The 144,179-nt window shown below is 37.0% G+C and overlaps 9 protein-coding genes, 1 long non-coding RNA gene and 1 pseudogene across 11 annotated transcripts; 2 read left to right on the plus strand and 9 right to left on the minus strand.

Moving 5' to 3' along the window:
• Positions 1-15,388: 15,388 nt before the first annotated feature.
• Positions 15,389-16,399, minus strand: LOC103329849 (uncharacterized). Its single transcript, XM_008232373.3, has one exon. It carries the CDS (start codon positions 16,097-16,099, stop codon positions 15,659-15,661), a length of 441 nt encoding a protein of 146 aa, XP_008230595.2. The 5' UTR covers positions 16,100-16,399; the 3' UTR covers positions 15,389-15,658.
• Positions 16,400-22,679: 6,280 nt separating this feature from the next.
• Positions 22,680-29,441, minus strand: TPR7 (Tetratricopeptide repeat (TPR)-like superfamily protein). Its single transcript, XM_008232385.3, has 11 exons — positions 29,002-29,441; positions 28,601-28,831; positions 26,723-26,779; positions 26,472-26,600; positions 26,299-26,376; positions 26,094-26,164; positions 25,811-25,860; positions 25,489-25,687; positions 24,155-24,716; positions 23,823-23,966; positions 22,680-23,200 (listed from the first exon to the last, which is right to left on the minus strand). Exons 1-11 carry the CDS (start codon positions 29,101-29,103, stop codon positions 23,054-23,056), a joined length of 1,770 nt encoding a protein of 589 aa, XP_008230607.2. The 5' UTR covers positions 29,104-29,441; the 3' UTR covers positions 22,680-23,053.
• A 2,238-nt stretch (positions 29,442-31,679) lies between these two features.
• Positions 31,680-41,506, minus strand: LOC103329870 (P-loop containing nucleoside triphosphate hydrolases superfamily protein). The gene is made up of 21 exons (XM_008232396.2): positions 41,121-41,506; positions 40,701-40,856; positions 40,522-40,605; positions 40,314-40,433; positions 40,020-40,133; positions 39,775-39,867; positions 39,466-39,555; positions 39,281-39,351; positions 38,844-38,918; positions 38,622-38,709; positions 38,149-38,207; positions 37,785-37,848; positions 37,439-37,504; positions 36,686-36,844; positions 36,434-36,538; positions 35,942-36,177; positions 35,201-35,270; positions 34,999-35,103; positions 34,457-34,516; positions 34,286-34,365; positions 31,680-33,956 (listed from the first exon to the last, which is right to left on the minus strand). Exons 1-21 carry the CDS (start codon positions 41,373-41,375, stop codon positions 31,889-31,891), a joined length of 4,218 nt encoding a protein of 1,405 aa, XP_008230618.2. The 5' UTR covers positions 41,376-41,506; the 3' UTR covers positions 31,680-31,888.
• A 2,664-nt stretch (positions 41,507-44,170) lies between these two features.
• LOC103329881 (strigolactones hydrolase CXE15-like) lies at positions 44,171-45,820 on the minus strand. The gene is made up of 2 exons (XM_008232407.2): positions 44,983-45,820; positions 44,171-44,675 (listed from the first exon to the last, which is right to left on the minus strand). The coding sequence occupies exons 1-2, from the start codon at positions 45,672-45,674 to the stop codon at positions 44,369-44,371; spliced, it is 999 nt and encodes a 332-aa protein (XP_008230629.2). The 5' UTR covers positions 45,675-45,820; the 3' UTR covers positions 44,171-44,368.
• An 838-nt stretch (positions 45,821-46,658) lies between these two features.
• On the minus strand, positions 46,659-49,598 carry LOC103329891 (thylakoid lumenal P17.1 protein). Its single transcript, XM_008232418.2, has 4 exons — positions 49,211-49,598; positions 49,014-49,050; positions 47,267-47,350; positions 46,659-46,910 (listed from the first exon to the last, which is right to left on the minus strand). Exons 1-4 carry the CDS (start codon positions 49,511-49,513, stop codon positions 46,858-46,860), a joined length of 477 nt encoding a protein of 158 aa, XP_008230640.2. The 5' UTR covers positions 49,514-49,598; the 3' UTR covers positions 46,659-46,857.
• A 5,356-nt stretch (positions 49,599-54,954) lies between these two features.
• LOC103329900 (putative ubiquitin-like-specific protease 2B) lies at positions 54,955-65,886 on the minus strand. Of its 2 annotated transcripts, none has more exons than XM_089042443.1 (13): positions 65,394-65,886; positions 64,971-65,159; positions 64,806-64,881; positions 64,137-64,245; positions 62,561-62,617; positions 61,924-62,055; positions 60,964-61,164; positions 60,828-60,883; positions 60,660-60,753; positions 59,485-59,575; positions 58,070-58,189; positions 56,506-56,931; positions 54,955-56,066 (listed from the first exon to the last, which is right to left on the minus strand). In XM_089042443.1, the coding sequence occupies exons 2-13, from the start codon at positions 65,145-65,147 to the stop codon at positions 55,197-55,199; spliced, it is 2,409 nt and encodes an 802-aa protein (XP_088898569.1). In that variant the 5' UTR covers positions 65,148-65,159; positions 65,394-65,886; the 3' UTR covers positions 54,955-55,196. The 2 variants fall into 2 exon arrangements, with proteins under 2 accessions (XP_088898569.1, XP_016652834.2); XM_016797348.2 differs by having other exon boundaries at positions 62,561-62,620; positions 65,394-65,885.
• A 2,116-nt stretch (positions 65,887-68,002) lies between these two features.
• Positions 68,003-68,857, minus strand: LOC148920677 (uncharacterized). Its single transcript, XR_016122630.1, has 2 exons — positions 68,629-68,857; positions 68,003-68,339 (listed from the first exon to the last, which is right to left on the minus strand). It is a non-coding gene; the product is annotated as an uncharacterized LOC148920677 (long non-coding RNA).
• A 10,328-nt stretch (positions 68,858-79,185) lies between these two features.
• LOC103330049 (uncharacterized) lies at positions 79,186-80,983 on the plus strand. The gene is made up of 3 exons (XM_008232595.2): positions 79,186-79,597; positions 79,919-80,384; positions 80,476-80,983. The coding sequence occupies exons 1-3, from the start codon at positions 79,186-79,188 to the stop codon at positions 80,981-80,983; spliced, it is 1,386 nt and encodes a 461-aa protein (XP_008230817.2).
• Positions 80,984-91,068: 10,085 nt separating this feature from the next.
• Positions 91,069-107,818, minus strand: LOC148920678 (ubiquitin C-terminal hydrolase 12-like). Its single transcript, XM_089053967.1, has 32 exons — positions 107,654-107,818; positions 107,224-107,293; positions 106,711-106,861; positions 106,424-106,581; positions 105,602-105,867; positions 105,289-105,507; positions 105,078-105,186; positions 104,881-104,996; positions 103,467-103,565; positions 101,700-101,809; positions 100,829-100,903; positions 99,515-99,593; positions 99,279-99,426; positions 98,593-98,672; positions 98,368-98,487; positions 97,326-97,448; positions 96,356-96,433; positions 96,181-96,269; positions 95,979-96,087; positions 95,461-95,529; positions 95,274-95,384; positions 94,439-94,494; positions 94,163-94,340; positions 93,985-94,086; positions 93,835-93,906; positions 93,570-93,635; positions 92,905-92,970; positions 92,682-92,768; positions 92,432-92,548; positions 92,190-92,264; positions 92,015-92,101; positions 91,069-91,715 (listed from the first exon to the last, which is right to left on the minus strand). The coding sequence occupies exons 1-32, from the start codon at positions 107,681-107,683 to the stop codon at positions 91,674-91,676; spliced, it is 3,357 nt and encodes a 1,118-aa protein (XP_088910093.1). The 5' UTR covers positions 107,684-107,818; the 3' UTR covers positions 91,069-91,673.
• A 25,697-nt stretch (positions 107,819-133,515) lies between these two features.
• On the minus strand, positions 133,516-134,956 carry LOC148920679 (zinc finger BED domain-containing protein DAYSLEEPER-like). The gene is made up of 3 exons (XM_089044084.1): positions 134,052-134,956; positions 133,727-133,963; positions 133,516-133,628 (listed from the first exon to the last, which is right to left on the minus strand). Exons 1-3 carry the CDS (start codon positions 134,350-134,352, stop codon positions 133,516-133,518), a joined length of 651 nt encoding a protein of 216 aa, XP_088900210.1. The 5' UTR covers positions 134,353-134,956.
• Positions 134,957-141,453: 6,497 nt separating this feature from the next.
• LOC148920680 (uncharacterized) overlaps positions 141,454-144,179 on the plus strand; it is a 5,431-nt pseudogene continuing 2,705 nt past the window's right edge.

Raw genomic sequence — 144,179 nt, forward strand, 5'->3', positions numbered from 1 at the left:
AAGAACAGACTTGAGAAGTGAAGAAGGTTCTCATCTTTTCTCTTCACATACTTGTTCTCCTATATAATATCATACTTTTTTTTTTTGTGTCTCTATTTGCATTATCTATGTTGCTTTGCTGTGGGCACAAGCCTACATACATCCATGTATATTTGTGTTGCTTTGCTGTGGAATAGACAGAAGAAGAAACCAATCTATAAAGATAGTTGGTGTTTTTGGTTTGTTGCGCACTCTCATTCTTTAGGAATGATTTTTCTTTATTTATTTATTATTTCATAAAATAATATTTTATTACTTTTGTAAAAACTGGAGAATAACTATTCAAATAACTATAGAGATTTGTTTTGATCTAAACTAGTCTTTCTTATCTTTCTTGTTATATAATACTAATAAATAGTATACAGTGGAATGACTAGAAGAAGTCCATCAACTAGGAAATTTCCTTCCTTTAGGGTGCTTTATTTCTTGGTTTCAATGCATAGTGTTTGGGTCTTCTAGTTCCCTTGGGAGAAAATGACCACTGTGCTACGATTTTTATTTTTTATTTTTTATAAAGATGAACTTTCATTAATAAAGACCAAAGAGAGGTCATAGAACCACCGAGATTACACAACATGAAAGTTTATTTATGAAAGTTTATGAAAAATAATCCTTTGGGCCTTTAGAACATGAAAAATAATCAAGAGTTTGCATACCAAGCAATTAATCCATGTTATTATATAATTTTTATTTCATATGAAATCCTAGTGCAAATCTTTTGATTCTTTGGAGAATATAAAAAGTCATAAGTGAATCATAAGAGAATCATGTAATTACAATCTATTAAAATCATAAGTAAAATATTGTAATTACAAATCTTGCTGAAATCCATTGCATTAAAATCATGTTATTACAATCTATTAAGATCTCAATTGAATACACCCCCCCTAAGTGTATTTGGTATGGTTGAGTTTTATGTTCACTGTAAATTGTTATTTTTGAATAGTAACCTTAAATGTGTGGCATGGTGATTAATGTTGATTTAAACAGTTATTAAATACTAAGGCTCGTTCTTTAGAGTATTTTCTAACTGTTTTCTATTTTCATTTTTTGAAAATAGCTGATATTTTTGTTCGATGGTGAGATTTGAAGTCACCAACAATGATTTTCCAAAAACATATTCACACTTAATTCTAAAAATATCAAGTTGACATTTTAACCATTTTCAAAACACAAAGATAAAATGTTTCAAAAACAACCTCCACCAATTAAAGGGCAAACACCAATTGAACCACCATCATACCCAATTCAACTAGGTTAATAGGAAGTAAATAAAAAACAGGCAAAACAGGAAGAGACTACTCTGAAAAAATCTGCCACAAGAAGATCAAATCCCTTCTTATAAAAATAAATTGTTTCTACTCAAAAGAGGATGATTCTCCTAAGAGATAAGTAGGCCATGTTTTCAAAAGAAGATAAGCAGGAGGACAGGAATTTGTTCAAAATGGAAAATCAAACTAACCATCACGATTTTTTAGCTCTCACATGGAGCAGTTGGGAATTAAAAAGAGGGATAGGTTTTTCTTTCAAAAAACAGGGAAGTGACTACCATTGGAAATGACTGGTGAGAGCTTATCAACCAGAATTGATAAAATCCCTTTTTTCTTTGTATTTAAAATTAAGAGATCTTTTGAGAAATTTTGCCGCCCGTTATTAAAAGAATTGCCCTACTCCAGAAAACACTTCCTATAAATATAAGGGATGGTGAACAGAAGAAAAAACATAGAATTCATTAAAAAAAAACAAACAACAAAAATCAACCAAAAGTTCACTTGAACAAAAACAAGAAAAACCAGTTTTAGATCAGAATTCCCAAAGTTCATACTTAGAGAAATAAGTCATTCAAAATGAGATCTCTCTCGTTACAAATTTGGTTCAGCAAAAGTCAAGACAAGCAAAGTCTGAGTTTTCTCAAATATGAAAACCTCAACAAATTTTACAATGTAGTCCCAGCTCATCAAATCCTCAAGAACGACCACTTCTGTCCCTTCAAATTGAAGAACCTAGCTTCTGCCCGTTGAAGCTTCCCAAAGCTTAAAGTAGTTTAAAAGCTCGCCAAAATTGAACTTTGGTATCGATTTACAGCTGAAACTGAGCAGTTGAAGTTGTTAAAAGTCCAATCCAGCCCAGACATATCCAAATCACTTGGATCGTAGTCTTCCATTTAGGCGAAATGGAGTTCCAACTGTCTTTTTGTCTTTCTAGTGTTGATATGTATATTTATAGTTTTATAAAAGGCAGTTCTGCCTAAAATAGTACAATTTCCTATCGGTTATTCTGGCCAGAACCATCGATTTTATACTGAGATAAATTGTGAAGTCCTCACTAGTCTGAGGCAAGAAAAGAACTTATTTGGGAGATATTCCTCACCCAAATTCGCAATCACTTGTTTAGAAATCAGTAACTTAGGGCACAAGTTATCCATTTTTAAGAAGTCTGCTAGGATTTTCATTACTAGCAGTGACGCTCACATACCAAAACAAACTAACTTGTTGACCAGTCAATGGTTGCCAAGGCAGTGGGAAACTTTACTCTTCCATCTCAGAAAAAAAAACGGGTGAACACATTCTTGCTATGATTTTGACTCAAAACTTGACCTCGGTGAGCCATTTACAATAACTACAACCACGCCATGTTGTTGGGTCCTAACTTGGGGCAGTCAACAACTACTCTGCACACAACGACAAATCAAGAACCTCGGCGTTCTGGCAATGTTGACACTCTTGGAAGGCAACATGATTTGCATCAAAAGCCTTTATAACAGGCTTTTCTAGTGGCCACATCACCTTCAATCTAGAAGCGGACTTCTCCTGGCACTATATGCCCCCTAAGTTGTTGCAAACATGGTACATGTGCCATCTCTATAATGGAGATGGCTTTTGCACATTCCAGGTTTCAAATTATACCTAATTAACCTAATATATAATCTGCAAAATTCATAACCCAAAATTTCACCTAAAGTAGCATTAGAATCAAAAGACGAATATCACCCCAATACCACATATTAAAGTTTGACATAAAACTAAACTGCCCTCTTAAGACAAAATATATCAAAGTTTTTCTCCCATTTTCGTTGTCATCATCCTCGACAACCTCCTTACTGCCATCAGCAGTACTGGCACAAATTGAAGCTATTGGCTTGCTTGCGATCGCTTTAGCCATTTCATGTGATTTTTCAAAGTTAACATGAGCGTCTTTAGTTTGCACTACATTGACGATTATTTTTACAGCATCTTCACATCCACATTTGGTTAGCAGGATTTTCAAACAAGAGCACAAAATTTTTATTTTAAAAAAAAATATCTTGACTATTTGACTTTCATTTGAAACCATCCAGACTTTCATTTGAAACCATCTGGGTTTCATGGAATTGGGCATCGCAAGAATAGGATAAGGACCACCACCTTCTTTTTCTACCTTTTTACAGACCCATTTATCATAGAAAAGTAAAAATAGGATTGCATGCGAATTTGATCAATGAATTGAATGTGAGATTCACTGTCATATTTCTAGCCAGCACAAACAAATGTTGTCAAATAAAGGAACTCAAATCAAACATTAAAACCCAGAAAGCAAATTCACTGAAAAATTTAGTTCCCTAGAGCAGAGGCAACTCATTTTCAACCTCTTGAAATTTGGGTTTTCTCTCTTGTCATGCACTGATTAGAGAATAAAGATATTCTTGAATTAAGGTGTGAATCCTACCATAGTTATAAGAATAAAATCTGATAATAATGATATGATGAGAAATAGAGCCACAAATAATACAAATTTACTCAATAATATAAAATCAGAGTCGCAGTAGCTCGTAGTTAAATACACACTAAGGGCATGTTTAAGTATCAATAATGGAGAAAGTAAGGAATCAGAGAATTTAGGAATCGGGGAACTACTGAATCGGTATGGGAAGAATCATTCCCATTAAGCTATTTACTAAACATATGGAATTAGCACCTTACACATTTCACCACAGCACATATATAATTCTCAAATTGGCTAAGGAGACCAAACTAATTCTTCAGCAAACCAGTAAGGTGGTGTAAACATGAGGACTCAATATGCTGAACAAGATTAACAGTAAGAGCCCAGTTCAATGATAATGTTAATAACACCTTTGTTCAGAGCCAATTTCAAACGAAAAAATAAACTCCAATAAATATATATTTTTCACCTACGTAACTAGTAAACAATCAAATAATAATAACCTACATAATCTTCATATGATTAAGTACATAATCTTCATACTACCAAAAAAGAGATATATAATCTCCACAAAAGTCTTTATCTATGACCGTACTTTATTTTGTGATGAATGTGAAGACAGAAGATAGAAGAAGAAGAAGAAGAAGAAGATAGATAGATAGATAGATAGAATGACTTACATAGCACAAGGCATTGTTGCTGCTTCTGGGAGGTTGTGTCTGGAACGCTAACATGAAAAAGAAGTTGGAGTGTCTTGGAACTTATTGACATGAAGGTTTTGTCTTTTAGGGTTTGAGGTGTTTTGGAATTATGGTAAAGTGGTAAGGGTATTTTTGGAAGTTACTAAGAGAAAACAAGAATGGAAATGGTATCGACTACTCCCCCCTAGTTGATCTGATACCTAGTTTTGAAGGGATGTGATTATGGATTTTGAGGTGAGGCCTACTTATTTTTTCATTCCTGATTACAAGTAAACGCAGAGGAAGTCGGGAATGGAAATCATTCCCTTTCCTCCCATACTCATTACATATACGTAAACATGCCCTAAGATTCTTATCAAACGGTTGACTACTTACTAATATTACACAAATCAACAATAAATGCCTAGTAGCTTGGTGGAAAACAAACTTCGCCTTAAATCTTGCATAATCTGTCAGGGTATGAGCATTCTAATGTCTAGTAGGTACCATCAAACCCCTCATAGTTAATCAAAGTGTCAAGCATCAAACAACACAAGTTACCTAAATTATGTAACAAGACCACATAAATAAATTTGTATATGCGATGATGCCATGAACTTACTCCCTTCTAATCCCACTAATTCATATCTTAAGGCAACAAGACTGCATATCTCATACCATGGGTTTTACTATTGTGGCTCCAAAGACCCTAAAATATGAACTAGAGCCTCCGTCCCTTAACCCCATTTTTTATTTACGAATTTTTCAACTTTCACGTTTCATTAAAGGCCCTGCTTCCATCACTTAAATATATTCAGGCTTTGCTCCTGTCACCTAAATATATTCCACATTTTTACTCAGATATATCTAAAGGCCTTCTCCCACCCCTTAGATATACCTTGAACTAAGGGCCGGTCATGAGATTTTCAAGGCCCAAGGCAACGCTAAAAATAGACCCTTATATATATGTATACCACACAGGAAAAATCTATGTGGATGTAGAATATTATAAAATGAGATCTACATAATATCATTTATTTTATATATATCTCTATATAAGAAAGGATCAAAGACAAAAAAGGAAAATGAGAGATGTATCTCTACATAATATTATAAAGTGAGATGTATCTATGTGGTTTTTTATATATATCTCTACATAATATTATAAAATGAGAGATGTATATAAAAGCATAAGAGTACTAAAAAGAACCTGCTTATTTAATACATTTCTCTATAAGAAACGAAGACCAAAACGATTGAACACTAATGTTGGACAAAAAATAAAGATAAGGAAGGAAACACAATCGGGATTCACTTTGGAAAGACACGAATTAAGAATCAGGCCTAACCAACACCGCTAGCAATACTTTATATCAAGATGTCTTTTTTATATTATATATATAACTGTTAAATATGACTTGACAATGACAAAACAAATTAATTGTGGGCCCCCTTTGAACCAGGTCCCAGGACGGTCGCACTTTCTGCCCTGGCCCAGGGTCGGGCCTACTTGAACTACACTCAAACCCAAAACACAATTGTATTTATGAGGCATATGTAATGCAACTCAACATCAATTAATCTTTACGGAATAATAATACAAATAAGAACACCGTATTCCTAACGTAATCATATAAATCAATTTATCAATAATAGTATTCATGGAGCAATATTAATAATAATATTCACATAACATCAAATAATATTAATATTTATAGTATTATTTATAAGCACCAAGATTAAAAGTCACATATAGCCCAATCATTAGGAAATCAGGAAACCTTACCTCATGTCCAACTAGCTAAAGTACCAATTACCCTTCGGAAATTGCTGGATTCGTTGAATCTACACTTTTGATCCAATTCATGAACAAATTCAAATCCAAATTATCATTGAGAAGTTTTCGCTCTATTTCACTTAAGACCAGTAAACCTCAACTTAACACTTCAACCATGGGCATTTCAAAGATTATGCGCGAAAATGATGAAAATGACCCTAGGTTTATACCGTGTTGAAACCGAAACAAGGTCAAACACCCATTGTCCAAAAGTCACCATTTGGGTCCCTAGGCCCCGCATCAACCGACACTTCACAAACAAATTCGTCTCGAGTGCACAACCTCGAATTGACTCAAAACATATACCATCGAACTTGAATCAAAAAATCGAGTCATATGGAATAATATGCGTCGGAGGCTGCTAGAACAAACGCTAAAGCGCTGCAACTCATTGGAGATGCGAGTGGGCTTGGCAAGGGTACTGTTAATCATCTTCCCCAAAATTCTGCATTTTTTCCTCTATTTTTTTCCCTATTTTTGTGCTTTATTTTGACTGAACAAACATGAGTGGAAATGGATAAACTTATAAAACATTTAAAGCCTATTGTCTCTGGTTTCTAACCCAACAAACCCCACTCCAAATGGAGCTAAAATGAACAAGAAATCAAACTCCGAAGTTGGGCTCGTAGCTAGGTTTTTCTGCATATATGAAGAAAACATATATATATATATATATATTTCCAAACCTTTGTAGCCGCATTCAACATAACCAAACTTGACCAAATTCGACAAAACTAATTGCGTTGTGTTCCTTGCCAAGTCTAGTTTAAAACCATACAAATTTGACGAAAGTTCAAAACTCTTCTAATTCAATTTTCCTATCACTCAAGTGCCTCAAAATACTCTTAAAGGGACTAGAATCAATTAAAAACAAGGTTTAAAAAAAAAATCATAAATCTGGAGCTTAACTCACCTTAGAAGATTTTGCCTCTAATCTCCAAATGCTTCCTTTCTTCCTTACCAAACTTCCACCTCCATTCATCTACCCATCCTAAGATATTATTCCATATTAGAACCATCATTACACTTAGCCTAGATAGGTGAATCATCCTTAATAGCCTCTAATCTCCATTCAAAGACGTTGTCCTAAAGCCTTTGTAGCCTCCCTACATGTAGGCACACACAAGACTCAAGAAATAACCCTAATACACAAACTCAAGATCTGCTATGAGCACATTCACAGATAGATATGTTTCCGAATCACATAACCATTGCCCAAAAATAATAATATAAGTAGAGAAAATATAAAAGGTAGAATATGAGAGAATCATATTGTGGTGGTGATTGTGGTATGTGAATATTCTGATGGTGTATTGTGGTTGTTCAAATGTGAAGGAGGAGTAGCCTTTTATAAGCATCCAATAACATGTAAACTTCACCACATTAAACTAGAAAATAAGGCATTCAATATAGAAATAAAACCTGAAAATTAAATATTTATAACCTCCACCATAAATAAAATAAAACAGCCAAAATATTAAATAAATCAAAACGGTTAAATTTTTAAAACCTTTTTAAAATTCCAACAAAGCACATATCTTCCGATCTAGTTTTGACACTCTTTCAACTCTGAAACGAAGATCTTCCATGTTATTCAAGATTTCATGGACAATGGCGGAGCTAGGATTTTATGTGTGGGGAGGGCCAATATATTAGGGTTTAGGATTGATTCCTTTCCCAATGTTAAGCTTGTAAATAAATAACCGATATCTTTGATTTCCTATTTTCCTATTTTCTTAAATATACTTGAGAAAGAAAGATTTGATTGGCTGTTTCTTTTAATTTTTATTAATTATATTGGTAGGATCTAGGAGTAACTTAGCCATTTTGCTAAGGAAAGAGCCTTTTAGTCGGAGGGGGAAACGTACATCCCTCATTCTCTTTATTGTGTGTGTGTGTGTGTGTGTAGGCTCACAGCCTTGATATTGTCCGTTTTGGGCCCCCCTCTTTGCCATCATGGTTTTGTTTCTAGGAGCTCACGAGCAACTTCCCAATGGGTCACCCATCCTGTGATTGCTCTAGCCCCCAACTAACTTCGGAGTTCTTATGACTCCTGAGCTCCCAAAAGGCCTTGTGCTAGATCGGGCATGTACATATAAGGCACATCACCCCCTCTCCGTTGGTCGATGTGGGATGTTACATAAGCACACCTCCGCATGTTCATGAAAATTAAGGGAGTTAGCAATGCAGTTTGCGGTCGCTGTCATGGTCACCAACCATGTCGTTTATGTAACAGGTCCAACTAAGGGGTTAAATGGGCTTATATTAGAAAACTTGGACTCGTTGCATTCGTCAAGCAAGCAAGTTAGTCCTACGCTAGGACTAACTTGGGCACATTGCATGAATTCAACGTTGTTTCTTTGTCAGTATGAAATTTGTGTTGGCATTTCCTAGACTCTAGCATAGGATGTAAACATGTTTTGAGAATGTCTACTACTGGCATAATTGATGTAGCTATTAATCCCTTATTTTCTAGCATTCGTTTCAATAAGTATGAAGCATCCACTTTGAGGTAAAACATCATACAATCATGCATTCTTATTTGGCTAACTCAGAAGTCCTTTTTCAATCAAAGATTTGCCTAGAAATCTGATTTTAAGGAAATTGAAGTTTGATTGAGAAGACTTTATTTAAAGCAAGTTTGTTTCAAATTAACTTTGTTTTTCCTTTCTTACACATTTAAAAATGTCTTCTCTGCATTATTCAACTCTTGTCTGATTGAGTCATCTTTGTGATCTAAGATTTTTATCCAAATTAGGCCTCTTTAACAGACTGATTGGAAAAGATTTCTTCCTTGTATCTATTCCTTATTGTGACCTAATTTTTGTATGATTCACAAAGAATTGGAAAATCATATTTTTGATTCCTTTATGTCAAGTGCTAATTTGGTGTAAAACGTTTTTTTTTCCTTCTTTAGAAAGCGCCTATAAGAGATAAGCTTGTGCTTCTTTTTCCTACAGGTTTCAACTTCAATTTTTAAATTTCCAAAGAATCAAAGAAAGCTGTTGTGCTTTAAAATCTTGAGATAAATCATTAAGTGTCATATTTGCTTGGTAATTTATCAATTTGTGTGTCATCCATTTTGTATTCATTTGCATGCATTCAGTGCCTCATAAGGTTAAGTGCACAAAAAGCGTAGTGATGCATCCTCCAATGACTTTGAATCGATCACGACCATAATCAAATTCAACATAAGTAGAATGAGAAGAACTCAGGTGGCTTGAAGCAATTGTGACCAATATTGCTTTCAACATGAGTGACTATTGGAAGATCACCATGTGAGAAGTAGAGTTACAAAGAAATTGATAAATATTGTCTAGAGTAAGTATAGGATAAGTATTTGTATACTTCTTGTGGTCTAGACATTTCTTAGCTATCCTATGTAGGTATTTTCATCATCATCATAAATGAGGGTGTTATTAGCATTTTAAATGAAAATAGGTTGGAGGAATCAGTGTGTAACCAAACATAGAGAGACTTGATGTCCCTAATTCCATGCATTTGTTATCACGAAAGAAGGGGTGTTTGGAATGGGGTTTGTTAAATGACCTGAAATAGTTGCTTGTCATTTAAATTGTGTTATTGTGTCGTTGTTTTGGTAGCCAGAGAACTCTAAACCCAAAAGCCTCTGAGAGAAAACCTAGTAGCAAGAGAACCCCAGCCGCCACCCCCTTGGGGGTTGGTGGCTTTCTTGCTTCATCCCTCATCCCTTCTACATCTCACCCCTCCCTTCTCTCTCCATCTCGCCTCCTCTTCCCCCTCCTTTCTCAGCCTTCCCCTCTCTCTACCTCCTCCTTCCCTTTTTCCCCTTTGGCCCAATGCCGATGCTTTGCTGTTTTGGTTGGTTTGTTATCTGTGCTTGGTTGTTTTGTTTGTTTCTTTTTGTAGATTTGAGATTCATGCTATAGATCTACTTCATATTAATATGGCTCTTTTCTATTTGTGATTTGAAGACAAATGAGGTGACTGAGCATCTTGTGTTTGCAGTTGTTTGAGTCACAATAATTCCATGAACTCTTTGCAATTTTGGTATTTATTTGTGTTTTAGTCTTTACTTGTATTCTACTTGTGCTAGTTAGTTAATAGTTGTATTTGTAATTTTGGGTGTTGTATTTCATGTCTAATATTGCTAAGGCATGTGACTGTTACGTTGAAATGTATTTAGTCTTTTAGGGCTATTTGTGGAAGATACAAGCTTCTGTAATGTCGCCGGTGTATCCTCCTATATCTAGATTAACTCTTTGCGGTTAACATGCATCCATCTTTGTATTAACCCTTTATGGGTATTTGGTTTTTGTGCCTAATTATTGAATACAATTATCGCTAATTTTTTTTTTTTTCAAAAACTCATTTTTTTCTAATCTCATGAAATCTAATGGCGTGTGTGACATCAATTGTGTTGATGCACAATCTTCAATCAATTATAATGAAGTTAAAGTAGGCTCAATCCCTAGTGTTTTGGTATACTTGAAACTCTCTGAACTTCCTTTACCCCAAGTTAGAGAAGTTGAGTTGGCCTTTTTCCCATGCACGCCCTGCACACTGAAACCAAGAAGTCACCTGAAAGTTGGTACTAGTGTGGTACCAACCTACCACTCTTTGATACCTAAGCTAGTTTTCTATACCAAAAGTAATGCTTAAAAATGGAGAATTCAATTAATATAACTTTTTGAACTGAGCATTTAAACAGGGATAGTTCATGAGAGAATGAGTTTGATAAGAAGTTGAGTGGTAGCATTGATTGTGATCAAGTTGTAGTTGTTGTAAAACTGGAGGCTATAACCACACTGGGTTCTTAAGTCTCAAAAGTAATATTGGTACTTTCATAGTCTATGATGATATTGACATTGACATAAAGGTAATGTATTTTCTTTCACTCCAAACTTCATGTTGAAATTGATTTTCACTTGGTTAAAAGATCGAGTTGCTCATGGCGTACTATATGTCTCTCACGTCGTTGTTGCTGATCGATCAACTTGTTGATGCCTAAACAAAGCTCAAGCAGTTTCAATTTCAATGTTCTAAGATTGGTGTCTTTAATGGAGGCACCATCTTGTGAGGGTGTGTAAGGAAAGACAACTCTTCCAACAATTTAACATAACCATCTAAACCTCAAATTGGAGTCAACTTTTCTAGCAACATATGTTCATTGTTGTAGCCCTAATATGTTTCATCCATCATGATTTATAGTAAAATCACTATTATTTTGGGATTTCCATTGTGTAATTGTCGTACTAAGGCCCTTACTTTGTGTATATATGAATAAATATTGTGCAAAACAATGTATTAAAGGAAATATTCATTACCATTATAATTCCTTAAATGTGTCACTACTAGATAAACAAGGAGGTAGGTGAGAACAAAAGGATCTTGGAATGATTAAGAGACAACCAAATTGTCTCTACCATTTCGAGAAGTTCAAGAGGAAAAAGTTTGGAGTCCATGCATATGAAAAAGTTCTCTGGCATATGGGAAAAGATGGGGGGAAATGAAACCCTCCCTCCTTAGGTTTAATTTTCCCTTCCCAAGGGAAACCAAAATGAAAAAGACATTACTCATTTCAAACTCCTTGTTAGTTCATAGATTAGAGCATTAGGGTTGGGTTTGAAATTCATTTCCATGAAGGGGGAACTTGAAACATTTGTGCCCCTTCGGATTTTCTTTGTTGGGCACTTGGGACAATATTTATTGCAATTTATTGTGAGCACATTCCTCACATTATAAATTAGAAATACATTTTTGCTTTTTTATTTATTCATTGTTGTAGCCCTAATATGTTTCATGGTGCCTTTTCCAATTACGTTATATAATTTTCTTCTACCAAAAAAAAAAAAAGACTATCATATGTTGATATATATAGCTTTTTTTTTTTTGGTCAATTATATATATAGGTTAATTATGTTGTAATTATTGCAAATGTTAAAGCTAATTAAATTTCCCTTTTTTTATTTTGGAAGAAATTTTAATTCCTGTTATTACACAAACAAAATGGAAATGGTAATAAAAGGTATCTCCTAGTGATCATTTCCCAACATTTCCAACAATCATTCCCATGTAGGAATGGACTTTGGAGTTGCATTTTGGAAAACTCATTCCATTAGGGGCGGAACCATCATTCAATGTATGGGTGAGCCAAAACATGAAACACAAAGTTCAATTATATAACCATTTTGGCCTATTCAGGTCCCGTTTGGGATTGCTTATTTTAGCCAAAAACCTACTTTACTTTAAAGTTAAGCAGTTTAAGGTGTTTGGTAAAAATAAAATATCCCGATTATTTTAAGCAGTTTAACCTGCTTTTTAAAAGCAGTTTTGAGTTGCTTTTCAAAGCTGCTTTCAAAAGAAGCAGAGATGAATCTTTAATGAATTTTTTTAATTCCCAAAATACTATAATTCATTTTGAAAAATGACAACACCTCCACTTCCACATCCAACTCCACCACTTGCACAACCACATTCACTACCTCCATAACCACCACCACCGCCACCACCACCACATCCTCCTCCTCATCCTCTGGCACCACCAGCTCCACCACATCCTCCTCCTCATCCTCTGGCACCACCAGCTCCACCACCACCTCCTTCACCTCCACTACCACCACCCCTACCATAACCACCACCTCTTCCAAAACCTCCACATCCACCACCACCACCACCTCCACAACTGTCATCCCCCCACCACCACCACAACTACCACAACCATCAACTCCACCTTTATCACCACCACCACCTCCACTTCATCACCACCACTACCACCACATGATTAGTACATAACACTTTCAATTTTACGTCTATTTTAGTCATTATTCACAGTTACAACAATTTTATATTAAAATTTAGCAAACGGTTTTGACATTGCTTTTTATATTAACAACACTTTAAAAATATTGTTTACCAAACATGGAGCTGTTTTACTTTACAGCTAATTATTTTCAAAGCACAGCAAAAATAACTTTTTTTAAAAGTGACAGCAATCCCAAACTAGGCCTGAGTAGCTATTAACTACAATATATGCAACATCTTTTTTATCTTCAATAAAATAGTACAAATTTACTACTATATATTCATCACTACACCACAACTTCCTAACGATAGCATGTCAAAAACGCTATAATACTCTACTATAACGTTATAGAAAGCGTTGTGTATGATGGCGCTATACTAGCCTCAAATATACGATAATGCTTTTGACACGCTATTGAAGATTCATATTCCATAGCATTTTAGTAACGAGAGAGATAGAGAGAGAGCTAGAGTGCAAGATAGCTAGAGATAGGCCTCGTTAATGGGCCGTGCTAGACTAGCCCGACCCAAATTTAATGAGCTTGGGCCGGGTTGGGCTTTAAAGAGGAGAGAGAAAATAACGGGCCGGACTGGGCCAGATTTTTAAAAATTGAAGCCCAAGCCTAGCCCATGGGCTAGGCTTGAAAAAGCCCATCGGGCCAGGCCTAAATGGGCCAACTTTGTTTTGTAATTTTTTTTAATATGTATTATTTTGTCAATTCTTTATTTATTTTTCTATGTTTTGGTATGTTTCTATGTTTCCTCTTTTTTTCATAGTTCTCAACTTACATTTGTCTATATGTTTATGTCTCCTTTTTTTTTTTTTTCCTCATAAATATAAAGATATAGTTATACAACCCCATATTAATAAAATCATATTTTATCTCATACTTCATTTTTTTAGTTCTTACAATGATAATAGATAATGATTTTCTCCATATTTCATCTAACTTGGGTTTTTTTATATATTGATTTATATGTATGTGAGCTCGTGAGCCGAGCTTCTATGGGTGGGCTAGACCGGGCTTTCTTGGGCTCAAACGGGCCAGGCCGGACTTTAGACACCCAGTCCAAACCCGCCCACTCAACAACGGACCGACCGAGTCGGGCTTTTTCTCGATGGGCCGGGCGGGCCCCCATTGGCCATGGGCTCGCGGGCCTAATGATGACTCCTCGCTAGAGAGTTAGAGCGAGAGAGTAGAAAAGGGTTATCACGATATTGAAAATTTTCATACTCCCGCTCCAATTTTTAATGTCCGCGCACAGTGCTTTTTTTGTTATAGCGTTTTCTCTTTTCTTTTTTGCGGTCAACTAGTGCTGAACCCCTATCTTTCATAGCACTTTGGTAAAAATGCTATGGTGTAATGCTATCAATAACGCGTTCTGGTGTAGTGCATGTTGGAATGGAAATTTAGCAACCATTTACTAGTGCTGGAAGGGGCCATAAATATATTAAAAAGGCTGGGAAAGGGAGGGTTCCAAGGCCACTTCTACCTTAGGCTTGCCTCCATCGTCGTCGTTAACCGAACGAGAGGTTAGGGAGCTTGCCTATTCCGTACGTCTCATGTGTCGACTAAGACCATGAGAGACATGTCTTAATTGGTTTTATCTTATTCTTGGTAATATAAACAAGTAAGTTTACATGATAGTGTTGAGTGTCAATACAATTTAATTAAAAAAAAAGATGTGTTTTCAAGACATAAAAGAAGTTGGTCGTATTCTATCTTTTAATTAGATTATCACATGGCAGGAACATTCTTATTGAAATTTTTCTCAGACGTACTACTATACATATCCTCTTTGTACGGAATACTTTAAGCTTTAAGCCATAGTGTTTAGTTCCACTAAGTTACTAACCAACCAAGTTTACTGACTTGATTATCAGAGAATTCTTCCCCAATAACACACACACATGCCCCTTCAATTTGCAAACTAGACAAAGTTGGTCTTGCTTTCACTAGACTATTGTGTAAACTACGTCTCTAGCAAAGAGTGGTTAAACATAACCAAACCCTAACTGATATTGCCTTATAATATGGAGGCAAATTCAAAACGGATCTGAAAAACAAAGGTAATTGTTCTTAACCGCTTACATCTTAACAAAAGTCAAAAATCAAGTGAACATGAAGATTCAAAACAAACGAAAACAAAGAAATATCTTGATTTAGGAAATAAAAGAAGGGGATCCAAAACATATTTTCATAGCAAGCGTTTTCTCTGAATTGCTTATAAACAACATGGATAAATTATTAACCAGGTTTCCAAGGTTTAACATTATATTATGTAATATTTTAGGTTAAAATATGTGAACACTGTAAAACTACCATTCACGAATCACACCCAGTGGTTTTACTCAAAAGCCATAAACGATATTCTTTTTTTGCTTTGGTCCTGATGCTGCCGACTTCATAGATTCACTCATTTACAAAACACTGACAGACCAAATTAGGCCAATCAATCACTCAATCGTATCTCTCCCGAAGCATAATATCCCGCCTCACGAAAACGACATCTCCAATTACTCTATGTACACTCAAAAACGACGACGACGACGACATAGAACAGTGCTTGCTACCGAATCGAAGAAACGACATGAGGGCCCAAAGAACGACATTCATCATAATTCTCTCTGAGAAGCACTTCTCCAAAAGCCGGCTCCGTAAAAGCGGGCCCACATCTCCTTCTCCAGCAAATCTGCGCCCTCCGATTCCGCGTCGTTCTGCTTCTCATCGCCGTGGTCGTCGGCGTCTCTATTGGTGTCCATGTCATCTCTGAAGAGGGCGCCGCCGGCGAGCCCTTTCGGCCTGGGCTGCAGCAGCCCCTTCTTCTGAGCCACGCACCGCCGCTTCTTCTTGGTATTGGCCCAGGCCTTCCTGCACAGCCCCTTTGGGACCTTGTACACAGTCAGTATCAGCAGATTCATCACGCTGCAGGGACAGCAGCAGCACACCGCCGCGCACTCCGCTGCCGCGCCGCCGGCGACTTCGCCGACTCGGCGCTTCTCGCGATGTAACGGCCGAGTCGACGGCGGCGATTCAAACGAGGAGTTCCGAGTCATCGGGGCTTAAAAATGGAGGAGGATTGGGAACGGAATTGGGTGAAATTAGGGTTCAATTGAGAAAATTGGGGACGAAGATTGGATTATGGGGCAGGGGAGATTGGGATTGTTTTGGATTCATTTTATTTCGTGGGGAAGATATTTTTCCCAGAAAGCTAGAGAACCCAAACCCAAAATGAAAGAGAGGGAGGGCTACAAATGGGATATGGAGAGAGAGAGAGAGAGAGAGAGAGAGAGAGAGAGAGAGAGAGAGAGAGAGAGAGCGAAACGGACGGGATAAGAGGGAGCGAATCTTTCGGCAGAAAAATCGAATTACGGTGTGAGAGATATATATAGTTTTGTTTGGGAAGACGAAGAAGAAAACTGAAAGGGGGCGTGCGAAATGGGAAATACGTGGCAACCAGCAGAATCGCTCCACGTGGACACGAGGAGTCAGAGAGGGCATGAAAGTGAAATATGAGAGATTTTTTTGAGGAGGAATTTTATTTGTGGCAGGAAATGAACTGAAAAAAAAAAAAGAATTAGGGTTGGGGCTTTTCTAGAAATTTCTCCACCCCAACGTGGTTTCAGTTTATATGGTTGAGGTTCATGGGCTAGTTGTTTGATCGGTTTAAGCATGTCAAATTATTCGATGAACAAATTTAACCACTCTAGTATAATCTGTTAAAACATAAAACTAGTTACAGCAGATATGTATTTCGGTTTGGACATTTGTAGTCAAGTTTGTTAGTCTACCGTTGCCTTTTTTTATGCACTATTCTCGATCTATGTGTGTCATTCTTACGATAAATTATGCTAATCTTCTTTATACTGTTTTGATTTTATCAGATATTCCGAAGTAACAATTTGCCTCTATATATTGTAGTTTGGTTTATCTACGATTTGAATATTTTTTTTTTTTTAAGGACGAAATATCTACGATTTGATGGAATTGAAAAATTGGGGCACCAATTTGAAAAAACCAACAATAATGAATGGATGGCAGCTAGACCATTGGTTGAGCTGTCAATCAAAATGAAAATGGTTTGGAGTTTGACGGGCGTCCATATCACTGGGCTTGGCAGCTCAAATAATTACAAATAAAATAAAAACGTGAGGCCAACTAAACGTGCAGAGCTTTGGATGAAGGAAAAAACCAAAACCAAAACCAAAACGTGTGAAGGTTCTCACTTGGCCTCGCATTCGTGTCGTGTTTGCAGTGTTCGTGTCGTGTTCATGTCAATTCGCTTTTCTTAACGGGTTGACACGGCACGACACAATAAGAAAACGGGTTAGAAATGTCAAACACGAACACGATCCGTTACAATTTGCGAATCACAAGACACGATACAATAACCCGTATTAAGAATTTAAAAAAACCAAAAAATAAATGTATAAAAAGACGAAAAAGAAGAAAGAGAAAAGAAGGAAAAAAACAAAAGAAGATAAATTTACAAAAATACCCTTGAGCTTAATGGGTTAATGGATATTCGATGTACAATATTTCGCGTGTACAATATTGCCTCTAGTGAGAAAGAAAGAGAACAGGAGAGGTGGGCTGCACTGTACATGCAGCCGCAGGCAATCTTATCAATTTGTTAATAATGTGAACTTATATATTTTGCCAGCGTCAGAATTTTGCCTTCAAACTATTACAGATTTGCATCACATTTTGACCTTTTCTCTTTCTTTTTTCTTTTTCTTTTTTTTTCATAAAACCTTTGGAAGTGGTTGAGCTGTAGCTTTCAGGTTGATGTGACTGTGAAATGAAATGTAAAATATAATGGTGGTCAATTTTCCGAGAGGAATTTTTCTGGCCTTAGCTACTTAGTGGATCGCACTAGTGTATATGAGTCCGGCCAATTACGCATACACAATAATTAAAATCTTGTAGACTTCTAGTTATTGGAAGACCAAGAGTAAGAAAGACGAGGCTTTTTTAAAAGGACATTTCTTACTGAAATGGACGATAACATATTAAACTCATATATTATATAGATGTTAGGATTTGAACTGAGGATCTTTTTTAGAGGAGCAATTACTCCATCCACTATAATAATATGAAGAATCTAACAACCTTCTCTTTGGACCTTCTCCATTTTTCTTGAGTGTCATTCTCCTTACATTTAAAACAACGTCATTAATATATTATACAAACTAACTTTTGCTTTCCAAGTTTACCCTTATTAAATGTATTCAATTTATCCAAACAAATTTCACAACTTTCTTACCATATTATTAAATTTTTTTTAACTTTCATTATTTTTTTTTAAAGAAATTTTTTGCTTTTTTTAAAAAGAGGAAATGCCCTTTTAAAAAAAATAATTCTAAATTTGATGTTTAAAAAAAAAAAGGGACATTTCCTCTTTTAAAAAAGCATAGACATTTTCTTTATAAAAAATATATATAATATGGTAAGAAAGTTGTGAATTTTTCTTGGATAAATTGAATACATTTAATAAGGGTAAACTTGGAAAGCAAAAGTTAGCTTGTATAATATATTAATGACATTGTTTTAAACGTAAGGAGAATGACACATGTCAAGCTAAAAAGGGAGAAGATCTAAAAGAGAAGGTTGCTAGCATTCCCCTAATAATATTTAGTCATTTGCAAAGATGAGGCATTCAAGGCTTCAACTCTTTTTTTTTTGGGTCAAAGTTCAATACTTACCTTGAGGGTCTCATAATTTGAACTATAAAACTTTTAGGTATTTTACAAGGGAAAAAAAGAGCAAAAAAAATGTTAAATTGATGATGTGATAAATAAGAGATCCACTTTTGTGCTTGCTTGACAATGAGTTCTCTAAACCACCTCCCTAGCTAAAATTTAGGGAGAAATTGAAAAACCCACCTCCAATCATGCTATCTATCTTGCTCCTAAAATAGGAAGGCCTCTAAAAGCTCCTAAATCTGAGGAAAGAGAAAGGGCTCCTAGTGATTCCCTATAATTAAATGCTACTATATTTTATTATTATTTTAAACATTTATTTAATGATGTCTTTAATTTTACAATTTTTTCTAGCATCATTTTTTTAATTTTATGTACACACATGCCCCCTATGACTTTCAAACTTGTCTCAGATTACTACCTGTGTTTGCAAACGACTCAAAGTACCCTCAACAATTTAAAACCGTCTCACGCTACCCGTAGTTTTTTTGACGCTCATTAACGTTGGGCCCCACTTCTTTTTTCTTCTTTTTCTCCTCCTTCCCCTCCCCAATTCCAGAGCCCCTCCCTTTGTTACTATTCATCGCTTATTTACCCTCCAAAACTCGAAATTTCTCCTAACCAACACAACTAGCAGCAAGAACAATTGAGAAGTTGAAAACCATACCAATAGAAGCAAATGGTGCTCGGAATCGCCCGAACGAGTGATGGAGATTTTGGATAAAACCGCCAATTTCTTGCTTTTTCCGACAATCCAGCACGGTTGGCAGCAGAGATGTGAGACTGGTAGAAGACAATGTCTGGTTCTTTTGATACACATGCCGTCCCTTGGGGTGGCCGGAGGAGGAGATGGTGGCACAAAAATTGGTCGGATGAACAGTAACAAAGGGAGGGGCTGCTATTCTAGAAAAAAAGAAGAAAAAGGAAGTGGGGCCCAACGTTCATAACGGAACGTCAAAAAATGAAGGAACGGGTAACTGAAACGGTTTTTAAAAGGTTGGGGGGTACTTTGAGTCGTTTGTAAACACATGTGGTAATCTGAGACAAGTTTGAAAGCACAGGGGGCATGTACATAATTAAGCCTAGTTCTTTCCCCTGTAGGTATTTTGCAAAACACAAACACTTTTAACACACAAAAACCATTCGAATATCAAAATTGAATTGCACAACCAAAGACCAACAACTCTTGAATTGAATACATTTTACTGTTGGCATTATTTGCTACAAAACCCAAAATGAAATTTGAATTGGAGTTCATCAAAAAATAGAATTTTAATTGAAAGCTTTTGCACAATGAAAGACCAACAACTCCTGGAATTCTTTTTACTGTTGGAATTTAGCTATTTATATTGGATGTTCATTCGCTTGCTAGAGTGTTTTTTGTTGTGTCTCTTTTCTATGGTTAGATGGATTCTCAAAGTGGTGATTCTTCTATCTTTTGGGTGGAGATTTGAATCGTAACAATCAATATTCAAATGATGACAATGATAATCAACATTCACCAACTAGCGTGACCAATCAATCTATAAAAGAAGAGTTGCAAACTCAATTAGCCAACAAAAAATAATTAAATGTAAAAAGGGCCATGTGCTTTCAAAGTGGTCTCAGATTACCACATGTTCTTTGAAACGTCTCAATATAACACCTACACTTTTAATAACTGTCTCACGTTACCTATTCCGTCAGATTAAGAGACGTTCCGTTACATGATGTGGTCCCCAGTTCTTTTCAATCGCTTAACAATGGAGGGGAAGGGTTATTCAGTTTGAGGAAATGGGGTATTTGGGAGAGAAGGGGAAATTGGGAGAAGAAGGCTAGGGTTTATGAAAATCAGAGGTGCGGTTCGGATTTGGGAGAGTCTGGAGAAGAAATCACTGTTTGGCGTTGAACTTTAAGGCTAGAAAGTGCAAAGATGGTGGTGCTTAGAGAATCTGGAGGTTGTCAACCCATATGTAAATGGACTCATTTTCACTCATTTTTCTTGTTGTTGGCATTTGCATTGAACTGTTACTGGAGTTTTTTTTTTGGTATACTTTTTTACTTTGTGCCTGTCCTGATGTGGTCCTTGTATTGTCTTTGTTACCTTTGTCGGTTTGTTAAGTGAATCTTCCTCATACTTCTTACACAGATAAAGATGTTGACGAGGTTGTTACATTTAAGTTTTTCCGTGGAGGTAAACTAGTTAAAAATGGGTCAAGTGACAGTGAATGGTCTTATTTAGGTGTTGAAGTCAGTTGGTTTGATTATTGTGAGGTTGACTATATGTCCATATTAGAGCTATTTGGAATGGCTAAAGATTTGGGATATGACGATGCCCAAAACAATGACTGAAAATTTGATCTTAAACATTCTTACTACTGTGTCTTGGGCAAACTAGAAATCTCCGCCCTGGGTTGAAGTGGTCTACGAAGTCTGCATCCGTGCTAACTTTCCACAATGACATTGTTGGGCATGCCTTGCTTCTCATGTTTCCATGTCTTTTTCAATTCAGTCAGTATTCACACAGAGAAGAAGCAACTGAACCTCCAAATCTGAAATCCCCTTTCCTCCCAAATCTGAAATTCCCAAATCTAAAATCCCCAAATCCGAACTCCACCTCAGAGATTCATAAACCCTACTCTACCTTAGAGTTTCATAAACTATAACCTTCTTCTCCAGATTCTCCCAAATCCGAACCGCACCTCATATTTTCATAAACCTTACCCTTCTTTTCCCAATTTCCCATTCTCTCCCAAATACCCCCATTTCTCAAACTGAATAACCCTTCCTCTCCATTGTTAAGCAATTGAAAAGAAGTGGGGGCCACATCACATAACGGAACGTCTCTTAATACTGACGAAATAAGTAACGTGTGACAGTTATTAAAAATGTAGATGGTATATTGAGACGTTTCAAAAAACAAGTGATAATCTAAGACTATTTTGAAAGCACATGGAGCATATACATAAATAAGCCTTTAAAAAGAAATAAAGTATTTATGACAAAAAGAAGTAAAACATTTATGACTCTCCAAATTAGGGAGAATGGTTGGAGTTTAAATTTTTTAGAGAGCTCCTAAAATAGTTTTTTGTGTGTTTTTAGCTAAATTTTAGTAAGAAATAGGAAGCATGAGCATCCACAATAGGCTCTCTAAACCACATCCTTAGACAAATTTTAAGGAGGAATGGAATAATATAATTTTAACTATGCTCCTTATCTACCTTCTAAAATATGGAGACCTCTAGGAACTCTTAATTTGAGGAGAGAGAAGAGACTCATAGTGGCTTCCTCCCTATAATTTAATGCTGCTTTATTTTATGACTATTTTAAACTTTTAATTAAGAGTGGTGATTTCCCCACTCTTTTTTCTCCTAAAAAAGGAGTGTAAGTGGATAAAATAGGAGTGGAAATCATTGCTTTAATTAATGCTAACTATTTTTTTTATATATATTTTTTTATAGAGATTGACCAATTAAAAAAGAGTTGGTAGATTTCGTCCAAAAAAACAAAAAAAAAGAGTTGTAGCATTTATGAGTCCTTAAACTAGAAAGTGTGATTGGAATTAAAAAATTTAATAGAAAGTTTCTAAAATAGCTTTTGTATGTTTTTAGTTAAATTTTAACTAAAAATTAAAGAACATGATTGTAGATACTCTTAGATGTTAGTGTTAGCAAAGGCTTGTAGGATAAATTTGTCAATTCAAGCTAGCTCGATGAAGGTGTAAATACAACCCATGACATCAAATGCATGCGCGAATGCTCTTATTTTGTTTCTTCAAATAATCATGAGATGCGCCAAAGAGGGATCCTAATTTCTTTTGGTAAAGGAGAGTTTTTAGCATAATTTATTGGGTATTGATGGAGATGGTGAAACCTTGATTCCTCACAATATTATATTTTTCGCCTTTTCCATTTTGAAAGACAGAATACAGAGAATAATCAGAACACATCAAACATCTCATACGCTCAGGGATTAGATTACTTATTATTACCATAATTTTACAGAAAGTAGTGCAAATCAATTCCATAATGGATCCCTTTTGCGAGATTCCAATTATGCAAAAGCAAATGCAAGCCAGTCTCAACAAATCAAATAATGCTACGACTAGTGATGACGTACGTGCAAAAAGAGATCATGGGACTATCTTTACCCATTGAAGAACCACCCCTCCTCCCACCCTCTCCCATTTTCTTCCTTTGCTAGACGATAAATAACCGTGACACAGCACCTCTCTTGATGCATTCAGGGAGACATTGGCTTTGGAAGTGTCACTTAGCTAGAGGTTGGACTCCGAATGCTTCTTTCATAAAGCACGAACAAAATTACACTCTAACCACCGATGTAGCCCAAACGATGAAGCACTACAGCTAAAATGAGCATGCATATTGCCAAAGCCAAACCAGCTCTCCCTAGCAACCAATTCTTTGTCTTCCTTGCACCTTCCATTCCTCTTTGAATCCTATCTGCCCATTTCATCTGCAACGACAAGTTACAGAAGAAGAAAAATTAATTAAATTCATCTTTGCAACTCAGAAAGAAAAGATGCACTAATATCAGAAAAATGAAAATAAATCCTCTACATAATGGCCCAATAGCTATGAACACTCTTTTAATTTTGATAGTTTACAGGTCTGAACAACTGGTCCTAGTTTTTCAGGCTCATGGCACAGGAAAGTGAACAATAAACTAAAGCTTCACTTGGCTGCACAAAAATAGTGTCTAAAACAATGGAATCATATGTTTCCATGACAAAGCACTCGATAGCACAATAATATTCACTCAACTGAATCCTAAACTAAGATGTCTGTTTTTTTAAAACAAAAATAAAAAGAGGGGGGAACATTGATAATCTGATTCACAACTATGGCAATAACACTTCATGTACTTTAATAATTGAATATCAACATTATTAAAGCATAACAAATCCTTCACATTATGATGAATAAACAAAAGAAACCTTTTTTAATTTAGTAACATCACGTAACAAAAATTTAAATATTTTAAAATTGGTTAGACATCCAGACTTGTATGATAAGTATTAACAAAGCATGGAACAATGCACTGACAATCAAAGCCATTAAATCTAGTAGGAAGTTACCATTCTGTCCAAGTCCTGTGGCGACAAAGAAGACATGGCTTGCTGAGCTTTTGCGGCATCTTCCCGAGAAAGCTTCAAACCAAATTGCTCGCCCATGTTTGCCATCATGTCTGGGCTCATATTTTTAATCATGGATGAGAACATCTGCGGGAGAAAACAACCAAACTTAAAAAGTGGTATACACGATCGTGCAAGATTTAATTGTTCTACCAAAAAACACATCAACCCGTTATCCTTCAAAAGCGTAAGGTTCAAACCCTTATGATAGCAACATTAGTATGATTTCATATGTAAATAAAAGGAAAAAAGTCTCAAATTCTTAGTGTACAAACCTGTTGCATTGCAGGATCCTTCATTTGGTTTCTCATTTGTTCTTGCATATCAACAGCAGAGGCAGGGAAGCTTGATTGAGAAGCACTTCCCAGATTAGGAAACATTCCATGGGAGCTAGTTTCATCTACATCATGAGTTGCATTTACTGCAGAGTTTTCACGGCTTTCTGAATAATTTGATGAACTTCTTCTGTTAGCCCCAACAGATGATGGTGTTGTATTAGAGTCTTTCACTTTATAAGAAGATGCTACTTCAAACATTTTCTGAAGCTCCTCCGGTGGCATTTTACTCATCATATCAGATGCAGTTTTAAGCATATCCGGAGACATGTTCGGAGTTACTGAATTGTTGATATTAGAACTGGAACCTCCCTTTAAAAAAGGATTATCCCCCTGAAATGAGGAAGCCAATTCAAGCATTTTCTGTAGTTCTTCAGGTGACATTTTGCTGATCATGTTTGAGGCGGTCTTAACCATGTCAGCAGGAACCTCTTCGGAATTTCCAGGATTCAAAGCAGCCAGAGCGTTAGGATCAGCATTTGAAATGAAATTTTGGAACGATCTGTAAACCAGACAGACAAACAATTATAATGTCATATGGACGCATATAAGCTGCATGAGTAGATTTTATTTATTTATTTTTTTAAAGCTGCATACATGGTAACTTCTATTCAAAACAAACAAATGAACTTATCAATATTATAATTTCTGGTGACAAGCTATTTGGAACTTTATATCAGTTCTCAGAGTCAAAGCAACAGAGAGTTCCGCTTTTATCCGATTTCCATTGTTTATGGCTTTCATATTGCTGAATAACTGCTTAATATTAGTCATTCAGATTGAATTGAAATACCATATTCGGCATGTATCCCAACTTCAATCTACCCTCATCTCTCCTAAATGCGCATGAGCACATATGAGCACATGGCCACACTCAAAATTCAAAATGTTTATAAACATCTGTGGCATATGAAAATGTGGCTTATGTAATGAACATGAAAATGTGTCGCATTTGACTGCCACTAGATTCACACATTCCACACTTCACCGCATTGCTCAATATGACCTATCCCTTATAACAGCAACTTTTGAACTTAAGTTGCACAGTTTTGTAACTCACAAGATTCCTATAGTTCCTATTTAAGTTTCTTAAACTTCCGCAAATAAGAAACTTAAAAAGAATGACAAGATGATTAAAACCAACTGGTAAAAGAAAGTGGATTAGTTTTATATATCAAATGCTCCAAACTCAACAGTTTTTATTAAATTATCATGTATCTTAAACACCATCAATCATAATCAGAAGGTGCAGTTTGTTCACAAACAAAACAAACCTGATAGCTTCCGGGTTATTTTTTAAAGCCTCCAAATGCTCTGAATTGGTTGGCAGAACCTCAGGCTTAGCTGCAATCCGAGTCTTAGAAATGTCATTACTTTCCTTTGGTTGTGCCGGAGAATGGTTTGTAGATGAGCTTTTATGGTTAGCAGATGGCACAGTCTCAACTTCTTCAGTTATTTCTTCAATTACTAATCCTATCAAATAATCAAAATTCAATATCCTAACAAAGATTTGAAATCTGAAACTTATATGATACAGGCCCCATGCATCTAAGATAAGAATTTAGGAGAAAAGTAGGTGGAAAAAAAAAAAGTTACCTCTTCGTGTAGACTGAACTCCCTCTTCACCCAATTTTTCCTCAGTATCTCTGTGACAACAATAAATGTTATTTACAATTTCAAAACAGTATCTTTTTTCTAGCCTAGCATTTGAAAAAAATTAGGAACAAAAAGGCTATGTCTCACTGCTCAAACAGTCATATAATTGAGTGTTAATTATGACACATATATCATTCTTATATACAACATATTTGAATACCAGCAACATAATGATCCGCACTGTGATTTAGAAATGAACAAAAAGAAAAAGAAAGGGCTGTACCTTAAAACATCTGCAATAGTTTCATCATCAGGGGAAACTTTATGTGCCTTGCTCAGATCAGAGACAGCATCCTAAGTTATGCAACAAAGACCATTAGGTAAAGGAAACAGCTATCCAAAAATATAGGAAACCAAATAGGCTACAAATGATGCTTCAGAATTCTCTGCGAACAAAACATATATGTATGTTTAGTAATAATACTCACTTCTAATAGACCCATTTCTTTATATGCTTGACCTCTCCGGTAAAGAGCTTTGACATTGTTTGCATCATAAGCCAAAACCTGAAGTGAAAAAATGCATGATTTTAGATCAAGTTAGGAGCTTGCAAGCAAGACGAACAATGAAGATGTGTCTTTGTGCATGCGTCCACATATACCTCAGAACCTTCCTTTATGCATTCATCATACTGCTTTGTTTTCAAGTAACAAGACATTAAGTTGAGTGAGCATGCCATCAGAAGCGATCTGCCTTTAGATGATGGAAGACCGTTCAGGTTTTTTTTGGCCTAGGATTTTACACACAAATATTTAAAACCAGTTAAGAGTGCTGACTCTGCACTGTTAAGGAAAAGAACCAAAAAATAAATAAAAATAAAAAACAAAATAATATTATAATAGTTGCACTTACAAGCAAGTATTTCTGCAAGGCGTCATTGAACTTGCCCTGGCTATGAAGTGCATTTCCCTGCAAAAGTGATACATAATATAAAAAAGAAATTAGATGCCAAAACATTGTTAAAACGTATGAAGAAACAATGTCCAACTTTAAACGATACTTTTCTTTAATCCTTTCTTAAGCATTATAAAACAATTCTATAGGGCAGGAAATCAGGAAAGGAACCAGATATCTAGACTTTCAAACCCAATCCTAACACAGTCCAATCATCAGCCTTTCTTTCCTAGCCCTAACCCGGCCCATACCACAGTTGTATGCATGGATTTGGAATTGGATTTGGATCAGAGAGAATCAGAAAACACTTGGGTGTGACCGTTACACAGCCACGTGGGGTGACTAATTCACGTGTAAAAAAATGAGTAGCTGATAGGGTAAATCATAGGGTACAGTATAAAATACATACACATGTCATAACATGAGTGCATTGTTGACATGTATATAATTAAAAATTTATTACAGAACATGTCAGCTTCAGGTTGGCTTGGGCCTGGGATACCTTAGACCTAGCCCAACCCAATTTCAGGTCGGAAATTTCTCAACTTTAACCCTAAACCTTGTAAATCCCTAAGCCCAACTTGTCCATTATCAGGGTAGGGTTTGGGTTGAGCTTGGGTCAACTTTCCCAAGTGACAATCTTAATTCTATATCTCACAGAAGTTGTGTTATCACTATATCAGTTCAATTATTTTATTCTCTCTTATTTTCAGTCTTGCGCTTTGTACTACATTACATTCTTGTGGTGTCAATGCATCACATTCTTTTATTTCAAAAAATCTAACTCCAGGAAGAAAAATTTATTGCAACAAATTACCACTTTCTTTTATGTAATATGTGATACAAGTTTATCGCTCATGACTCATGTAGGATGTATCATTCTGCTATCGTGATCATGATTTACCTCAAATGATCAAAATTAGAAATCTAATCTAAAGGAAATAGAAATGAACCTTAACACTTGGAGAATCAGGTTGCACTAAGAAAGCCAAGAATCATTTGATCATATTAAAAAATAAAAACAAAGTGGAATGAGTCTTAATATATTCTGTCCAAAATCCTCTAATGATAAGAATTATAGACCCAATAATATCTAAGTGGCCACCACAAGAGCGAGGAGAGGTTTTGAATCCTACCACGCGAGGGACGCCCTGTGACCCGGACTTCTAGAGATGAGGTCTTTTCGCAGGCAAAGGTACAATGGGTGAGAAAACATATTAGAATCTAATATTTGATGAGGAGCACTGAAAATTCAGTATATCAAGACGGAGAAGTAGCCACAATTAGAAAATAAAATCTGGAGACGTACTTATTCATGGATAGCTTTTTAAAAGAAAAGGTTCTAGTTTGATCCACTGGCAGACAAAGAATAACATAGACAGAGGAGATGCGTATCAGATTGTGACTCTTCCCGGTTTGTGATGATTAGGTTGGTGTTCTGTGTGCTTGCTGAAGACCTTTAACAAAAGTTACTTAGTGCTTTATAATAAAAAGTATGTTTGAAAGGTTTCGGTCTAGTTGGATTCAAATCCCGTTCCCTTGTCGTGAAGCTTCGCTCATGTGTGGCTTGGTCTCAATGAGAAGTAAGGTAAAGTGGTATGATGCAACAAACTTTATCTAGTGCATTACAGCCCATTTTTTGGGAATACCAAACTTCAATTACACTAATGTCGGATCTTGGGTGGTCAGAACTTGGGCACAATTTTCATCCTATGTGAGATTAACTATTCAATCATAGTTCTCTAACCATAGCAAAGGTGTTCAATCCACGAAGAAATCATAAAGAAAAAAGAACATCGTCGATTAACGGTTGATCTTAAGATGACTACTACATACCTGATTCTTCAGCATCTGGGCTGCATTCAATTCGTAAGAGGCCTGGGCATCAACACGGGCACGCATAGCTGCTATCTCTTCAGGCGATGCACTAGCCATCTTCTCACCAATCTCAGCCATCTCTTCCGGACGGGTCTGCTTCAACTGCTCTGCAGCCTGTTTCAAGTCTTCAGGCCTCATGTTCTTCATGCCCTCGGAGGCCATCCTCATCAATTCTGGATTAGCCATCATCTGCAATGCAACTCAAACATAAAAATCAACCATTACAAACTAAACCACTAAATAAATACGTTGAAAATTCAACTGAAAACTAAAACCATGAACACAATCACATAAAATTGAAAATTAAACCCTAAGATTTGGAAAAATAACAAATTGAAAAATAGAAAGTCGAAATTAACCTGCTGCTGGATCTTCGCCAACTCGGCGGGTGACATGCGACTCATCTGCTCCTGAGCAAGTCTCATCAACTCAGGATCCATCATATTCATTCCGTTAAACATTTTTCTCTATCTGAATCTCGTTCTCTTTCCTGACAATAAATTAAGGCAAATACGGTTCTGATCCGCGAGAATTTGATGAGAAAATTGGGGAGAATTGGAGAATTTTGTGGAGAAAAAAGTAGGATTTTGGAGAGTGAATTTGGGGAATTCTTGGAATTTTATAGTAAGAGGAAGAGGACAAAATAAGGGTCGTGAAGAAGCAGGTCAGAAGAACTGAGGTCGCCCACCAAACCTGAAAGCTTCAAATTAATAGAGAAAGGTCTTCTTCTTCTTCTTCTTCTTCTTCTTCTTCTATTTCACTACTTGTTTCTTTCTTTCTTCTAAATCTAGTTGGAATTGGAAAACGAAGTCTCAGAAAGAGTAGATTATTCGCGTGGATGACCACAATTACGTTAGTGCCCCGACTTTTTATTTTATTTTCTCCGTAGACCTCGCTTTAAATCCCTGTTGGTGGTCTTTTTTTTTTTTTATTGGTCGAATCCCTGCCGGTGGTCTGGTATGCGTCATCTCGCACTTTGAAAAAGTTTGGCGTGATAAACCTGAGATTTAGGTTTTTTTTTTTTTTCTTTGGGTAACAAGATATAGGTTTTAAATACGACTGCCCATTGCATTCAAATTCAATTCCTTGTGACTAAATTAATTTAGAATAGATTATCATTTATATATACAGCAAAAAGTAAAGAATGATGAAACATTTCATTGGTTCATTCAAATATTAAGAATTACAATTATTAATTAAATGAGGATAATATAATAAATTCATATTTTTTATATTTAAAAAATTAAAAATAAAAACAAAATCAGATAATAAGTCCTACTTTTATGAAACACTAACATGTGCCAAGTGGCTAGTTTGTATAAAATATATGTATATATGGATCCGAAGCGTGTACTTGATTTTGCCACCAACAATCATCCAAAGGCTAATAAGTTGACACATGTATTTAAAAATAAAAATAAAAACTTAAACAAGAAGTTTGTGCTCTCTTCGGCCTTCCTTTTGGATGAAGTTTTCTTCACCTGAGTTTTCAAATTAGGTTCAATTTTTGGATTCTTAGATCAATTTCTTCTTCTTCACTGAGGGGTTTTTAATTCTATCAGAGCATAAGCTTTCAATAAAGAATAATAAAATGGGGAGACCAACAAATTCACATAGTTCGGCAGTGTGCCTACTTCGACAAGACATCAACATAAATTCTTCCATCATATCAAAAAGGGTCATGTTAGGGAGACTAACTTTAGATATCAACTTGTGTACATCTCTCTAATAGAGGTGGAGCTCACCAATACAATAGGTCTCACACTCTATTAGAGAAATGGTACACAAGTTGGTATCTAAAGTTGGTCTCCCTAGCATTTTCTTACCAAGCCAATGTTACACACAAGAGAGCACCTCACTGCACTCTCCCACAATTTCCTTGGAGTGGAACACTTGATTCTTGGATGACTGGATTAGTGAGAACTCTCCTCCTTGGGTCATTATGATAAGAGAAACTCTCGATGCTCTAGAGGCACGTTTGAGAAGAAAAACTCTCGATGCTCTCTAGCTTTCAACACTCTTCGCTTTCAATTCTCTTCGTCTCTTAGTATACAATTTCCGGTTACATATCAAATTCCAAACAACATTATCATCTTTTAGGTAAGTCTTATTTCGTCATTTATTTTTGGTTTCTTTTAGTTAAATGATTGTCATAGAAATAACTTGACATGCGTCAAGCAACTTCTGAGTTCTATACATGTGACTCTGTGAGTTGGTCTTTTTGCAATTTAATGTTCAAGCTGAAAAAATAGGAAAAAGAATGAAGAGAAAAAGTCAATTTTCTTTGCACAAATGGCATACAATACAAGTTTAGGAAATTAAATTTCGTGTTTGGATAATTATGAAAATGATATAATTATTATAGGAAAAAATGGAGAAAGCTATATGAGAAAAGCGAAGGGTGAGGAATCTAACCCAGAGGAGAAATGGATAAGTGATACGATGCAAAAGATGAGATTTTAATTTAAGATTTCTTAAATTACACCAATGGTAAATGCAGATGTTCCGATTCCATCCATTTTTTATGAGAAATTTACAATAAAACTCATTTCTTGCATTGATTTTATATATAAACTAAAGCTATAAAAAAATACCAGTTGATGTGTGAAATCCCATTATTATCCTTGCATTATAATTTTAGAAGAAAAAACTCTTGTAGTGTTGTAAATGTTTTGTTATAATAATATTTTTTTTTTTAAGTACAAGCAATAATCTAAAATACATAAAAATGAGATTTCTCACATACACACACAACTATGATGTCATGGGAATTGAACCTGAGACATCCTGGTTTGCAAGTCAAAGCCCTTTTTCACTAAGCTAGACTCTTTCGGTGTAGTTTTAAGTGAGGAGTCTGCTATCTCTTTTACGTCAATAACGGGAAGAAAAGAGAGAAAATTTGAAGATAAGAAACATTAGCATTCCAAACTAGCCTTGACTCTTAAATTAAATTACCTTAACCTAATGCCAATTAGCATGCTCGCAAATATAGATTACAATAAATGTTGCTTCATGGCAAATGGAGTCAGCAGCACTATGAGGAACTTCATACTCCAGACCATCCATACTAATGTATGAGATCCAATTAATTTTGTGACAATGATTTCTATTTAACATGGCAAAAGAAACAAAACAATTATTGATTTAAAGCAGTAAACACTGTTTTGCTAAATCCAAAACAGAAGAGAAAAGTGATTGCTAATTACATGTGTAACCCAGTTGACAGTTGACAGTTGATTAAGGACTTCAACTGACATTTGAATTTAAATTGCTCTCACCTAACAATGATTTTGCCTCCACAACATATTTCCTAACACTTTGAAGCTCTTCCTCCATCTTTTCTGATAACAAACATGAACCAGACCTTGTGTCCAACAACTGCATTGTCTTCGCAGCGGCTAAAGCCCTTGCTGTGCGCAGCTCTTCCAACATTCTTAACTCAATCTGCAATTCTTCCTCCACAATCTTCGACTCAGCCTCCTTCAAAACCGATTCAAACACATGCTGCTGGTACTCAACAACCAGACTTTCAGCTTCGGCCTTCCCATTATCTTTTACTTCCAACAGCGTCTCCTTCTCCTGAATTACATTCTGAAGGGCAAGTTCCATCTCTTCCACAGACTTGACGCCTTTCTGTATCTCCGCCTGAACAGCTAGCATCTCCTTATCTGCCTTCCCAGACTTCACGTTCAAATCCTCAAGTTCCTTTCTCATGACTCCAAGTTTTTCTCGAGATGTCTTCATCTCCGCCTGCAGTTTAGTTTTCTCTTCCGCAGACTTCAGTAACTCGGTAGCTTTACCTCCCGCCAAATGCCAATTTTTCTGTGAGGGGTCTAACTTCTCAACATTATCTATGGCAAATAGAACCTGTTCATTCTCTTGTTTTCGATTTTCTTCCTCCAGTTTTGACTTCAAGCATGCCAGACTGATCTTTAGTTCTGCTTCAGATCCTTGCATTTCCCTCTGAGCAGCAGCTATTTCATCCTTCTGTGCTTGTAGGCAGCCCAATTGCCCTTTCTTTTGTTCCAGATAAGATGTTGAAGCAGCTACCCTTGCTCTTGCCCGAGCTTCTCGTTGCTCAAAGTAAACTACAGATGAAGAAAAGCTAGATAGGGAGTATTTGAGAGCTGATAACTTTTTGTCAATTCGAGCGATGTTTTCTTTCCCTTTTGAAGTGAGGAGTTCACATGATTCAAAAAGCCGCTGCTTGACCTGAATTTCAGCTTCCATGGCTTCAATTTCTCCTGAGAGTTTGCCAACCTCTAACATTACTTTCTCAAGGGAACCAAATACGGTAACTGTTTTTGCAGAATCTAAAAGTTGTTCATCTGCTGTTTCCAGTTTCTTTCTGACCAAATTTACCGCTTCTAAAAGCTTTACTGCAGTGAGATCTGATGTCTCCAGTTCCATGTCAGACTGAATTCCAGCATCAACCTCATTTCCTGAATTTGCTTCAGTATTAACAGTACATAGACCAGCTCTATCAACCAAAATTCTTGAGTCACCACTTTCTTCAGTATCCAGGTTCACTTCATCAGATATATGACTGAGCCCGCCTCGCTCATTTGATCCAGAGAAACCAGATTCCTCCATTGAGACTGCTCCTTGACATAAAGTAGGTTTCTCAAACTGACGGCTTTCTCCTCCATCAGAACCAGGAAGACCATTTTCGCCAATACAATTCTTTTCCTCCAGAGACATAGGAGAAGCACCTCCATCAACTTCAACAAGCTTCTCTGGGGAATCAAATTCTCCCTTAACTGTAACACTTTTCTGACCACCGGAAGCAAGCACTCTTTTAAGTTCATCCCTCTCCTGCATGGCGCCTTCATACAAACCCATTAGTTTTTCATTTTCTTCATGCATTTCCACAAGTTGATGCTCTAAATTCTCGACCACTTTATTCATCTCAGCCTCCTTTTCTTTGGAAAGGTCAATAAAACCACCACCATTACTGTGAGTTTCAGTGCCATCATGAGCACACTCAAATTTATTAATATTTCTGTAAGTGCTGTCTGAAGTGGCCCCTTCATATAACTCAATGAGTTTATTGTTATCTTCAATCAAAACCTTGAGCTTCATACGCAGTCCATCATTCTCTTTGGACAGGATTATTGCTGTCTCATGAGCCTCGGCTTCTCTTTCACTTGCAGCAGCAATGGCATCAACCATTGTTTTCAGCTCCATCTGATCATTGAAACTCATAATTGGCACATCAGCCGACAAAGAAGGAAGCTCAAGTTGATGTGTGTCTTCTTTCATGGCTCTAGAAGATCTCTCTTCTTCAAGTTTTGTCATCAAATCATTGATATTCCTGCAGAGTTGGTAAGTAAAATTAAGACTCTTGTTATAAAGTAGAAACCTAAATCTCATTATATCAAATAAAATTAAAAATTAAAAACCATAAGAAATGAAGAGCAAAAATTGTAACCAAACAGGAAAAAATGCACACAGTATGAGATCTATACTCCTCAAAAGATGAAGAATAAAAACCCTCGGTAGCCCCAGTCCCCTCCAGTTATAAAATATGACAGGCAAATGAATTTAACCATATATATAAATACATCATATTGAACTTCACAGTTCTATTGCATTGAGATTTTAAAAAATCGAAGATAGCAGTTGAAACCATTGAATGATTACCTTTCCAAAGCTTCTTTCTCTTCAAGGCAGAGGTCTAGTTTCTTCTGGAGTGTGTCCATTTCGGATTGGTTTTGAATGGCCTGTCATGAGCAAGTTAACATCAAATACGAAAACCACTTCTATAGAGGAAAATAAAGCTCCACTAGACGAAAGACTTTTTACATGTTTTACCTGCATACGGAGAAATTCATTCTCCTCCTTAATTGAAGACTGCCAAGGTGATGCTTGTTCCTGTATCACATAGTGAAGGGGGACAAAATGAAATGAGAAAAAGCAACAAACATAAAAGAGACAAGCAGAGAGGGTATACACATGGCATAAACTTGAAATCAAACACTTGTAATAATCAATCACTCAAAGTAATTTCAATCTAAAAAATCCGAGAATTGTTGATAACAACCTAGTCCTTAATTTTCCGATAAAAGATAGACCTGAAAATGATGACTAAGGGCCGTCATATGCAATGAGGAAGAAGATGAATCAAATTTAAAATGCACGCCTGAAGCTCAGAAAACATGATCAAAATAATGAATTTTTTAATTAAAAATAATAATTCACGAGTATATGTGTGGTTTAAATTTGATATGCATGTCTCAAGTTTACAAACCACTTGCAGTTTTAAAGCAACACTCAAGTGTGAAAAAATGCCATATGGCATAGTTGTTGATAAAAGATAAGAAAAGTATGAAACAAATAGTGAACCTGCAGCTCACCTGACTAGAGATAAGAAAATTATCATCATTCTGAACTTCCATCGGCACATTTGAATTCGAAAGCTCTGATTCATGCATGAGTTTCCAATCAAGAGCATCTAATAACTGCGTGTCAGTCACAAGAAAAATATTCTGATTAGTAGAAAAGGAAAGAGGAGTAATGGTTAAATTCAAACAATATTGTACTATATTATTTCTTTACCTTGTTTTGTAACGCCATTATCTGTTCATTCATTATCTCTCGTTCACCTTCCTCATAAAAGGACTTCAACCTGTGGTATAAGATGTCAATAAGCAATAGCAATATTAAATTTCACATTTCCTGTAAATTTTGGAGGGAAACAAAAATATAAATAAAATAAAAACCTATAAATCAGTATAGCATTTACAAGTGAAAAAAGTTTTTTGTTTTAAAGAAATGGATGATGGAAATGAATGAGGAGTGTTTCTGAAAGTGGTGGACCCAGGATTTTGTCTAAGAGGGGAATACAAAAATAAAACAAGGCAAACAAGTACAAAATTCTAGACTTTGAACATTAATAACATTGAAGTGAGCAAAAAGTATAAACTATCTTCACATAATTTACACGATTCTCTCAAAAAATATTGTTACAAAGAAAGAGCTTGAAAGTAAGCAAAAATGCCAATAAGAAGATAAATTTTGTTTTTATGATTTCATCAATTTGTTTTATTAGTATACTATTTTTTAATAGTTGGCCACTCCATGCCATTTGTATTCTTTAATTGAAGTTGGTCACAAACTCATAGTTAGAGACGACGAAAGTGTCGATATATACATGAAGGAAACAGATGACAAGTGAGGGTGACGGCCCCTTGAAAACAGTGTATCATTATTTGTTCCTCAACCGTATGACTTTCACTAGCTGAAAGAATTCTGTTTGTGATAAAAGAGGACTCAACTAGCATAAGAACAAATACATACCTTCTTATTTCCTCTTTCAGCCGCAAATTTTCCATAGCAAACCTAGTTACTTCTTGGTTACGATCAACCTGGGCACGTAGGACCTCAATTTCCTTTAAATGTTCCTCCTTTTCCTTTAGTAAGTGGGTTTCAGCTGAGATCTTTCCACAGGCAACCGCTTCCAACCTTTTTATTCCAGCTTCTCGAAATCGTAGTCTCATCTTCAGGCCTTGTATTTCATCCTCTCTTTGTTTGGCCTAGTTCACCGCAAAGATTTATGTCCAAAAATAATTTTCAAATCATTTAATAACGGAAGAAAATTAAAATTGATTTAAATGTCCAAAACTAAACAAATCTTATAACAAAATGGCATGACTATACAAGCCATATCCAAAGTAAGTTTTTGACGTGGAATTTTTTGTCAAATAACCAAGGAAATCTGCAAGACATACTCTGAATGTAGGACTAATCAATCATTAAAAGATAACAAGAAAGACAATATTTGATACATACCAGCTGCAAAGCTGCCTGGCTTTCAGCAGCCAATGTCTGCAATGCAATGTCTTTGTCCTTTTCCCTCCTGAAAGCCCCAACAAGGGCAACTTCATAGTCTTTTTTCTGAGATAGCAATAAATTCAATTACTAACCAGAAATTTCAGAACAACATTGATGCAGAATAAATTAGGGCTATTTTCGTAGTAGGAGTTGGAGTAGACCATAAATAATTTTGACTCAACAATTAGGAAATAATGGTGCATAGCATACCTGAGATGTCCTCTTGCTGGAAGTAAATGGACTAAATGATCCATTAGGTCCATCCCACTTGAAGGATCCTGGAGATCCTGGAAAGCTTACAGCTAATGTATCATTGTCCTGATTTCCAGTTCCTCCATTGACTAGTCCTCGTAAGTGGGATACTTCTTTCTGAAAATAAATGAACGATATACATAAGACAGAATATAAGTCACTAGAAAGCTATAAAATGTTCACTGTTTAGACTTAGAAAGTGCACATCTAGTAGATGACATTAAATCAGTCACAATTACCGTATGAAGCAACAGAGAAAGGGTACAAATTAGTTTGTCTAAGCCGAACCTAAAAAGCGGAATCCCTGGGGTGTATTCTACAGTCAATTTTTTCATTACCTTATTCAAAATCAGCATTCACTATAAACTCAACAAAAAGTAACTTGGTAGTAAAATAACAAATGCGGATAGTAGAAGTCAGTATAAGTTCGTAGTAATTAGACCATGTTTCTCAGTAGTTTTATGCTGACTTCTAATATGGTGTTTGTCAAGAAATCTATAATGACTAAATCAGGGCATAATCTTCCCAGAAAGATCTTGGTAGAAATGAGGCCAAAAGGTGGGGGAGATTTGAACTCTGGCGTTGGGGTAAATGCTCACCACCATTAAATCTACAAGTCCCGACATAATCTTCCGAGAAAGATAAAGATACCCAATCTATAAGGAAAAAAATACGCTGAGTGTGACCACAAACACAGAGAAAATCATGTACCTTGAGTTGTTGAATTTGCACCCTCATGGCAATGACATCTCCAGATGCATCCTCATTCACAATTGCCTGAGAACATATAAATGATATAAGCATTTTCTATCCTACTACTAGAAACAAAGGTATTACCAGAAAAGTTCAAACGTCAAAATCAGCCCTCCAGTGCCATAGTAACTCAGTCCATTTTAACTTTTGATAGACTAAAATGAATGCAAGAATAATATAAAAAGAAGACATGTTTTTGGGTCATCTAACTTTTTATGTAGTATCATTTTTTTCATCTGACAAAGCAGCAAAACCCATACATTAGAAATGTGCATGCAAAAAAAGGAAGAAAAAATTGGTATACATTGTTCTTAATGAATTTAGCACGCTGTGCAAACTTCAAAGTGCTCAATGTCTCCAACGAACAACTGCAAAATCCCACATAAAATGTTAAAAAGCTACTTAATCAAGCTTGTCATACATTATATAGAAGACAATATATGAAAAAGAAAACGAACTATAAACTTTATAATTTCAGGTACAACAATAGGCACTCTACAAAATGAAATTAGAACATAAAACTTGATAGCTTAGAATGCAATGACCTCTAGGCACTGTAAAACATAGTTAACATAGGAACAGTAATACATAGTTGGCATGGATACTATAAACGAAAAGCAGAAGTAAAACATAAAAGGAAGATGTGTAAGAAAGAGAGATTCACTGACCAGCTAGAAGGACTAACATTTGCTATTATAATTGTCTTCGAATTCCCTCCTAGAGAATCCTGAAAAGGACACATTATCAGGATTACACAAGAGATTCAGAATTTCCAAATAATCAAAATTTTGTACTGGAACCACAGAAATCAAGAAACTAAAAAAACAGGGAGTGATTCTACTGAATATTAATTCCTGCAAGAGAACACTTTCAGATAGATGTAGAGCTACTTCAGGAACTGCAAGGGCGATGATAGGATATAACTTTTTAACAGAACTCTTCAAAGCCTCAAACAACGAGGCTTACAAAGTCCAAATTCGTAGCCCACAAAGAAATGAGGTTATCAAACATCTTGCAATAGATAACAATCTCACATCCATGCACTGATTCTTCACTTTACTATATGCAGCACTAATTATATATCATCCACAAATAAGAAGTAACTGTATTTGATAGCATTCCAGATTACATCAAAAACTACCTGAAGCAAAAATGTAAGCTTTGAATCCCGGTATGGAACGTGGAGTGACTTCCCATTGGAAATATTTACCAGATTCATAATCACAAGTCTGCAAATATAAAAATCATTTCCACAAATGAATGGTTGAATAATCTACCAAATTGAACATCAATGAGAAAAAAAAATTCCCAGGAAAATTTTTTACACTGAGAAATCTAAAGATAATGGCTAGAAAAAACATACCCCAATGTTGAAAGAGACTTGTTAATGTTAGTAGCTTCCTTCAGACGCTCACCTTCAGCTCCAGAACTCTTCTGCCTGCCATTAACACACAGACAATATCAATTAAAGAGAAACTGAATTCACTGACAGCAATGGGAGAAAATATAGTAATGATAATTATTTCCTGTTTGCGTACTAGAAGCAATGCATAGGTGAGGCTTACTTTCCCTAAGATCCAGTCTTTATCTCTCAAAAAGTGCAAAGTACTGAGTCGGAACTACCCTCTTATAGCATAAATTATGAGAAGCCCTATATTTTACATCATATCTCTTCCTTTTCCTTGTTGTACTAAACATATAGAGGCAGGTGGAACACACTCTTATCTTCCTTCAATATTCTACCCACCCCTTCCTTATAAATAATTTAAAATTCACGTGCTCTTCTTTACATCACTTTACCTTTCAGATCCTGCCAAGTCAACGAGATTAAGCCGAGCAAATCGATGGTGAGTTACTCCTTGGCATTCCCTCTGAGAAGAAATGAATTATCAATTAGAAGTTCAAACTAACCCACCCTAGGGAAGGAAAGAAGAAAAGGCAAGATTGTTCAATTTTTGAATAGAAATGAGAAAAAAAAAACTCACTTTACTTTCAATGATGCATGTAAATACACTATGAGAGCGACTGCTAGCACGATTCATATTAGTAGCAGCTACCTTTCTATTTGCTGCACCCTGGAACAAAAAAAAAGTGTAGTAAGTAATGCAAATTCCATTTACACTAAAGCAATTATAAAATTCATTCACAGCAGAAAATAAATTTGCTACAAAGTCAGCAGTAAATGAAACAAACTATTCTATCAGTTGAAAGACAACGTTTGAAAACAATACTATACTAATTCAAATGTTTGAAGTTGAAATAATAAAGAGCATATGAGTAGAGGTCTTATATACTTGAATAAGTTGTTGCATAACATCTCGAGCACTTGTAACTTCAACCTCCTTGAGATTTTCCACATAAACACCTTTCTTTATGTCTTCTCTCATCTGTAATTTTCTCACAATTTTCACAACAAACTCGTTAGTTTATTTGAAATGACAACAAGAGATTTAAATTAGTTTTGGTAGGTTTATCTGAGTGACCAGAACTAAAATGAGAAATAGTATAAATAAAACTCTCAACAGTAGGTGATCCATACCTGCAAGTTGTTAGATGAAGGGTCCAAAAGGTCTAGAATTTGTTCATTGTATATTTCTAAAAATGAACATTTACATACAAACTTTAATTTTTCATCTCGACCAGCCTCTTTTTCCTGAAACAACACAATCAACAAAGTATGCATTAGTAGCTTGCAGAAAATATTAAACATAGATAAAAATCTATGTGGAATTCAGATTCAAATTTCAGCTTTGAATAGAACTAAATGGTGGAAAGTGATTCATGTAGGCAACCTTAATACTTGCAATTATGCCTCAATACATGCAGCACACACCTTTTGAATTCTTGAGAACAGATATTCGAAGACTCGAGGTGTCATCCCACAATTGACACTGTGCCTTCGAGTTCCTCCCTCAATATCTCCAAGCATTGTGTGGGTCTTCCCACTTCCAGTCTGCACAGAGACAATCAAGTCAAAAGAAAGCAACCAAAAGAAATTTAATTCATTCAAACATTTGCTTTCCTAGTTTTTGGAGACTCACTTGGCCATATGCAAACATGCAACTGTTGTAACCTATCATGCAATTGTCCACCATCGCCAATCCCGCCACTTTGAACAATTGTTCCTGTACATGAAAAAACTCAAATGAAACCCATGCCAACCAAAAGAAAGCAAAAACAAAGCGACAAAAATGAAACACAACCAAGTAAGGCAACTGACCTGGCTAACATTCTCATCTGCAACAATGTCAAAAGTGAATCGTGACTCGGGATGCCCGGTCCAAGTAATTGTCTGACAGCTCTCTTGACGAATGCATTTGCCATAGCCTTGCACTGATATTTCAGCGCTACTAAGGGGACGAATCCGAATGATAACCTGACCATAATTTCAACATATAACAAAACAAATTGATTCCAACGGCTTTGATTTTAAAAGCAAAAGCCAAAAAAAGCACTTCCTAGACACTAATCTGAAAACCTAACAAAGCAGAACAATTAGGAACCTCACAAATACACCAAATTCAATATAAATCTGACTCAGACAAAGCAAATTAACACTTTAAGCACAAATGTAGTCTGCCTTTGAAAGCAATAAAAGTAACTTTAAAAACTCAGCAGAATCAACGATTCGTTGAAGTACCTGCACGTTGTGGTCTTTCCAGAAGGAGGGATCTTCCCGGAACTCGAAGCTCTGATTGGACGACGCCGTACTGGTGCTGACTTTCCCGTCATCGTCTTCGTCGTCGTTCCAGTCGCGGATGCTCCGAACCGCTGAGACAGCCTCTTTGGCCGCCGATTTGGGAAGACCCGGAGTGCTCCGGACCGGGTCCGAGGAGTGGTCATGGAACCCGAACCGGCTCTTGATGGCGCTCGCGGTGTCGGATATGAAAGGCATTTCGTGTTGGAGCGAAGTGAGTGGTTTTGGTGAGGGAGTGGAGACGGAGATGTTGGTGGAAACCAGCGCAAGCAAGATGACGATGAGATTGGAGAAATGTAGAGGCCGATTTGGGGGTAAAGTGAATTTGAATTTGGGAGAGAAAGGGGGGAAGGGAAATATGTTATCGGACGGTGGATACTGGTTTGGATTAACGGTTAAGATGACTCCAATTTAAACTATTGGACCGTTATGACCGGAAAAAAAAAAATTATTGGACCGTTTGGATTCAAATCTTTTGTGCAGCCGCTTTTATTTTTTTTATTTTTATTTCTAATTTGTTTTGTTTTTTAAAGGGATGTCAACTTTCCCATCCTATTTTCTTTTGAGTGCTGCTAAATAAATACTAAAATTAATTGAGTACACCATACTATCAAAATAGTTATTTGATTACTAATTTACCCTAATATAAAATGACCAAAAAGGATGTATTGAATTGTGAAACAAATATAGTTTTAATAAATACAACATACTTACCATATTCAACCCTAATTAAACATAGAGAAGTTTTCGTATTGCTTGGTGCCCAAGGCGAAATCTTATTTCTTTAGAGGAGAGAGAATTGCTAAAAAATCAAGGTGTACACATGGAACAATATTCGGGAGATTTTTAATTCAAATCTAAAATGAAATATAGATAACAGTCTTTCCATGAAGATGGAATGCCATTAATATAAGTTGATAGAATCAGTTTCTCATGCTCCTTTGGACCCCAATTGTAACTGAGCAGAGAAACTAGATTCGACTGTTTGATGTTTCCTAGTTTCTTTACTTCTCCTGCATATTCTTTCCTCCTTTTGCTATACCCTCCCTTAGCCATTTCACAGCCAATACATGACCTGAGTCAAGCATAGCTTTGTACTTTGTTCCATGACAACTCCTTCCAATAGTTTCTGTAGGAGCACATGCAAGTTATTCTGTTGTAACCAAGGAGCCATCAATCAGATTTTGAGACACCAGTCAATTTATCTGGAGAACAAGTTTTGAGAACATCAGGACTCTAAGTGGTTGTTGATTTTTAGAATGTGAGAGATTTGAGATTGGTATTAGGGTGTTATGTGATATAGTGTATTAGGGTGTACTAAGGATATTTTTGGTAGTTAAATAGGGTGTGTACTTAGTTAATTTTACATGTTGATTAAAATATTAGGGTGTACTTAAATCATAAAGTGTACTCAATTAATTTTAGAGTTCGTTTAGTAACACTCTTTTCCTTTTAGTTGTGAATAACAAGTTTTTTGTTGTGAGCCGAACTCATAATTGAGTTATCCATCATCTATTTTTGGCTAATTCATCGATCCAAAAATTCTCCCAAAACTAATCCTTAATTTTTATTTATTTATTCTAATTTTGGTCATACCTCGCATTTGAAGGATTTTATTGTCATGACTAATTGTATTTTGTCATTGTTGTCAAATTAGAACTTTTGTTTGCTATATGCACAGTTGGATAGAAAGAGACCGAGTATTCTCTAAATTTGTGCCATGTTTTATAATTTTTTCTTAGATAGATATATTGGATTTGATAGTGGTGTTACTTCATCTGGTGTATTCTCCAAATTTGTGCCATGTTCTATAATTTATTCTTAGATAGATACGGTGGGTTTGATAGTAGTGTTACTTTATCTGGTGATAGTACGTGCTCCTTCATGCTTAAATTTAGTGATGTAGAGTTGTTAGTGGACTAAGGTCTAAAATATCAGGAGTTTCGGAAATATTGGTGGTCCAAAAACACATAAATTTTGATGAAAATATAGGAAAAATATCGATATCCGTAAAAATTGTATAAAAGCAAAGGAAATTGTAAGAAAAACTTGGAAATTTTTATTGAAACTTTAGAGAATATTTATTTAATTGAAATTTTCCACAATTTTATCAACAACAATAAATTGGAAGGAAATGTATTGTATTGTGGGTTTGAGTGATTTAAGTTGATTATATAGCGAGCTAACAAACACCATGAATTTAGAAAATATATAGTAAGTAATGAAAAAAGATTAAACACACTATAATAATTTATTTATGGAAAATTAGTACCACAATATTTGCAAATCGTGTCATGTTTGTTTCCATGTAATAACGGGTCTCAATGTTCCCAATTAGGCCCACGTCTATTGCCTCCACTAGACATCTAAAAGTTCCTATATTAATTTGTTATGGAAATTATGTACCTTTTTTTTTCTTTTCTAAACGATGGTTAAATTTCATTAATACGAATAGAAAGGTTTTTTATTTGAACCCCACACTTCTCTTTGTTCACCCCAATACTTAAATCATTAAGCTGTAAGTTTTATTATTGTGTAAAAAGACAAAAAAGGTTATCTAACTTAATAATTAACCCTAGTATATTTATACACACAATAATAAATTTCGAAACCTCCTGTATATTTATAATCATTTATACACACAATAAACTTACTGTAACTGGAATTCCAATACTTAAATAAATTTCGATTGCTTTTGTAATTTGTTTTTTTTTTCCTGACATCTCCATTGATGTTTCCGTGAATTCGAAGTATATCTAACATAACACTTGTAAAGGGAGAAGAAAAGAAAAATAAGGGAGACAATTTTGGATCAAGAAGCTCAAGGCTTCTTGAGATTCAAGATGAAAATATTTGCTCGGTCTTATCAGCATTTTGTGTCAAGTAGATAATACTGCATCCATGTGCATTGACTATTGTAAAACATATTGTAGAGAGAATATAAATATACATGGTGTAGCATGTAATCATGAAATAACCGGCAGCGTGATTGATAAGGCGCTCAAACGAAGTTGGAAATGGCTCATATATTTTAGAGAGTACGTACAAAGCACACTTAATTTGTTAAACATAATGTGCATTCACATTTCCTCACACAAGAAGCAATTTCATCACATCCATTTCATACAAACGGGATTTTCAGTAATGAAGGAAAACAAAACACACTTATTTTGGACGCCAAAGTTGCAGTTTTAGCTGGAATTTTCAGTAATGAATCGTTTGAGAATTGGCATCAAGTCTTTTGCGGCTTGGGAATTAGGATGAATGGTGAAGAAACCGTGCTGCTCCCCTTCAAATTCCACGTACTCAACCTTTTTTCCCCAATCCTTGAGCCTCTTTGCGTAATCTTCAGCTCGGTCTTTGAGCAGATCACTGCCACCCACAACCACTAGGATCGGATCAAGAGCCACCGGTTCAAGGCTCCGGCTAAATGGCCCAAATGGGTTCACAAGTGGGTGATCTGTATTCTCCCCAATTGGTATCGATAGCCTCCAAAACCTGCCCAATTTTTAGCAATACACAAATTTTTTTAAAAAAAATTCCAACTATAATATAGGGCCTTGTTAGTGTTTAATTTCACTTGCATGTGTCAACGATTATAATTGAACAGTTTTTTCATGTGAAATATTTTAGGAGTTCATCATGCTAATCAACAACTCTTAATTAATCACTCGTAAACTTACGAGTGCTGCTATTTGTACCGTATTTATCGCGAATTTGGGATAAACACAAAATTTGGGATGAGAGGAGATTAAACAGAATTAGGGGATAAACACAAAAAACAGAAAGTAGAAATTGCAAAAACCTGTCAATGAGCTCCCAGTTGAGAAAGGCATCTTTGGGCCCCTCAGCCTCCGACTTACTCAAAACCGTTCCACCGAAAAACGGTGCTAAAAGCAGATACCCCCTAACCCGAACCGGCCCCAACTCAGCCGAACCGGGCCCAAACTGAACCGCCAAGTTATGAGCAATGTTCCCGCCGGCCGAGTCACCCGAAACAAACACGTTTTCAAAATCAGCCACGTCAGTCAACCACGTGTCCGGCTTGTCTGCCTCGGCTTGGGCCCGGAGCCACTCCAAAGCAGCGGCGCCGTCGTGGATCGCTGCCGGGAGGCGGTGCTCGGGAGCGAGGCGATAGTCGGGTGAAACAACGACGCACTGGAGCTGGGAAGCAAGCTGGAAGCAGTAGTTCTGGCAGTTGGGCCAAGCGCGCGAGCCGATGCAGAAGCCTCCTCCGTGGATGTAGTAGAAGATGGGGAGCTTTTTGGACGACGAGGGAGAGCGTGTCGTTGCTGCTGGCTTGTAGAGGCGGAGTTGGAGGTGATTGGTCGGGTCGAAAACGACGTCCTTCCAGGCGACGGAGCCGTCGTCCAGGACGGGGAAGTCAAAGCTCGGGTTGGGAGAGCGGACGATGGAGCCGTCGCTGTATACGCGAAGAACGCCGCGGCATTCTTCGTAGGATAAAGTGTTGGGAGGGGTGGTGGTGGAGGTGGACATGCTTGTGTTGTGGTGATGAGGAGGACTTGTGAGAATTGTGAGAAAGGGAGGGAAGAGAAGTGGGGAAGAAATAGGGAGGAGGAGGAGGAGGAGGAGGAGGAGGAGGAGGAGGAGGGAGGTGGGGGAGTGGAGTTGTTGGGTATTTTCTGCATGTTGTTTTTGTTGTCTTGTGAGGAAATATAGTGGAGTGGGCCCATGGTGACTGGACAAAGCAGTTTTTAGTGGTTTTATTATTTTATTTTCTGTCCAAGCAGTTTGTTTGTAGTGCTTGTCCTAGGTTTTTTATATAAACAATAATAAACATGGTGGTTGTTATTGCCTTTTTCTCTTTCTTAGACTTAGAAAAATATTATCAATTAATAATAAAAAAATAAAAATTCTACTCAATAATTGAACAACTTACGTCTTAAAAAACACGTGTGTCAATCAGAGCATTGTGGCAACTAGCTCATATTGACACTGCAAATAAAAGTTGCAATAGTCACTTTTATTTGTGATAATGATGGGGTGACAAAAGCGGAGTAACTAAAGGCTTTAGTCACCCTAACATTAGTCACCAAATAATGATGACTTTTATCACTTTTTTTTGTAGTGTGATTATTTTATACGCCTTCAAGAATAAAAGATTGGATCGAATTAGAAACGATTACAAAATAACAAGATTAAACTAGTCGTAGCCATCCAATCCAGTTGAAATCACTACTACAAAGATAATAGGTATAAGTCTACTACAGAAAAGCTAAAGAACATGATAAAACCAGTAGAGATTTCAGTTCTTGTCAACTGCTATCTCACTCACACCAGATCAGTTCTTGTCAGCTGCTATCTAACAGAGATGTTAGATGGTTATAACTGGTGATGGTTAATAAATTGTAATGTTATAAAAGCTTGTGACTAGTTCAGTTATTCTTCATGAGAAAAGTCAATTCAGTGAAAGATTTTTCCTCAGTTTCTCTCTAAGCAAACAGTGCTGCATAAAATATATACATGGAAACAAAATGTAAATTAGAATTTACAATTTTTCATCCTTCACAGTTTTTGAATAAGCACATGAACATTAGAGAATGGGGCTACACTTGAAGGGAAAAAGAAGGATGCATCTGGACCAAAAAAGAATTAAAGCTAGGGAAAATTCATTCAGATTGAAAATAGAGAAAGCAAATTAATATTTTGAAAACACAGTTCATAGCCGTCGAGAATATCCAGAACCTGCACACTTCTTGCAGAGTACCAATCCTTCAAAAATAAAATTCATTTGTGAGAAAAGGAGAGATCGAACCATACAAAAATATTGAAAAAGTTCACCAAAAACCACAATTTGATTTACTTCTTTCAACCTTTAATGGAATTAAGGTTAAGATTTTAGAGACACGGACTGAGCTATTAGTAGTGGAACCTCTCATTAATGTTGTATTTTATTTTGTCCTCATGTCGGACTTTGCATTTTTCGACAATAATCATTCCACAGGGACGAATGACTATAGAGTACTGTTCACCAAAAAACTTCGATCAACTATGTTCTTACTCCTTAGATGGTCACAGCTGGGCCTAAGGGTAATAACACACAGGAAAGAAGAATCAGAAACTATTACCTGCACCCTTGCACACCTTGCAATCAATCAAGCCTGTCTCCGTCTTCATTTTACCATTGCTGCAGAAGACACATTTTGTACCACCTGACATCACTTATATATTAGGTGAAGATAGACCCCCAGGGTGAAAAAATTACTGACTCTGGAAATAAAGTAGCATAACAGATGATATATAGAGCAGCATCTTTTACATCCAGTACCAATAAATTTGTTGCAGCATTTTCTGCCACATTTGTGTATCCTATACGTCCCTAGATGATTGAAAATAATGTGTGGAAGAGAGTAGGGGTCCAATGATGGTTTGGTTAAATTATCAAGAAATCAATTGGCTACAATTGTCCCTCAAAACTCTCAGCATGGCTGATATGTCTTACACTACATTAAGCTTTAATACTTGTGTATAAACTTGAGTTTCCTTTCAGTTGAGCACTCATCCAAACTCATCCTCAATCCCTTGACATTCTGAATTGAAATACTGATACAATAATGATATGATAACTACATGCGCCTTCTATTTAGCAAACATGCTAATGGGTGCACTGAACAATTTTCTTTCTCTGGACTGTTTATGAGCACAAATCTTACATAAATTTCAGATTTTTGAATAATCCTAGCATAGATCTCCTTCAAACTATACAGCTGGCTTTTTCTGGGTTATTGTATATAATTTATGTTCTAATGTTTTCACCTTCTGTTCAAATTGGTTTTTATCAGACCCAAAGACCTAATGTTACAATTTTCCCTTCTATGTAGCATGATTAATGCATAAAAAGGGTTGACTACAATGTAAAGGCCTAAAGCCACAGTGGGAAGATTAATGTACTAAATGGCATTAATGCTATTAGAAGAACAATTTAGAACATATCATGCTTCAATAACGGGGTTATGGATGGATTGCCTGTATGTGATTGTCAAAAAAGAACATAGAAATGGATTGTAAGAAGGGGGAATAATTCTCCAGCTAGCACAAAATTACCCTCTACAAAAGGCTGCACATTTTGAGGGCCAATAACTGCCACTAACAGCCAATTTGGCAAGCCCTGGATTGAACCGAACCCATTTTCGAAAACCCTCTTCACAAGTTTTACTGCCATCACCACCTCTACATGTTTTGGTTACACAGGAAGTCACCTATAAAGAATACCAATGACTTGCAACTCTGACAGCAGAGTCATCTGATCATGATAGAGCTCAACCAACTGGTATCTGATAGTTTCATCATTGATATGCCCAAAAAATGATATGACCATCTGGTCAATCATCAAATACAAATTTAAGTTTCTGGTCTTTCTGTTTCAGACTTTGTCATTCACCAGAAGTAACCATTTTTCTTTGTTTCTTCTTTTGTCTATAATTATTAACTTTTCGCTTTTGTTACAGAGCTATATTTTATTTAGCCATCAGTTTCTCCATATACTTCAATCCAAGGCTTCCAGTTTCCTATTGTCAAACATGCTCTCTACAGATACTAACTACTGGCACTAGCTAACAAAAAGTAACCATTTCTCATAGAATTAACAAACTATATCAGCTTGCATTACTGATAAAACTCAATTCTGAAACTACCATAAGAGAGTTAAGCGAAGTTAAAGCACAGAACAAAAGAATATTAGCACTGTCATTATTTTTTCTACATTACATTCTTCCGTTGCTGGCTTGAAATGGAATCGGTATTTCATAGTTATCTTTCATTTCTTTATAAATAAATAAAAACCAAGAAAAATAGAAACAATCACAAAGCCATTACCATTGCCAGCACATCTCTCACAAGGCACAGGGTCACCCTGGAAAAGATTCAAGAACAGCCACAAACTCATCATTCATCAACCTTAACCCGAAAAACACCAAACCCACAAGCTCCATTTTTCTTTGAAGATATCATTTTTCCAAAACACACAAAACCCAGAAAGAAAGCTAGGCCAAGAAGACAGAACTAGTTGTTACCTTTAGACCGAGAAAGAGAGAGAGAGCAATGGCAGCCAAGACACTTATAGTAGCAAGAAAAGTTTGGGTATCCAAGGGTTTGTCAAAGCCAGCAAATAGTAGAATGGGCTGGACTAAGAGCCTTGTGGGTTGAATTATGACTTCAGGCCTAGCGGCAATTGTGGCAGAGCAGCGGAACAGTAAAGGGATTTCAGGTTTTGTTTGGGGTTGATGTGGAAGAGAGTGATTGGCAGTGAGAGACGTTGTTGAAGAAGAAGAAGCAGAAGAAAGAGGATGCAGAGAGTAGCAGGAAAGTGTGGCCATGGATAGAAGTTAAGTGAGTATGTGGAGCTCAGTTTCGTTACTCGCATTCAGTTTTTTTTCTTTTCCACTTTTGTCGCAATCAGCCCAGAAAAAAACTTTCCACCTACAAATAACTCCCAAACTATTGTATTATTTTCATATTCGTACATGAATTATTGATTATTTACTGAGGCATACACAAACTTTAATGAAACCTACACATTACCCCATCCGACAGCCAAAATGTTAAATAAAATTTGCAGAAATACCACCCAAACTATTCATCATGTACCCATTTACCATCCAATAAAACAATTGAAACTATCTACCAACCAATAATAATTTGAACTACTAACATCTCCAGCGGAGATGTCAAATTCAAACCACCTAATTTGAATTTGATGGCTTATATAACAATTTGACTCTATTTGACATCTTGTATAATTTGATTGCACCAATCCAAACAACAAATGGCAACATCCATTAAAGCTAAGTGGGATTGATAGAAAAAATAATAATAGAAAAGATGCCTTAGTACGTTGGCGTTAAAATTGCCATCCATGCTCCAGCCTTCTTTTCCATGTCACCATTAAAGGTTGGTTGGACCTCCAAAAAAACTTCAATTGTAACCGTTTGGCATGCTACTTGTCATGTAACGAGTCGGTTGGAGATGCTCATGTACCTATTTTAAGGCATGTTTGTTTATACTCTCAATTTTAACAATCAAGTATTCCGGATTTGTCCTTCTTTTTTTCAATGTAGTCCCGACGTAGAATATATTGTTCAAAATAGAAATTGTGTCCCGATGTAGAATATATTGTTCAAAATAGAAAAAGTTTTGGGGAATATGTTGGTGTAATCACGTTTCACAATTGGTGTTCTAAAATGATCACGTTACAAATTGTGTGCTAATATAATCACTTGGGGACGTGAAATGACCAAAGTGCCCTCCATATAAAAGCAGATGTATCAACCCTTTAACGCCTATTTTCTAAAAGGCAACTTGTCTGAACTCATCTCTTCTCTGTTTTCGCAGTTTGCCAAAAATGGGGAACTCCAGTTATGCGAGACATGTTGCCACCGAGCAATCCAATTCGCAACCCATCCATAGTCATAACCCAGATGTCCTAAAATTTGGAACGCTAGTTTGATGTAGCGAAGCAAGCGGAACGCACCGCCTCCATTGTTGACCTCCAGATTGAAGTGATCATGCGACTCCACAGAGAAGCGAAAGTGGCGACTTCCGGCGTCGTTGTGAACGGATGTGAGTTCAGATATTGGTTTGGTAGTGTATGTGTATTATAAAATCGTTCATCTCCTTTTCACCATAGAAGGGCAAAAAAGCTTAAATTTTCAGTTTGAAGGCGTTATGATATGTTGAAATTTATAGTTTTTGTTATTATCTGCAGTGGGATCTGTGTGGTCAACTTGAATTTTGTTTAAAATTGACCGAATGCTTGTATAATGTAGTGCAATGTGTTTGATAATGGGCAAAATAACAGCACACAGAAAAATCATATGTTAACTTTGTTTGCCCTAAAAATAGGTTTGTTAGGGTAGTTTTAGGCTAATTTAGATGCTAATGTGGGGAATTTATTGGCATTCTGGGTTTGTTTTGGTAAGAAGTATAGTTTGTGTGTTTTGGTTTCCAATTTGGTAATTGAGCTTATACTACATAATACGTTTTGTATCACAACCTGAGCCTTTTGTTGAAGGTGTTTAAATTTGTTCAAAACCCTTATAGGTTAGAGGGTTCATATTGCTGCCATGGTATGTTTATGTGAGTTTGTTAATAACTTGGAACCCACAGATATGTACAAAATCAGAGAAAAGACAGAAAGGAATAAAAGTTCCTTGTTGAAGCAGCTACAATTTGAGTTTGAAGATTTGAGGATTTATAAGATGATACATGTAGTGGAATGATTGTTGTGTATGTTTTTATTTCATCGAATTTTTCTTTTTTAGTGTTATTAATCGGTGTAGTAATTATTTATGTTATTTGCAGAAATGGATACTATTGGAATATTGGTATGCTACAATGGAAGTTGGGTTAAGAAGGATAACATTGAGATTTATGAAGGTGGGGAGGCTAAAGGCATAATAGTGTCATGGAACGTAACATTTTCCGACCTTTTTTAGCGCATTTATAAGATCATGGATGCAGATCCCACGAAATATATTGTCAATATTTACATACTCTTAATTATTAGAACAATGTGGGTATAATTATATGTGCATTGGTGATGTTTTAAATGGCTACATTGTTGTGAAGGGCATAATTGTATCATGCCATGGAATTTGGTTAGAATTCTGGAGTTGAGAAAATAATGCTGGAAAAAGAGGGTAATGGGAATGGTCTTTTGTGTAGTTGAGTTTAACTCTTGGCAGGTACCAGGTCTTATGGATCCCATAGTGCACATGGTTTTTATTGGGTGATTCGGGACTGGCGAAAGGGAGTTAGACAAGATGACTAACAAAAGGGAAATTATGGGATGATTGAAATGGGTGTTAGTTCATATAAATGGGCATTTGAGATCTAGTGGTATAAGCATGGTATGAGACATGCAGGTCTGCTTGTCCAGTTATATGAATCAACAAGATTTAGATGAAGAGCATTCATGCATTGTTACTAATAATGTGAAATTTGGCTGCTTGATTATTTGTCACTTAATTTAATTATATCAATTTATTGTGAAAAGGTTTATGTCCCTACTGAGCTATGGTTTCGCTCACCCCCTAATAGATTTTGCAGGTACCAAACCTGAAATCTAGAGCTTGTGATGATTTTTGGCATGTCTATAGAGTGTAATATAGCTTGTGGTTGAATAATGAGCTACTCTTTTAGTGAACTCTCGAGTAGTTCTAACTTGTAAAATAACGTAAAATTTTTATGGTTTAAGATGTATCCTTGTTTCTACTGAATATTTTATGTGAAATATTTATTTTATTTATTTAAATGTTTTCTTCACATTTTAGTTATAGTTTTTATTAAATTCTATAATTAAGGTGTGAATCACGTCTTAACCCAAGGTTTCGTAAATCCGAGGGTTAGGACGTGACAACTTTACAAGCCATTCTCGAGTTCCTTGCACAACAAGATCATACATATGGATCATTGGTTATCCATATTTCATACATACATTACTCAAACTAATACTTTCAAGCCATTTTAATATATGTATATACATATGACAAAACCATAATTGTTTTTAAGCCTCTTTTCTACTCTCCAACTCTTTCCACACTCTGCTGTTATCTACATTCCCTTTTATCAAATGTACATTCCATTCCATCCAAAAACCAAATACCACCCAAGTGTGAAAACAATTTCATAAACCACGGATCCACTTGATACAGGGTTTGGGCGAAATGGCTACAACAATTACTCCAAATGCATCAATGCCTACTAAAATCTACTCATTACCATTGTCATATACATGTCTAGTTATATGCAATACAGACACACATGGAACATCAGTATTGACAGTTATGGACTCTGTGTACAAACTAGACACGTCAAAATGTTACTGCAACTGCAACTGCTAAACCTAGATGGATGAACATGAAATTTCTAAACAGATACTGAAGCCCAATAAAATACCATTTTCAGACATATATGAAAAGCTGCAAGCAAAGAATAACAACAAAATTTAGCAGGTTTTATAGCACAGGGAAGAGAAAAATCCCACGCCAACTTACATTAGTATTTCAAAATCACATAATTAACCATTAAGACAGGAAGGGTGCAAAATATGCTACTAGGTGCTGAAACAGCAATGATACCAACAAATTTACTTATGCATTATTACTCAACAGCTAATTTAGGGCCTAGTGAGGTAAGGCTGTCTTATAATGGAATAGCCATTGCCACCAGAATAAATTCCCACACTAAATATGCATCATAAAATGGAAGTGAAAACACGCATCACAAACGAACCAATCCTAGATGACAAAGAGCAAATTGAGGCACTTCATCGTCCATAGAGCAAAATCAATAGACCAATAGAAGTTTCATCCAAGCATGAAGTAATTCACAGTTAAAATACATTATTATTGCAATCTCTCTAATTACTAAACTTCACAAAATCAGTCACAGGGTAGTGAAATTATTATTCTCAAATGAAAACCATACAAATACACAAACTAGTCAATAACAAATACAAAACCCACCTTAGAATCACTCGTTTTGTGCACACAACTGAATTGGAAATCCCAGCAACACCAACAGAAAATCACGAATTTTGTATGTGACAGGATTGACAAGGAGGAGGAAGTACGTGAAAAAAGTCAGAACCGAAACCAAGATTTATGGTTTTTTGTGGCCCTGAAGAAGCAGAGGAGAAGAGAAAGACGTCGATTCAAGACATGAAAAGAGAGGGAACTGAGACATCGTTTAAGGGAGAGAGCATTTAACGAAGAAACCCTCTCTTTCACCATCAAGAACCCCCTCACCAAACCCTAACATTGACTGCAGAGAGAGAATGAGAGAGTGCTGCTTAGGTTTTCGCGACAGAGGAAGAAATAGAGTGGTGCTAGTCGATGGAGAGAGAAAGCGCCAAGAGAGGAAGAGAGAAACGTGACAGAGAGCTGAGAAAGAGAGAGAAGCCAGAAGCGTTAGGTCGGCAATCAATGGCCAATAACTCTCCAATAGATACGTTTTTATATGGAGGGCACTTTGGTCATTTCACATCCCTAAGTGATTATATCATAACACAATTTGTAACGTGATCATTTCAGAACACCATTTCTGAAACGTGATTACACTAGCATATTCCCCAAAAGTTTTGGACAGTTTGGGCATGAAAATATTAGTTGCTTGAAAATACCCTTAAATTGACATTGAAACATGTGAAAAGAGGGTCTAAGGCTGCTACATAGGCAATTAATGAGAATTTGACAAAAAACCTAACGACGGAATTACATTGAATTTTTTTTTAACAAATTCGGGAAAAAGTTCCAAAAAATTGTACCAGCCAATCTTGAGATCCATAATACACCAACAAAGATAGGCACCTAATATAATTTCAAGTCACATAAAAGGAGTTAGTTTTTAGATAGTTTAGACATAAAATTCTAAGCAAAAGCCATAAACCCTAAACTCTAAATGTAAAGGTTTGTGATACCGAATGGTGTAGGAAAATACTTGCATCCTTCCTTGGAAGTAGGAACTCCTACTTTCCTACCAATAGCAAGTTGACATGTGTTCAGAGATTTTTCTTTTGGTGTTTTTGATAAATTATTTTTTCATGTGTCAAACTATATGATTTATATGTGGAAGGAGGGAAGCAGTGTCCAATAGGGCTTATCTCAGTTGGTTAAGCTTTTCGACCTTCACCCATATGGGCAGAGGTTTGAAACCCCCAAGTATACAATGAATATTTGTGTAAAACCCCCTCCCCCAATCGTTTGTACTAAATTTTTTTATAAAAAAGATGTTCTAATTATTGGAGAGACTACAAAAATTGCTTTAGAAAGGCTCCTTTTTTACTAATAAATTCAGACATATAAGTTAAGCGCCTAGTATCTAAACTATTCTTCTATCAATACATCGGCATACCTCATATGGCCTATACAGACCAGACGCTATTCACAGAATTCAGGTCAATGCCTATCAAACACCCATCAAAATACTTATACACAGACACCCAGTGAAATGCAAAACAGAGCATATAGGGCCTCACAAATTTCAATCCTCAAGCAGGCATCATGTGACACATTTTTCCCCTTCAAGTGGTTGTGCAAGCCTCAGCCTTTTTGCAGCAGGTTGCTCTTGAGGCTCAGGCATCCGATCATCATCACATGAGACTGTCCTGTTGTCTACCATATTAGAGTCTTGATACGCTGGTATATCAGGATTTTCTTGGCAGGAAGAAAGTGGAGCTCCATTTTCATTGCCATCATTCACTTTCACACAATCCCGAGAACCTTCATTTTCATTCCCATCATGCACCTTATCACAATCTCGAGAACCTTCATTTTCAGTGCCATTATGAACCTCATCATGGTCCTGAGAACCTCCATTTTCATTGCCATCATGCACCTTATCAGGGTCTTGAGAACCTCCATTTCCATTGCCATCATGCACCTTATCATGGTCTTGAGAACTTCCCTTTCCATTGCCCTCGTGCACCTTATCAGGGTCTTGAGAACCTCCATATCCATTATTATAATGCACCTTATCATGGTCTTGAGAACCTTCAATAATGGAAGCATCCGGATTCCCTGGAGCAGAAACAAGGCCATCTGGTAAACATGTGACATTTTCCATAGTTGGATTGTTCACATCCATTTCTTCTTTCTGGCTCAGACCCAAATCTTCCTCCCCAACTGGATGGTTTTCCATGACCCCAAAATCTTCAGAATGGTCAGAGGCACAATTTGATAGTTTGGGGGATGAATCAATGTTTCCATTTTCTTCTTGTGCAGATATTCCCAAGTCATAGGAAGTCTCAGCTCCATAAGTTCTTGATGTGTATGGAATGCCACAAGTTTGAGATGTGATTCCAGTTATTTGCTGAAAACCAGAGTCTCCTGTAGGCGAAAAAGCAAAATGCTCTCCATTTTCGGTGTCTTCCTGTTATTTAACAAATACGTAAGGGCAAGTACTGCTGTCTCTTCAATGAATCGATGTAAAACATGTATCCATTTATAATATGTATGCTTAGTTTATACAGTTCTGAGCCCATAACTGGAAAAAAAGGAAAATAAGAAGAAGAAAGGCGTACCATCCTGTCTTACAAGTCTATATAAACCTAGGATTTGTAAAGAATGAAACAAATGTTTCTCAAAGCTTTAATTGGTTGAAAGAAAAAAAAGAAAGGAAAGATATTTATAACATGGCATTGCCAATACTCTCTCTCTCTCTCTCTCTCTCAAACACACATGAGCTTTATAAATCTACACCCAAAATATCCTTAAAAGCCAACATAAACAATGCTCATGCTTTTCAATCCCAACTATCTCATAATTAAAACAGATTTTGTTCCTTAAAAAAGAAAAAGAAATAGTGGTACCTCTATTGGTGGTATAGCGCCATTAAGAAGGTAAAAAGATGACTTTTGGTCAAATGATTGATATTGTCCAAATAGTGAGCCAGGGGTGGCTCCTGGCTCAAAAAATTCCCTGAGAACCAAGCCTGCATCACTAACACACTCAGAGCTCCTAAGAGAAGATGTGGATAACAGAGTAATTTCAATCCCCTGGCCTGCTTGAGAATTAGATATATTTTCTTGGCAAGGTATAGCAGGACCACATCTTCCCGAAAATGACTGCACACCAGTTTCATGCTCGTTACATTCCGGAAATTTAGCCTGGTCTTCATCACTGGAAGCTGCTGAAGAGACTTCCCGACAACGATTTTCAAGGAGCTCAAAAATTAACCTCTGGATAAGAGTACGCTTGAGAGAAGCCTCAGAAGGAAGAAACCAATCTGGATTAAGCTGGTAACAGAAGTTGGGGTTATGCATAGCTAAAATTTGAAATATAAAGTGAAAGATCAATTAAACTACAGGAGGATCATATTAGAAAGCCTAACAGTTGAAATTTTGGGAAAAGGGTACATGATTTATAGGCACTGAAAACCATTTAAAGTTCCAGCATATGTCTCTAAAGTCAGAGTTTGTCCCAACCCAATATCTGTTTATTTCATCGTAAGGCATCCGAGCTGATAAAACTTTCAATTGAAGGAAAAGATCCTAGGATGAGAGCTTTCAATGTGATGCCCATGTTCAAATAGCACCACCAACGAACAGGAAGAAACAAGGCAATAACATGGTAGAAATTGAAAATCCACATACTAACACACGTGTATATAGGCACAAGCATTCAAACACTTCACATTACAAACATTCAAGAACTCAAATAGACAATGACTAAGAGCATGTAAATAAATGAAGCGCTTCCTATCAACTGCTGGATGAAAACCAATCCAACAGCTTAGAGTATAAAAATTCAAGCATGTCATACAATAAGCCGTAAATGACATGTTTCCTATTAATCGTGGATATGTTTGACTTTTCATCCACCAGTTTATAGGAAACATGCATCTACTGTTTAGAGTATAACATGTTTGAATTTTCATACTCTAAGCTGCTAGATTTGTTTTCATCCAACAGTTAATAGTGGACGCACTTCGTTTACTTACTTGCTCTTGATCATTTGTCTATTAAACCATGAAATTTCCATCCAATGACTTTAAGAATATGCTATATCTCCTCTTAAAGTGCTTGGGCACTCCTCCATGTGTGTAATTAATTAATAATACATGAACAAAAGAATATATGTCATGTTTCATATATACCCTCCTCCATGTGTATCCAACTGACCTTCCACTCAAAATGGGTTTCACAAAAATCACCTCTGAATTTAAATAGACTGTAACTATGTTTCCACCAAAAAAATGAAGTACGCATACAGCCAGGAGGTGCACAGTACAAGTTAAAAATTAAATATGTTAGGGCTGTGTACTAGATGTATAAAATTGACATGCCACATCATTCATACAGTACAAATAAAGGGTAAAAGTATTAAAAGAACTAATGAAATTAGGAAAATCTAGAAACAAAGTAGATCACTTACGAAGTTGGAGAACTTGGTTATTTTGAAAGGACTGAAATAAACAGGAGCTTCTACCAGAAACAGCTCCAGATAGTGGAGCAAAAACAGGCCACAATCGAATGAATTTTCCTGTTGCGGTAACTGAAAGGAATGTGAACCATTGTCAGAAGTTTTAATATTTTACCATCAGCAAAAATTTAAGCCTTTTTTTGTTTTTGTTTTTGTTTTACATTTCTTAATCTAAAAGGACAGTTATAAGGAAGAAAGTGAAAAAAACTTTTCAGAGATCAAATTATCTCCATGTAACCGAACAAAGAGAGAAAATATATACTGCAGGAATACAAAGACAGCAGCAACATGACAGATGAAGACGCACATTCTAGAAAAGAAAAAGGGGAAGAAAGCAAGGAGCAGCTTTAAGATCACAATTCATAATTAAAAGCACTTATCCGATTCCCTAACTCATTTATAATGATAATCATAAAAAAGACTATTGCACTCATCTAATATCTATTTATAAACATTTAGAACAAAAGAGGAAGAACATTTTAGCTGTTCGTATTGTTAAAAGAGGATGAAATCACTATACTGCATCTAGAACTTAAACTATATTGACCATAAACACCAAAAAAAGATGGGGAATAACGAAAAATAATTTGGTGCATTCACTTGAATATTAGACTATCTTAATACCCATGTCTACAAATTTCTTTGCGTGTGTGTTTTTCTCAAAGAAAAAGTTGCTTGAAGATAATAATGACCTTCACACAAGTCACTTTTTTTTTTTTCCTTTTTATCTTGTGATAAGACAAGAACAGTAGGCATTTAGATATCAAATATCATATCATCTATACTTCATATATCGAATAAACTAGTAAAGTAAAGTTATCCTAAAGTAAGCGCATATTGAGGAGAGACATTTGCACAATTAGATCTGCACTTCCAAGAGCCCAAAGTTTCTTATTTTTCAAACTAAGATTAGCTGCTATAAAGTGATCTAAACAGAATAAAGATGTCATAAGATTACAAAGTACACTGAAACAACTTCCATCTCTCCCAATCTTGAGATGAGCTTGCATCACCAAAGCATTTCAGGATGCCCTACAGCTTCCCACAATTATTAAATGAGTTTACTCACAGCCAAAACACATGAACCATCTTATACATTACTCAACCAAGAATGTCATTCCACATACCTACAAATCTCATATAATTATCATTTTGAACACCAAGGTTTTGTATCACCAAAATAATAGCCATATGCTGATAATATCAATCATTAGGCTAATGTATACGCAACAGTAATCATTTGACTGGCCTATAAAATCACTCTTTCATGTCAAACTTTCAGCTACAGTACCGATATAAAGCATATTCCTTGGGTAATTCTTTTTGTTCTGTCTTTAAAAATCTGTTAGAGAAGACTGGAGTAATACCTCAAGTGGGACAAACCGCAGGTTGTGGAACTTTGATGACATTTCTTCAGATGCCTCCTTTTTCCTTTCTTTCCACTCTTCCCACAAGTAACTATCATTTCAAGATCAAAATTTGGTGTCACAATTAAAAGGTTTAAATTCTGAAGTTGTAAAAAATAATAGATATCCCATTCAACACCCCAGGTACTTAGCATCCTGTTCAAAAATTCTAATCATATGACAGAAAAACATATTTTTAAAACTCCTGTGTTGTCTCCATAAAAAATTAGAAAATCAAGTCCATTTATTTGACAATTATCCAAGTGACTTTTCCCTCAAATCCACTTCAATTTGCCCATCATCAGTGAATTAAAGCTTCATGTCCTAGTACAGATGAAAGCCACTCAAAATCCGGAAGAGCTGGAAAAATTTGAACAAGTTGTCTTTGCAGGCCAGATTTCAGTTAGTGCAGGAGGCATGCATTGTTGTTGGACACAAACCATGTTATATAAAATAGTAGCGCCCCCACCCCCTACCAAATTTTAATATAAATCTAAAGAACTGTTAATTAAATAACAATTTAGCACTTTATAAACCCTTAATTTCTTTAAAAAAATTATTTACTATTCATGAAAATTGAACTCAAAACAACCAATGTAGAGCACAATGATTGATTGAAGGGATTAATCATATAACCACTGGGCCTGGATGACTTTCTATCACATCTTTTGTTTATACTGTAATAGCCAATGCACACACATATGCACTCAAAATTGTGTCTCAACCAAAAAGGGTCATGCATTTACAAAAGAAATGAGATTTTTTTTTTCTTCTAATAAGATAAATTTATTCAAGGAAATGAGGGTATACTAAAGGAACACCGTATTTTGTCCAAGGGATCTTGTAACAAATTTATTTTTTGTTTCTTCTCTTTTTTTCCCTCTCTTTTCCTTTGGTGTATTGGAAGCATCTAAAACCAAGACCCACCACTACCCTACACACTTTTACCTCTTGAACCAAAGCCCACTTGGCCTCTCAGTTCTTAAAACTCCAACTTAGCATAAAATACAAGAACAATAAAAGGAATATGAAAAGAAGGGACTTCATAACACCTGTTTTTCCAAAAAATAAGAAATAAAAATAAATGCATACTGCCTTTAAAAAAGAAAAAGAAAAAAAGAACTTCAATAGTATACCTTTGAATTAGATTTTTCAGACCCGTATGACTTCCTTTGATAGAATCCATATGCAAAATACAAGGTACTTTAAGTGACTTGCCTGAGTCGCCATCTGAACATGACAAAACTACATAAATGATGGGAAAAATCCACAGATACACGTTGCACAATCCAACAAAAACTTACCATTAAGTCTATGCACTTCACCGGGATGACATATGACTATTAGACTCCAGTGTAGACTGATATTAAAAACCACATATTAGCACCCATTAAATTGATCTTATTACAAGAGGCATGAAGTTTGGTCAAAGGATCATACTTGAAGTTTACAGGAATGAAGATGTAATCCTTTTCAAATAAATCCACTTTCCTTGTCCATTTACGAACTCGTTGGAAAGCAGCTCTGCCATCAGAAACACTGGATGGATCTTTGTCCAGGTCAGCTAGCTTCCGGAAGAAGAAACTATTGAAAAAGTGGAACCTATGCTTTTCCTTAGATTGAATCTGATTCTTCAAATACCTGCCAATTGATTACTTTGTAATGGGAATATTTGAATTTTAAAAGTGGCAGAAATTACAATCACAACAATCACATTACGATTCTAACTGTTAATAAAGACAATTGCAATTAGCATTAGCATTGTCTTTTAGAAATTAGAAATTATAATCATAAGGTGATATAAATTTTTCAATTTCTGTTTCCACTTTCAAGACATTAGTATTTTAATTTATTTGAGCATTCCATTTTTTAAAATTATCACATTCAAATTGTCTTGTCTATTATTAGCAGTTAACAACTTTTCAATGCTTTGAACTTCCATTTCAGTTATTTTTACTTTAATTTACTTGAAAATTATTATTCATTTGGTTAACTAGGGAATTAAATCTAGCAAGTCAAAAGTTCCTATATAACAAGGCAAGGGCTTTGTTGAAGATAGTGATGATATTCGGGTGGCGACCAATGTTCTCCTCAATATGGTGAGTAGAGGTAGTTATTAGAGCTGATGCATTCAGTACACTAGTAAATGCAAACTTAGGGTATGCTAGGGTCTTTTCTTGCCATTCGTTAACACAATTGATTTACTTAGAAAAACATTATAGAACTAAAAAACCAAAAGCTTGGTGTCACTACTATTAGAAATTATATGTATTGTATCTTCAGGGAGCACTTGTAATTGTAAGGACGAAAGTCCATCAAATATTTAGGATTCCAAAATAGGTAGGTCTTTAATATAAAGCAAATAAAGTTATGCATGTGAGCTTATACATGCAAGCTTACTTGATGTAGAAGTCAATAATTGTATCATTAATAAATGTCTCTGGCTGTAAGAGATCAACATCTCTCTTGCTGATGGAAACAGCATCTGCCTCCCCTTTCGGATATACAACATCTTCAAATGGCTCATCAAAACTGTATACCATCTCAAATTTGTTCAGTATACATCATACAGTAGCACCTTTAAAGAAAACAGAAAATTGTTCACTAAAGCAAAGCAGTCGTGTTCTCTTTCAAAAATAGAACAACCAAGAGAAGGGACCACAGCAATTTATTCTTCGGCCATTTGTTCTATGATTAAAGCAAAAAAAGCACACATCCACATTATATATGAAAACGATTCCTTAATTCTCAATACAATAATCATTTAAATTTTACAAACATATTCAAGAAAGTCATGGTAGTAAAACAAGCCTTATCAAACTATAGATAACGTGATACCCATGCATATACCATAAGAAACAGAGAGTTAAAATCTTCATCCAATCCTCATCAAATAAGAGAAAAAAGAAGAGAACAGAAAACATAAGAAACATAAAGGAGTACTGAACTCAAAAAGGGAGAGGAAATTTGACAACAAGCATTATAATTTGTATCTTCATAGTTACAATGAAAAGGAACTAGGATCACTTTAACTCACTTTGGAAAATGATGCCCTTGCCCAGGTGAATCATCCTCATCTGTTTCCACGCCCATGCTACTTGTACCAAAATGGGGAAAAATATGAGTTTAAGACTATGTATAGAACTACCGAAGTAAAATGAATTAGATTATGTATGCAGCACACAGAAGAGATAGTATAAATTTACAAACATGGCAAACAATTTACCTAAGAAAAATAAAATGTGAATCCCAGCAATTTGCTTTGCATTTGTAAGCTAGATATATGGAAACAGAGAAAGAGAATATGAAGATACCAACCAAAATCTAACCACACATGTACGGTTGAACCATTCTTTTTTACCTTCTTTTTTCAGGAGTACAATTTAACCATTCTAATTTACAAACCACTACCAAAACAGGGATAGTTATTACATGAGCAGTACATCATCCCTGTAAAGAGGCAAAAGAACTGGACACTATGCCCAGCACCTGACAGATACCACACAAAGCAAATGCTCACTAAAAGGTACAAACTAATGTAAGTGAAGAACATGGTTCTAAAGCAGAAGCCTTTAAGCCAATAATTCCTGTTTACTGAGTTCTTTCACCATCAACTCTGAAAATTAAAATGCAACTAAACGTGGAACACTATTATCGGGCAGTTCCAAATTGAACACTGGGCCCCTCTGATATCCCTCACTGACTCTCTAGACAAAGTACGATAACAATCCCTTTGTTACTGAACTATATATCCCCTCAAATATGTCATGGTATAATCACCCAAAAGGCCACTTAATCTATTTGATTATAAAACTAAATCCCCTTAGGGAAACTAAATTATAATCCTGATGAAATGGTATTTCATTGATCTGATAAAAGTGTAGGGGCAGAGCCAGAATTTTAGTTCACAGGGGGCACCCTCAAGTTATCTTCATACTACAAATTTCAAGCTTGCATGACATATACTATCAAGATTTAATGTTGTCATAGTAAAACAACTATAAATTGTTTTTTAACAAAAATAAAAGCAATTATACAAGGAAGAGAAGTTTAATAAAGGACAGCCTGGCTAATTCATAGTATATAATGGAGAAGAGAAACAATATTCATAAAATGATAGGAATGATAATTTTTTCAGAAGACAAAAAACAAAAAATTTTGGCTGAACAAGACCTTGAGGGTGGCATGTGACCCCCCTGAGCATTACTGATAAAGCGGATATTGGAACCTGGCCATTAATCTTCAATCAGATTACATTGACCATGTCTTGGATATTGTTTTAGATATGCTATCTCCAACTTGTGTATGCCGGTGGATATACCAATAATTTTGTAAATGTGGGTACAGCTAGAGAATTAAAGAAAATTTTTAATTTTTAAAATCTCATAGATTATATAAATGATGCCAAAAGTAGTAAGGTGCAGTAATGAAACTTCATCTGAAAGTATGTTATTTTTAAATAATTTCCTAGTTTATCTCTCAAATCAAAATCAGCATAATAGGCCATTAAATTTAAGCAGCTTATTGGCATAAAGCTTAGAACATCAAGAAATATGATACATAAGAAACACAGGACAATATTGTATTAACAAACGCAACATAAACAAACTTACTCTTGCAGAAGAACCCATGCATTCAAATATTTTGCATTCAAAGATGCTATACTTTCCTCTTTCTCAGACCAATAGGGTTCAACAACTGCAATCTTCAACTCCTCAAAGCCTAAGAGAGTTTGGGTAGCAGATCATGTCAGGAAAAAAAAAAAGGAGCCAGACTCAGCTTAAGAGTTTGAAGTCCCAAATAGCTGCTAAAGCATAGCATTAACGAGTTTGGACAAGATTTAAACCTTTTCTGAAATAGAAATTAGCATATTTTCTCATATGACATATACTACTTGCTAAAAGTAATTTATAATACTTGGATTACAAATCACTTGTATATCTTATTTATTACATTTAGGTAACAAAAAAGAGTTTCCATATCTGAGCATCCGTAAGGACTATAACATAACATGTATCTAATCTTTTATCAGTGTCTTAGCTACACAGCTTAAACATCATAAATTGAGATGTGAGAATTGCATAGAACCAGAATGAAAATTGACCAAAATTTTGGAGGAGGATCACATTAGCTTCAATAATTGAACAGCAGATTTAACAATCTGCCTATGAAGATGTAGGTTAACAAAGATAAGTCCCAGAAAGTACACATGCATCACCAACCCTACTAAGAGAAGGCAAAAAACAACAAAAAGAACAGAGCTTTTGTACAAGTGCACTGACCAGAAACACCATCCGCAATATCCTCTTGCGGGGCATCCTTTGATATCACACGGAGTTTTATCATCACAAATTCAGCCTGAATGTAGTGTAATAAACTGTACATGTTCAATACCAAGTATATATATAAAAAGTGGTGACATCCAATAGGAGAGTTTCAGGACTCACTTTTGGAAACCTCTGACACTCCAAAGTAATGAGATCATCAACTCCCCATTCAAAATCAAAGGGTTCAGATGTTTTTGAGCCACTGACTTTGATGCAACTGTCGGAAAACGTTAACTGGGGTTCTGTACAATAACTATCCCGATATACAACATAATCAGGATAAAGAACTACCGTCATTTTTATGTTACCCTGCAAATTGTGCAAGTCACAATTAATTGGCCTTCAAATATTGGATAAAACATCGTATTCAAAACTTTGCACTAGAAAAGAAAGATAGTATTCAACATTTATATACAAGCCAAGTAACTTTGTACACATCAATAATTTTTTTTTTATAGTTTCACTACACTTCTTCAGAGATTAGATTGTCTTCGGTCACTGATAAAAATGTATCTCACTTCCTGAAGCAAAATAGCACTTTACCTTTAACTAATTGAGCTTGACGGTCAATAAAGAAAAACTACATAGATCACAAAACTAGGCTCGTGGAAGAAGTGGCTGGGTTCGACGGCGACTCGGCGAAGGACAGAAGAAGAGGCTGGGTTCGACGGCGCGTAGTTCTCTTTCTCTTCCTTCTTCCTTCTTCCTTCTTCCTTCTTCCTATTTCTTCCTCTTTTCTGGTTATTCTCGCCCAAATCAAATGAAGACCTAGCTTCTATCGAGAAGAAAAGGCTGGGTCTTTACAGACGGAGTTTTTAAAATTAACATTTTGACCCCAAAATGTTTTATAATTTTGAAAACGACCAAACATGGTTTCACATATTTTCAAAATTACCCCTTAAAGCATCGGGACCGTAACCTTGGATGTTTAGTTGTGTGGACCCCATTAAGGGTGCTTTCCCTGGAGAAATGCAAGTTGAGATGCCATATTCCTAATCTCTCCCCAATGATGATCCCCCCCAAATTTGCCCCCCTAATTCTCATAGCCACTGCCCTAGGAGACTTCATTTATTTGTCAAAGCTCTAAAATGGGCTTCACCTGGCCCTTTATTGTTGGTCGTCTTCACTATTTGTCATCATTTGCATAAAGAAGAGATGGATGAAGGAGAAGATAGGCCGGTGCAACGTTGTCATTGTGGCACTATTGCTCAGCTTCCAAAGCAAATTTCTAGCGTGACCAAGGGGAAAGGTAGGCATGTAAGCTCCACATGCGTGATTGTGCTGGGCATGAGAGTTGAAAATTTTATTTCTTTATTGGAATGGAGCGAAGAGGTGGAAGATGATGTGGGTTTTTTTTAATGCGGGTTGATGCTCAAATATGTGAGCATTTGAAGATAGTGATACTTGGTTTGCGTAAAAAGCTTGACAAATTAGAAGCTGGAAATGACAAGATTCGAAGGAAGTGTAGAATTTTGTGGGTTGTAATGGGTCTTTCACGGTTAAAGGTGTTTGCCATGAAAATATAATTTAGATGAAATATAATGTAATTGTAAGTTTGGTTGTACTGGGAGACTTCTGTGTAATTGTATTATGGTGTTTTTTTTTAACTTATCAACAAGTCTTGCAAATTTACAAATGTACAAGCATTCATCACTTAAAGCAAACTGACCAAACTTGAAAAATTTGCTCACCAAACTTACTAAACAAAAACAATGTGCTCAAAAGAGGTGTAGAATGGGTCCACTTACACACGGGTTGGGAAGATCCACCATCTCTAAGCACAACCATCTTCGCACTAATTCACTTTAGAGCCTTAAAGTCTAGCACCAACCACCTTTCAAATATTCCAGCGCCTTAAAGCCACAAAGTATGCATTAATAGTGAAAGATTCGTGCTTTTGACAGCTACCACAACTCAATCACTCATCTTCTACACACACTGTACTGCTTGCGCCAAATTCAATAGCTACCTAAATCTCTAGTCACACAATTTTGTTCGAATTCCCAATTTTGGAACCCTAATGCACACCCGTTCCTTTCAAAAACTGATTTGAAGTCAATGAGTCCTACTAGTGCCACATAGCAATCCACAGTAGGGCAAATTCTTGTAAAAATAATGAAATTACAAAATTACCCATGCCACATCACCCAACTTAACGATACTCGGAAGCCAATGGGCCCACCGGTGCCACATAGCAATCCATAGTATGCCCAATTCCTATAAAAATAATGAAATTACCAAATTATTCATGCCGCATCACCCAACTTAATGATACTTTCCACAAAATAGACGGAATGGTGTAACTTGACTCGTGGAAATGAAGCATAAGGGGTATACAAAGTGATCTTAAAGTTCAGGGGGCGAACTGAGACAAAATTGAAAGCACATGACGCATTTCAACAAATAAGCATGTTTTTCTATGTTGCATGGATGCATATAAGACGATACGGGGAAATGAAAAATATTAAAAAAAACTAGGACACGGGGATACGACAATTTACCCAAAAAAAAAACAATAATACTTATATATTTAAAAAATAAATAAAACATTGATGTTGGTACTTCAATTTTATAATACCATATATAGTGAAATTCAAGCTTTTCAAGCCTTTCAAATGTAGTTTTTTAATTTTATATAAATTATAATTGAATTAACACATTAGTTGACCTTGAGTACGAGTTGACCCATTGATAAGAGCATTTTAATGCATATTTGTTATCCATGAAACTATTCTTTTGCTAGCATTTTATTTGAGTTATTTCTTATTTGCATTGTTTTTGTACATTAGAAAATATTAAAAGCTTTATGAATAAATATGCTACTAAGGATTATTTAGAAGCATAAATGGTATTGGGTAGGGGTGGGCATGGTCCGGTTTCATCCTCAAACCACAGCTGAACCAATTAAACTTTTATGGTCCAGTGTGGTTCGGTTTGAACTAAAATCAAAATGAAAACCGAACCAAACCAAACCATTCATATCCGGTTTGGTGCAAGTTTGGTTCGGCCAGTTTAGGCATAAAAAAAAACATGCTTACAATAACACAAAACCTGTTAACATCGGTATTCCATCAAATAATCCTAAAACTGAACTTGCTCCTAACAAATATAAACATTTTCATCTAAGTTCATCCAAACTTCTAGCAACAAACTTCAACATACAATCCCATATTTTCATACAAATACAAACAAATTTCAATACCCAATTGATTAATACAATTGGAAATTACATACCAACTAATCAACTACAACATTCATTTTGATTTTATCAAATTAATGCAAAGAACAAAAAGCCAAACAAACACATTTATTCTTATTCTTCTGCAAGGCATTTCTGAGAGAGTCATTAACATATACTCTGTCACTATTGACACAGAACCTCCCGACCCATCAAGCACAACACCATAGAAGCTACCACATTGAGGTGGTGCAAATTAGCAAGTTTAATGGTCTCGTTCCAGAAATCATCTCTTTGATTGAATACAAAATCTACAACATAGGGACCATGCAAGTGAGGCATTAATAATAAAAAAATTAATAGCTTTTGGAAACTAGTGCAATGAAAAGACAAATAATTTATTCTTCCATAACCCAATTCTCTCAGCTCTTCCCACACCTTGACAGACCCAATCCCATATTTTCATAAATACAAATAATTGATAAATACGAATCAAATTAGAAATTTCAAAACCCAATTGATTAATTGACATCTTACAAAGCAGAGTAAGACAACAAAACAAAAACAAAAACTGGGTATGATTCAAGAATTGAAACAAACCTTAGTTCTAAGAGGGTGGGATTGAAGTGGTATGAGATATTTTCTCCAAGCCCCACTGAGTATCTCAGACATGGTTTTGTACCTGCGAATCAAGATGAAGATACAAGAGGCACAACTGGGTTTTCGAAGAAGGAAGAGAGAGGCTTTGCTTGGGGTTTTTTCCAAATGAGGTTTGAGTTTTAGTTGTAAGAGAAGAGAGAGGCTTCGAATGTGAGTGTTGTGGAGGATTTTCTTGGTTTTGTTTTGTTTTGGAGTCCAATTAGGTGTGAAAGGGTACATAATATGCCATTCTACTAACCAATTGTTGTTTGACACATGTACATTAAATAAAATTAATAGTAAATAGAGTTATATTGGTTCGGTTTGGTTTAGGACAGTTTCAAAAAAGCTCAAATTGCAGCTGAACAAAACCAACCCGGTTCGGATCGGTTTTTCAAACTGTTGACTTTTTCTTTGGTCAAAACCAAACCAAACCAAACCAATATAATCGGTTCGGCCAATGTAATCGGATCAGCTGGATTGATGCCCACCCCTAGTATTAGGCATCTTCTTTCAATATTATGAAACCTTTACCAAATTATGTATGTCCATCTTTCAATTAGCTGACCACTATTTAATTTGAGCCTTGCTTACACAAGTTTTCTTCATTTAAAAAATGAACAACAAAAGAAAAATGATTCAAAGTAATTTTGATGAAGAAACTTGGTGTACTTTTGCAGTAGGTTCATGGTGGATTGGGTTCCAATTAGATTATACAGAAACCTTGTAGACAAGGGTGTAGCATTTCCAAGGTGGTAGCCAATGAGTATAAAAACCAGCCTATGGAATAGATACATGAATGGCACCTTGAGCTACATGTGAAAAAGCTGCAAGTTGAAAACCAAATAGGAGCTTGTAGAAGCAAATATTCATGGATCCTAGGTCAAATAATTAATCCAATCAAATTGGGAATTATTTGATTCTTACCATAATCAAATCCCTAATTAAATCACTCTCCAAATTCGGGAAGAATAATTCCTTTCCATGTGTAAAATTATTCTTCCGAAACCCTAGCCTTCAAGGCTCCTATAAATACATGGTTGCACACAAGGTTTGAGGTAATTCTAAACTTACGTATGAAACTCTGCAGAAATCCCCTCTCACAAACCCTAGACGCCACTTTCCCTCTCTCTCTCTCTCTCTCTCTCTCTCTCTCACACACACACACACACACACACACACACACACACACACACACACACACACACACACACACACTTCGATCACCACACAAGACTCTAGCTACCCGGTTCTTCCAGAGAGAAATCTCCATACACTTTGTTAGCTACTATTTTTTCATACACACAGTCGACCTAACTTAGACATCAAAAGGCCTTTGGCCAACACCCTCCAGTGTGGTATTTTCACTTCGTGTTATTTTGCAGGAAGAAAGAGAAGATAAGAGGAAGAAGGGATCTTCAGATGAATATTCTTTAGGGAAGAAAATTACTCCCACAAATTGGTGCTTTCATTGAAAGTGCAAGTGAATACTCAACTCCTGCTCCAAATCCATTTTCCACTCTTTGTTTTGATCAATCATAGTTGATACAAGACTTACGAGGAGTATGGCCACTGCGATATTGCAATCCATGACGGAAACCTTGTTGCAACCACAAGAAAGCGTGGCTGCCAGCACCTCGTAGCAGCCTCCCATGGTTGCCAATGCTACACAGCCACCTCCTGAAGGCTTGCAGCTGTCGCATAGCCACCAAACCATGTGGCTAGAATTGCATAGCCGCTCATTTTCACTCCACTGCAAAGCCCCATGACCTCCACAGCTTTGCAGCCGCAAGCGCCGACTGTTGGAGCATCTTCACCGCGCTATCTTTCCACTGAAGCATAGTAGCAGTCGCACCATGTAGCTGATGAATTTGCTGCATAGCCCCACGACTACCTCAATGCCGTCCTGGTCTTGAAACAAATTCATCCATTCCCCCATTTGTCGTCTTACTTGACGTATGCACCCCTGTACACGTCCAATGGAGCCCTAGCCCATATGCCTTTGGGCCTAGTGCACACCACTCTTCTCGATCCACGTAACGAGGTGGACCTTAACTTATAGGTTGATCAACTCACATAAAAAGTCAACGACCAAAACAATTTAATTGATCGGCTACTTGGATAGATTAACTTGGGTCAGGGCCTTGACCTTGGAGCCCAAGGCAAGGAGAGAAGGATGCATGAGTATACTGACACATAGTTCGAGAGGTCCAAGGTCAGTCGGATAATGACAAATGGGTAGGGGAGAGAACGAGAACATGCTATTCAACACCCGGGCAAGACATATACATCTGCAAGCTACACTTGTAGCCGATCAACGATCCGTAATAGATTAGGTCTAAGGACCAATGTGTATGGGAGGCTAGGCCCACAATTTAATGTCCATACTCTTTTGGGCCCACAAGGAAGTATCCATTCTAGGCTAGGCCCACAAGGAGCTTGAGTTCATGAATAGTTATGTGACAAACACAAAGACCTACGCTGAGAACCAAGGAAGTCACTAGGCAGGCCCACCTCACTGAATAGTTATGTGACGAGACCACCAACCAACTCACATCAACGAGCTATAGAGGAACCATCACAAGATCAATCTAATTATCCGCCCTATAGGTAGGTTAACGAAGGGGATCGACCCTTAGAGGCTGAGAAGGAAGTTAACCAATGGCGTCCGAGGCATTGAATACACAGATTTGAGCCACAAGCCCTGCGTGCAAAAGATTTCGAGATGTTTGTGAATGGCCGACTTTAGAGTCTCCAACTTAAAGGAAGTATGAAGGAGGCCTTGGGTAGGGAAGTTGATCAAGTCAACTCCGCACCCTTCACCGATGAAGTGGAGTAGGCTACACCTCTGAAATGGTTCACAACACCGTCTATCACACCTTTCAAGGGGGACTCTGACCTTAAAAGCGATTTGAAGCTCTTCAAGAGTGCTATGATCCTATACAAGGCAAATAACACCCTGATGTGGAAGGTGTTCACGATGACTTTAGGAGGAGCAGCTCAGGACTGGTTTCACACTTTACTGGACGCTTCAAGGAGTTTGCCTTCATTTTCACAAAGGAGTACACCTCCTACTAGACGGTTAAAAAGCAGCAAGACCACCTATTTAGTCTGCATAAAAAGCCTGACGAGTCTCTACGAGACTATATCAAGAGATTCAAGGTTGAGAAGGCGAACATCGTAGGATGCGATGATCTACTTGCATCCTCAGCTTTTAAGAATGGCTTGTCAACTAAGCACGAGCTATACCATGAAATGACTATCGCTCCGAGCTAAACCCTGCAGACCAGAAAGGAAAGGGGATAACTACTCCCTAATAGAAATCAAAGAGTTAGGACCAAGTTGAGGGAATCCTTCTAGAGGTCTATCTTGAAGAAGGATGGAGGCCTAAAGAGGAAGTTGAGTTGGTACTCGTTGATCTTGACAAGGCAGATAGAAAAGAGGGGATCAACTAGCGCCTAGGCCCGGAAGAGAAATATCATGCAGGCGACTTACGTCTCCCAAATCACAACCAGTGATCTAGCCATTGAAGACACTCTTATCATCAGTTTATAGAAGCAGGACTTGATCAAGCTTGATCTGCCACATAATGACACCCTCATCATCTGCATCTAGATTGAACGAGCTGTGATCAAGCGAGTTCACATAGATGAGATCAGTGCTGCCAACATCCTGCAACTATTTGTTATCCAGCAGATGGGGTTGGAGCCCAAGATTAACAACCTTGCAAGGTCACTCACCAGCTTCAATGGGGCTACATCAATCATTGTGGGAACTATTGACCTTGACATCCACTGACCCTAAGTGGTCTGGTCATAGACGTTCATGGTCATCGGTGAGGTCTCCCCTATAACAGAATCTTGGGCCAACCATGGATTAACAAGATTGAAGTCGTCACATCCGCTTCACATCAGAAGATCGGCTACCTCATTCTTAGGGGTAGATCAATAGTGATCAAGCCATGGCAAGGAGATGCACAATCCAAGGGCTTGAGAAGAGCAAACAGTTGCAATTCACACCGGTGATGCAAACTGCTGAAGAGGGGTCGTGCTCCCTATAGACTAAGGCTGGCAATGGGTCGTGTCGTATCGTGTCAAGATTATATATGTGTTAGGAATGTTCAACCCAAACTCAACCCGTTTAATAAATGTGTCATGCATGGGTTGACCCATTAAGTTCTCGTGCGGGTTTTGGGTTGTGTCGGTTGACTCGCTAAGTGGTAGCAACAAAAAAACTTAAAAAAAATTAGAAAAATGAAGAATAAACAAAATAAATGGGTTAGTGGGTTGGCGGGTTACATTGGTATTTTTGTGGGTTGGCGAGTTACATAGGTATTTTAGCTAGTTAATAGGTGTTTTAGCAGGTTGGCGAGTTGACCCACCATGACCCGTTTTGTTAAACGGGTTACATAGGTATTTTAGCTAGTTGACGGGTTGACCTGAAATCACCCGTTTATTAAATGTGTCATAGTGGGTTGACCTGAAAATGACCCAAATTTTAATCGTGTCGGTTGAACCCACTAAATTCTTGTGCGGGTTTCGAGTCATGTAACGAATCGTGCCCGAAATTGCCACCCCTACTATAGACAAGTAAAGGAAAGGGAGTTGCCACCTCCCAATAGCAACTAAAGAGCCATGAGCAAGACGAGGAAATCCGCCCGGAAGGATCTTCTAAAGAAGGTTGGAAGCCTGAGGAAGACGTTGAGTTTGTACTCATTGATCTTGGCTAGCCAGACAAGAAGGCGCGGATAAACTTATACTAAGCCCAAACGAGAAGGATCGAGACAAGGTAATCCGCTTAGAAGGCTAGAGGCTCGTGAATAAAATCTTGAAGAAGCAGATCAGCAAAACTATGGAGGAATAACGTCGGAGCAACCTACTAGAGGCTCCTGAATAAAATCTTGAAGAAGCAGATCAACAAAACTATGGAGGTCTATGTAGACGACATGCTAGTCAAAGCTCCTGACCATGTAGACCATATTAAGAACCTTGTCGAAGCATTCAGCCTGCTCGAACAATATCGCATGAAGCTTAATCCAAGTAAATGCATGTCCGGTGTCAGGCCTATTCTTAGGATACTTGGACAGACTCCTCTCGAGATCTATTGACAAATGGGACGAGGAGTGCGAAGTATCTTTCCAGAATCTGAAGACTCACCTTACTTCACCTCTCATGCTCCCAAAACCAGTTCCTGGTGAAGACTTGTTCCTATACATGGCAGTGTCTAGCTCGGTAGCCAACTCAACTATGATTCGAGAAGAACTAGGGGCCCAACATCCGGTATTCTACACGTTAAATGCTCTCCTTGATGCAGAGACTCACTACCCAAAGTTGGAGAAGCTCATTTCGGCCCTTGTAATTTCCGTGAGAAAGCTGCAACCTTACTACTAAGCTCACCGGATCATCGTCATGACTAGGGATGGCAATGGGTCTTATCGTGTCGGGTTCGTGTCGTGTCAGGATAATAAACGCATTAAGAATGCTCAACTCGAACCCAACCCATTTAATAAACGTGTCGTGTCGGATTCGGGTCGTCTTTTATCGTGCGGGTTTCAAGTCGTGTAACGGGTTCATAAATAATAACATGCATGTTACGAAACTCACAACTGAAAAAATTTAAATTAAAAAAAGAGAGAGTAGAGAAAATATAAGGAAAAGAAAGAAAAAAAAGATAGAGAGAGGAGAAAGAGAGAAGAAAAAGAAAGGAAAAAAATATAGAGAGGTATTATAGCGGGTTAGTGGGTTGACCCGAAACTCACCCGTTTATTAAACGGGTCAAAACGAGTTGACCCGAAATTGATCTTTTTTATCGTGTGGGTTGAACCCGCTAATTTCTCGTGCGGGTTTCGAGTCGTGTATCAGGTCGTGTCCGAAATTGCCACCCTTAGTCATGACTGACTTTCCTTTATGATCAATTCTCCATAGTCCTGACGCTTCTTAATGACTTATGAAGTGGGCTATATAACTAAGCCAATACAACCTCCTCTACTGGCCAAAGACTGCAATAAAAGACTAGGCTTTAGCAAACTTTGTCTCAGAATTCACTCCATCGCCAAGAAAGAGAAGCTGGTCAACAAAAACAAGGAAAGTTCGAGAGCAGACAAGACCTCCTTCACCGAACCTGACAAACTTAGAGACATGTAGCAGTTGAGCGTAGACGGAACGAGGCATTGCTCATTGGCTTGTGCTTGGCAAAGCACCCAAAGATGATTTTGTGCCTTAACAAAGTCCAAGAGTTATTGAAGGCATTTCTACCTTCGCCATCCAACAGGTGCCCCGAGCAGAGAACGCGCACGCAGACATACTGGCAAGCATAGGATCAACGCTTGATACCCAATTCCGACGCTCCATCCCGATCGAGCACCTTAACAAACCAAGCATACAAGAGAAAGAGCAGCCAGATTTGATGCAGATTGACGAAGATCCTAGATGGCAAGATCCTATCATTGACTACCTGGTGAATGAGAACTTGTCAAAAGACAAATTCGAGGCAAGAAAAATCAAGCAGAAAGATGCGAGATACTATATGAAAAACAACATGCTTGTTCGCATATCATACTCTAGTCCTCATCTCACCTACATCAAGTACCTGTAAACACTCGAGGTGCTCTGCAAGACATGATGGCGAATGTGGGAATCACTTTGGGGGCAAATCGCTTACCCATATGGCTCTCAGCATAAGCTACTTTGGCCCACCATGCACCAAGAGTCCATGGAGTATGCTCAAATATGTGATCGATGCCAATGCTATGAACCAGTACTTGGCCTGCCAGATTGAGGTGTACCATCTGTAGAACAGTCCATGGCCATTCATGCATTGGCCATTGACTTGGTGGGACTTATGCCACTAGTACTTGCCAAGAAGGATATGATGATCGTTGTCATTGAGTACTTCATTAAGTGGATCGAGGTCAAGGCTCTATCATCTACCAAGGAAGCTGACGTCGAACGATTTATTTGGAGGAACATCATCTGTCGATTCGGTTGCCTGCAATCGATAGTAGCAGTGTCAAACGGGCCGTGCTGGGCTGGTTCGTCCCATTTAAACTCGTGTTTTTAACATTTTCATGCCAGGCCACGCCGGCCCATTTAGTAAAATCATTGATCCCAGCTCAGCCCAAAGCCCATGTCCACATTGAAATGGAGGAGCCGTGCTCGTGGTCGTGCCATATTCGGGCTTAAGAACCTACCTATTTAATTTGAATTTTTTTCACTTGATTTTTTTTGTCCACTAGATCATTCAAATTATAGACATTAAAAATATAATTAGAGGCAAAAAATGATGAACTATTTGAAAACATTAATCAATCAAACATCCAAACAATATGAAAGGGCAAAGGGCAAAAAGTGTCTAACTCCACAAAGTACACTTCAACTTTTCATCTTTAAACAACTTATTATTTTATATGTGAATAAATGTCTTGTTTTGATTATAAGAGAAGTGTATATGTCATATGTACTGATTAGATACAAAATCCAATACTTTGTTAATTAATTTGTAGTTGATATGTTTAATTAATTAAGAACCCAAGTAATTTCCCTAAAATGAAAGACATCAAATATATGTTTATGATTAAAAAAAACCATATAAACAATAACATTAGACGTCAAATTTTTACATTTTGACTTTTGAGAAGGAAAAAAATGTTAAGTGGGCCGGGCTTGGGCCGTGCTTGAAGCGGGTTTGGACTTGGGTCGTGCTTGAAGTGGGCTCGGGCCAACCCTGGCCCGGTCTATTGGACCTCATTTTTTTAGGCTTATTTACTGTAACACCCCCTGAAACTTTGGTCAAATATCACTTTATACCCCGAAAGTTAAAATGGCCCACTTAACCCCCTTGACCAAGGTTTGGTGTTCCAGTTTACCCCTATCGTTATCTCCATTAATAACTCCATTAATTTTGATGACGTGGCATGACTGTTTTAGTCTTTTTACCATAAGTGATTATGTGTGAGATGTAGGCCCCACTTTTTCTATTTAAGTAGACTAAAATATTAATAAATAAAATAAAATAAAATAATTAAATAATGTAATTACTTGTTAATATAAAAAAATATCAAAAATGAAAAAAAAAAAAAATATTAAAAAAAATCTCTTCTTCTCCATCTCTCTCCCTCTGTCGTCCTCTCTCTTCCCCTAACTTCAAACTATCAGACCACAACCACCACCCAACCCAAAGCCACCCTCACCACCACCACTCCAACCTGACCCAACATCACCCACCCAAACCAACCTTTACCACCCTCCTACCACACAACTTCTCAAGACACCCCCACCTCTCTCTCTGTTCCTCTCTCTTCTCCCAAGCTGTACATAAAACGTTGGTCTGCCATGCCATCATCAATTCTAAAATAATCCCAATGATTATATTATAAGATCTTCCGCTCATGATTTTGTGATCATTGATTCATGCGCCTTACTTTGAACAGATGCTTTGATTCCTACCTACCATGTTTAATAATTTTCTTATTGCAAATTCAATAGTGTATAACATTTCTGTGAAGAACATTGCTGATCGGAACCAGCAACCGGCCGAAACTACTTATGGGGGAGGCAGCACCCATGCCACGGCCACGACCACAATAATCTTGAGTAAATCAGTGTCCGCTTATATACTCAAGAGAAACATTGAAAACTGTAATTTGGTATAAAATTGCAAGTTCTGCTAGCAATGCTTTCTAAAAGACTACGAGGATTTTACATTTAAATCACTTTTACATATGAATCATGGTCGGTGTTCAACTACAAAAAAGTTCAATCTCATTGTTAGCCACTGTCCTATCAACTAGTATAGGTAACTGACTAATACTAATACCTCATCTGGAATAATGGGCATAATATTTTTTTGGGATAAAATATTTTCTTTTTTTTTAAAAAGAAGAAGATAATACGCTATCGGGCTGGGCTAGGGAAGGGGAGGTCGTGGCGGGGTGGGGTGGGTGATGTGGATGTCGGGGCTGGGCTTGGGAGAAGAGAGAGGAATAGAGAGAGAGGTGGGGGTGTCTTGAGAAGTTGTGTCGTGGGAGGGTGGTAAGGGTTGGTTGCTGGATGGGTGATGTTAGGTAAGGTTGGAGTGGTGGTGGTGAGGGTGGCTTTGGGTTGGGTGGTGGGTGGCTATGATATTCTTTTGCTTTTGTTTGTTTCAAACCTAGATGTTTTGGGCAAATGACCCCTTCATTTCTTTTGCAGCCGTCACTTCAACAAAAGGGTTTTTGAGAGGTTGTGAGTTTCTCCTCCTTTAGTCTCCTCTTCTTTGGAGTAATTTCTCTATCTTTTCATTAAATGAATTTTTCAACTTGATTTTGAAAACTACCTTGAAAGATGAAATCTGCATCTAGCTAAATCAAACACTTTCTTATAGATCTATGTCAGATTCTAAATTGATTTCTTCAATAGTATGGTTTCTTGAAGGAATTGATCATTTCATTTGGAATCCAAATTTATGGTTCTTATTTGGAGATTGAGTTGTGTAAACTAGTGCTATGTGATGAACGAGCTGAGGAAGACGTTGCCATTGCTATGAAGAACTAGCTGCAAGCTTTGCTAAGTTTGGAAAAGAAGATTGCATGGAGGAGATATAACTTATTTCTTAAATAGATCTAGGTTTCCTTGAGCTTGCTTGTGATTTTCTATAAAAATCTTCTTTGTTTTGTGGATTGCCTGTTTGGATGATGACTCACAGTTTTTCCCAATGGTAGGTTTTTGGGTTAACAATTTTCTGGGTTTGTTGTTCATGCTTTTCTAGTGTTGTGTTTGTGCTGTTGACTAGTCATCATTTGAATGTTGCTACATATATATGATCTTGATGTTAGCATAGGGGATGCTTAGATTGACGAGTCTTTCTGAGTGCCTAAGTTGTCACTAGTGATCTTTTAGGCCTGTAGGTATTGATTGTTTCGTCTATGTGTGTGATTGCTGCTAGTTTATGACTAATAGTTGACTAGTCATATTGATCTCTAGTTAAGTTAAGATTTGTGTAGTTGGTAAGTATTTAAAGTAGCCTTTAATTTACCCCTCTTCACCTAAGTACCAATTTCAATTGGTATTAGAGCTCCAGCTCTTAACGCAAATAGAGAGATCCTATGAGGATAGTTGGTGTTTAGGTGGTGTTACCATGGAAAGGGACAGAGTTGCTGGTGATTGCAATTCCCCTCCATACTTTGATGGGAATAATTATGCTACTTGGAGAAGAAATTTTGACATAGTCCTGGATGTTCTTGATGAGCGTGCATATGAATATCTCATAAAAGAATGGACTCATCCAGTCAAAACTGTTGATGGTCAATCTGTACCAAAACCAAGATCTAAATTGTCAGAACTTGAGTATCTTGCTGCCAATGTCAACAAGAAGGCCAAAAATGCTTTAGTTACAGCCATGTCTAGCATCTAGTTCTCTCACATTCAACATATTCCAACTGCCAAACGAGCTTGGGATAAACTGAGAGTTGTCCATTAAGGGGATGATTAAGTTAGATCACTCAAACTTCAAATAGTGCTTGCACAATTTGAAGAGCTTAGAATGTCAGAAGCTGAGACCATCTCTGATTTTTATGAGAAGGTTGAAATGAACACAAATGAAGCCATGAGTCTTGGCCAACCCATTGAAGAACTCCTTGTAGTTCATAAAATTCTTCGTGTCATTCCTTCTAGGTTTAGACCAAAGAAAACAACAATCATGAAAGTCCAAAATCTAAATCGGATAAAACTTGGTAAGCTTGTGGGTAAATTGATAACCTATGAGATGGAGTCGAATGTGGAGGAAAATGACACCAAAAAATTAAAAGGAGTTGCACTTCAAGGAGTGCATGAATCTTTACTAAAAAATGGTGAAAATTCCTCAGCTTTTGAGGATGAGATGGCCTTGTTCGTTGAAAAGTGTAGAATAATTCTCAAGGAAAAAGGGAAGTTTGCTAGAAAGGATAGTTCAACAAGTGAGAAAATTTAGACCATCAACTGATCGGTCTAATGAGCGAAACAAGTTTGACAAGTTTTTCAAGAATGTCACTGGCGATCCTAAGAACTTAGTCAAATGCTTCACATGTGGAGGCATTGGGCATTATGCTGCTGACTGTGCAAATAATCAGAAAAGATACTCCAAAGGAAAGGACAAAACTATGAAAGTAAGCTCGAGTGAGAGTGATGCGTCACAAGAGGACACATCCTCATATGAAGAATATAATGACTAACAGATTACATTTGTAGCATCTTTGCATGTTCATTATGATGAATCTGGCTATGATCCAAATGACCAGTCATATATGATTCCATAGGAAGAAAATACGATGGTTTGTTCAAGGAGACCTTCTCTTTGGAAGAGGAAAATCTCAAACTTGAAGTCAATTACAATGAACTTCAACATGCATTTCTTACTCTTAAAGAGACCAAAAAGGAGTTGAGTGATAAAATTGAGTCTCTAGAAAATGAATGTGATGAGTCTGTGTCAATTAGGAGAGATCTTGAAAATCAAGCTAATGTGCTCAATGAGAGTAATATTTGCTTCCAAAACTTAAACAAACATCTCTTGGGTGAGTTGAATGAGGCAAAACGTAAAATTATCTCCTTGACTATTGGTGCTTCAAAAATTGATAAAATGTTGAATATGGGAAAAATTCATGGTGATAAAGGGGGTCTTGGATATAATCCAATTGGATCTAGTGTGTCTAGCTCAACTACCAAGTTTGTCAAGTCTACTATTCCAGTCATATCCCATGATACACAGTATGTAGTCAAGAAGCCGAAGTTTGTTCCAATCTATCACAAGTGTGGGTTGATTGGTCATATTCGACCTGTTTGTCATATGAAACAAAAGAGATCAAAACAAGAAGTTGTCTTCCAAGTCTAGACAAAATCCCAGATCACTGCAACTTCAAGTTGATCATTTACTTAAGGAAGTCACTAAAATTGCCAAACTTGTTTCCTCTTCTATGAAGTCATCCACCATGTGTAAACCAACTTGGATTGTAAACGGTCAAACCAAAAGTCTTGTTGTTCTAAATGCTTTTGCTGCATCAAATACCAAAACTTGGTACTTTGATAGTGGTTGCTCTAAGCACATGTTTGGTGACAAAAGTGTCTTTTCACCTCTAGTTTCTATTGACGGAGGCTTTGTGACTTTTGGTGGAGGTCACAAGGCTCAAGTAGTGGGGAAAGGTACTGTTTGTATCCCTAGATTACCTCAGCTTAAGAATGTTAGATATATTGAGAGTCTCACATCTAATCTCATTAATGTGAGTCAACTGTGTGATGATGGAGTTGTGGAAGTTAGATTTTCTAAGCATGTTGCAAAATCATTGGAAAAGGTGGAAATGAGATTGTGAGTGTGGCGTGGTCAATTGACAATTGATATTGCATTGATGGAGTTGATGATGCAAAAGAAATGGTTTGCAATAAGGTAGTGGATGAAACAAATCTTTGTGGCATCAAAGACTTGGTCATATGAACTTTAGAGACTTGCACAAATTGTCCAAGAAAGAGTTAGTAAGTGGTCTCCCAAAGCTTGACAAAACTGATCAACATGTTTGTGAAGGATGTCAATTAGGCAAGCAAGTCAAAGTGTCACACAAAAAGGTCAAACACATTGAAACAAAGGTTAGTCTAGAACTTATTCACATGGATCTTGTTGGCCCTATTCAAACCTCGTCCTTTGGTGGCAAGAAATATATTCTGGTTATTGTTGCTGATTTTTAGGTCTCATTCTTAGATGAGAAATCATAAACGTTTCAAAAGTTCAAAAATGTGTGTCACCTTCTACAGAAGGAGAAGATGACTAGTCAACTGCATATTGTTAGGATTAGAACAGATCATGGGTCTAAATTTGAGAACTCTTAGTTTCATAAGTTCTATGAGAAATGGGGATTAAGCATGAGTACTTTACACCAATTACACCTCAGCAAAACGGTGTTGTGGAGAGGAAGAATAGAATCATTGTTGAAATGGCTAGACTAATGCTAAAAAGCCAAAATCTTACTAAACACTTTTGGGCAAAGGCTGTAAATACAGCCTGTTATATCTCCAATAGAATGTTTTTGAGGTCAGGTACTAAACAAACACCCTATGAGCTTTGGAAAGGAAAGAAACCTAAAGTGTCTTATTTTAGAGTTTTTAGTAGCACATGCTAGATAGGGAGCATTTAGCTAAATTTGACTCTAAAAGTGACAAGGGAATATTTCATGGATATTCTACTTCAAGCTATGCCTATAGAGTGTATAATTGTCGGACCAAAACTATCATTGACTCCATAAATGTCAATGTTGATGATTTTGCTGCATCTACTGAGATGGCATTAGATGAGGATGATCTATTTCCTTCTAGGCTAGAAGATGAATCTCCAAGTTTGGATTTAGTAGTTACATGTCAACTTTTGATAATCAAACTCACAATTCCAGCTTACCAATTCATGTTGACAAGTTAAGTGTTGAAAATAGTCCTCTCACCCAACATGAGAGTGTCATTATTGGACTTTTAAATCAGGAAGCGAGAATTAGGCATCAACTAGCTAAGGAAATTAGTCATGTGTATGCTATGTCTTAAAGGAAGAACCTAAGAATGTGAAAGAGGCATTGAAACATGGCGAGTGGTTTCTTGAGATGCAAGAAGAGCTAAATCAGTTTATAAGAAATGATGTTTGGTACCTTGTTCCTAGACTAGTTGAAACAAATGCCATAGGTACTAAGTGCATTTTCAACAACAAAACTAATGAGTAAGAGAATATTGTCAGAAACAAGGTTAGGTTAGTTGCTCAAGGCTACACTCAAATGGAAGGAATTGACTTTAATGAAACCTTTGCCCTAGTTGCAAGGTTAGAATCAGTTAGGTTACTCCTTGTTATTGCTTGTCACTTGAAGTTTAAACTATATCAAATAGATGTCAAAACTGCTTTCTTGAAAGACATCTTGAATGAAGAAGTCTATATTAAGCAACCAAAAGGCTTTGAAGATCCACATCATCCCAATGATGTGTTTCGATTGAAAAAGGCACTCTATGGGTTGAAACAAGCCCCTAGAGCATGGTATGAGAGGTTATCCTCTCATCTTCTAGGAAATGGATATGTTAGAGAGTCGGTTGACAAAACCTTGTTTGTCAAACTATTCAAAAAGGATATGTTGATTGCTCAAGTACATGTTAATGATATTGTGGTTGGATCTACCTCAGATTTACACAAGATTTTATTCATGTCATGACTATTGAATTTGAAATGAGTCTTATAGGTGAGCTTAACTATTTTTAGCATTTCAAATGAAACAAAGCCATGATGGGATCTTTGTATCCCAATCAAAATATGCAAAAAAATTAGGTGAAAAAATTTGGTTTGAAGACTGCAAAATCTGCAAGAACTCCAATGAACACTAGTGCTAAAATTCATAAAGACATTCATGGGAAAAGTATTGATCAAACTCTCTATAGAAGCATGATAGGAAGCCTTCTCTATTTAACTGCAAGTACACCTGGTATTTCTTTTAGTGTAGGAGTTTGTGCTCGGTTTCAAAGTGATCCCAAAGAGTCCCATTTGTTTGTTATCAAGAAGATTATTAAATATGTGAGTGTAACCATTGACTTTGGTTTGTGGTATACCTATGATACTAATGTCAATCTTGTTGGATTTAGTGATGTTGATTGGGTTGGATGTAGTGATGATGGGAATAGTACTTCTGGAGGAGTCTTTTATGTTGGAAAAATCTTGTTGCTTGGCATATCAAGAAACAAAACTTATTTCATTATCCACTGCTGAAGCCGAATATGTAGCAGTTGGGAGTTGCTGCACACAACTCCTCAGGATGAAACAGATGTTGAAAGACTATGGTCTTGCTCAATCATCCTTCCTAGTCTACTGTGATAACATGAGTGCAATTGATATTTCCAAAAAATCTTGTTCGACACTCAAGAATCTTGTGGAAAACGAAATTTAACCTTGGAATTTGTCCCCTCTGAAAAACAACTAGCAAATATATTCACCAAGGCTCTGGACTTTCGAAAACATGTCACATTAAGACAATCCATTGGCCTTTGTTCAATTTTTTTCTCTCGACTAGTTAGCCCACCTATAATTGACTAGTCAACTCTGCTAAATAATCATTGATATGCAAATGTCTAACACTTGTATCTCAATCATTTCTGATGTTGTGAAATTTGGATACCTTCATGTTTTGATTGACTTGTGCATAATCCCTATTATGTTGAGAGCTGTTAGGTGTGGCTTAAGTGGTGCTATACTATCTTCTTGGTGAGTCAAGTATTTTTCATTCACTTTGGACATTCATTGCTATAGTTGCTTATCTTATCTCACTCTCTCAGACAATTTTCTTTTTAAAAAAGGGAAGTGTGACTAATGTAGTCATGGCTCTAGGAAGGTATAAGGTGATATGATTGCAGAATCTAGAGCAAAGAGCCTCAAAATTGGGCCACTTAAGCACTTAAATCTGGGATGTGCAAGTAAACAAAAAAAAATTAATAATAATAATAACCAAATAAAAATGTTGTCACAAGGGAGTGCTGAGATTTGCAAACACAAGTTTTGAGCCTATGCCTTGATTCTGTCATGAAGTTTCATTTCTATCCTTGTCTCTCCAAAGTTGATAGTATATCACCTCTTGTGTATCCTTGGCTTTGACCCTCCCTATTCCTAAATATGCACTGTCTCTGAGCATGAAATATGTTCATATTATATCTCTTAGATTGGATTGTCTATGTGGTTTTTGATTTGCATATGTTCTTACATTTTTCTTCCTACACTGGAGTACATTGACTAGACTTAGGTTGCTGGCCATTCTTGATCACTTGAGATATTTGCTAGTACTTAATTCTTTTGATCTAAACAAATTACTTGTCTTCTATGGGATCTATAGTCAAATGCTGCTCATTGTTATTCTTGTTATGTTTGACTTGTCACTATGTGCATATGTTGATGGTTAACTAGTCATCTTGTTCTTGACTCTTTTATTTTTGTTTGCTTTGAGTTTTGCGCTTTTGTAAAAAAAATAAAAAAATTCAGAAAACCCAAATAGTTTTTAGGGACCACATATCTTCCTTTTTGTCTCTATCTCCTTTATTCTTTTTCAGGTTTTGTTATGTTCTTCTTTCTCCTTCTTGTTGCCTTCTCTTGTCTCTTCATGTCTCTGTTTTTTCTTTTCCCCCTTCGATTGTTTTGTGTCATGTCTTCCTCTTAGCCTCTCATCACTTATAGTCGTCACTCGAAGTCTACTCATTGTGGTATGGATGACATTCCTGCTATTCCTAGGGTTCCTAGGTCTCAACCCAATCGCTCTGTCTCTATGACCACTAACTCTATGTTTGTGTCGCCTGAGGCTACAACTTTCTATCAAGAAGTTGTTTCCAAGAGGAAGTTTGTCGTTGAGAGATCTTACACTTTAGATGCTTTCCCTACAGAGGCTTGGTGTGATACATCCCAACTGTTCACACACTACAAACTTCACACCCTCAATGCCCTTTCACGTAAGTTCAATGCCTCTGCTATTAAGGAATTTTATTCAAATCTTCCTGCTTATCCTCAAGTCACAAACTTTTGTGTCTTTGTTCGAAATGTGCCACTCATTGTTCGCCCATCTCTGATTAATCGAACCCTAGGTTTTAGGTCTTATCCTGGTCTTGATTATGCTCAGTTCTTTATGGCACTGTCACAATATACGATTGCCTTATTTAGAATAGTGGCCTCTCCATTCTTCTTACTCCCAAGGTTCTATCTATCAAGTCTTATTTGAATCCATTTTTTAGGTTTTTGTGGGATTTTGTGTTCCATAACCTCCTTCCAACCGCTAACAATTACAATTCGACCTTGGTAGGTTGTTAGCTCATGTTGTCAATGGTTAATCATGATAAGATTCCTTTTGGGGATATCATTTATCATGCCATTTTGGGGAAATTCATTGGTTATGGTACAAGACACAAGGGAACACTTGTATTCTCTTATTTACTTCATCTTTTGTGTGAGAAAAGTCAGGTTCCTTCCACTGCCTCTGATCTCTAGCAACCTCCACTTGTTCCCTATGGCAAAGCCTCCATTGCTATGAGCCAAAAAGTCCCCAAGACCCTTCTCACCACTGTATTCTCTGTTTCTTCATCTTCTGAGTATGATGAACTCAGAAAACAGCTTAATGCTAAAGAGGAGCAGATCCAGCATATCCTGAGCTTGATTCCTTCTTCCTCTGCTCCTAGTCTGGACACAAATCATTGCCCTGTTGCTGCTATGCTGAGTCCATTGAAGGAGACGTGTGTCTTAGACTCTGATGACATTGGCTTGGACATACCTCCTGGTGATTTTGAAGGCTCTTTAGTGTTTTAGGTAGTTTCCACTACTTATTTGGAAAGGCAGTTTAGCTTAAGTGGGAGTCTAGTTTGCCCTAGATTAATGGATGTCTATTTTGTAATTTCCAAGGGAAGTACATTTTGTAATATGATAGTTGAATACTCCTTGGAGCTTTCTTATTGACATCCCTGTAGTTTGATAGAAGGAGCTTTCTTGTGATGTACTTAACTGAACATATGCTTTGCAATTCTCAAATGATATATGCCTTCCTGTTTTTGTTTTTGTTTCCTATTTTTATGCTTTATGATTCTCTTTTTGTCTTTTCCTTATCAACAAGGGGGAGAATAATCTCAAACCCACTTGTCCTTGTTCAAATTATGTGATGGTATACTTGTTCTGTGCTTGGAGGGTCGTCTCTTTTTGCAAGTTCTTATATGATCATCTTCACTATGGGTTACGTTGTAAGTTGAGTGAATTGTGTGTGTGTTGTTGTCAAGGAAAGCCAAAAAGGGGGAGATTGTTGAGTGGTATTCTAGCTAGTATTCTTTTACCTTTCCTTGCTGACTTTGTAATAGGATATGTAATGTAATTTCTCAAGCTCAAGGTTATTAGACTAGGTTACATCTGTATCTAGTTGTTTTTGATAGGACTCAACCCAAATTCCACTTTGGTATCCAAGCCGAACCCTGTACGTGTCCGACACCTGGCGAATGCCGGTCATAAATGCCCAAATTGCCCTTCTAACTAGAAACCAAATTTTACTATTAGTTAGACTGCTGTCGAAAATTCGGCAGAGTCTCCCCTGTAACTTGCTTGTTTCCCAAAAGTTTCCACTTGTCAACAAACATTTATATATCCCAATCATTCAGCATGCATTAAATTATATCCAAGCAATCAAGCATCATATCATTTTGGCCTCAAGCCTTAACAAATCAAATAAATCATTCTGCTAAAAAAATTCATCTCAACTTTCAGAACATCAATAGTACATTAGCAATCTCAAACACTCCAACTCGTGGTTGCTTCTTGTAACTTTAGGCTGCCTACGTACCCCTACTGAGGGATCAAGCACACGTAGTTCTTTCCCTTTAATAATGTAATTGAATATCTCATTCATTCATCATATTGCCATGTGGTTTGCAAATCAAACTGAATTCTCATGTGCGTGATGTACTCAATCATATTCACAACTCTAAAACAATACTTTGCAACTTCCCAATACTCGAAACAGTCATATACTGATTGTAGATAAGCCATACACTGAACTCCCTCTATTTTAGTTTAAGAACATCTCAAAATCGAAATTCCCTCCACCTAGGCGTACCCCCATTCCTGATCCGTCAATTCCATTAATACAGTCAATTCCATCCTCGCAGGCCTCGGACACACCAAGTCTACTCGAAGCCACAACCCTTGCAGGCCTCGGAGATACCAAGTCTATCCGAGCCGCAATCCTCGCAGGCTTTAGGGGTCCATTGGTCAGCCTGAGTCACATTCCTCGCACCACACGGTTCATATGTCCCCGAAACACGTGGGTCATTATTTATAAATGACACTGTTTCAAAGAAACTAGGGGGTACCCTTGTGGTGGGTTTGAAAAACCATATCCCAAACTTATATCAATACTTCCCCTTTATTTTAGAATCCATTTTCCGACCTTTATATCAACTTTCTGATAAATTGATTCTCAACTATACTTAATATATATATATATATATATATATGCCATAATTTAGCAATCTATAAATAACTATCTATACTCAATCCGTAACATGACTCAAATAATTCATTCTCGGTCAGGGGAAGGGGTTTTAGCGTAGAGGGAGGAGGGCTCGGGGGAGAGAGAGAGAGAGAGAGAGAGAGAGAGAGAGAGAGAGAGAGAGAGTTTTAAAAATCTTACTGTTGAAAATTATGATTTTGCCCCTTATCGTATTTTGATCGTATTTTCTTCAATACTACTCGAATTTGAGTCCATCACATGTCTACGGACTCATTTCGTTGCGCTCTACACAACGATATAATTGAAATTTCCAGTCCCGGTCAAAAAGTCAACTTTTAAACCATTAAAATATTATAGGGGCATAATGGTCTTTTACCATAATAAATTAATAATTAAAAATTGATTTAGGATCAGGTTGTTTCAATCTACCCCCTAATAAAATTTCGTCCTCAAAATTTCCTACATGTCACTTGAAGGGGTATGGATACTGGGCCCGCATCTACTACTCGGGTTCCCAAGTAATCTCCTCCACAACTTGTTATGTCGAGAACTTAACTTCCCACATTTCCCGAACCCCCACAAGATGAAGCTTTGATCCGAGGGTCACCCAACTTCAAACATTCCAAAAACTGGCCTTTAAAACATGTATATCACCAAAATGCAAACTTAAATGTCGGGACTCTAGTACCTTTCCCGACATTTGTTCGTTGTTAAGGACTCTAGTCCCCCGATCAAATCTTGATGAAACCAAATTCGGAACCTGTTGCGTTCAGAAACAAAAGGGCCAAGCAACTAATCGGCATGAGGAAAATTTTAGATTATGCACTCGAAGCGTAATGTAATTAGAGAAGGGTGTTCGCTCATGCTGTGAACCACCACCTTGCATCTATTCTTATTACTCACATAACTCAAAGCTTTTGAATACTTCAGCATCAAAGACCCTTTGGATTCAAGAAAAGTCACAACTAGATTTACAGCCAAGCCATAGGTCTGACTAAACTAACAGAGAAGGAGAAATCTCCTTCTCCAACTAAGAATATCCTCTAATAGAATGCTTAGTCTTCCTCTGAAAACTAAACGCTTCCATTTGTGATTGATTCTCTCTGGCTCTTCCACTAAGGGAAGTCATAATTCTTGGACTTGCTAATATTTCCCATCTTTCTTTAGAATTGACAAACGGTATTACCAATTTGATTATTCGAGAGGAATACCAGAAATGATCATCTTTACCAAATTGTAATCATCATTCATCTCACCATGGTTATAAGAAACTTTAAATGTACAGTTAATGATACAATCCATCTTCCTGCACTTGGATTTGTAAACTTCTTGAAGCTAAGCCTTAGGCTCCTTGAGTGAATCACGACACCCATCACCCCTAATACCACAGACGATATATTCCACCCCAATCAAGTTGAGGGGCTCAATAGTCTTACCCGTTCCAACTTAAATACGTGCACTCTACTAATCCGTACTCAGTCATATGGAACTTTGTCCCATTAAACCATCATTGTCATTTAGACATTGCCTGGCTAATCATGATACACTTGTCATCCTCTGGATAGCGATCTCCGCTACCTTCCTTTGGTCAAACTCACAACACCTTCTAGCCTTACTACGATTCAACCAAACCATTTCCTAAACACACACTGAAATTTTCCTTACAAATTTAATTTCCGAGCTCAAACCAAACAAACCTAGCAGATCAATAGTAAGACCATTCCAAGACCACATGAATTTCCTTGAGGTCTTGTCGACTCACTAGCAAACACTCATTACCCCCAAAATCATTATTTCTTAATTAAGTTAACCACCAATCCTACTTAACTCAAACAACCTTAACAACTCAGAACATAAAGTTCACCACGTGCCATAGAAGCCATGCTCACAAAGCGTTCCTGAAACGTCTCACGTCGTCACCCACAACCAATGTGACCTTTTATTGGTTCAACCTGAACCACACGCATTCATATTTATACTTAGATAACCATTCACACACTTATTCAAAACATCCTTCCACTGAAGACATTAAAAACGAAATTTAGTCTACCACCCTAGGCGTACCCATTATTTCCGTCAATTCCTTTATTTTCGTCTAATCCCACAAATAACCGTCAATTTCCTCGTGTCACATTTGTGACACGTCCTCGCAGGTCTCGGTAACATAAAGTCGACCCGAGCCGCAATCCTCGCAGGATTCAGGAGACATTTAGTTAGCTTGATCCGCATTTCCTCTCTCCGCACGGTCCGGGTATCCCTAGGACTCGTGGGACAACTGTCCTGTCAGGTTTTGGCTGGGAGGCCCTTTATAGACACCTGAGGTGCTACATCTGCTCAGGTCGGGATAAGATTAACCCAGCCCCCTATGGCCACGTGATGTTCTCTAATAGGCTTGGCTCACAATGAGCGTATGAGCCATTAACATAAGGTAACCAAAATATTCAACAATATGCAAGACAATTTCAGAGACGTATGAAATGACTCTAGAAGCACAATCCACACACATATGAGCAACCTTGAGGCCAAAGGATGCGTCAAGCTAGCAATCACCAACTAGCAACAATTACATTAACACTCAATGCAGTTATGCATTTCAACAAACAAATAATGCGGCAGAATGGATACAAATGAAGAACTAAGATAAAGTAACACAAAATCACACAATCAGTTGGTGACCCGGAAACCGAACAATGGGTGAAAATTGGGGAACCCTCGTTCCGGTCAGGGAGACTGCTTCACTAGATCAAGAATGTGCTCAATACAAGTACCACACGAGATCAATCAAGAGACTCAACTTATCATTCTATAATCTTAATAATATCAAGTTTACGATGTAACATGTCCAAAAAACAAATGAAAAACCATGTCTATAGCCATTTGTCCCCTAATCACTAAGACTTCTGTTGGCCAAAAACTGAACCAACATTGGCGAATCTGCAAGTGTGCTTAGCTCAACAATGCCTACAATTGGTCCACAATGTTTATCACTCCATTTGCACGAGGAGGAAAAATCTAAAAGCGTTGTCTTTCAGGTGTAGTTGGGGTTTAATTTTGAGAACATTTGGGTTTATTCAAAGTACTTATAAAAACCAACATTTATGAAACTATAAGCTAAACTTTGGTTATAAACACAATTCAAGCTAAACGTTGGCTATAAATAATTCAGGATGAAAGAACATTTTGGCTGGTAAAAATCCTTATGACACAACCCATATTTTCAGTGTATCTTAGAAAACTCAACTTCGAATAGCTAAACAGCGAACCCAAGATATCGCAGCAACATTGGAAACCTGGCCCAGATAGTTGCGAGCTTACAAAGGAAGAAATTTTTTTGGTTCATTTTGAGATCTTGCAGAAATTAATATAGTTGACTTGAGGATCAAGAAATGTATGTATCCAAATCCAGAATATCCGAACAAGACTTTGATAAGAAATAAGAGAATATCTATTTACTAGCTATGTATTGAAAATGAAATTATCCCTCAATGGCAGCGACTGACGAGGTCTCTTTTACAAAAATCTATAAACGTGTCTGAGAACCGACTAATCAACCATTACACAACCCCATCTCATCTTGCTATCTAAACTGAACAGAAAACAGGAAGCAAACATGGGAAAAATGAGTCACCAAACTATACCTGTACTGTATACATTCACTAGTTCAAGAATCTTTCTTTATTTACTGTCAAAGTTACATTGAACTGATGATGAAGGCCATTGCCATGCCCACCCAAAGAGGAAGCTCTCTATAAATATGTAGTAAAAGCTCAAGAGGGGCTTTGATCAATGGTTGAAGATACACACTGATTTAGGGAAAAGTCCTCCCCAACCACACGCTGGGAGAAGGAAGTATATAGCCAACAAAATCCGGTCACCGAACCTTGTTGAAACCTTTTCAAAAGCTAACCTCACTGGATGCCTATACAGAGTCAATTTTCACCAGTTTCCAGCTTTCACAACCAGATGATGGGGAGAATTGCCCAATTCATCTCTGGAATGATGAAAACTCGTTCATCCAACTATTTTCCTAGTTGTAGATTTTTACTGGCTTTTCAAATGTGTGGCGATTCTGCAAAAAGGTGTAAAATTGGCAAAGTAATGTCAACAGGTAAGCCTATCCAAGAATATATCTGATCAAATATATAACCTAGCAGCTTCGATGTCTTCTTATTATAAAATAAAAATAAACATTAATAAATAAAAAAGTACATAAGGAAGCATGTGTTCCAGATGAATGTGAGCAAGCTGCATGTTTCCTAACATCTCAGCCTAAGAGTACTAACTAAAAGCCAAAATATGTGACAACATTAACTCGAAAAAAAAATTCAAATATTCTGGGAAAGAACAAACAAAAATGCTTCATCTTACCTGATTAGCTGCATACGCTCTTTTAGGAGCACTGTCAGAGTGTTCCAGCCCAAGATATTGCTCCCAAGCACCGTAAACATCTCTTCTCTATACACAGATTATGAACAACAAAATGAAAATATAATTTGAAATTTGAAACAGAAATATCATAGTAACATATCTCTAGTTTACACACCTGAAACCGACTAGACACAATGTCAGAGTCCTGGAGATATTCTGGGCGACCTAGGGAAAGAAATGCAAACTTCCACTGGCAAAAAGGAAAAAATAAATTTAATGTTTCATCAGTACAATGTAACAGTAGGAGGAAAGGTTTAACACAACAATTCCATTTCTTTATTTAAAACCAAATGAGAATGTCCATCTTTCTAACAAAATCAGGAAAGGGAATGATGATAATAAGAACATAGATTATACCTTGGCAAACTCCTCATCCGCAACCTGTAATTTCTTTTGTACTCGAGCTTTAATTTCAGCCAAAGTTTCACCTTCATGTATGACCAAGAAAAAAGGTTCCCCAAAGTTTTGAATTTGCTGGGGAAGAATAGATAAATTTGAGCATATGAGATTATGAATCATCGTACATTGTTCAGTTTGAAAGGCAAATATCAGGAGGGGGAAAAAAGAATCAGTGAAGCTGTGAAGCGAAAAAGTTAGTCGCAATCACCATTTGGTTCTGAGCTGTGTCTTTAGTGAAATGGTAGACATGAATTACACGATCATTAGGACCAAGATTTTTCTCTTCGTCAGGAACCTATGAAATGAAAAGAAAAACACATCAACTATGTCAAGCAACACATCAAAAACAACTAGATTCAGACCCCTTCCAGCATATGCATGTGTGTGTGTGTGAGAGAGAGAGAGAGAGAGAGAGAGAGACAGACAGAGACCTCTTCGGCCCGTAACGTCCAGTATTGATCATTTATGTTCTCAATCTTTTCACTGTGAGGAAAAACCTGCAGATGTGTTACAGCAGGATCAAATAGCAATAACAAAAAATTCATTTTTGTATTTCTAAGCTTCCTAATTTCCCAAGGGTTACAATGGCAAAAGTGGATAAAAAGGAAACCCCAAGCCTACGTAATCCCTTTCTTCCAACCAGCTGTATTAATTTAACATTAAATTGACAAACGAACTAGAAAAAATAAGTTATATCTCACAGAATCATGGTAACATCAAATTAACATATTCATTAACATCAGGTGGCCCACACAAAAAGTGCTTGCTTTTTGTGGGACTCATGCTTTAGTAAACCCACTATTGAATCTCATGACCTCACCATACTTCTGCTAGATCAATATAAATGTGACAGAACAAAGCTATCTGTACTGCGAAATTCATGAAGATGTATATTTAACAACTGTGAACTGCTCAGATAGAAATCGGGCTAATTAACACTCAGCTCACTTAACAGGGGCATGGAGGACCTTTTTTCTAAGCCTGTGTTAAAAAACCATACACAAATGAAACCCTTCAATTTTTATGTCTTTCATGTATCAATTTCAGAGATACGTTAGTCAGAACAGTTGTTTTCATTGGAAGATGAAGCTCAGACCTTGTAAATCTTGTGATAGAAAACTTCAAGCAACCTAAGTTCTGCATCTGGATGAGACAATTCAACCTGTTCCAAATTGGGTTACACTAGTTACGACAACCATAAAATCAGAGTATTAAATAAAATAAAATAAACAATTAAAGCAAATAATCACGAGATCAACCATAAAAGTGGGGCAACAATTACATAAAGCCATTACTAATAAATAGGACGTTTCGACTGGCTGGATAGGATGATAGTGAAACTAACAGGTCAATAACATCACCTTAGTTTTAAGGTCATTAATTACATCCCCCACAGTGCTCTGTTTTGGCAGTCTTATGGTATGAATAACAACCTGGTTAAAGACACATATATTAGAACATGATTAAGATTAACAAAACATAACATTGTAAGATCTGATCAGTGCACTCACTTCTTCCTTAGTAGCATGATGGAATGCGACTTTCAGAGTTTTCAAACCTTGTAATTCAGGCAGAGGGATGTCCAATACTTCATAGTACAATATATCCGAAGTCTGTCATGGATTGTTGTAAGAGAAATGATCTCCAAAGTTTTAAAGAAAATATCACCTAGGGCTGTGAGATTATTACCTGATTGTAGTGGACCAGCATATCAGTCAAGCGTTCAACCCCCCGATACTTAATTGGCTGGGGTTTGGGTTGTTGTGAGTAACAGTTATGCGATGTAAGCCTAATTTTGGATGGATCATCCAAACCAAGTTGCTGAGCAACTCGTTCCACAACATCATCATAGGTATGGAGTTTCGATCTTAAAATCAACATGGAAAACAAAAGGAGATAAAATCACTTTTAGATTATATAGCCCAGTTAATGATATAGATAAACACCAACAATGATAGAACTTACAATTCTAGGGAGAAATCATCTTCTTTGGGTTTCTCAAGAGATCGGAAGTGAACAACCTGTGACATATCACATCATAAAAACAGCCAAGTCAGGGTTCTTTTAATGAGAGTTTTTATATATTAAAATAACACAGTACTTTTATTATTATTAAAAAGTCACAATACTTTTTTTTAATTAAAAGCACAATACTCACAACCTGAATTTGCATAATTGTGCAACGAGAATATATCACCATTCACCACCAAAAGCATATAAAATTAAGATTTAGAATACATTATCTTAAATGGCTAATACATTAATAATGCTTGAAAGGAATACATTTTTTTTCCAAAGCTAGGAAGGGGGAAGGGGAAAACTCACAGAAACAGGTACCATGGGGCTTTAAACCCAGGACCACTTGGGAGAACACCAAAGGCCTGGGCTTGAGAGGAATATTTGCTGTTAACTAGATGATTAGATACAATATTCATGACAGAACACGGTTTGAAGTGGTAATCTACAATTGAAAAAATTTCTAACTGGAATTTAGAAAACAAAAGAGGCAAGGTCTAATAGCATGGCGATTCAATCTTATTATACCCCACGTTCACTGGAGTTACAACTTATATTGGTGGGTACTTATGCAAACACGAGCTCAGTTGAAAAAGAAACACACCAATCATCTAGAAAACACGCTTGTGTTTCAAAAGCCTTGTTCTAGGAACAGGCCAGGCATGAGATTAAGCTTCAGATACAGGCTTATAGCTACATTGTTTGTTCTACTATAGCTACAAATAAACTACCAAAAAAGGAATTGAAGTTTCAAAACAAATGTACAAGTCTCAGGAAGGCTTACTTGACGGTTGTGCACATAGTCCAGAAAAGATGGGACATCTGGATAGCGGAGATGTTCTCCATTTTCAACTGGAGTGGGCTTCTGAAAGCAAACAATGTCTCCATCCTCAAGCTGCATGCATAAACAAGAAGTTAAAATACTGACAAGAATAGTAAGTTCATGAACACTGATGACATTTAGAAAATACCTGGCAGGCTCGAAATGTGAATTTCTTGTCGATGGGTTCACACATGACATTCGGCTCAAACTTAATTTCCTAAGCATCAGAGCACCAGTAAGAAACCATGGCTTACAACCAAAGCAAGAAAAATCAACAGCTAAATACATTATTTAGTAATAACAAAGACCAATAATCAGACTGCTTCGCATCAGACAAATTCAACTCATGGCAAGGGACAAGGATGGATTTGGGTACTTGTTCAAGATCAAGACGAGCATAAAGTAACGAGTCCAGGATACAATACCAGGCCCAACCATGCTTTATAGATTAGACAAAGGAATCATATTAACTATGGGATGAGCAGAAACTTCTACACCCAGGCATTGCATGGTTACTAGTGTGAACAGATTAATGCATTCATCAAACCTCTAAATTGTTGGTTTCATCATTATATGAACTTATACAATCTAGTTCTAAACTTCTAATCAAGAAGTTTCCTACAGAATGACACCAGGAGCTGAGAAAAGGGGTTATTGCATACAAACCTCATAAAGGTCAATCTCTTCCTCAGGAGCATAGCCAGCCATTTCATTTAATTTTGACAATATTTCAGCTGCCTTACCAGTACTCTTCACAAAAAGCCTTCCAACATATCTGACAGTATTAAGAAAATAAGCAAAACAACAACCTTCAAATTCTTCCAAGCTTATTGAGTAAGAGTAACCCGATAAAAAACAAATAAAGTACCGTAGTTCTTCTTTTTCTGGATCATAAAGCTTAAAGAAAAGCAGAATGTCATCCTTTGTCTTGTCAGGTGGAGCGATAGGGTGTAAATCCTTAATAAAAAGCATAAAATTAGATAAACTGCTGCAAAGAACATTCCAGACAAGAACAATGTTCTTTAGTAGTACGACAATATTACCAGCCCAAGCTCTACTTCTAAGAATAACTTTAGTTCTGCATTATGAACCTTGTTTGATACCTCCCTCAACTGTCCAACCTGCAATGCAATGAAAAGAAGACTGAGCCATACACATCTCTGTATACAGAGGCACTTGCATAAAGAGCAAAAGTTCGGTCACCAATGCACTTTTCTGGAAAATATATGACGATGCAGAAAGAAAAAAACCGCAGCTCTTGCATTCAAATGCCAAAAAACCTAGGACAATATTTTTTATAGGGAAAATTTTCTATTATGGAAAAAAGTACTAATGGCCATACATGCTCAACACACTAACCACAAGAACCACAAGTAATCAGCTCAGAACACACAACCAATCAAGACAGATTTAATGGAAAGGAATATCCCTATTGCTATGACAAAGAGGCCCAAAAAGATGCCAAGAGATATATTCATAAAGAAAGCTGTAGTTAACAAGTGTTGAACTACAGAGCAACAATAAAGTGGGGAACTATTTCCATTGAAACAATGGGGAACTATTTCCATTGAAACAATGTGGAACTATTTCCATTGAAACAATGTGGAACTATTCTCATTGAAACAATGTGGTCTGAAGATAATATATCATCGGCCCTGCTTCGCAACCAATTAACCAAAAGTAACAAAAGGATGTTCCTTGGCCAAGCATTACAAGCAATCATACATGGTGTACAAAGATCTATTCTTATACAGCAGCCAATACAATCAGGCATAGCATGTAATACAATTTGAAAGAAGAGCTTCAGTAACTCACAAGTCATAAACATAAAATATATCTTTCTTTTTCATTTTCAAATGCTCACTCTGTAAAAGCATTAGCTTCTACGTGCAAGCATCATCTAGAACATGATAGGCATCAAATAAATATAAAGACCAGTTTCATCTATCCCACAAAGCCATTATAAAAAAGGAAAGAAAAACTTGAAACAGAAAAGCAGCACAAGATAAGTACAGATTGTGTTTCCTCCACAGGCGTCAATGGACGGTTAGGACGATATGTATGGTTTTGACGCTTCGCCCAAAACCAAAATCGCAGAAATTGCACTGGTATACCAATCTCTTTCGCAACCTCCTCCTGGATGAATCATTATGGAAAATAATAAGAAGTGCAGCAAGAAAACAAAATCCAAGTTAAATGAAGAAGTGCATCACAACCGAAAAGAAAACAGTAGAACCATGTGTGGGGAAAGTATCATATATACACTAGCATTTGGAGCTGTGCAAATAGTAGGTGTATAGTTATCAATTGTTGCTTATACAAAGCTTCACTGAGCTATAATTTATTGTTGGAGCCGTGCAAATATATACTAAATCAAATAAATTTCCAAATGAATTATCACCATATGCCAGATAACTTGAAGTCCACATATAATACCATGCAAAAGGCATAATCCCCTTAAAATGTTTCATTGTATTTTTGATACATCTGCTAACAGAACTTTTCACAGAGCTACTAGTCCATTTCTAAATTTAAAGATATTAATGTGTACCACCAAGCTTTCTTAACCCACTTTCCATGTAACGAAAAAAAAACCTACCTACAAAAAGGTGGAGGGGGCTTAGCTTGTATTTTCAAAATCTGTTAGTTGTAATTATATAATCTTCTATTCAGATTATAAAATTACAACATTGGCTTGACACAGATGCCAAAGTCTCCAACAACTATGACTACAGAGAAAAAATGAGTGAAAAAGATGAACAATCCTTGTCACAGGACTTTAAACACAACTGAATACCTTAATCTCTGAGCATAATAAAGCATGCCAAAAAATTAAGAACAAGTATACATACCATTCCTTGCATATTAACATATTAAGAACTGTAGCCTTTCTATTTTTAACATATTAACGAATACCTTGCCTAACAAAAGAGGACAGAAACAACAATTAAAGCTGGAACGCATTGAGCAGAGTGGATTCAAACAGGAAAAAGGATCATTGACAGAAAAGAACCTCATTCAAAAACAGGTGCAAGAAGCAAGTTCAAAATTGTACCTTAAATACGTTAAAAGGCGTCTGCTTCTGGATACGAAAACTTCTAACTTTGTCATGATCAACAAGATCAAAATAAATATCCTTCCCAATCTGCTCGACAAGGTTCTCGTCCCGGGCAACCTAGAGGAATGATATAAGTCACAAGCAAAGGATGTTGCACTATAAATTTACACAAGCTAAGCTTGAAAGCCACTTGTTAATAAGAAATGGATTTAACAGCTAAACCTTTATAATAGTATATAGGTGTGCCTCTGCCTTTTCTTTCTTCTTGTGTTCCTTTTCTTCTTGTTCTTTCTTTAACCTCCCTGAGATAAGTCAATGAATGTATATAGGCCTTATCTCCCATAAGACAGAAATTCTGAAGAGAATATGCACAAAGAAATATACACATGCAAAAAAATATGCGTGTATAAATATCTCAGAAATGAACCAAGTTTTTCATGAAAGCAGCTAATGTGCCAAATTGTGTGACACAAACAATCAAAACATCACATTTTATTCCTTTTCTTCTTATTCTTTCTTTAACCTCTCCTGAGACAAGTCAATGAATGTATACAGGCCTTATCTCCCATAAGACAGAAATTCTGAAAGAGAATATGCACAAAGAAATGTACACATGCAAAAATATGTGTGTATAAATAACTCAGAAATGAACCAAGTTTTTCATGAAAGCAGCTAATGTGCCAAATTGTGTGACACAAACAATCAAAACATCTCATTGTATTTCTAATTCCAAGTTCAATCAGAACTTTACTTGGATATGGGAATTTGATCTCAAACAGAAAGATCCTTAATATCAGCCTTGTTAAGAGGTTCATTTAAGATACCTCATGAAATGAAGAATCCATGTATCCAATTTCTTACATGAATAATCAAATATCCTACAAATTGCCCTTAAGAACAGGATCTCACCCTTAGATGTTCAGCGATGTCCTGCTCATCCACATTGCAGATTATTTTATCTTTGTCACTTTCACGTATGTACACCAGCATGTACGCATTTGAGTACTTCGTAAATTTGAAAGGAGTGTTATTGAATCCAGGGTTTGTCTGTGGTAACTGTCAAACCATAAGCAAACTATGAAAAATGAATCTTAAAAGTAAAAACCTGGATTCAGTATTGCATGCAGAAATTGGAAAAGCATACCTCTTCCTCACCACCATACTGCTCCTCTAGTGCCCTCTTTATATCTTCTTTTGTGACCCTCTCATCATCGAATTTATACCTGTGTACCACAAATCTTAATGACACATGAAGTAGAAAGGGGGCTTGATGGAATCCGATATGCATTTCTTAAAATTCAACCAAATATTTAGAATATGTTAAGCATACAAATTGGCCAATGCAATTGGCTAGCTCAGTAATTAGGTACCTCTTAGGACCCAAGGCTTTAGAAACATCTGTATGGCATAGCCATGTACTATGTTACGTGTTAGAGCAAATGGTCATGTTCGTGGTACACCAAAAGGGAATGTAGCTGTAGTTGCTACTTATCGAGTAACATGAAATGATGGCCATGTGCTTATTTATATATAGATTGCTGGATACAACTACATTCATATTTTTGGCCAGAAACTTCACAATCCAAAATGATCAAAATTGTGTACATTACTTTCTGACATGCGCCTTTCCAATTCCAGCAGAAAATGAGGGAAAAAGAGAGTTTCAGGAATGAACAAATTATTGTTTCAAAATATTTATGCAACATATATTGAATTAATAATTGCAAGTCAATAGAGTAACAGTCAATCACAGCTACCATACACTATGAAAGAAACATAAGTCATACGTGTCTGAAACAGTGACACTAGGCACTATAATGTGATATCCTTACAACTAAACCATGGCTCCTAAAGTGATAAAACAAAGAAGAACTCATCTTCTTTCTTTTTTGATTACCTTCCTCGTGTATGTATAAGAACAAAACCATTCAATTTCTAATATATATATTTTTTTTTAACATTCACACTTCCGCTCTTTCAAGTTTCAACTGCCAATCATGCAGAATTCATTCTTACATCTACAAGAGACCTATCAAGGTACTAAGGTATTTTTGCCATATATATAGATGATTAAAATTTTATTATAAACATAATATCAATCTATTGAGATCCTACAAAAGCTCACTAAATTATTAGAAATACATTCACAAAGGCAGCAAAAAGAGAAAGTACCTACAACCATAATTTATTGCAATAAAATTCTCTTTCTCAAAAGACAAATGAAGACTAGTGTCATATCATTGTGATGCTCAAGAAGATTATGAAATTTAAAACGTATGAGTATATACTTATGCATGTTTGCTCCCAGAGTTTTCTGCTTCAAGCATAAACAATAGGAAAACCAAACTAGGGTTGATAAAGTAACATCATGAGAATCAGTTATGGGTATTCTGCACATGCAAAACATGGGAGCACATATGAGGGAATGGATGCCAAGAATCTGAGAACTGATGCATACCACTGATCAGAAAGTGTTGGCCTGATAAAGGCATAATAGTGCCCACCATGCACCCCACCACTGTGTACCAAAACACTGTAAACAACCACCAAATGCATAAGTACGATATAAGACTTAGAAGAGCAAAGCAGGAATCTATGAATCAAATTAATGACAGAATTTTATGGGAAATAATTTTTTTCCCTTGGTCATTTAATACTAGGAAAAAGCATAGTAGTCCTATGTATATGAGACATAAATTGCCACAAGTGTGCATCCATTACAAAATAGTACTCATTTGTACAAAACAAATATACATATATATATATATGTACATATATATATATATATATATATATATCACTAACAGAAAATTATCCAAAATACATAATAGGTGAAAGAGCAGTATCAGATAGAAAGATTACTAAATACAAAAATAAAGAAAGAAAGGATATAGACCACATATATAAACTAAAACATATACATCCAAACAACTAAAGGAACACAAACTCTGACCAAAAAAAGGGAACACAAACAATGTGCAACAAAAATGAAATTAAGCACCCCCTATCATCAGATAATAAGTGTCAACCAAAAAATCCTAACAGCAACAATTATACCAACCTATCAAGAATGCTTGTAGGACAAAAAAATTTATGTCCGGAAAAAGGAGATGTAGCTAAAATAGCAAAGGGGTTTCTAACAAGGCATGTAGTACTGAATTTAGAATTCTTTCAAAAACAAGAGCAACTTGGAATCCTTCCCCAGAGCACAAATCACTAGACCTCAGAACTATGATTACTATGTGAAAGGGAATCACCACAAAGCTTTCCTAGGTTCTTTTCCTAAACAAAATGGATATATGACAAATAGGAAAAACTCTGAAATATACCTGTGAAGTGTGTAAAGGTTACGAACACTCCTATCAGCTTCAGGTGATAAATATTTTCCATTCTCTCGATCGAGGTCAAGTTGCAATGGGAACTCATAACGATCATTAATCTACACAATAAGAGCATAAATAAAAAATCTAAGATTTATGTTCAGAAAAGAAACACACTCTATCAGTCTTATTTTCTCAAAAGAAAATCAAATCACTCCAATCTCCATCCACAAATCATGAATGGTTCATATAGCAATTTATAAAGGCACTAAAATGTGTATAAACTCTATTAACAATAAAAGTTCTGTGAAGAACTAGGAATTACATCATGCTAAATTATTTGTAAATTTATTCCTTACAACCATTGAAGAAGAAACCAAACCAAAAAGGGTTAAAGTAATGGAATTTCATGAGTTACAACTCGCACTATGTTATGGGCTCATGGCACCATTGCCTAAAAGCCTTCATGGGGCTTAATCAATGCCCAGGAACTTGCCTCAAGAAGCAACCACTCTGAATTCATAACAATAAAAATTCCTTGGGAGCATCCACAAGAGATTTTCCCTGTTAATTACCTAGTGCAGGTAGGACTTGGAGAGAAACTATGTATGATTAGAATTTGGGTGCCTTATGAGGTGGGTATCTCAAGAAGCAACCAAAAAACAAAAACAAAAAACGACAGTCACCATTGTCTGAATCTGGCATCAATCTAACTGGCTGGCTATTTGATACTTAATATTTAAACTGATAATAGGAATAAATCCCAAATGAACGTTGGCAAAAAATAAAGTTTGGGATTCAGAAATAAAAGTAGTTCATCTGATTTATACTTTGCAGAAGAGACTTGTAATACCTTGTCAAATAATTTAAAAAGTTATTAGACATAGATGCAGTCAAAACTTCTTTTCTGTTTAAACTGAGATTTGGGTATAGTGCAAATTAAAATGAAACATTCATTGAGGAACTATCTTCTTTGCTGGTTATTTTGGAAAGAGTTTTTTATCAGGTACTAGAGAACATTATCTTTCCCAGTCAAGTCTTATTCTAGATTCAGTGTGATAATGGTACAGTTTCAAATTTTAAGCCAACGAGGGAGATCTGCAAAGCTAAGACCATCTTAAGGTAAAGATTCTACCCTGGATTGTGGCTCATGAATACACTCAACAAGTTGAGAGCATGTCCCTATTTTTGGGGTGAAGGGCGAGGCATTAACACGTGTCATATGGTTCACAGGAGAAGACCAACTTGGTTCTTTTTACCTCACTGGTGCATTATGTGTAGATCGGAATGGTAACTCCAACATCCTTGTATGAAGAGAAAACAGAAGGGAAGTGAGGCTCCCCTATACAGGAGCTGAACGGTAGGAGGAAGGGAGATCATGCTGATCATATTTTTGTGCAAAGTTTAGTAATTCTAAGTCTCAGAAGAATTTGTTTTGCAAGACAGGCGAGCTGAATGTTTCCAGGTTGATGTGTGCTGTTAAGTGAACAACACAAGGCCTTTGGTGGCGGGAAGAAAGCCAAAGTGTCGGTGCCTCTGTTGTGGAATATATTTGGGTTGTGTTTCTTTATATCCCCTTGTCCACAGTGTTGTGCTTTAGAAATAATTATTTTTCCTTCCCAAAAAAAAATTACAAGCCTGGAAACTTTCATAACCTATTCTAACTTATAATCCTAAAGTAAATAAACATACGCAATAAAATGCACTCATTCATGCTAATAATGCACAAATAACAGACATAACGACCTGAAGTAAAATAGTTATTGAAGTTCTAACCTTCACCATTGTGTCCCGCATAAAGTCGTACTCAAATCGTTTCAACTGAAGTTGAAGCACCGGGGGAAAGTCAATAAACAAAACACCTTTCTTAGCATCCTGAAAAATTATGCTCCAAAATGGTCATCAATATAAACCAATAGAACAATGGGTTTCTCATGCCAACCAAAAAAAAAAAAAAACAGTGAAGGAAATTATCACACTTGTGGCCATCCACCAGACAAAAAACTAATGCAAAATCTTTTACCCACAAGAACTCAGATCTCTTATTTATTATCTACTGTTTCCAGTCATACTCTGGCAACCCATCCAATCTCCGTTCATCAATCAATGATTCACTAGCAGTGCATATTTAATTAAGATATATAATGTGATTTAAAGTATAAATGCTCCATAACTTTAAAAAATAAAAAATAAAAAACCCATCAGCTATAGCATAGAGTGAAGATCTTCCAGTGAAAACCGATCAGCTAAAAAGAAAAGGAAGAAGAGTCAAACAAAAACCCAGCAATGTTGCAATATGTAAGGGAAACCAACTGGTTAGCAAAGTAGTTTCCTTTGAACACCCCTAATATCGAGTACAACTAGGCTACTTGAAAATCCATTTCTGTCTCTTTGTTCTAAATTATGAAAATGTCTTAATACTCTTGCAGCTGATACAAAAATTTCAGTATTGTTTCCTTTTTTTTCTTTCTCAAAACAACTCATTGTAGTTTCCAGAATTCTAAACGTTTAAGAACTTGGATTGTGTCTATATAGACTACAGCCATTCCAGCATTGAGAAAAATAAATTTAACACCTGCCAACCTATCTCTTCCTCTCCCTCAGTCTGAACATCTAATTTTACCATGACTCAATCTTCTTCACCAATGTGATAGACCTGTGAATGCCAAATCCTTGCGACTTTTTACATTACTTTTTTTTTTTTTTTTTTAAATTTACTTCTCTTGTTTAGTTTGAAAATGCCTTATCAAAAGCAATGGTTTGATAAGTTGAAAAGGAACGAGTAAGTCACCACCTTTTTTTTTTTTCTGTATACATTTTAAGCCAAGAATCCCTCAAATATTATTTTTTGGTTTTTTGAAAGGCCTCTAACATTACATAAAAAGGGGACAAATAATACAATGACGTATTCTATAAGAAAATAGTACAAGTGACATTGCAAATTCGGATTTTCTGTTTTGGGATTTCACCCACAAACAACCAAAAATATCAACCTGCAGTATTGATAAACTCAAGGAGCAAAACTCAACGTAGCTGTTCAGAAGCTTAGTCAACAGCAATAAGGTATTAAGCTCAAAGGAACAAATTATCTAAAACTTTCTCAAATCAATTAACAGATAACTCATCTCACTCAATTTCACGCAAAATTATGCCAATTATCTGCACCCCGCAAATTGAATAGAGCACTAACCTGCAATCCATACTGTTCAGCATGATACTTGTTATCACCCTCGAGACGTTCAACTTCTACGTACTTATCAAAAGAAGCATATACATCACGACAACCTTTGACATCAAGCTGAAGGTCTGCCAGACACAGTTGATAATATTAGCATTATCCAAAAGGACCATAAGCATGGAGAATTCGAAACCGAAACAAAAACGTACCATAAAATGATTCCTTTCTTGTTGATTTGTAGTCCACGTTGATGCATTCAATGTAGTTCATATGGTGTCCTTCGAACAACTTCTGTATAGTTCCCTCTACAACAGTTCCCTGGTAACAGGTCAAAATGGTAAAACTTTTCAATAAGATTCAAGAGCTTCAACATTGATGAGATTTTCAAAATTAATCAATATGAATTTGGTTAAAAGATACCTTCATTTTGTCTTCAAGTTTTTCACACAAAACCCTATTGAGTTCTTGTACGTCATGCTGCATAAATGAATCATACGTGTCCCATCCAAAAGACTTCGTCAGCTCTTTTGTTGCCACACTATTGTCACTGTACTGAAGCTTGTAAAATAGACTCTGCAGGGCCAAAGGTATGCTTTGCGATGGCAAATCATTCTCAGTTGTGGGCATATGGTAAACAGCCTGAAATATACAACCCAAGACATTGTTTTCCTCAGAGATCTTTAACCAGATAAGTTAGCATGCTGTAGAACAAAAATTTCGTGCAGCTGCTAACCTTTCTGAAATAAGGAATATGATACAAAGTCTGGAGGAGAGAGTTCATGTAGCAAGTTGCTCCTTGGTTCTTAAGCCCCACATAACCTGTCTCCTTTTTCGAGTCATATGTCCAGTAATCTACAACCCTACGAACGAGAACTTCAGCTTCAATTATAAGTGTATCATGCACAAGATACCCTCTACTGGGATCGTAAAGATCACTAAGAGGCATGAAGGATGTGAAACCCCAATCACTTTCTCGCGCATTGAACTGATGCTGTGTGTCTGTATCATGCAAATAGGATTCAGTAAATATCTATAGGCACACTATCAATCAATTTGAAGGTTTTTATCAGTAACAATACACAAAAGGAAACATCAACCTACAGAAGCGCTAAAATTGCGGTTCTCAGACCAACTCTGATTAATTCAAGCTTAAACCAATAATGACAATTGCAATTCTAAATCACATGAGGCTAAATCCCGCTTAAGTAGCACAAGCAAACTAAAAGGTCGAATATAGATAGACATGCCGAACTTCCCAATTGTGCAATGCACTCTTCCCAATGAATTCCTCCATTGGGCCAAATTTTTCATTGGGCTCCAAAAGTTACAATCTATCAATGATGCCCTCCTAGCAGATCTACTTTTTTAAATCAACTTAAGGAAATATTCTTTGCTATTTTCTTTAATTCCACATTAGATAAATGCACACCTGATCTCATAGATAGAGAATCACACCAACACTATAGCTTAAGAACTGAAATTATTATTCTGCTACAAAAGAATCGAAGTTTAATACACAGTGGAAGATTAGTAGAAAACATATCCAAGGAGGTACCTTTTCGTACTGAATACTTGTTATGAATTTGATTGACGACCCCCAAGCAAAACTGTGCATATCTACTCCAGCCATATGGCAAACTTGCTGAATCCGCAACATCCAAATACATAGACAAATGATCTACATTGTTTCCCTTAGGAAAAATAAGCACACGCCTGCCAAAGCAAAGCAAGCGGAACATATCAAAGCAACGCCAAAACAAAGAGGAACATATAGAGCAAAGTGACTGTGTCAAGTGAGAGAGAGAGAGAGAGAGAGAGAGAGAGAGAGAGAGATGACAATACCATTTATAGCCACCAACGACAAATATATCTGAATAAAGCTTCTTTGTATTCATCCTAGAAAAATTGTCAATTCTCCACGTGAATCTTGATGATGGAGGATCCTCCACTGGCTGGTTCTCCACATTATTAGCAGTTTCAGGTTGTGCAACAACTAATAATTTGCAAAGGAAACCAAAATAAATACATATGTTACAACTGTTTCATGCTGCAAGTAGTTGAAAACTTAAAATAAAATAAAAGTACTGCAATTACAATACACATCATCAGTTTTCCTACAGGAACTTTCTTTCAATTTTGCATGCAAAAGCATGGAAAATAGTCTTAGTGCAACACAACCACTTGACCCCAGTCATGGAAAATGAGAATTACTTATAACAATTTTTTTATAGCTCCCCATTAGTTGGGGTCCAATACACATTACAACCAATTTCAGTTAATTAATTACCCAAAGTAAGTTTTAAAAAGAATGATAAAAAGCTACAGGGAATGGACATACTGGACGGATCAGAATACCTTCCATGGGTTGGTGATTGTTTTCGGGCAAATCCGAGTGCGGGACGAGCATCTCCTCGTCCTCTGGTTGCTGTTACAAACACACAAGAGTTAATGAATTCTGAGCCTCTTTTTTTTTTTTTTTTGAGGGGGGGAGATACCAAAAGCAAACCCTTATTATTGTTTTCAATAAAACCCTAAATTCCAAACAACAATGGAGAGAAATGATAGCCACATTAAAGCAATTTGGAAACCAAAGCCCTAGGCAACACCAAATTCCAATTTCAGTTCCAAAAAAACCCAATTTAAGCATTGAAATCATACAAATTAAGATAATGAACTAACCACAAATTCGAAATAAAAACCAAAGCTTTATCATCCACAGACATATGCATACACTAAACATATAGATGCACGTTATATACTGAGAGAGAGAGAGAGAGAAACATACATCAATAGGGGCGGGGGTCATGACAGTCATGGCTGAACGAGTCTAAGGAATGGGATATGAGAATACCTCACCGCGAGGTACTAGAGAGAGAGAGAGAGAGAGAGTAAAGGAGGTGCAGTAAGAGAAGTGCAAAATGGCGATCACCAGAAGCTGGTCGAGGAGAGAGAGAGAGAAGGGTCCGGTTTTTTTACTCTTCTTTTATATGCACGATGGGCAGTAGAGTACTTTCGCAATGGGGTACATGGTAGACCGTAGACCTGTGCTTATGACAAAGTGACCCAGGGGGACATGGCTTTGCTTCTTCCACTCGTTGTACGGCTATGGACCACCGCACTGTAATTTACAAAATACATAGATCTGGGCCAATCCAGCCCAAACGCTCTAGGCCAAATTTCAACCTCGACTAAATCCGCAAAAGGAAATTCCTGCAGCCTCACTGCTACAAATGTTTTCTTCCCTATTTAATTTATGGTAAGTTTTAATTACTACGTAGGGTACATTTTATAATACTAATTTTGTTTTTTTTTTTATCAGAACTAATTTTGCATCGTTTGGAATTGCTTTTGTAAAACCGCTTATTAGAAGTGCATTCCAAGTGGTTCTTGGAAAATAAGTTTTTCTACCAAGCATTGTTGAAAGAGTTTTTGGTTGTCATAAAGTGTTTTTAGTCCTTACTACAAGAACTAAAAACACTTTTTGAAAACCAAAAGTGGTTCTAACAATATTTGTCAAAAAATTTAAAAGTGTGTTTATATAAAAGCCTTTTATGGAGAAGCATCTGCAAGAGCACTTCTAAATGCTATTTTAGGAAGCACTTGGATTTTTAATAAAAATTTTAACATTCTTCTAATTAATTGAACAATAGCGTTTCATACAAAAGCAGTCTCAAATGTGCCCAAAAGTAGTCCCAAACGAGTCCATACTCAAACAATATTTAAGTTTTTAACGTTCTTCTAGTTAGAGCATCTGCAATGCTAGAGATGCAAAGTGGACATGTGAAGCCACATTTACATCCTCTTTGCATCTAAGGCGAATGTAAATGTGGCCTTTGAATGTGGCCTTTGCCCCAATCAAGAAGATGTAAATCCGAAAATCTCAATTTTGATGTTCTTATACTAATTCACTTCGTGTTAATTTTTGTTTGGTGTTAACGTTAGTTTTATTCTTTTTTCAACAAACTTTAGGTTCCGTTCGGTAACGTTTTCGAAGAATGTTACTGAGAATATTTTATGAGAATGAAAACGAGAAAATGAATTTGCATTTTAATGATTTCGAAAATGCATTTGGTAGATTAATTGGAAAACATATTCAGAAAATAAAAATAGTGAAAACGTGTCTGGTAGGACAATTTGAGAATAATAAATTGTGAGTTATTTTTCAAATATAATTTTTATTAATTTTTGTCCTAAAAAATATTTTGTTTTAATTTTGATATTTTAAAAGCCAAAAGTATTACAAACAATGAAAAATTTATACTTTGAGAATAATAATGTATAGTTAAAATTATAATAAAAAATTATAATTTTAGAAAACCCTAGATAATAAAATAGTATTATATTTAGTTTAAAATAAATATGAAATTGAATAATATATGATGGTTTTATCATAAAATTACTATATACTAGTGTAGCAAAATAAAAAAAATAATGAAGTGGAACGAAAAAACTGAAAATTGAAAGAAAAAAATGACAAATGAAAAAATAAAATAAAATTAGACCAACCAAAAAAAAAAGAGCAATCAGACCAATACATTGGGTAGAGAATGAAAATGAAAATTTGATTTTTTCAGTTTTTGTACATGAGTTTGAATTTGTTTTTAGAAAACAATTCAAGTGAAAATGAAAACGATATACATAACACATTTTAGTACAAATTAGAATTCTCAATTCTCTATGACGTCTAGATGATAAAATATTTTCACGAACAAACAAATCATAATGATTTTTATCTCCATTTTCAGTCATCTTTTGATATTTTGTAATGGCTTCATCAAAATTCTTATCAACATGTTTTTTCAAAATTTTCGATACATTTAATTAAGCAAGCCTTTTGAATGAGAATTGAAATTAGAATATCTTTGGATATTTAGGCATTTTTGGATTATTCACCATTTGGTGAACATGGCTCATTATTTACAAAATAAATTGTTGGTATTTGGATCTCATTTGACCTCCTCCAATGGATTAATATAGGAGTTATAATCAGTTAAAAATTCATTTTGATATCTACAATTTATTTTGGAATTGAAGGAATTATAGTCATTGATTTCATGACCCTCATTTCCAAAACTACTTTCTCAACCTAAGAGTTCCGACCATCACCATCACCGATAACATGAGTAATTTCTCTAATAGTTCTCCATTTCATCATTTAGCTTTTAGATGTGTGTAAACCATATTATATTCACCAATCACCAATAATCATATTCCGCAATTAAATTCATAACCAAGATTTCATAATCATCCAAGAGAAACAATGTTACATACGCAAATAATCTCAAGTATATTAATTAAATAATATCATCATTTACACACGAGGAGAGCCTTGACGGCTAATGTAACAAACCGATCCTTAATTAATTTTTAATTATTAATTTATTCTGAGAAAAGACAATTTTGCCCATATAATAAATTATTAGAGAAAATGTTGACTTTTTGACCGGGAAAAAGTTTGAAAATTTCATTTGTACCATTGTGTAGATGATAGGACCCGCCCGAATTTCTCGAAACCCAATACGAATCTGCGGGACTGACCCAAATTTCACTTTGGAATCCGAACCACATTCGTAATCGACACTGGCGGGTCTGAGCACAATTGACTTAGTTGCCCTTTTTTATTAAAAACTTAATTTCCCTTAAATCCGACTTCTACAAAATTCGTGAGTCTCCTAAATCGAACGTTCCCAAAATTTACACCTATCTACAAGCATTTAAATATATACACCAACTGCCAGTATACAAAAATAAGTATGTTCCAACAGTAAATACGTTCCAGGGCAATATCAGAGCAACTATACAGATTTATTTATAAAGGAGGTAACCACTTGTGAACCAAGGAACCCTACATCAAAATGGGGAAGAGCGGGAAGCGGGAAATGCCCTGTGGTGGCTCTCGGATGCACGTCTACAGCCTGGGGGCGCAAAACATTAAAAAGGTAAGAGGACCCCAAAAACAAAGTTTAGAAAAAAAAAAAAAGATAAGAAACATACTAACCCCACAGTAAAAACAATTTATGCAAAACTAAATCATTCTCTTTATTATATTCGTACTGACATCAAAGCACACACATATATTTATAAATATATGCCAATCATACTCATAGTCATCTTTTAAACTCTTAAAAGCACTAAAATCAGCTTAAAACTACCACCTAGGTGTACCCCTTTATTTCCATCAATTCCTGATATCCATCAATTTCTGATATGCCTTCAATTCCTCGTATCACCATTGGTGATACGTCCTCGCAGATCTCGGTGACACAAAGTCAATCCGAGCCGCAACCTCGCAAGATTCAGGGGACCTTGGTCAACCTGATCCGAGTCCTCGCTCCACACGAGTCCGGGTACCATAGAACTCGTGGGGCAACTGTCAAGCATGCTTGACTAAACCGAAGGCAACGATAAAATTCGAAGGCACCCTGGATGTCCGTGGACATCATCATCTCTGAAGGCAACATCTGTATATCTAGGTACCTAAGGTGGCTTAGAAAATAACAATAATAATAATAAGCAAGTTTTTGAAAGATCTAATAAATAACTGAATTTCTGTTAAGGCTGGACTCTGCTGCCATTTATCTGATGTTTAACTAAAATTCTCTTTCCCTATATCTCTAAAGGATATTCCACTAGGCAGAATGCAAATCAAAATATTTAAAAGCATGTCTCACTTATAAAACACTAATATTTAAATAAAACTTATTCAAGATCAAATACTGAAACTAAATTGCATAAATTCGTTTATGAAAACAAATAGTCCACTCACTGTTGGTCAGAGCTCGCTGGACCTTTGGAAGGTCCCTCCTGTGGGTCAATTGGTGCCCGAGTGCCTGATTCAAATACCATATTAAAATATATTAATAAAACTGCTTGGTATAAATATTTAACTAAAACCCTGACCCCCGGCTTCTAGGAGTGCGTGCATCAATTTAAAGTTATCCATATGCCCACGTTACGTTTCTTTAATCCTAGGACATGCGTCCCGTGAATTTGGTTTCGATCGGACGGTTAGATTCGTCACGATCATACAATTGACAATCCTTAATCCTAAGGTTCGCAATTTCGGAGTATCCGGGACTCCAATTTACGATCCGTCGAATCCTACACAATCCTGGCAAGGTCTAGATTAACATATCTGAAAGTGATCACTATCCAGCGATTCGAAACTACGAACCCGGATAACGCACACTATGTAAAAGTCCGCTTAACACTCAAGCGGCGTCTGAAATGAGATCTGCGAATTTCTACACACTCGTGAGAATACGAGGATCATTCAAACGAGAGTGGTCCCCACTTGATTGCCCACGCGCCGCCACACGCGTCGGCGATTTGGGTGGTTCGAGAAATTTTCGGCGGCCGGAAAAACTCCAAACCGCCAGCCCAAACTCCTAACTTAGGTAAAACACCCAATTTGGTACCACTTTTGTTCTTGGACCTACCCCAAAAAGTGGCTGGAAGTGGCCAGAACAGTGACCCGAAAATCTATTGAAACCTAACTTAAACAATCGGACGATCTACGCTTGAAATTTCTGAAATCCTACCCAACCGATTTGATGGTCGGACGACGGAGAACAGCTTGAAATTCTGTCAAAAGCGCAACTTCCTTTGAGTTTTCGGCGGTTTCGCTGCGTGGTGTCGGTGGTGAGTTAGGTAGAGGACATCGATCTGAAGCTTTTACAACAAGTTTCACTCAAATCGGATGCGGATGACGACGAACTCGACACTTGAAGGTAAGTGTGTGTAAAGAGGAGAGAACCAGAAATCTGGTTTCTCTCATGAGGAAGAAGAAGAAATAGAGACCCGACTCTGTAGCGATCTTGTAGCACCGACAAACTTTAAAATTCCCACTACGTCTTTTGGTTTCTAGACCTTTCCTCCTTCGTTACAGACTCGGAATCGAGCGTGCGCATGTCTCTGAACTCTTTTCGTCTCGCTCAGCATAGCGGTGCAAACGAGATTCCCAGATTCTTTTCGGTCAAAAAGTCAACTTTTCCTTTACTAAAATAGTCTGAGGGCAAAAGTGTCATTTTTCCTTAATAAATTAATAGTTAAATATTAATTAAGGTTTGGGTTATTACAAATCGTGTGGAAATCCCGGCATCACACCAATGCCGGGCTCACTCACTAAAACTGTAGCCTCTTTTTCAAAATGAGTAGGGGCACGAGACTTTCTGCAAAATTTTGGCGAGTCTCCTTGTAATTTGAACATTTCTCAAAAATTCCAACCTGCATAAAATATCTCAACTAGCAGCACGCACAATAAGTCTCATGCAATTCACGTAATTGGCCTCCGGCCTTCAAACAATCCGAAGCCAAACAACCAACACCATTCCTCAGTCAACAATATTCTAAACCATGCAGATAATGAATTCGAAACAATTTTTATAAACGCTCCTTATAATCAATCTAACACAACCTCCCTCAACCAAACGGGAGTATGAACGATTATTTAATCGCATCTCGTTTTCAATCGAATTTCAGAACCAACAACCTGGTCAAAACCAATATCCATAATCCACACAAATAAAATCTAGTCCATGGCTGCACCTAGGCACCACCCTAGGCTGTCTACGTACCCTTGAGAGGGATCAAGCCACACGTAGTTCTTTCCCAATATGGTATAAATCTATCTAATAACCACATAATCTCCATATCCGGCGGAAATTCCAAAGCCACGTATGGGGTCTGTCAACACGCCGGATAACCTACGCCACGTGCAACCTCAACATAATATCACAATATCTCCCCATACGACGGTACTACCAACGCCACGTCACGGGAGTCTGTCCGCACGCCGGATAACCTCGACACGTGGGACCTCAACATAATATCACATAATCTCCCATACGCCGGAACTACCAGCGCCACATATGGGGTGCATCAACATGCCGGATAACCTCGCCACGTGTGACCTCAACATAATATCACAATATCTCCCATATGCGGTACTACCAGCGCCACGTATGGGAGTCTGCATCCACACTGTTGGATAACCTATGACACGTGGGACCTCACATAATATCACATAATCTCCCCATACGCCGGTACTACCAGCGCCACGTGGGGTCTGCATTTGCACACCGAAAAACCTCGACACGTGAGACCTCACCATAATCTCCCCATACGCCAGAACTACCAATGCCACCTATGAGGTCTGTCAACACGCCGAATAACCTAAGTCACGTGCGACCTCAAGATCATAGTACAGGATGGTACTTACACTGTGTAATCAAACATCTTTATCATATAAATATATAATAATTCCTTATAATCCAAAAACCTCAACCATAACATAGCATCCGATAATTCCCCAATTGAAGACAATAAATTAATATCCAAAATCCACATAATCCACATAACTCCACAATGCTCAAGACCTGTCACTAGGGGCATTATAATCCTCATAGGAAGGTAATACTTCCTTGGAAGACTCAAGGTCAACCAAGGGTCAAACTACTCAAACTTGGTCAAACGGACCCACGGGGCCCACGACCTCCAAATTCCAATCCGAAAGTTTCTATAGGTTCTACAAGGCTTAGGACACAGATCCTGCAAGTTTGGTCCAAATTGGACGGTCGGATTGCTCACGATCGCACGATCGAACGGCTACTATAACCTTAGCCCTAGGGTTGGCATTTTTGGAGTATCCGAGACTCTATTTTACGATCCGTCGGATCCTACACGATCCTAAGGATGTCCACATCAACATATAATAAACTCAAGACCATCCAACGGTCCAAACCTAGCGAACCCGAATAACGTGTAATAGACGATATCCGTTCGAGACTCAAACGATATTCAAATTAAAATCCGAGCACATCTACGCCCTCGTGAGGACCAGGAGATCACATTGGACCCAAAGCCCTTTTCTCATGCCCAGCGCGCCACACGCGCCGGTGCATGGATGTTCAAAGCGATAACCCACGGCTCAAGACTCCTACCCTAGGTGTAACACCCTATTTGGAGTCACTTTTGTTCTTGGGCATACCCCAAAAACTGACAGTAAGTGGCCAAAATCTCATCCCAAAATTCGGTCGAAATCTAATTCGAAAATCAGACATCCTAGGCTAAGAATTGATGCAATCCTACTTAACCATCAGCTAGATTTTGAAGAAATGATGAATTTCCATACCTTGATCGCCAAAAATGGCGGGCGGAGGAGAGAGATCGAAGCCAGCGACGAGCCAAATTCTGCGTTTCTCTTCTTTTTCCAGCGAAATCACATGGTGGCAGCGGGGCTGGTGGGGTTGGAAAAGGGCGGCCCGGTCATTTTGGTACGGCCCGTCAACTTTGGTGGCGGATGAGCCAACGGCCAGCCAAAGCGTGGCCGTCTGTGGTGGTCGTCGCGAGAGAGGAGAGAGAGAGCCTGCACAGAGAGAGAGAGAGAGAGAGAGAGAGATAGATCAGATTTTATCAAACCCTTTTCACCAAATTACGGTTATGCCACTATAGGTATTTTGATCGTATCTCTCTCGTTACAACTCCAATTCGAGCCCATTACGTGTCTACGGATTCATCTAGCCGTGCTCTACGCAACAGTACATTTGAAATTCTCAAATTTCTTCTCAGTCAAAAAGTCAACTTTACACCTAATAAAATATTCTAGGGGCAAAATGGTTCTTTATCATGTCTAATTAATAATTAAGCATTTATTTAAGACCGGGTCATTACAATAGAGTGCGACAAAATGAGTCTGTAGACACGTAGTAGGCTCGAATCGGAGTTATAACGAAGAAATTATGATAAAATATGTTGAGGGGCAAAATGGTAATTTTCCAAGTCAGATTTTTTTTTAAACGTCTTCTCTCTCTCTCTCTCTCTCCCCTGCGATACCCCCTCCCTTATCTATTTCTCCTGACCGCCACCAATCCTCCTAGACACCACCCCAACCCACCGGACTGGACCCAAACTCATCGGCGTCGCTCCGCCGTCAACCTCAACCCACTCTAACCCAACCACTGTCAAAATCTTGCCGGAAAGCCGAAATTCGGTGATTTTGCTGGAATTTCGCGAGTTAGGCGCCGTCATTCGCCACCAAATCAGACAACCAAGTATGGAATTTCATCAATTTTTGCCAGCTCTAGCTGATGGTTGGGTAGGATTTTAGAAATTTCTAGCATTGATAGCTCAATTTTTGCCGATTTTGGGATCGCGATTCCAGCCACTTTTTGGGGTAGGTCCAAGAACAAAAGTGGATTTGGGTCACGTCCTGTCAATTTGGTATTAGAGCATGAGGTTAAATTCCTGTAGACCCGGCACCTCGTGTGCATCCTTATTCCAGTAAATTGTTGACATTACTCCATGCTACCTTGCCTTGTCAGCATGACCGAGAAAAAGGTGTTGAGAAGTGTTGAAAAACTTGTTGAGGTTTTCTTATGAAAAACGTAATATACATGTTGAAAATAATTGGTTTGAGAGGAACTATTACTGGGGACATAAAAATTTTATGTCGAGGGTCGGAGAAAGTAAAATGGAGTTATAAGCATCTTGGATTCGAGAGCTTAGACAGTGTTGGAGATTGCATCTAGATTAAGGTGTTGTTCATGTTGCTAACTATAAAAGATCGGGGAAGTAGCCATCGCGAGATGGATGATGATTACAATTCAGTAAAGATAATCCTTTCTGGTATTCCTCTTGAATAATTAAACTGGTAATACCGTCTGTAAATTCTAAAGAAAGAAGGAAAATGTTAACAAGTCAAAGAATTCTGACTTCTCTTAGTGGGGGAGCTAGAGAAAATCAAATCACAAAAGGAAGTGTTTAGTTTTCGGAGGAAGATTAAGCATTATATTAGCTATCAAAGGATACTCTTAGTTGGAATAAGGAGACTTCTCTTTTTCTGTTTGCTTAGTCAGAGCTTTCGATTTGGCTGTCAACATGATTGTGATTATTCTTGACTCCAAAAGGTCTTTGATGTTGAAGTATTAAAAGCCTTGAGATATGAGGAATAATTAGAGGCAAGGGAATGTATAGTATTGCCTAAGGTGAGGGCTCATAGCATGAGCCAACACCCTTATCTTATTATAGTTGCTTGACTCTTTTGTTTATGAACGCAACATGTTCTAAATTTGGTTTCATCGAGATTTGATCAGGGGACTTGAGCCCTCAACAGCGAACAAAGGTTGGGAGAAGTACTAGAGTCCCGACATTTAAGTTTTCATTTTGGTGATATTCATGTTTTAAAGGCCAGTTTCGGAATGTTTTAAAGTTGAGTGACCCTCGAGTCGAAGCTTTACCAAGTGGAGGTCCGAGAAACATAGGCAATTAAATTCCTGTCATATTAAGTTGCGGAGGAGGTTACTTGGGAACTTGAAGCTGAGAGAACTTCTCTATTTATAGGCCAACTTACTCAACAACAACAAGCCACTAATCTTTTTTAACTCAAATACCTAACCTATAATGCCATTTCTCATTCTTTATTCTTCTTGATACAACACTTCAATGGCAAATGGCTCAATCAAATAATCCATTAACAACATAATGCATGCATAGCTCATGCATTGGGCTTCCCAACTCCAAATGAAGACTTTGACCACACCAAATTGAAGCCCCTAAAATGATCTTTCCAATGGACTAAGGCCCTGTTTCCAATTCTCAATAAAAACTATTGAAAAGATTGATATTCCTTGATTGCATAGCTGCTGGCCTAATTTGACAGTGAATGTACTGCAGTCTGCTTATAGGCATGTTTTGGGTTCGTTCCTCCTTTTGGCTTTGTAATTCAATTTTTAGCAAATTTTTTTATTTACTTCACATTTTGTGAAAAATATCTAATTAGTTCAAATAGAATAAACTAAGGCCCTAACAAATTTATATTAAGGATAACAAATATGTAATAAAATGCCCTTATAAACATGGTGTTTACATTAGGCATTCAAGAAACCAATTAACATGGATGATTCTTACTTCATCCATCAGTTGCTTAGGAAAACATGAAGGTACATATAATCCCAACAATCTCAAGAAGCATGCTTTCAAGGGTGATCTATCAAAGAAAAACATACATCAAGGATAGATTATTTTAGTGAAGCTGAATTCATCAATTATTTGTTGCTAATTGGAAGTTATGTTCTTGGGCATCTTATAGAACTTCTCAACTTTAGCTAGATGCATACAACCTAAGGTGATAATTCAAAGGAAGCAAACACATAGCATATGATTAATTTAGTGAAAAGGAATTCATTGACAACATCTAGAAATTCATAAACTTAAAGCATCAAAACAAAAGTGTAATCACGTTTAGAGCCTCAATCTAAGCCCTATAAAAATAAGAAGTTACAGTGAAACTAAGAAAATACAGTAAAGAAATAAAATGAAAGAAACTAAAAACAATGAGGAGAAAGAGAATTGCATCTTCAACCCCTTGGATTCTTGCCTTAAGGCTCCCCAAGGTTCTCTCCAATTATCATGCCATTCTCTCCTCTCTTTGGTTGGTCCTTGCTCTCCCCCTTCTCTAAAAATTAGAAATTACGAAGTGTAGAGAATACTCCTTCTTGCTTGACTACTGCCCTTTAGATACCTTCTCCTCTTTCTTTTTTCCTACTAGTTACTCCATAGGATACTTTACTTTCTACCCAAAGTTCTTTGGCCCTTCTCTCCACTTGCCTCCACTTTCATTATTTCTTTAACTTTCAATATCTTGAGAGAGATTCCAGCTTATCTAAGTGAAACATTGTTACCAAGTGATGTGGTAACAAGTAGAAAATGGAGGGTGACATCCAATGGAGGTAAATGTGGTCCAAACCACAATTCTAGAGTTAGGATCAATGCTGGATCGGTTGGATAGGCTATACTTGTTCAATGGACCTCAAATTTGGATATGTTGTAGTCAACATCCATTGGAACATGTTTCATGAAGATCTTCCCCAAATCCAAGCACCAAAACATGCTGATCCAAGGCCAAGAAGTTGACCTACGAAAATGACCAAAAATAGAATTTATATTCAATAATGCACTTTTATCTCACATTTATTCCAACCAAGGTAAAACCTATAGAAACACAAAAAGGGAGAAGAAAAAAACCTAAACAATTTCAAGAACTAAAAACATTGGGTGAATGACATGATAAATCTTGTGAAAAATTGAACTGAACACTTAATACTAAAGCAAAAAAGGACTTGTTCTTGAAGATGTCATCCAAAGAGCGCTCATCTTGGATACTCTTCAAGTTAGGATGATTAATGTATTTTGATCGTCATGGATTTCGTTGAATTATATTTTTGTTTGTGCTATTGTGGTTGTACTTTGGTTGAACTATTTTAGTTATAATTTGGTTGAAGTATTTTGGTTGTAATTTGATTAAACTAATGGGTGAATTTCACTTTACTACCCTCAAGTTTCCCGAAATTTACACTTTGCTACCTAAAGTTTTTTTCGTCTCAACTTCGTACCCAAAATTTAATTTTTCTACCACTTTCGTACCTCCGTCAACCTGCTGTCAAAAAATCCGTTAACTTATGACGTGACAAATGATATGAGACTTACAAATTATTAAAGAATAATAAATACATTTATAAAGCATGATAAATATTTATAATAGAAAAAATACTGGAAATTTAAAACAAAAACAAAAAACAAAAAACTCTCTCCACCAATTTTTCTCTCATCCCCTTTCTCTGAGCAACCACCCTCAACCCATCGTCATCCCTCACCCCTCCCCACCCTAACCATCCCTTGTTTCTCATATATGATATCTATAAAGAAAGATATAAATATTTTTTTCCTTCTTTAATTGGAGCAAGATTCCTCTCTCAAGTAAACAATCCAAGAAAGAAAAAAGAATGATTAGGTGCAAGGGATTGAAATTTCTACAGCAACCCTCCATTTTCTCTTTTTTGTTGAGACTAGAGGGCTCTGGGTTCCCCCAACATGAATGACGATGTTGTACAGTGAGTCTTCCAAAAAACCAGTCGTGTCGTCGACTCTCCCAACTATCACCAGCTTGTAACTTTGATTTGGAATTCATGTATGTTCTTAGTGGGTGGAAGGGTTCAACTCATGATTCAAAGCTACTACGTGATGCTTTATCAAGGAGGAATGGACTTAAAGTGCCCCAAGGTAAGTACTTATTTTTTAAATGATAAATATATTTTTTTAACTTTTCATACTAATTTTATATGTATTATATATATAATTAGGTAAATATTTCCTGGTGGATTGTAGATTTCCTCAAAGTGAAAATGAATTGTTCAATCTTTGCCATGCGTCCTTGCAGAATGTGATTGAGAGGACATTTGATATTTTTAAATTGCGATTCATAATTTTTAAATCGGCGCCTCCATTAACATTTAAGACACAAGCAGAGCTTGTGTTGGCATGTGTAGCACTACATAGCTTTCTTCACAAAGAGTATCGTTCTAATGAATTTCCAATTGAACCAACAAATGAATCTTCATCATCTTCATATGCAATATAACTAGTTAATGAAGATGATACTTTTGAACATATTGTTTAAACCCAAGAGCAACAACAAGAAGATGCTAATGCATGGAGGGCTAGCATAGCTTTAGATATGTGGAGAGACGCTACCTAGGAGGACATGAAGCTACATCAAATTGGATATTAAAAAATTGGGAAGATTGTGTTGGGTTTTACTTTTCTTTACCAAGATTATCATTTGTTTGTACCATATCTGACCAAGCAACTAGAAGAAAATCTAAGTAAGGCAAAGAGTCTCACATTGGAATATTACATGATGTGTAAAATCTCATTCACCTATAAAAGGAGACCTCTCTACTTAGGAAGGGATCCCTAGGCTGGGCTTGACCTTCAGTAATGGGCTTCTCCTTTCTTCCCTTTATATTTGGGCCTAACTCTTTGTACAAATGTAAATACACATTATTATAAGAATGAGAATATATTTCTTTGTGGATGAAGCCCATTCATTAAGGGTAAACCATGTATATCTTGTCTTCTGTATATTTATTGCTTGCCCAAATATTCACACATGTTGAAGGTCCTCACCTTCATCCATCATCCATCACAGCTCATCTCTAAGTTGGACTCAATCTTGGCCGTCCATGTTTTAGTATCAACAGTTTGCCTCCGTTTGTGGGAATCGACACAAAAGGCTTTTGTTGTTCTCCCATTCTTCAGTGCCCTTCGACGCTCATACAATCAGCATCACCTAATAGGCTTTTCGGTAGTACCATGCTGGAGCAACGGTGAATGCTAAGGCAACAATTGCAAAATATGACATTTCAAGGGACGCCTACGTGGCTCGCTTCCATGAGGTAAGTGGCATGTTCATAACTTTCCACAATATTTAATATTAGGGGAAAAAACTACACATGAGTTCAAGGAAAAGTCAACCAAGATGCGGCTATCACTTTGCATACCTTGTATGCCTTGCATGACCAAGAGGGCAAACCACCATCTCAACAAGATTCAAAGTACTGAATGGTAATACCACCAATTCAAGTCCAAGGGGAAGCCGAAGTAATTCATTTCAATAAGAAGATAATGATTGCTGAACGCTGCCTACCTTCAGATCATGAGACCTTACCCTTCGGCACGCCTTTGTCATTCAACGTGTGCGATGCCTTCGACACTTTGTCATCATTCAACGCGTACGATGTCTTTGGCACCCCGCCTTTTCGATGCGTGTGATGCCCTTGACAGCCCGTCATCGGTCTGCACATGCAATGCCTTCGACACCCCATCTCTCGATCCCGTGCGATGCCTTTGGCACCTCGGTCATTTGGTGCATGCGATGCCTTTAGCACCCTGTCATTTGGCGTGTGCAATGCATTTGGCACCCCGTCATTCGGCATGTGCGATACCTTCGGCACCCCTGTCATTTAACGAGTGTGATGCCTTTGGCACCCCCATCATCGGCACCCTACCTCTCCGACGCATGCGATACCCTCAGCATCTTGTCATCATTTAGCGCGAACGATGCCTTTGGCACATATGGTAATGCCTTCTCAGGAACATCACTTTTCGTAAAGATAAATGGAATATCCTTATTTTTTCTATTTCATTATTCTATTAAAAAGTGCATATCTAATTGTGATTAACATTGAGCAAGTAAAAGCATATCTAATTGAGATTAAAAAATTCATATCTAATTGTCATCAGCTTTAGTAAAAGGCACGTGAACTTGAAAAGTGGGGTGGTATTAATATATTGCTCAGCTATCAAAAGGGGACAAGCTCACAAGTGGCAATCAACAATTACACATACGGTATCTCTACAAAGATCTCTAACGGCACTTAGCTGCCATTCTGCCTCATGCGCCCCTCAAATGCCAATTGGAACAAATATTGCCACTCTGCATCCCTAGGCTGAGAAATTACTCAAGGCACTTGCGAGGTTCAAATTGAAGCATGTAAGTTTATGCCCCCATATCATACAGTTCGACACCATGCCAAACAACTGATCAATACCCAACATGCATATATATTCTTGACAAGCACATCACCATCAATTAAAAAAGATAAGGGCCACCTTGCATGTATATCATTGCATGACATTAACCCATATGCCATTAGGTTACCGTTCGACAATTTCAAAAGGATTTCAAACGACAATGGTCTCGAACAGAAACTTCAAGACATCACCACCTTGCTTATTATTCATGGGCTATCGTTCGGCACCCTCAGCGATAATGGCTCAAGACACCCTCGTGTCTATTTTCAAAAATAGTCGAAAGAGACTACATCCATAACATCAATTGACATGTGTCTAATAAAGAGGAAGCTCCAGATCAATCCAGGCTACCAATCGGCAAGCTGGGATGAAGTTGCCAAATATTAGGCAACTACAGGTTACTGTACGACACCATCCACTCCACCAGCCTGGAGAGATGCTTGAATTCCCATGAACACCAAATTATTGAATGGGAAGCGAAGAAAACTGAGCACATAAACGCACTCTACTCCAATACCAAATGTCATCCCAAAGGTTGAGGTTCCCATATGTTCCTCGAAATCATGTTCGGTAGCAGCGCCAAATCAAGACCAATAAGTTCAAAAAGCAGACAATTTTGAAAATGCACAAGTTCTGCAGATTGCCCATCGTGGTGTGTTTTGGTCCCTCACTTAATTTTGGACTCCAATCACAGGATGCCAAACGGTATTGTAGAATTCCTATCTTCAATCCACTCGAAGCTCCCCTTCTCATCAATAATCATACACCTACATTCGGCAAGTCAAGACAACTAGCATGTGCCTACACCTCCAAATGATCTGTAAATTCATTAATCGGCATTTTCGCCGGTCACCGATCCGTGCCCACAATGGATGAATGCATATATTCATGGTTATGAAGCCTTCAATCGCACTCCAAGGGTTGAGGCCAACATGTTTCTTGGAATTGCGCTTAGCAGCAGCAACGAATCAAATTGACGAGCCCAAATTGCCATCAATCTTGAAAATACATATGTTTCGCATATTCCCACTGTGAATCGACATATTCAATCCACTATGAAGAGCTACCCCTCATTAGCATTCATACATCTATCGTTCGGTAGCTTAGCCAAGAGACACACCCAAACCGATAGGTGATAAAGGATTGCCGACTCTATTTGCAAAATCCCACGTACTTGATGGGGTAACACAATGCCCAACAATTTTATCAAGAAGCCTTGTGTTCTTGCCTAATTTTGTGCAGCAGCACCATCACTTAGAAGCTTCACATATAGAACAAACCCCCTTTTGTATGTTGAGAGAATTGCCGAATGTTTTCGCTGAAAAGTCATCTACCCACGTAGGAGTTATAGGCTTAATCTCTCAAAGCTTATGCTGGCGCTATCCACTTTTACAAAATTAAAAAGGGCACGTGGGTTGAGCAAAAAGGGGATGGGCCTTATCTTTGGCAACAGTGAGCCAACACCTACTAAACTTATTGTAGCCCATCTTATAGTTCGGCACCAACATATCGCTTTCAACATTCTCCCTCCACTAAACTTATAATGACCTTTGGTACCTTGCCCTTTTACAGTCCATCATGATGATCAACACCTTGTCCTTCGACAGTTTACGTCAAGATGCTAGGATCGGTAGGTACAGAGAATTGGCTTAAAAACTCTGTACCGAGCCACATGCAAGTTTCTCCCTTCAAGATCCTTCTTACTTGAGAACGTAGGGTATTGGAGATGGTGCACCACACAACTTGGAAGAACACAAAGGAGTTGCTCAGTCAGTGCATTGAAAATTATAATCTCCAAGAAAGAAGTACCTCCTTACTTAAGAACTTGGGGGACTGTTGTTTGTATCATATTTGACCAAGCAACTAGAAACAAATCTAAGCAAGGCAAAGAATCCCACATTAGAATATTATTACAAGATGTGTAGGCTTCTCCTCACCTACAAATCTAAGCAAGGCAAAGAATCCCACTTAGGAAGGGATCCCTATGCTGGGCTTGACTTTTAGACATGAGCTTCTCCATTCTTCCTTTTATATTTGGGCCCAACCCCTTGTACAAATGTAAATACACATTATTAGAAGAATGAGAATATACTTCTCCATGGATGTAGCCCATTCATTAAGGGTGAACCACGTATCTTGTCTTCTGTATATTCATCGCTTGCCCAAATCTTCACACACATGTTGAAAGTCCTCACCTTCACCCATCATCCATCACATCTCATCTCTAAGTTGGACTCAATCTTGGTAGTCCATTTTTTAGCATCAATAGTTATGTTATGAAGTATTTCATCTTGGGTATCAATTTCATATTATGAGTTCGTACAAAAAAAAATTCGAGGAGAATATTTGTGGAAGATTGATCATTGCATAATTGTATATCATTTTGTACCCTTATAGCATATGATTTGATTATGTTTTTGAGTTAAACTTGTGCGTTTAATCTATTTTGTATATGTCATTCAGTTAATTGAGCTTTAGGTAGCACTGGATAGAAAAAGGTGCAAAATGGTGCAAAAACATGCAAACCTGAAGACTAAGTTAGCAATTTGTTTCAGGCTTAACATCTTCATTTGACCTTGGTTTGGCCCAATTGACATGTGGTTGGAAAGATGACATTCTGGACTTCAAGTTGGAGGGCTCAAAGTTGTCATTTTCTTAAGGGAATTTCAAGTTATGAGCCCACGAAATTGTTGGTCATTCTAACCTAAGCATGAGCTAATTGTTGTTTGGTCATTCTGATCTAAGCATGCATTGATATTGTCGGTGATCTAATTATAATTCAAGTGGAGCTTTCTAGCAGCCAAAAGAAATAAAAGAAGATGAAGTGCAACAAACCAAATAAGAAAAGAAATTGATTTTCAATTACATTGGTGTGTTAGGTCAAGTGGGTGTGGTTGGTGGACTTAATTATATAATCTGATTTCACCTAACCCCTGTGCCTATAAATATAGAGTCTCCAAAGAGCTAAAACTCATTCATGATTCATGATTCATCATACATTCTCCACATATTCAGACACAAAGGGACACATTCATAGTGTAGAGAAGGGAGAGAGGAGTAAGGGCAGCAGTTGGGAGGCCTTGGCCTCCTAGCAGCCCTAGAGTTGAGCTTCCATCTCTAGCATACTGGTCTTATCTTCTTATCTTCCCTTCTATTTCCCTTATATTTTTCTTTCCTGTATTTTGTTTTTCAAAGTCTTGAAATTTTCTGTTATTGTTATGAATGATGATTTTAAGTTTTCAAGTTTGATTGGTTTCCAAGTTTCAATTCTAGTTCTTGTTCTTATTCGTTATGCTTATATGTTGATATGCTTGTTTGAATGTTTGATTACCATTTAAACTTGTATGTTAGTTATCTTGGTTGGAATTAAGAGTAGACATAATGCCTTAATTCAAATTGAACTATAAATAGGAAGAGTATGTATGGACATTAGATAACAGGGATTAGATACATGCTTGGTTGTTTTAAATGTTGTCCTATGCTTAATGGATTTCTAATGCCTGATTTAGGTTCGAAAACAAAGGATCTGATTAGGGAATTAGGAATACAAGGTTTCGACCAAACACCATGGCTAAATTATATTTTAGAGAGAAATATTAATCTTTTTACTTGAATTGACCTTGTTAATTTGATTGCTTGAGACTTAGAATTGGATTGTTCCCTAGTGTCCTAAAACTGTTTTCAAACCCAAAACCAGTTTTAGTTTCTTCTTCTTTTGTTTAATTTTATGTTTTCAATTATTGTACTCTTCTCAATCATGTTTAAACTTTGCTTTCAATTTCGGTTTTGTTTATTTTATAACTTCTGGTTTTCTGGAATTGGGTACGACCTCATGTGTACGACCTCGTACTTGTCTTGCTATACTACTAATTGGCCTATAAAATTGCGAGTTAACATAGATCCTCTTCACTCTCGATCCTAATTTCCTCAAATCCTGCAAAATAAATGCGGTCAACAAAGACCCTTTGATACCAAAGTCAGTGAAATGGTCTTAAGGAGATACAACTTTAACTAAAAGGATGGAGCTTTCCTCTACCTGAGAGGAGTTGGTGTGTGTGTCGGGATGGGAGGGGGAAAAAGAGAGAGAGAGAGAGAGAGAGAGAGAGAGGAGTCTTGCTAGGGTTCTTAGAATTACCTCATGTGTAGTGATATGCCATCTTTATATAGAGCGTCCATCTTTGGTAGGGTTTGTGGAGAATAATTCCCTATTGATGGGAATTATTCTTTTCCTTAAATGAGATGATAGGATAAGATCGAGGAGATTTGGTAGAAATTGAATCCTTGATTTAGGAAGATATTCCTATTTTAAATCAAGAATAATTGGCTAATTAAATAGGATTTAATTAGCACAATTATTGACCTAAGGAATATTCATCTGTCTATGTGTCACCTTCTAATTGGTTGTCAAAATTCATGTTCTCACAAATGCCCTTCAGCTTCTACATGGCGCGAGTAGGAAATGTGAAATACTTGTTGGGCTTTTAATCCCCCTTCTTGTCTATTCGACTTATTGGAATGAACTGGGTAGCGTATTTTATGGTGTGTGGCAGAAGTGATTGCATTGAGCTTGCAAATCCATGGTATGCCCAAAATGCCAATGTAGGGAGATCACTTCGATAATCATAAAAGTCTGGGAGTTGATCACTAGTGAGGAATAAACATCTAGGTTTATTGTTCCCAAGGTAACCGATGTCGTCTCATTGAAGCCGGTTAGTGGCCTGGCGAACTTGTTGATTTTGCCCTCCATGTCCATCTGTTGAACAACTGAAAGTTGTAGTATGTTGGTTGCGTTGCACTCGTTTTCGTGAATTCGGTTGATCACGGCTTGCGCAACCTAGATGCTGATGACAAGGGCGTCATTGTGTGGTAGATCAAGCCCAATTAGGCACTTCTTTTGGAAGCAGATTACATAATCTTCTTATATTGCTAGGCAGCTAGTTAAGACTTGAGAAATTACAGTTGCCTATTTAATCTTCCTCTTCTTATCTTTGCTGGACATTCCGGACTCCTCGAAGTTTGCTAGGATAGTGTTGATCTTTATGATATTTTGGGGAGGTTCCTTGGTAGCATCACTAATGGCGGATCTAGGAATATTTGTAGGAGTAGGCTAAATTTTTGTTTTGGGGTAAATTATAAGCCATTGTTTGTTACAATATATATATATATATATATATATTATATGCACTCTTTTTTCATTATATTTTCTTCATCATATTTAGAACTTTTTCTTATTATACAACATTTGAAATAGAAAAAATGTTGGAATTATTGATAATATTGTTGAAATATTTGGAAGAGAGTGAAGGGAAACAAAGAAAGTGTTAGGGGGTTACAGGAGTTACCATAGTTAAGGGTCTTCAATGACAATACATTAGTGTTTGAGCTGTTATGTTGTTATTAGCCTTTATTAGGATATAATGGGTTTTTCATTTCATTGTAACCACTAGGAAGATATCTTATAGTTTGGGTATAAATATAGGTTGTAACATCTCAAATATTATAATTGAATATACAGTTTCTACATGGTAACAAAGCTAATGGCTAACGCCGATTAGCAATCCTCCAATTGCCAACATTGAGAGTCGTTGGCGCTCCTCATTCCTCACCCTTAAGGGTGTTTGTATGTATAGTGTTTTTTCCTCTTTGCTTCTCAAAAATGAATATGTTTTTTCTTTCCACCTCAGCTGTAGCCGCACTTTTCTTTTACCACTGCAACCTTTTCTTCTGTTAGCCTATTATTTTTTGTGTCTCCATCACGCTGTCTTCATTGCAGATTGTCTCTTCACTGGCTCTTATCTCTCTCATGTTGTGCTATCCTGCCATTATTGTTCTCTTGCACAGCCACTGCCTATCCTTCTTGAGCTTTTTGTTCTCATAAGCTCCCTTTTTTGTCCATTTCTTCGTCTCATAAGCTTTTGAACTTTTCCTTACCGTCTTGGTTTCTCTCTTTCTCTTGAAATCTCTGTCCACTTCTTTGTCTCCCTCGCGCCGTCTTTCTCGCTGAGCTGTCTCTCTTCCCTCCGTGAGCCTTGTCAATGCTCGCTGAGCCTTATCCTAGTATGCAATCGTGGTTTCTATCTCTCATGAATTTCTGATGGTTTCTCTCTCTCATGTATTTCTGATGGTTTCTCTATCGTGTTTTCTATACTTTCCCCTCATTTGTTGATGCTGCTTGTCATCGCTCATTGAGCCGTCTCTCTTTCCTTCATGAGCCTCATCAACGCTTGCTGAGCCTTCTCTGCCGTGCTACACACCAATGCTCCTTTGCACAGCCCCTGTTTCTTCCTCTGTGTTGCCGACTTGGTATCGGCCACTCAAGCCCTATCACTGTGTTGCTGCCTTGGTATCGGCCTCACACGCTCTATCTATGCTCAACCTGTGTTCTCCTCCCCTCTTAAGCCCAATCTCTTTCTTTGATTTTACTGTTGGTCTCTGTCTTCTTCAATGCTCTCTCACGCTGCATTTCTTCTTCTCTGTTACTTGGGTATTGTCTTCTTTTCTTTATAATTTTTTTATGTTACTGGGGTATTATCTTCTCTTCTTTTCAATTGTGTTTTCTCTCTCCCTGTCATGGGCTGTCTCTGGAATCTTGAGTTTCCTTTCCTTTTCATGGATTGTCTCTTGCATCTTGTTCTCTCTCCTTCTCTTGACTACTTTCTCTGTCTCACTTGGTTTTCTCCTTTATTTCTTATTATTGTTTTTTGGGTCAATCATCCCTCTATATTTTAATCTATATGGGCCTCTATCCTCTTGTGATAATATTTTCGTTATTACTTCTTTGTTCCCCTATGGTTTTCTTCCCCGTACCTTATTGTTTCTGTGGTGCTTTGAAATTCAAACGTGCCCATGCTCTCGTTTTCTTTTCTCTGTTTCCCAAGTTGGTTTCACCTTTTATCCTCTACTGTTGTGCTGCATCCTCTCTTAACCTCTTTATTCCCTTCAAATATTCCTTCTTTTATCTCTGCACGCACCCCTTTCTGTTTTCCATGTGATGAATTTTCTTTTGTTTCCATTCCTCATCTTTATTATATTCCTTCTTTTCATGTCTTATTTCCAAACTTGTCACCTCTCCAGCGTCAAGTTTGCGAGGGAGTATTGGGGGGTTACGGGAGTTACCATAGTTAAGGGTCTTCAATGACAATACATTAGTGTTTGAGCTGTTATGTTGTTATTAGCCTTTATTAGGATATAATGGGTTTTCGTTTCATTGTAACCACTAGGAAGATATCTTATAATTTGGGTATAAATATAGGTTGTAATATCTCAAATATTATAATTGAATACACAGTTTCTACATAAAGAAAAAAGGAACAAATATTTAGAAGGAATTAAAGTACAAAAAAGGAAGTAAAAATAAAATGAAAACATCACCTTTTGTTGGGCAGTGTACCTGACAAAATAAAAACACATTCCACCCCAACACATATCTCAACCTCTCTTTTTTATTATTATATTTCCACTTCTCTCTCTTTTTGTTTGTTTAATCTCTTATTTATTTATTTATTATTATTTTGTTTTCCTCTTCTCTATCCCTCTCTCTCTCTCTCTCTTTATTCTTTTTTGTTCTTCCTCTCTTATTCTTTTCTTTCTTTTCTCTCCGTCTGCTCCATCTCTCTATTCTTTCTTCTTGTAGTGGACTGATTTCTTGTCCATAGCGGGTTAATTTCTTTGAATGGTCTAGATTGAGCCTACACAATAAGCCTAATCTCAAAGTTAGCATTGTGCTAAAGTACATGTTAGCCCATATATGGATCCGCCCTTGAGCATCACGATTCTCGATATGCTGAAAAGCTTTCTTGGCCACGAACTCGGTGAAATGGCCCTCTTTTACCAGCTCTTCAAGATGCTTCTTCCAAGATCGGTAGCGTAGTGTCCATGCGTTTCGTGGAAGGCGCAGATGCTTCTTCCGAGATCAGATTTCAGAGGTGACGGCTTCTTCAGCCATGGCTTATCCTTAACTTGGGTCAGATTTGATTGACAGGAATTGTAAATTCAGTGTAGCTCTTACTAGCTACAGAGTCGCCTTTGGATGGGAACTGGCATTGCCCTCCATTATTCCCAATGTTTGGTCCGTAATTCTTTTGTCCTACCTCATTGGGTAGTTGGTCAGGTTGTTTGACAGACTTCTTAGCAGTGGTCATATCGTCGTCCCAAAGCACGTAATGCTCCGCTGTTGTGAAGACATCAGCTAGGGAAGCATGTGTTAGGAGCTTCTTGTAAGGGAAACATGTATCTTAATGCCAACATGTTAATCAACACGTTCCTATCCTCCTTGTAAAGGAAACATGTATCTTAAACTTTCTATTGAATTTTAGCCACAAAACATATGAATATCTATTCAATAGTGGAAGCAATTTACTTAAAACTTGTTGGGCTAAGTCTATTCCATTTTTACCCATGTATCTTTGAGACATAATCTTTTTATACACAAAATTCAAATGAAAGAAGAATGAGAAAAATACCGTTAAAGCTCATTGATAGTATTTTTAGTACCTGTACAAACAGGGTTAAAATCACGTAAAATACTTGCAAGAATACAAGGCTATTGTAGTATATATGCTCATGCAAGGTCGTTCTCCACAAGGACTATTTAGCAATTTATGTGAAAACAATTTCCAATTTATTACCTAAAATTAAAAGTAGAGAAAGATTAATATGAACTTGTGTGATACTAAAAATAAATTTGAAACATAAACAATTACGAATGAAGGAAAGATTTTCAAATACCAATTTATAAAAGCACTAGGGTTTCACCATCACCTAGCAATCCTATGAATTTCTACCAATTACTTATTATTTGCACAAGCCACTTTGAAGGTTAGGTTTTCCTAATTTATATTTTACTTGGAACCTCCAACATAGAACGTATATCCAACATGCAACCCGTCCGAACGTTCGGATCAAATCTGAACATAAAAGACTCATTAAGTTATGTAAAAACCCTTTGAAAAACCATGCAACCCTTAAGACGTGGTGTTCATCTTTAGTGAAATTCAAATTATTAATCACAAGAAGCTAGCATCAATTTCAGGGAACCTTCCGACCAAAATTGCATCCAATTACTTTCCTAAAGATCCTAATGGTGATCAGGCATTAAGACAATTAGATAGTTTAAAACAGTGATTAACAATTCAAAGTAGGCATGCACTCAATCATAAGCAATTAAATAAAGATCACATATTCATGCTAAGGTTCAAGGCCCTAGCAAAAGAGAATTAGTTACGCATATTCATAATTGAAATCCAAGAAAATATCATTCGGAAGAATAAGAATGAAAACACTTGAAAGTCGCTAAACCCAAAACCCTAGCAATTGCTCCAAACGCCAAAAAGAACTTTAAAAGGGAGTCACTAAATTGCTGTGAAAAGGAGCTTAAATACCTCCTAAAACCTAGCTACCCAAGCCCCACAAGGAAACTAAGTTAAAATAAAATAAGACTAGGAAATAAAGTCCAAATTGGATTAGGAGAATCTGTCCACAATCTGCCTAGCCACGTTTTGGTCTCAAATCTCCTCCAAATCTAGCCCAAGATAGCTCATTTTAAAGATAAAAATATTTCAAACACTTCTCCAGAAGGTCATGAACCCATCCGAGGTCATCTTGGGCTCCAAAAATGCAATACAAGCCCAAAGCGTCACTATTCCAACACTGCACATCACTCCTTCATTTATTCACCAGGAAATCATCACTTGGTGGAAAAGTATGATATTTTGATATGATCAAGCTAAGTGACTCACGTACGTCCTCCAACTGGAATTACTCTAAAATTCATCTATTTGATTATGTTTTTCTCTAGAGGAAGTCGAGAGTCCTATATTGAAAATATAATTCAAAGTATCAAAATTCTTCCAAAATATTAACCAAAATATACTAAGAATAGGGTTAAATATATAATATAAAACAGACTCATCACTCATCTTGGTTAAACCAAGTTTGAACACCTTGTGCAAGGCCTTTTTTCTTCCTTGAACTTGTATAGATTCTTTAATAAAGGCATCGAATGAGATGCCCACTATTTCACTACACCAAATGTGAAGAGGATGAAGAAGAAAAAATCGAAGATGATAGAGATGCTAGACTCCCTCTTGGTGGACACATTTTAGCTAAGGTGGAGGAAAACATTTCTCCTTCTTCTCAACACCACAACCCAATTTCTTAGGAGACTCAAACCCTAACTTGAGAATAGCCTAAGTGTGGCTTATAAAGCCAACACATAAGATGAAGAGAATTCCCAATAAGGAATTTCAGCCTTGGTTCTAGATTGGGCTCCTCTTGGGCTCATTTAACTTCTGTTGTCATACAACGCACTGTTCCTAGGTACAATGGGTCCTTGGGCTATTTTTCCTTTTGGCCCAAAATGCCTTACTAAGAGCAGAGATCTCTTGTTGTACATTCACTTACCTTCATAAGCTTGCTGAGAATCCTGATAATGACCTTTGAGTCATTTTTTCTTTTACTGACCGTATAGTGATATCAAAGACAAACGACTCGTCCACAAGACAACTATGATGTATGAGGTGTGAGGACTAGTTTGGACTATTGCAACTTATGAGTTCTAGTTTGATATGTGAATAAGACTTCCATACTAAAACTCATGGCTAAGGTATCTGCAATTTGGTTATCCTTTATTGGCACATGTTCCAACATCACGAAGTCAAACTTTTCAAATAACTGCGTGGCTATTTGGTGGTATGGAATCAAATCATCATTCATAACCTCGTAATGGGCTGGTTGATCACATACACTTCTAAGCTTGATATTTTCATAGACGTGACATTCATGTTGTTTTTTCAGTGTTCGTGTCAACCGACTTTTCTTAACAGGTTGATGCGACATGACAAGATAAGAAAACGGGTTGAAAATGTCGAACATGAACACGACCCGTTACAATTTGTGAATCACACGACACGACCCATTTCACACAATAAGAAAAATAAACTATTTTTTTATAATGAATTTTAAAATCTTAAAATATAATATCTCCAAACAATACATTTTTTTGGTTTGGTGGTCTCCAAATAATACATTATATATGTCGATAAAGATTAATAACATTCCAAAGAAAAGCTAAAAATATATTAAATAGTTACACCAAACTTGAGATAACAAAAAGGAAAAAGAACAGGTATGCATGGCATCCATGAACATGATCCAAACTTCAACATTTCACTTTCAATTTTCCTGGAAGAAAAAAAAATATAGACAACTATGAGAAAGTATACAATTATTGAGAAATATTATATTGATAAAATATCAATTACTCATCAATAACTCACATCAATCATCAAGAGAAATACTATTTGAGCATTGCCCTGATCTAGTATCTTCACAATTAAGTTTGAAGACATCTTTAGTAAGGCTTTTTATAGTAGCACTCTCTTCCTCCATAGCTAAGCATTGAAAACCCCAAAATTACAAAGCATTAATTCACATAATGAAAAAAAAAACATATAAAAAAAACACTAGTTTTTAGTTATATAATTATTACCTCCTTTACCAACACTAAAAGCCGATTCCAATGCAACTGTAAAAATAGGAATTGTTAACACATCTCGAGCTAGATGTGAAAGTATTGGACAATGAAAATGCTCCATTTGCCACCAAAAAAGAACATCTATGTTTTGCTTTCTATCTAGTCTTTCCTCATCCAAATACTTATGCAATTCATTTTTCTTACTTGAACTTGGACCATTTTTGTAACTATTATCAAAATCGTACATCATACAAAATGAAACATACAAACATTAGGGAGCCATACAATATGCAACAATACATATAAAAACAACAAAAAAGTAGTTTAGGTTACCTACAAATGGTATCGCCACATTCCGTGTGATTAGTTGCCTCATTCATTCCATAATTCGAATTAAGAAGATGAGATAAATTTTCCAAGTACACATAAAAAAGAGAAGCCAATGTGTCTCTAACACACTTAAATTCTTCAGAATCCTTGCCTCGAAGCTTGGTATAAGCCCACTCTACAAAATATAACTTATAACGAGGATCCATAATAATTGCAATTGCAAGAATTAAACTGTACTTTGACCAATACTTCTCAAACTTCATGTTCATAGTAGTTCCCATCTGGCTCATGAAACCATCACTATCTTCCATGGCTGCCTTAATTTTGTGCTGGATTATAAACACCTTAGGGAAGAATAAATTTGATATGGGGTACTTTGTCCTAGAAAATAAGCATGTAACATAATAAAAGGACCTCAAAAACTTGGAAATCTTCTCTACTTTAATCTACCCTTGGGGAGAAAGACAACTAGTGAAATTGGAATCAATCAACCCTAAATTAATAAAATCATGACGAAAGAAAAGTGCACTCTCAAGCATGGTATAAGTTGAGTTCCTCTCTTACTACCTATTATCCCTGCTTGTGAAACACATTCATAGAACTTTCATTTTCTCCCCTCAGAACCCTTTATATATTTGATGCACTCACAAATCTTTATCACTGACGAATCAATTTTCTTAAGTTCATCTTGGACTATCAAGTTTAAAATGTGAGCACAACAACGCACATGAAAAAACTTGCCACTCATCAATAGAAGACATCTAAATTTCAACTGATTCATCAAAATATCAACAAAAGAAGTATTTGTATAAGCATTATCCAAAATCATAGAAAACAACTTCTTCTCAATCCCCCACTCAGTTATCAATGTATTGATTTTTCAAATAATGCAATACTAGAATGTGGAGGATGCATATGAAAACAATTTATAATTTTTTTGTTCAATCTCCAATCTTGGTCAACAAAGTGAGTAGTAAGAGCAAGATACCCATCAGTACATATAAAGGCCCATAAATCTAAAGTTAAACAAATTCTTCCCTAAACTGCGCTTAACAAACTATAAAGTTTTTGTTTTTCACTTTTAAACATCCTCAACACACATGCCTTAACGATGTTTCTACATGGCAGTTTGATATCAGGAGAGACATACGCTATAAAAGGCAAATTATGCTTGTTGAAGCTCTTTTTGGGAGGTCAACTCAGAGAGAAGTAGAGTGTCTTCAGCAGGGGAGAAGGTAAGGACCTTCGGTAAGGGAAGAGCTGTAGAAGACAAAGTAGGAGAGGTCGTCAAGCTTCGACACGGTGTGGTGCCGGCCAAGGCTCTCCGATGCTTAAGTCACTATGAGTGGTAAATTTGGCGAGTAACAGTAAAGGTGAGAAAGTAGTTACCCTTTTTACTTGGGTACAATTCCATATTTATAGAGAAGTGAAAATGGGACCCTTGCACAAAGTTTCAACGTGGGACTTTGTGCAAGTCGCTGTGGCTGTGACACGTGTCCTTGGAGATTAGGTTTGGCGGTTGGGAGCTTGACGGTCGAGAGCTTGGCAGTGTCGCTGCTATGGAAAAGTGTCTTCCTTCGACAGGTGAGAAGGCGTGTCTGCCTTGGTGCTAGTTGTTTTGGGGCTGGATATGCTCAGTTGATTATGGTGTAAACAATGCTTGATGATCACCTCTATTAACAAGTTATGAAATTTCACATGATCAAGTTGCGAGGAACGCAATCCTGAAGATGACATAAATAATTGCTTCACATCACCATGTGGCTTCTTAAGGCAATTTTTAGCATGATTCCACAAATTTCCTGTACCATACCCATTATCACGTTCATATATAATCCCACAATTTTTATATTTAGCATGCTTTTTCTTATCTTCACCAAGAGGCAATATATCAAATGATTCCCAAGCAGGAGATCTTAGTTTATGCTTACCCACATAGTGCTAACCTTTTTCTTTGTAGGGCTTAACTCTTTCTCTTCTATATTTTCAATAGTTGTACCAATACCCATTGAAACTTCAACATACTCCTCAAAAGCATTGGTAGAGCTATTTTCTGTAACATCCACCATATCCCCTTCAAAACATATAAATATCATTAGAAACAACAATAGAAAGAAACCGAGATGTAATTATGTAATATGAGTCATGTTTCCCCTGTTTCATACTCTTTATATAATATGAATCCTCTTTCATACTTTTATATAATATTAAACCGATATGTAATTATATAAAAGTATTGGTATGACATTGTTCTCCTCTTTCATACTTTTTTTTATATATTTAATATGAATATTATGTATAGATATAAAGCTTCCAAAACTTCAAAGAATTTGGTTTATATAGTTTACTTGTTGTATCAAAGATGAAAAGAAACCCAGATGTGAGAAACCCGCACATCATAACCTAAGAAATCCAGAATGTAAAGGACAGTTTAATTGTTGAAACAACTGATGTAATACGTAATTAAAAGAGAAACCCATATGCAATGCAACCCAAAACATAAATCTAAACTAAAAATCAAATAAATTTACCAAGAAAAATCAAGAAAGACAATTGTACTTGCTTGAGAGAGGATTTGAGGAGGGAAGATTGGAAAGAGAGAGAGAGACAGAGACAACAAGAGAGATGTAAGATGAGATCGCAGAAGGAAGAAAATGAGGTTGAGAAATAGAAAGTGAATTGTGTGAGTGTGAAGCACAGCGGAATGAAGATGATTACGACAATGCTAGGGTTCGTAAGGATTTTAGAATAGAAAATTATAAAACTACCATTGCTTAACTAGTGGATTCGTGTTTTCGTGAATTGACACTAAAACGACATGTTAGATTACTGTGTGGCTAACGGGTCAACACGGACTCAAATACTAAAATTTGTTTGCCAATATGTGTCGTGTTAGCAGGTCGTTTACGATATTGCTAGGTTTATATTTTCATCTTCACCGCCATTTGCAAGCCTATGATCAAAGCTTGGTATTCTGCAACATTATTTGGGCAAGGCTCACTTAAGCAGAATGAATAGGGCAGTACATGCCTCTCGGGTGATATGAAGACTACGCTAGCCCCTGCCCCATCTATACGAGTTGATCCGTCAAAGAACATCGTCCACGCAAGAAAAACGTCAGTGAAGAAGACTTTTTCTTCGGGTATGTCATCTGAAATTTCCCAGTCTTCTGGAATTCGATGATTAGCTAGGAAGTCTACAACAACTTGACCTTTAACCACCTTTGCTGGAGTGTAGATGATTTCATATTGATTGAGAAGTAATGTCCACTTGGCCAAATGCCCCGTTAAGACTGGTTTTGACATAATGTACCTTGTCAGCTCGTGCAGTTAGATGGACCGTGAACGCTTGCATGTAGTGCCTTAACTTTTGAATAGCAAAAACAAGTACAAGACATGTCTTTTCTATAGGTGTGTAGTTTAGTTTAGGACCAGTATGGGTTCGACTTAGATGGTAGAGTGCCTACTCTTTATGTGACTCATTCTCTTGCGCCAAAAGGGCTCTCATTGATCTCTCTTGAGCCGTAATGTACAATACGACTGGCTTGCCGAAATAGGAGCTCCTAATAGTGATGAACTCGATAAGTACTTCTTTATGCTCTCCAAGGTATTGTGACAAGCCTCATCCTAAACAAATGAGACATCCTTGTTCATAACACGACAGAATGGTTGACACCGCCCTGCAAAGTTTGAGACGAATTGTTGAATAAAAGCGAGATGTGGCTGTAAACTTTTTACTCACGTAAATTTCTTGGCTCGGCCATATCCTAGATAGTTTTAATCTTAGACTGATCTACTACGATGCCTCGATGTTTAAAAATGAAACCAAGCAATTTACCTGATGTGACACTTTCGAAGGGTTCATCTTGAGTTGACACTTTCGCAGTCTATTGAAAACCATTCTCAGGTCTTTCAAGTGATCTTCTCTTCTCTGTGACTTGACCACCAGGCATCAATGTAGCACTTAACATTCTTGTGAAACATGCCCCCAAAGTTCTTTTGCATCGCCCGCTGATAGGTCACACCTGCATTCTTAAAACCAAATGGCATTACCTTGTAACAATAAATTCCTTTCGGAGTGTGGAAAACGGTGAGCCCTTCATCCTCTGGCGACATTCTTATTTGATTATATCAAGATGAACCATCCATGAAAGATAAGACTTTTGTTTGTCCGTCGCAAATCTCGCGGCCTGGTGCTCCGGGCCGAGGGGATGCGTGTCAACACGTGACGTCCTTCTTTTGGGTGCGGTGCGGTTATGAGCGGGCGTGCCAGCACGGTTTACCGTGCGTCGAGATGATGATGAGGTTCAGGTAGAAGATGGTTTAAATGTTGCGCCTGTTTTGCGTTCGACTCCTAATCAAACGATTGTGGCCGAGCGAGGAACGAATCTCGGCCGTCGGGTTCACGGCCTGAGCTACAAGGCCGTTTAGTGGTGGTGTTGGTGGCGGGTTTTAGGCGGTGCTCCGGCGCGTTGCTCAGAGAGCGACGGTCGTATGATATATGGGGTGAGTGAGGCGATAACAGAGATGGTGCTCCGGCGCCTTCACATTATTTTTTTTAAAAATTTCTCTTCATTACATTTTTTTTATTGCAATTTCATTTTATTACCAAAAACAAAAACCAAATTTTTTTTTAACAAATAAAAAAAATGTAAAATGTAAAATTAAATAAAATATATCTTATTTTTGTTCAGCGAAAGCTTAGTCTCGCGAAAAAAGCGACTAAGATACTTTCATCGCCAACCCACATCGTCGCACAAAGGTTTGAGAGACGAACAGTACTCTCATCCCTACATTTATGTGCGACGAAGGTAAACCGTCGAGTGTGTACGAATATGTTGTCATCGCAAAAAGTTTTGAGAGGCGAAAGTTAGTCTCGTCCTAAACTTTTGTTCGAAAGGTTAAGCTGTAGCTCTGGGTTTTGCGGCCAACTAAAAATTTTCGTTGTGCAAAGTCTTTTTCACAACCTTTGTGCGACGAATTTTCTGTCGCGCTGAGGTTTGTGCGACTCAAATGTACTTTGCTCGACCAAATTTTCTTCGTCACGCAAATTGTAAAATGTAGTAGTGTGTGGGTGCTTTTAACATAATGACCCTGCCACGTCAGCATTTTTGACAGTCTTTTGAATAGTGTTAATGGTTGGGGGGTAAAGTGGAACACAAAACCACGATCAAGGGGGTTAAGTAGGCCATTTTAATTTTGGAGGAGTAAAGTGAGATTTGATCGAAGTTTCAGGGGGTACTATAGTAAATAAAGCTAATTAATTTCACAACTGAAAACTGTTACAGAGCATATTGAATAGGTCTCATTGATTTGGCGATCATTGGTGTAACTCCCTAACACTTCTGTAACTCACCACACCACATCTCCCTATTGATGGGGATTATTCTTTTCCTTAAATGAGATGAAAGGATAATATCAAGGAGATTTGGTGGAAATCGAATCCTTGATTTAGGGAGATATTCTTATCTTAAATCAAGGATAATTAGCTAATTAAATAAAATTTAATTAGCACAATTATTTGACCTAAGGAATATTCCTTCGTCCACGTGTCACTTTATGATTAGTTATCAAAATTCATATACCCACATTATGTATACTAGCAAAAGAACTATATGTAATTTAATTGAATACATTTCATATTATGTATAACTAGCAAAATATTTAATATATAACAAATTTAATTAAATAAATGAAAACTATGAGAAATAGGCAACAACTTCTACTTTGGTTGCTTATTTGTTGCAGTTAGGCAACATCAGCGAGTTGTTGGGGAAAAGGAAAAGCAAGGACTTTATAGTCACTCCATAAGATAGATGCCAACAACTACTATTTGAGTTGCCATTGTGTTCATGCAATGACTTCTGACAGGGGTATAAAGCAACGCCTGTGACAACAACCATTTTTCGTTGCCTATACTTTCAAGTAAAGACTTTTGATATTGGCAAACAATATCTAGTTGTTGCCAAATCCATGTTTTTCGTAGTGATATCTATGGATTTAGAAAATATGAACAACGAAAGCATAAAACATTAAAGATGAGCATCTTAGATGTTGTTCCATTCAAGCCTATTCTCATTGAACACACAAATGCTTGATGTTGAACCACAATTTAACATTGTAGGCAAGGTACTAGGTCACACAATGAAGTTTATGTGCCATATCAGTTTTAAAGGAGGCACGTATTCAAATTTTTTGAGCAATTGGGAAAATTCAAAAAAAGAGGCAGAACATATGGTGACATACTTTCGTCTGACTTATTGGATTGAGCAAGGCTGAATTAATGTGGTAGATTTCTTATACTACCTTAAGAGGAGGGTGCTTGCAATGTAGCTAGCTTAGAGGCGGTAGCTTGATTGTATTTTGGAATTCAGAATTTAGTCTCATGTGTAAACTCGGGTTCATCATATGGCTTGCAACCCGTGTGCCCAAGGAGGCCGTCCCGAGCCCATGATATATTATAGCTTGGCATGACCCGATTTTTTTAATGGGCAACCCTTGGCCCGAGTGCGACCCATTTGAGCTCCACGTGGCCAAACCCAAGTTGACCATCTTAGGCCAACCCATATAATAAATATGATTTAAATATACCTGTAGACAAAGAAATTTTGATGCAATAAATTTCGTTGGACGAGAAAATAATTAGGGTTTAGTGGATTAAATTGTGGGCTCCATAATTCGCCCATGTGGCGTGTGACTCATCAAAATCGGATTAACTGTCAAAAAGGTGACACGTGGCGACATCCGACGGAGTGCATCAGACGGTTCAAGATGAAGACAAAATTAAGGGAAAGAATCTTCTGTGATTGACTTTGATTTAAATCAAATATTAATCAGGTCAATCAATTGAAGATAATCTGGTTAAATTGCCAGATTATGGGAATTGATTTAAATCAAATCAAAATCCCACAAAACAAGGTTTTAAATAGGGAAATTTATTTAGGTCAAGCATCCTACAAGAGTCTATAAATAGGAGGCTTAAAGACGAAAGAGGGGGCCAAAAAAACCTAGCATTGAGAAGAAGCAGAAAACTCCCTGCATTCTTCACCTACACTTTGGAAGAGCCACCAAGCACAACAAATACGTGCCGGTTCCTCCACCATAGAAAATCCCAAACACCAAACAAGCCTTGTGCTACCCGTTTGATCAAGATCAAGTCTCTACGACCCTCGCATCAAACACAAATTTTCTTTATACATTTTTGGAGATCGAATCAGAGGATTCAATACAGAGATTGTAACCCTAAATTTCATAAATACAAATATTATTTTGTACACGTGTTCTTGTCTCATTTGTCGCAGGAAATTCGTGTTTACAAATTTGGCTCCAGGTGACGACCCACAGAAGAAGATTGCCTCCGCGTCCATAGGTGAGTCTTATTCTATGGCCATGTAGGTTATGGTGACGGGAGCAATGTCTATTGAAGAACAGCTGGCCCATATGAGCGAAGTGGTCACGAAATTGACGAAGATGATCGAAGAGAAGGATGCGCAGATTGCTTCTCTCATCAACAAGTGGGAAGCACATCATGATAAGGAGCCTGGTCAAGACGCAAACAAGAAAGGACCACATCATGAGGCTGAATCCAACGAGAAAGGATTGGGTCATGAAACAGAGTCGGGTGAGAAGTCGCACGAAAAAATTGACACCGCCTCGGTGGGTTCTTTGTCAGTCCAACAACTTCAGGACATGATCACGAACACCATCAGAATTCAATACGGAGCACCTTCCCGAGACACACTCATGTATTCTAAGCCATACACCAGGAGGATAGACAACTTGCGGATGCCGACGGGATATCAACCTCCCAAGTTCCAACAATTCGATGGAAAGGGCAATCCAAAACAACACATTGCACACTTCGTCGAAACATGCAACAATGCTGGAACGGAGGGTGACCACCTGGTGAAACAATTTGTTCGGTCCCTGAAGGGAAATGCATTTGATTGGTATGTAGACTTGGAGTCCATGTCCCTTGACAGTTGGGACCAAATGGAGCGAGAATTCTTGAACAGATTCTATAGCACTCGTCGCACCGTGAGTATGATGGAACTCACGAATACCAAGTAATGGAAAGATGAACCTGTTGTTGATTACATCAATCGATGACGTTCATTAAGCTTGGATTGCAAAGATAGGCTTTTGGAGATATCGGCAGTTGAGATGTGCATTCAAGGGATGCATTGGGGGTTACTCTACATTCTACAAGGAATTAAACCCCGCACGTTTGAGGAGCTAGCCACTCGTGCCCATGATATGGAGTTAAGCATTGCCAGCCACGGAGGAAAGCATGAGCCCGTCATCGAGCATAAAAAGGAGAAAGTCTTTGGACAAAAGACAGATAAGCCGGTCAAGAAGCCTATCAAGGAAGCAATGACAATCAACACTGTCCCGGTCAAAATCTCCACCCGAGATAAGAAGAGGGAAGTCAAAAGGATGGAGTCATCCCGAGAGGTAGATAGACGTCGGCGCACCTTAAAGGAATTGGAGGAGAAGCGTACCATTTTCTGACTCCGATGTCGCAGTATGCTTGAGGATTTCTGGAAAAGAAGGTAATCGAATTGCCGGAATGTAAGCGGCCTGAGGAGATGAACCGGGTCAACGACCTAAATTTTGCAAATACCACAGAATTGTCAGCCATCAATTAGAAAAGTGCTTCGTGTTGAAGGAGCTAATTATGAATTTAGCTAGGCAAGGAAGGATTGAGTTGGATGTTGACGAAATTGCGGAGGCGAACGTTGCCACAATTGTGTTCGGATCCTTTGAGCCGGTGCCGTTGCCCGTATTGTCAAAAAGATCGGAGTTTCAATCTATAAGGGGCATACACCAGAAGACTGATCTATGTACAAAAGAAGTGGTGGGTGAACCAAACAATCAATGTGGTGATGGCTTTGTTGGTGACTCATCTTTTGATGACAATGAAGGATGGACGCTCGTTACTCGGCGGAAGTCTCGTACAAAGCGCATTCCTCAACGACAAAATGCTCAACCAAAGAAGGAGCAGCGAAAGAGAGGCTCGCACCAACATTCTAAAAACAAAACCAAACGGATGGTGAAGAGAGGCTCCGAACAAGAAGATGGACCATTAATCCAAGGGCCACGAACTCCAGTTATGCTAGGAGAATACTTTCCCAAAGTGTTCTTCGTAAGAGGGCCAACGGAGACAGTCCATATGACAACTTGCTATCAGGTAGATGGCGAAGATGCCTCAGAAGGAAGATATGAAACTCATGAGGAGCGAGAGGTCTCAACACAGGCAGAAAATCCACCAGCGTATTCAAATATTGAAGAAGCGATGGAACTCCCTGAAGCCATACGTGTAGCATTGGTAAAGGCATTAATGGATCTCGATATCCAACCAAATAGGATAAGGAGGACCGGAGAATTAGAGCCTGAGTCTCAAGACCATGCTATTTGCTGCGCGACGTGCGCTTCCATCACATTCACCGATGAAGACCTCTTGTTAGGATCTAAACCACATAATCGTCCGCTTTTCGTGTCAGGGTATGTGCGAGAACAAAAACTTAGTCGCATGCTTGTGGACGGAGGTTCAGCAGTGAACATCATGCCTAAATCCACGATGATGAAGTTAGGCATCACCATGGACGAATTGTCTCGCAGTCGTCTCATGATTCAAGGCTTCAATCAAGGAGGACAAAGAGTTATGGGTATGATCAGAATTGAGCTTGTGATAGGCGATTTAAAGTCAAACACCCTATTTCACGTTATTGATGCTAAGACCTCCTACAATCTCCTATTAGGAAGGCCATGGGTGCATGAAAATGGGATAGTGCCTTCAACCTTACATCAATGTTTCAAATTTTACAGAGAGGAGTAAAGAAAATCTTGGGTGACGTCAAACCATTTACTGAAGCCGAGTCTTACTTCGCGGACGCCAAATTTTACATAGATGAAGACGTGGTATCTGAAGTTATTCTGTGGAGGTTCACTCGACAGGAAAAGCCATGCCAAGAAGAGAAGAGCATTGAATGCCCTCATGCTGCAGAGAATGTTTCAAAGAAGTCAAAAGCACTTTGTCCGGACAAATGGGATCATCACCGACAGATTCACGGAAGGTGTCTACTCCCGTCCTCCGTTATGTCTCATCATCTCGACGGAAGGAAGGACAATCCCCATTT

The sequence above is a fragment of the Prunus mume genome, linkage group LG1, assembly GCF_029339155.1.
Source record: "Prunus mume cultivar Tortuosa linkage group LG1, ASM2933915v1, whole genome shotgun sequence".
NCBI classification, from domain to species: domain Eukaryota; kingdom Viridiplantae; phylum Streptophyta; class Magnoliopsida; order Rosales; family Rosaceae; genus Prunus; species Prunus mume.

What these genes read in the sequence shown, in the direction of transcription:
- TPR7 (XM_008232385.3), bottom strand. Translation starts at nt 29,103, where the DNA reads ATGTTTAACGGAATGAATATGATGGATCCTGAGTTGATGAGACTTGCT. An exon ending in CCCAGATGCTGAAGAATCAG is followed by an intron (nt 26,780 to 28,600) that starts GTATGTAGTAGT and finishes TCACTTTTGCAG; the next exon opens with GGAAATGCACTTCATAGCCA. An exon ending in CCTTGCAGAAATACTTGCTT is followed by an intron (nt 26,601 to 26,722) that starts GTAAGTGCAACT and finishes GTAAAATCCTAG; the next exon opens with GCCAAAAAAAACCTGAACGG.
- LOC103329881 (XM_008232407.2), bottom strand. Translation starts at nt 45,674, where the DNA reads ATGTCCACCTCCACCACCACCCCTCCCAACACTTTATCCTACGAAGAA. An exon ending in AACTGGGAGCTCATTGACAG is followed by an intron (nt 44,676 to 44,982) that starts GTTTTTGCAATT and finishes AAAATTGGGCAG; the next exon opens with GTTTTGGAGGCTATCGATAC.
- LOC103329891 (XM_008232418.2), bottom strand. Translation starts at nt 49,513, where the DNA reads ATGGCCACACTTTCCTGCTACTCTCTGCATCCTCTTTCTTCTGCTTCT. An exon ending in TGAGAGATGTGCTGGCAATG is followed by an intron (nt 47,351 to 49,013) that starts GTAATGGCTTTG and finishes AAGTGATGTCAG; the next exon opens with GTGGTACAAAATGTGTCTTC. An exon ending in CAAGGTGTGCAAGGGTGCAG is followed by an intron (nt 46,911 to 47,266) that starts GTAATAGTTTCT and finishes TTATTTTTGAAG; the next exon opens with GATTGGTACTCTGCAAGAAG.
- LOC103329849 (XM_008232373.3), bottom strand. Translation starts at nt 16,099, where the DNA reads ATGACTCGGAACTCCTCGTTTGAATCGCCGCCGTCGACTCGGCCGTTA.
- LOC103330049 (XM_008232595.2), top strand. Translation starts at nt 79,186, where the DNA reads ATGTCAGAAGCTGAGACCATCTCTGATTTTTATGAGAAGGTTGAAATG. An exon ending in TAGAAAGGATAGTTCAACAA is followed by an intron (nt 79,598 to 79,918) that starts GTGAGAAAATTT and finishes CCAAATGACCAG; the next exon opens with TCATATATGATTCCATAGGA. An exon ending in GTCATATCCCATGATACACA is followed by an intron (nt 80,385 to 80,475) that starts GTATGTAGTCAA and finishes ATGAAACAAAAG; the next exon opens with AGATCAAAACAAGAAGTTGT.
- LOC148920678 (XM_089053967.1), bottom strand. Translation starts at nt 107,683, where the DNA reads ATGACTGTCATGACCCCCGCCCCTATTGAT. An exon ending in CAAGTATTCAGTACGAAAAG is followed by an intron (nt 105,868 to 106,423) that starts GTACCTCCTTGG and finishes TGCATGATACAG; the next exon opens with ACACACAGCATCAGTTCAAT. An exon ending in AAGAAAGGAATCATTTTATG is followed by an intron (nt 104,997 to 105,077) that starts GTACGTTTTTGT and finishes TGTGTCTGGCAG; the next exon opens with ACCTTCAGCTTGATGTCAAA.
- LOC103329900 (XM_016797348.2), bottom strand. Translation starts at nt 65,147, where the DNA reads ATGACGGTAGTTCTTTATCCTGATTATGTTGTATATCGGGATAGTTAT. An exon ending in GCATGGGTTCTTCTGCAAGA is followed by an intron (nt 62,621 to 64,136) that starts GTAAGTTTGTTT and finishes TTTTGGTACAAG; the next exon opens with TAGCATGGGCGTGGAAACAG. An exon ending in TGCGGTTTGTCCCACTTGAG is followed by an intron (nt 58,190 to 59,484) that starts GTATTACTCCAG and finishes CATTCCTTTCAG; the next exon opens with TTACCGCAACAGGAAAATTC.
- LOC103329870 (XM_008232396.2), bottom strand. Translation starts at nt 41,375, where the DNA reads ATGCCTTTCATATCCGACACCGCGAGCGCCATCAAGAGCCGGTTCGGG. An exon ending in GGAAAGACCACAACGTGCAG is followed by an intron (nt 40,857 to 41,120) that starts GTACTTCAACGA and finishes AATTATGGTCAG; the next exon opens with GTTATCATTCGGATTCGTCC. An exon ending in AGCTTACATTTTTGCTTCAG is followed by an intron (nt 38,208 to 38,621) that starts GTAGTTTTTGAT and finishes TGTCCTTTTCAG; the next exon opens with GATTCTCTAGGAGGGAATTC.
- LOC148920679 (XM_089044084.1), bottom strand. Translation starts at nt 134,352, where the DNA reads ATGGAAGATAGTGATGGTTTCATGAGCCAGATGGGAACTACTATGAAC. An exon ending in CACGGAATGTGGCGATACCA is followed by an intron (nt 133,964 to 134,051) that starts TTTGTAGGTAAC and finishes ATGTTTCATTTT; the next exon opens with GTATGATGTACGATTTTGAT. An exon ending in TTTTAGTGTTGGTAAAGGAG is followed by an intron (nt 133,629 to 133,726) that starts GTAATAATTATA and finishes TTCAATGCTTAG; the next exon opens with CTATGGAGGAAGAGAGTGCT.